The 121,896-nt window shown below is 39.8% G+C and overlaps 3 protein-coding genes and 1 non-coding gene across 4 annotated transcripts; 1 reads left to right on the top strand and 3 right to left on the bottom strand.

The window, feature by feature from the left end:
- Positions 1–1,968: 1,968 nt before the first annotated feature.
- LOC128366097 (terminal nucleotidyltransferase 4A-like) lies at positions 1,969–10,079 on the bottom strand. The gene is made up of 12 exons (XM_053326771.1): positions 9,202–10,079; positions 8,662–8,785; positions 7,048–7,094; positions 6,070–6,190; positions 5,833–5,940; positions 5,611–5,739; positions 4,846–5,059; positions 4,521–4,647; positions 4,211–4,314; positions 3,117–3,301; positions 2,753–2,890; positions 1,969–2,480 (listed from the first exon to the last, which is right to left on the bottom strand). The coding sequence occupies exons 1-12, from the start codon at positions 9,900–9,902 to the stop codon at positions 2,058–2,060; spliced, it is 2,421 nt and encodes an 806-aa protein (XP_053182746.1). The 5' UTR covers positions 9,903–10,079; the 3' UTR covers positions 1,969–2,057.
- Positions 10,080–12,039: 1,960 nt separating this feature from the next.
- Positions 12,040–21,917, bottom strand: ice1 (KIAA0947-like (H. sapiens)). Its single transcript, XM_053327615.1, has 19 exons — positions 21,721–21,917; positions 21,484–21,542; positions 20,658–20,769; positions 20,448–20,524; positions 20,323–20,360; positions 20,116–20,198; positions 19,938–20,014; positions 19,720–19,757; positions 19,493–19,575; positions 18,965–19,021; positions 18,758–18,841; positions 18,294–18,494; positions 15,558–18,122; positions 13,872–14,040; positions 13,596–13,756; positions 13,138–13,328; positions 12,908–13,008; positions 12,700–12,798; positions 12,040–12,346 (listed from the first exon to the last, which is right to left on the bottom strand). The coding sequence occupies exons 1-19, from the start codon at positions 21,808–21,810 to the stop codon at positions 12,165–12,167; spliced, it is 4,467 nt and encodes a 1,488-aa protein (XP_053183590.1). The 5' UTR covers positions 21,811–21,917; the 3' UTR covers positions 12,040–12,164.
- A 989-nt stretch (positions 21,918–22,906) lies between these two features.
- On the top strand, positions 22,907–22,978 carry trnae-cuc (transfer RNA glutamic acid (anticodon CUC)). The gene has a single exon. It is a non-coding gene; the product is annotated as a tRNA-Glu (tRNA).
- A 3,828-nt stretch (positions 22,979–26,806) lies between these two features.
- LOC128366846 (A disintegrin and metalloproteinase with thrombospondin motifs 16) lies at positions 26,807–77,949 on the bottom strand. The gene is made up of 24 exons (XM_053327614.1): positions 77,860–77,949; positions 77,605–77,692; positions 74,458–74,816; positions 63,058–63,409; positions 60,295–60,497; positions 58,710–58,793; positions 57,547–57,706; positions 55,721–55,826; positions 55,194–55,331; positions 52,117–52,270; positions 49,236–49,331; positions 46,152–46,300; positions 43,741–43,913; positions 43,467–43,597; positions 42,973–43,096; positions 42,065–42,309; positions 41,731–41,866; positions 40,151–40,277; positions 30,619–30,823; positions 29,236–29,430; positions 29,065–29,121; positions 28,709–28,924; positions 28,390–28,537; positions 26,807–28,149 (listed from the first exon to the last, which is right to left on the bottom strand). Exons 1-24 carry the CDS (start codon positions 77,947–77,949, stop codon positions 28,034–28,036), a joined length of 3,852 nt encoding a protein of 1,283 aa, XP_053183589.1. The 3' UTR covers positions 26,807–28,033.
- Positions 77,950–121,896: the final 43,947 nt, after the last annotated feature.

Here is a 121,896-nt window from a genome sequence, read left to right as displayed (position 1 = left end):
AGGATCTTCTAATGTCCAGTAAGAACAGAGGGAATTATTACAGCAAGAACAACTTAATTCAATGTATATTTGGGCACCTAACCGGTTGTTTTAAGACAGACTTGAAAAATTGTGAATGGGTCCTTTCAGCTACAGTGCATTGGCCCGCATAAGTATGCACAACACAGAAAAAGACATTCACAAAAAAAGCCACACTAAACCAGAGGTGGAGTTTTAAAATGTTTATTAAAAAAATAGAAAAACTTAATTAAAAAAAAAAAAAAAAGGAATATATTTATATATGTCACTCATTTATACAATACAACCCATTCTTAAAGACACAAAAATGAGCTGGGGATTTGGTTTGTGTCAAAGGAGATGTCACAATGGTTCAATTATCCTCTAGACAGCTTCTTGGAAACAAAAGGGATAATGTTAACAGTATCATGTTGACTCCATCAGTTTGGTCCACAGGGTTTTATATTAACTGTTGACTCTTGTGGTTTTGTTAAGTGAGATATTCCAAAACTCAAGTCCTCTTATGGATTGCTGTGTTAATAATATAAGCTTTGAAACCTTGTCATGGGAATAATTACTTTAAATATGAGAGAAATAAAAAAAATAAAAAAAGTATGGGTCTCTTACAACAAAGGAAAGAAAATGACCAGAAACCTGAAAGATGTGACATGATGCTAATAACTATAAACTGCAGTAAGAGTGTACTGAGCATATACCTGGAAGCTGTATGGGGGAAAAAAGCCAAGTAAAACTGGCAGTGCTTTCAGACACAAATACAGAAAGCTCTGGCTACATAGAAGAAAGAGGGAGGATTTGGTCATTTAAGGCGGCAGTCAACCTGTTGCTTTAACATAGATCATAAGGCAGAAAAACAAGCACTTTGCTGGTAATAAGTAGCACCAACTATTTCTGAAATGACATGACGAAACAAAGCAAAAAGGGCGAATTTCTCCAATATAGCCTACAAGGGAAATACACCCAAATTACTGAAAAGAGTGATATGTTTAAAATGAGAACTAGTAGTGTAAAATATTTGCAGGTGGTCAGCAAAATTTCAAGTGATCACAATGGGATGGTAAATTAAACATGAGTAAAATGTTGGCATAATGGGATTTTTGGCACATTGCTCATGTTTCTACACCATAGCTCCCCCTTCAGTTGGAAAGCTGTACACACACACATACATTCCTTCAAGGCCCTTAAAATCCATCTATTGCACAGATCAATGTAGTGTTGAAATTTAAAAAAAAAAAAAACTTAGTGGGGAAAACCCCTGAAATAAAACTAAAATGTGTAATAAATTAAATAAAAACAAAGTCATTATTGCACATTAATGCAACAAACTTAAAATAAGGTGGCAATGTTTACAGTACAAAACATAATAGTGTCAATGTGAACAAAAAAAAATCCCTCAGTGACAAAAACAAATAGAACAAAAGAGAATAAACACACACAAAATAAACACTTGGTACATTCAAACAAGTCATCACAGTTTAAGCACTTGAGACAAGGTCCATTTTGTGCCATCACACCAAAAACATCAAGTCAGCGTTGCGCTGCATAGGTAGAAAGGTAGTGCTTCACTTCAGTCCAGGGTACAATTGGTAGATTATAGTTCAAGCTGTAAGAGCTCTGAATCAAGAGCGTAGCTAAGAGACAGTTGCATCCAGAAGACCAAATGAGCTGTAAAACCTGATCAAAAAGGCCCAACAGGAGTCAAAACTTCAAAAAGAGACCAGACAGGCTTTGATGAACCAGTTCAGTACTATGGCACATGACGTTGCTTTCTGAGATGGAAAGAAAAAATAAATCAATACCTGACAGAGCTCTTCAGTCAACCAGCTAACCTTTTGAGCTGTTGGAAAGTGAAACTGGTGAGAAGAGGGTCTGGGAATCAGGCATTTCTAAGTCAACTCAAGTCTGTGCTGGTGCGCATCAAATTTAGAGAAAGGACTTCTGACTACAGTCAGTCTCCCTTCACCTGCAAGATTTCTTGTAGCATCACTTAGTGCTTTCACAATGCTAGCAGAGATTGATGAAATCAATGAAGCGTCATTATTTCATCTACTCTGGTTAAGAGCAGGAAGATTGTCCCTCTTTCTGCGTCGCCAGGTGTTACGGTTGTACTGCTGCTGGTTCCTGAAACCCGGTGCCGTGTTGTGACCCTGGGGAACGAACCGCCGCTGGGGACTGAAGTTACCTTGAGAGTGATTTTGACCTCGGAGGCTACCGCCCTGGTTGTGCTTGAAGCCAAATCTGTGTGGCTCGAAGGAGCCATGGGAATCAGATCTCATGGCGTATGCGTGGCTGTGCTGTCCTCCTACCTGAGGGTGGTGGAGTTGGTGGAGGGGGCTTGGTAGAGGGCTTGTGGAGTTAGTGTGCTGGGCGACTTGTGCAGCTTGTGATGTGGGACGGTGCACAAGGCTGATGGAAGGCGGACTCTCATGGAAGAACTGGCAATCGGAGAGAGAGGAGAGGGACATCTGGACCAAGAAAACAAAAAGAAAAGTTATTTTTGCATTATTGAAAAACTATGCCTCCCCGTCAAGTTTTTGTTTGAAATTCAACATAAAGTAAAGAGAAATGCAATAGTCTCCATGTCCACATTAAACTTGTACATTATCTAGTTTTAGGGAAGAAAAGGAAAAACTCCAGTGGATATGTTGATTTTACACAATCCGACTGTGGAAACATTAATAAAGTCCATGTTTCTCTGCAAACTATAAAACAGAAAAATAAATTAAAAGAAACTGACCTGAGGTGTGGGGTGGATGAAGCCTGCTGGATGTGCGGCCCTCAGGTCAGCAGCCATCTGGATCAATGAAGGGACTGAGCTCAGGGTGAGGGGGTGTAGATGGATTGCACCATTAATGCTTGAAGGGGAATCAGATTCCTGGGGGAAAGAAGAAAAAAAAAAAGTTGCACAGAATGAAAAAACAAACAAAACAAAGTATGGACAAATAATCGCAAAGGGTGTCATAGTTGCTATGATCACATTATTCTGACTGATCTTTGCATGAAAACAAATGGTCTGACCAAAATCATGTCATTACACTAGCTGTGAAATGATTCCCTGATCTAGTCACTATCTGAATAGACAAAACATCCTTTGGCCTTACTATGTCACTTCCGGAGGAGGATGAGGAGGAGCATGGAGAGGAGGATGATGAATGGTGTTGAGGGCTGTCGCGGAAGATAGGAGAAGGTGAGGAAGAGTCAGCACTGAGTGGGGAGGAAGTGTCCCTCTGATCCTCCACAGGAACGAGCATCAGCCTGGCAAAGTCCTGCTCACAGGTCTCTACATCTAAATCCAAATAGAATGAAAAAATGTAACCATCACTTAACACAACTTTATTCTAAATGCAAACAATATTTTAGGTCTATTTAGAAAGATATGGGAACAGTGAAGTAGTAAAGTCTTGGTCTTAAAATTAAAGCCAATGCAAAAGTACGTAAACCTGTATTCCCTCTAATGGGCGACTACATTGGCTACAAAAGTAAGCCTGTTTTTCTAGAATACTATGAGAAAATGATTCTACTTCTCACTTGATTTATTACCTTAGTAAACACTTTGCTTTTGACTTTATGGTCGTAATCACCAGTTTTTAATCTCCTTTAATACATCACAATGTTCATTTAATAAATTATGGTTTCATTTCATTCAAATTTGATGATAAAGTAGGGGATGGCTGCATTGTGATTGACAAGTTGCTACTACAGTAACAATGTTGGTATGGTAACATAACCAAAGATTCACAGTGAATAGCCAGTGTGTTTTCAGTTCATGACAACATTTTGGTCACTTAAAAAAAAAAAGTAGTGTTAGTTTTCAAACCTGTTTGTCGCTAGCTAAAATTAGCAGTACATTACAGTTAATCACAGGTGGTAAATGCACCGTGCTAACTGAGCTTTGAGCTAGCTAGTGTGAGTCAGCTCCACCCTCTTGTCCAAATATGGTCACTTCATCACTTCTGGCTCCAAATGTCCAACGTAGTGATGATCAAAATGCCAAACTTGAGGCTTCAAAATGCAAGTCTACAACCCAGTGGGTTACATCATTATTTTTATACAGTCTAAAGTGCATTATGAAATTTAACATAAATATCACATTGGGACTTTGTATTGGCAGGTACTTTAATGACTTCACTCACACTCACACTCACACACACACACCTCTTATACTCTGAACTCACAATATCCAAAATGACATTACCATGGTTCTCCAGCTTGGCATACTGCTTGAGTCCCCATTTCCTGATTGTCCACTCCCTGTAGGCCAACACCTCCGGGCTAACTTTGATGATGCGTCCTAAAGTACTGCAAGACAGAGAGGAAGGCATAATTCCTATACAATAAATTCTGCTGAATGTATAAATAATATAAAAACACTTATGCCTAATAAAAAAGTGAAATTTGCCATTATATATATATATATATATATATATATATATATATACACACACATACACACACACTTGTGTTGTACTGTAATTAGTTGTGGAAGACAGCAGCATGATACCAACCTGTCATATTCTTTGTTGGGGTAAGCACGTGCTAGAGGAGACACGCCATGACTCAGCACCATGTAGGCGAAGTCAAACACCTGCTTCACTTGCAGGATGCCATATGAACCCCTGCCCACATCGTTCCCTGTGAAAAACAACATATGGAGATTACACACTAGAACACTGTTGAATAATACTACAATCTGGATATAAAACTCCATCTGAAATCATCTCAGTGGGATTAAAAAGACCAAGACTTCAGTGTAAAAAATACAAAGCGATGAAGTGGGAAGATCGTAACTTAATCTCTCCATTCACTCATCAATTCAAACACCAGTCTGACCTGGCTGTATTGGATCCTCTATGCAGAGCATGGAGGGCCTGTTCCCATTCCCCATGGCTTTGAGCATTTCCTCCTTGGACAGGTAGGCACCTCCATTCTTCACCATGATGCCGGTCTTCATGTAGTTGAAATCACGGCCATACAGCTCAAAGAACTCAATCAGTAGGATGCCCAGGTTGATGTTGGCACGTCGTGTGTCGATGCGAGGGTGTAACTGTGATTTGCAGGACAGTGAGAACTCATTAGCTACTCTTCATACAGAGCTACCTCTATGTGCACTGCTAAATTACTCCCATTCTTATATTATACCACTGACCTCACTGACCTCCTATAGTGTTGAATAACACCAATAGGGTATTAACATTAATTAAAATGTATTCAATGAGTGAGCAGTTACATAAAGACTGATTTATACTGCTTAACACAATTTAAATGAACTTGCAATGAACAACCATACAGTCACAACTCCAGACCAGCACAAAATCTATGATCAAATTTTTTAAATTATTATTTCACTACAATATAAGTTGACAGCTCACATTACAAGACCATGGACAATGCAGTCCCTCTTTTTGCACAAACAACATTTAGCTAAAAGTGTGCAATAATGTCAAAGTGGAGAGTTTTTTTGTTTAGGAGAACTGCTGCTGATATCACAAAAAATTATGAACTAACATTTGTGGCATCTTGAATAGACTAGAAAGGAATGATTGTAGCACACTCCTTAGTTGACTGCTATAATAATGATCATGCATTCATATGTACCTGTAGGAAGCTGATGGCCATTAATATAAGGCTATAAGAGCTAATGCCTCCAGTAAAGACTTCGTTCAAATCCCTCTGGAGTAGAAACTGCTTCAGAACGAAGATCAGAGGTGGCAGAACAGTGTATTTCTACAAGACAGGAAGACAAATGTTAAGGGACAAAAAAAAAAAAAAAAAAAAGCCACATTTGTGTTGCCCATTTAAAAAGTATTCAGCACTTACCTTAAGATAACTCTTGATGAACTGTGCTGCTTTGACAGCAGTCTCTACATTGAAGCTGATGTCCACTTTCACCTCCGTTTCATGGTCTGTAAGTTTGATGATTGGCACCTGAGGACAAAGGTATTCATGATGAACCAACAGGCATATGTTTTATTAAGTCATTGTTTGGAACCTTGTATTAATTGTTAGCCTAACCGTGTGGACCCCAAAAGTAAGACTCCTCTGCTGCTGACTTACTGTAGCTTTGTCGAGGACCTTGATGGGATATGGGCCAGACACGTTATGCCTCTTCAGGGCTTGTTCCAGTTCCTGCAGTGGGGGATGGTCCCACTTTCCAAACACCACCAGGTCAATGTCACTAGGAACAAAAATCACAAAGAATGTTTTTTGTGCCTCAGGAAAGTTTATTGGTCCATCTCAAGGATTCTGGCAACACATAGAATAAATAACAGCATATACTGACACACAGCTCACTAATAACAACATTATGGCCTGTTTTTCTATGTTCATTTAATTCAAGGTCTTGGAAAAGTACACAATCTGTGAGTATACCAGGAGGCAGACAGATGAAGACTTTTGGAGTAACAGCACTTCTTTTTTTTAAAAAAGAAGAAAAAAACAAAGAGATAGTAAATATAATTGCAATTTGCAGTGTAGCAACATTACTTTATTCTTCCACAACTGAGCCTAAATGTTCTTGAAAGCCTCTCGATTCACAGGTTAATCCAAAAGACCTGCTCCTAATCCATAACTAACACACAGTTGATCATTGAGTGTGTGATGAGTGAGTTTTAAGTGATTTCAGTGTTGCAATGTTGAGAAAGACAGAATGGAGAAAATACACGACAGCTGCCCTTTCCTTCACTCCAAAAATGACTACTGCTACTGCTACTACTACTACTACTGATAAAACCTGCATTCATTTGCTGACAGGCATGTAATGGTTGTTGTTTATATGCATAACAAATATATTGAAAGGTTACCTTTTTCCATATATCTAAGTGGAAGATCCAGAAATCCCTGAGAAATATACTCTATGCCATTGAACAGAAACTCTAAATACTTTATGGTTGCATAATTTGAATGTTTGAAAAAAAAAAAAAAAAAAAAAAGTTAATAAAAATGGCTTCTCACTTCCTATAAACTAGGGTGGTGAAACATTAAAAAAAAGGTCCTTTTAAAAATGTGTAGACTGTACAAGAAAAAAAATAATACCTTGTTGGAAGATAGAGTCCTGTGCTGAAGCTGCCAAATATCTCCACCTGTAGAAAAGACCAATTAGTACAAAAAATAAAGTTATTAAATATCATGTGACCCAATCTGATCACTCATGTGTAAACTACCTTAATGTGTGTAGGCAGTATGGACTCTAAAATGGGTTTAACAGCAGTTTAGCTTCACTGTGTTTCATTTTTGTTTCACTTCTTATTAAAACATACAATTGTAAAACTAAAGTTCTTTAAGATGAAATGTCACTGAAGGTGGGCTGCCTGGTGTCTGGCTTTGCTCATAAAGTCAGGAAAGGAGAAAGCAGCAACACAAACACTTTATACATGCCTATGAGCTGTACATAAAAAAAAGGAGATTTACATGATAAGATATCTATTTGGAATATAATATAATACATAATAATTCTACTTGTGATCAGTATAATGCCAAAAGCAGGATACGCTTGCTATTTGGACTTTGTCTTTATTGAGTGAAAACATTGTTACTGATGTAGTCTTATGTTCACTTTCCTGCTGTAGAACTGTACCACTACAAAAATCTAATATTTGTAGTCTGCCACAGCTTGGAAGACAAACACAAAACAGTCTTTTGAATAAAATATTTAGTGAGGCTCAGTGGGACTTCTCTGGGGCCAGACTAGATCAAAATGTTTATAATGTTAAACAGAAAATTTATTACAAAGCACACTCTGTCTTAACATTCTGCTGGCAGTATACAATGGAAATTCACTAATAATGTTACTTTGGGAATGCAAGTGACATGAATAATGAGGCTGTTGACTGCCTACAACATGGCCAAACAGGATATGTAAGTGCAGTAAACCTCCAGTCTCACAGGCTGCAGAATATATATATAAAAAAAAAACAATAACACTGATTTACACTGTGCGGAACAACTTTTCAAAGCAATTTGTAAAAGCAATAAACAAAAGCTAACATGATATATAAAATGTCATATTAAAATCCAAGGATACACCACAATAAAACCAGCTAATCAATCCAAATATGCTAATAGTTAGTGTTATGTACTGTCAAATCCTTAAGTAAGTATGCATTCTGGTGAAAGGGTAAGTTATGGGTCTGGGCTGGGACTGTTGGTTTGGAAAGAAGCAGGCCACTTGTGTAATGTATCACTTGCACTATTGGTTCATTGTGGTGGTTCATTAGGTAGTAAGAGTTAAACCTGCAGGTGACTATATTTTAAGCTGCTGGAACTGCTGGATTTGAAAGTGTATCAATCTGTCTCACTGTCTCAGTATAATCATGATAAAACTCTTTTTTTGGAAAGCTGTACTTGCTCAAACCATCCATGTCAGTGTTTCTCAGAAGATAAGTGCTGTTGCAGTATTTTCAATAACACAGAATCATGAAACAGCTGACTACATTTAAAGATGAAACCATTCAATTCAGCGTTGTCCAATTGTTGGTAAAAGGAGATTTTGAGGCATTAAACACCACAGCAGGAACCTGCATGATGAAAAGCATCCACCTACTAATTCTAAAGCTGGTGGTTTTATGTTGCAAGTGCAGTACCTTAAGTATACTGAAGAAATCTGACTGGCAAAATCTGACTGCAGCTCCAACTACTACTGACACTCACCCGTGCTGTGGGCCACAAGTCCTTGATGACATGTTCTATTCGATTCACTACGTCTCTTCTCATGGCCTCCTCCTCTGGTCGTGGTGACACAAAGTTGAAAAAGTCCATTATCTCTTCATGAAGACTGACAGGGGGGAAAAAAAGGAGAAACAGAACACCTGGGATCATGGAGGGGAAATATTGTATTATGGGAAGTGGAGGATTATAGACTATATAGTATTAGCAAGGGGCCTACTGAGGCCTAAACTCCATGTGGCACACACAGTGAAGTAAACTACAATATTTAAAGTTTGCCTTCATGAAAAGTTAAGACAGTGACTAGGAGTGGTGGTTAAACAGCTGACAATGGGTAACATTGGAGGGTTCATGCGGTTTTAATTGTTGAATGGGATAACACTGAGAGTCAAATCCCCTTAGATATGACTGAAATATTGCACATCAAGCACTCATTATGAGGTGGGCACCATACATTCCTTAACCCACTTTGACGACCTTTACATGCCTTTGAATGAAAAAAAAAATCTCCTCGTGTCTCCTTACCCATTAATACCCGGGCTGTACCGCCTGGTTTTCCACAGGCTGCAGGAAGAGTCTACATAGTGTCCATTGCAGCCGTAGGACAAGGCCGGGTTGATGCCGTGGAAAGTGTTGGCTCTGTTCAGATGCCTTCTGCGGCCAGATGAATGTGACTGATAATGGTGGTGCTTGTTCCCACGCTGATTTTTCATCCCACTGGGGGTGTGGCCGCCAGATTGTTGCATGCTGCGACAGTGTTGCTGCTGAACAGTGTGAAACGGCGCAGGGGGCTGTCTCAGATTGTTCTCGTTCAACTCATGCTCGCCGTAGTGTAAGAACCGGCTGGCCTCTTCCGCAACGTTCAAATTGTCGATCTGCAGAGAAGAGCCGGAGGGCGAGGAGCTCTCGGCCTCCGAATCCAGGGAGGAGGAGGACGGCGACAGTGAGCCTTTCCTTCGGACACTCCCCCTGTCTCCACCGCCGTCTCGGTCCGGCAGCTTCCCGAACACGATCCCCGGCGGCGGCAGCGGCGGCGCTCCGTTTCTGCAACACTCGCCGTTTGAGTCCTTGGAGTTCGTTTTCAGCGTCGCAAATTTACCTTGATGGTGAAGGTTGTCGATGCCGGAGTGTGCTCCACATCCCTGACAGATTTCCCAAACGTGCATCCACAGGGAATTTGCAGGTCCCTTTTGCTCCGGCTGGATCCAAGTGTTCCTGGGATCCATTGGACTCGAGTTTACCGAGAAGCCTCTCCAACAGGAAAATGGCGAGCTAACAAGTTTAAATGCTGTGCACCCAAGGAAACAAATCAATCCTACCGCGCTGGTTTACTTGTTGTCTTCGAATTGCTTCATGCTCGGAAAGTGGTCGGGTTTTTCAAGCAGTTTGCACAGCTCCACTCCATAGATGTACTCCCCATGTAAAGCCAGCCAACATGGCGCACCCAGCAGCACGAATCAGTCTGTGCGCATGTGCGAGGGATTTAAATCTTTGAGCACACCCCTCAGCACGGTGAGGTGCGTCAAGCCAGCTGCACAATGCACACACCGGATGTTACATATTATATACCCACCCGTATCTGCACTACAAATTATAGTAACCTTTTTCTCACTAATGACAAGACACTAAACTTGTTAGATTGAATACTGTACAAGTAGCACCCATACCTTGCAGACATTATTAGTATTTAAAAAAGTAATCTGTAAAAGGATTGATTAATAATTGATTATATGGATTGATGATGTCCAACATTTACACAAGTACTACAGTTTTGAGGTACTTCTACTTTACTTGTCCATTTGATGCCACTTTATCAAGACTGGACTAGTACCCCCAGGGGCCCCTGGGCCCTGACACTCACGGACCCCCCCCCCCTCCCCCCCCCCCCCCACACACACACACACCGTCTTGCCGCACTAATCACGTCCACCTGATGTTACCTAACCTGGCTATTAAAATTACTACAACCTTCCAGTCAAGCTGACATGTCAAATCACACACCTATTGGTCAAGTAGTCATCTCAATCATCTCAAGAGAGTGTACGGCTAAAGACGATGGTAATATTAGTGTTCTCTGAAAACCACCCAAACAGACTGCACAGCAGTTGTGACTGATACGTGTATACAGTACACAACAATCACACAGCATAGCTGAAATACTGGTTTCAAATTAGGGATCACTAAGTGAGCCAGGCAACTTCACACACTGCAAAAGCCAACATAAAAGGCACATGACAACTCAACTCCCACACATAGGCCTATAGCAGCATCATATCACAGTGATGCAAAACATGTTAAGCAAAAAATGATATAATATAACTCTTTGTTAAAGATGAAACCAGTGATTTACAACCTTTTTTGGCTTTTGACACTACAAAGCAGTGTGTAGTTTGGGTCACATTTCAAATGTCTATGAGATGTTAACAGCTCCACCAAAGTGATTTTCCCTCTAAACTTCTCACATGGTTTCATTTTAATAAATGTTCAAATGGTCCAATATTTCAGCAAAAATCAGAGATTAGAGAAAAAGTCCAAAAACTGAAAACACATGTGTGTATCACAACTCTGTTTTATCTTCTTTCCTCTCCCAATCATCTCCCGACCAGTCATATTTATCTGCTGTGTTGGCTTTTACTTTGAAGGCTTGGCCCGGATATAGCAGCTCGTGTGTTTGACCTCTTGACACTAAAACGTGATAAAACGTGATTGTAGTAGTAATTTATTTGCATGTTATTGCCGCCGTATCTATCACTACTATTTACTGCGGCTATATTAATCTTTGGAGGTCTAATATTCAAGCAGCCAATAGTTAACAACATTGTGTTTTTAAACATTTTAATGGCTAATTCTCACAGCTGACAAATGCAGTAGGTTTATTCAATATGTCTCATTGAGGCAGGTGAGGAGACTGCACCGAAACATGTGATTTGTAGAATGTAGAATTTTTAATTAGAAAAATTAAATAACCTCTGAAACTTTAAACTGTACAAACATTCGCTGTGGCATTCCTATTTTGCAAGCATGGTCACTTCATATTTACAACAAGCAAATGAAGAAATATTTACAACAGCACCATAAGCTACAGTAGAAGACATGTACATGTTTTACAATATTTTAGAGCATTACCTGAGTACAGCATAAAGCCAGTGGGTCGGGATATTTATTACAGGACAGTTAAAAGTTTACAGAGACCAAATGCTCATGCCTTAAGGAATAAAAATTGAGGAAACATTTGATACAAAATAGAATGAACATATCTGACATTTACATTACATGCTCATTTTAGAGTACAAGTGCACATGAAAAAACAAAAATGCAACAGTTTAAAGAGTCTGAAACTGTCGCTGACCAATCGAAGTTCTCAAATCACAACCAAATGGTAAACAGCTCATATGTAAAATCAAGGTTTTGGAATATTTACATTCAGCCTGTCTTTAGGTGCAGACTGGAATCTTGACATCCACATGTATGTGTGCAGCGTGTGCATCTCAGCTTTTGACCTGCCTGCACACAGAAGCTAACTGGTTAATGCAGCTGGTGACAGCAGGGGGGGCACTCTGAGATGCTTCTCCTCTCCATCCTGCAAGTGCTTCCAGTGCTTGTTTGGGATTGCAGGGAGACAGTTCATAGATGCAGTACACGGCAGCTAATTGGACCTCCCATGGCACTCCTGGAGAGAAACGACATAGTAAGATTATTACTCTTAGTCTTAGAAAACAACCACCTGCTGGCTGGCAGGATAGAGCACAATAATCATCATTTAGTGCATTTGGCACAATGAGGACAAATAAATACCAACATGGAAATTAACATGACAAAATATGAGTACTGGAATATGTTTATGTTTTTGTTATTTTGTTTTTTACACATGTAAAAATGATCAATATTATATTTGTGGTTGGAAAAAGTGTAACAGTAATATGTTGGGAAAATTGGCAGTGCTTTAAGCACACAATGGAGGCTGAATATGAGTTACAGCAACTGAATCTTTCTATATTCACTGTGGCTTCTCATTTTTCATACCTTCACTCTGTCCGTGTCTACCGAACGTGTTGATGACATTGGCAACAGTTACCACGGAGGAGACACACCTCTCTTTGATTCCCAGTTGACCAAGGCGTGCTATTTAAATACAACAAAAAAAGTGAATGACATGCTCAACTTTCCTTTTGTGATAATTTAATTTCACATTACTTAAGTTATGGTTGATACACAATTAAAAACAACCAACCTATGAGCCTGAGGACGGTGGCGACAGTCACATCAGAGACGGGGGCTTGTTGGTCTCTCGGCTGTGTCACCCATGTGTTCATTAATGGCCACAAATCTTTGCTGTCAAAGTAAAATGAAAAAAATATAACATGTTCACAGGACGCTTTTTTAAAAAACGGTGTTACAAAAGTTGATGTAAAACCAATTAAATCGTAAAAGAACTTGAGATGGTCGGAAAAGTTAATATACCCCAACAAATTTTCATAGGTCCATTTCCACGTCTTTTGTGTACAAAGGAGGTGCAGTGTGAAGACGCATTCCCAAGCCTCAGGCCCCAGGTCGTCCCCGTACCGGCTGTGTTTTGTGAAAGACAGGCCTGACCCTGACCGGATCTCAGACAGTGTTCTGGAGATCAGCTGGTCGATGTCACAGGGAGGACTCTGCAGAAATACGGTGAGATTATGTTTTAGAGGGTACACTCTACTTAATCTGAGATGACACGATGGTAAAGGCAGACAAGAAGAGATTATGTGATAATAAACTAAGGTCACACAGGTTAGATATTGCTCAATGGCATGTAGTTGTACAATATATAAAACAAAGACAGTGAAATTTAAAGTAAGATCAGAAAACAGATTCTGACAAGTTTGATATCAGTTAGATAATGTCAACATGAAAAAGGCAGAACCTCTAAGTAAATACTTCACCTTCTCCCAACCGAGGAATGCTGAAAGGCATTTGAAGATGTCTTCTGGTGCTTTGTGTCTGGTGACAGCATGTACTGCCTGGCACAGACAACTTCTACTTGACAGCACACTGGGCCATGTTGTCACCATAAACAAAATCAGTTTAGCACAGTCTGGGAAATCTATAGCAGGAATAAGGACATAATAGAAATGAAGGATTAAGTGGTATAAAGATGGCAGCATTTAGAATCTTCACTGTTTAGAATCTTTAAATACAGTTTGATGTTTACTGCCAACCTTCTGTGAGAATGCTGTAAGCCAGGACATGAGCCTTCTCCCAGTCTTTGTTCTGTCGGCAGACTGCTGTGTAGACTCTGCAGAGGGCATGCATGTAGTTTCTGCCGAGGTCTCTTTTCTCTGTTTTTAGTTTGTTCAGGATGGCTAACATCAGATCATCTGCCTTGAGCTGGTGACAAAACAGAGAAAACAAGCAAAGTTCACTTCACAAAGATACAGACTAAATGCAGTGATCTGTCTTTGCATATGTTCTTTTTTTTGTCATGAGGCCACACATGAAACACTTGCTTTATTTGAACCAATGAGGTTACATTAGCATTTGTACTTCCTTCATACAAAGACTGTGCAGACCTGCGTTAAGACAGAGGGGGATCGTGTTCACACTTATGAACACCAATGTACTAATGGGGATGAGAACATTCTGTCAATGAGTATACATTTTTTTAACTGGTAAAGTGTTGCAGCAACGCAGTGCACTGTAAGCCTGAGTTTTTTCTTAATAGGTGTTGTTACTCTTTGGAGTTCTAGGGAAGCTAGGAAACACGTGACATGAACATTTTCAAGTAATTTCACTTGCAGGGGAATATTAAAACAATCCTTACTATTATAATTAAGTATGAATCAATGGAAATCTATAGCACAGGAGTTTTGTTTGAGCTGCCAATGTCTTACAGTTCCATTCCCCTTAATAATAATATATGTTCATGCTCAACATGTATCGAGCTAAAAAGTATCATCACTCCTTCAGTTTGATTCAGTTATGGAGATAAGAGACACACTGCCTACCTCTACCTGAGCAGCACATGTGCACACAGACAAAGTTACCGCCAGTCCTATCTGTCTACATAGAGTTTGACTTTGATCATGACTATCAATATAGAATGTTCATATAATTTCATAATAAATTTCATTTACATTTAGTTTAGACAGAAAAAGCAAATGAATAATACACAAGTTGAAATTTCTTTCTGGTGGGTATGGTTGGGTCTGGTTGGGGCTTCTTCTGTGTCAGCCACATACACTCCTCACACAGAACCAGCTCTTTTATTGATTATATAGATTATTTTGCCAGTTAAAGCCCTGCTGTCACTGCTCCAAGTAAAGAAAATCCCTCCAGCGACACCCAGTTCCCCAAACAAGCCAAACACACTCTGACAAACCTCCAAATGAACTGTCAGAAAGGAAACTGACAAGAAAAAAAAAATAAGGAAAATAACAACAGCAAATCTCCATCTGGAAGCAGGTAAAACAACAGGCAGGAGTCCTCAGTTGAACTAATATCACAAAAAGTGAACAAGAAGCCCTGTGTGTCACCAACTCTCCACACTGGTTTTCCCTGCCTAGATATGCACTGTGCAGGTTGGTGTAATGTTGCTGATATGATATGATGTCAATGTCTATTTTAGTTGAATCTCTTAGTGATTCACAGCAGCACATGAGCTGTGTGGCTACTTGAATCTGTTAATATGGACTCTGAAATGAAAAGCAAGAGGTCTGTGATGCACATGCATTGCTCACACAAGCTGTCTGTCCTGGCTCTAATGTCACAAGAAATCAGGTGTGTACAAAAATATGTTCACAGGATAAAAAATCCAATTGTTATGCAGTTTTATACAGTAAATCAAGAAGATACTAATGATAAACATAACAAAAAAGCAATGGATTACAATAAACCAGCATACTTACCACGTTGTTTTGACAAATCTCAGAGATGACCTCCTTCTCTTCGTCTCTCAGGACAGGCTTTTTGGGCAGGTTCCCAACATACAGGTGGCTCTGGATCACAGGCAACAGATCAAAGGCCTGGTTTTCAATTCTCTTTAAAAAGCTAATGATTAGATTTTGCTCTGTGGGTTCTCCACCTTCCATCAACGGACAAGTGATTTCATTTTTGAGCAGTTCGACATTCAGAGTCTGGGATGAGACAGTCTCATCTCCACTGTTTGAAGAGGAGGAAGGCTCCTGCTTCCGCCTAACAACAGGAGAGCAGCTATCCAGCCTGAGACATTTGCTGCTTTTAGGTTGAAGCAAATTGCTGCCTTGTCTCTTTTCTCCCCTCGTCTCAGTCTTGGTGAAGGCTGTTGAAGTGGAATTAATAGTTTTAAAACCGGACATCTGACTATCGGTTGCTGTAGTTAATGTCCCAGTCTCTGAAGAACAAATGCTGAGGCTGACGTTCCCTCTGAGAATGCTCAGAGTTCGGGCCCGGGCAGAGAGCTCTGGGTACATGGTGTCCAGAATCCTCATGGAGTTTTCCTGAGATGGACTGGAGGCAGAGGAAGGAGAGGAATTCATTGCTGTCGTGGGCAGGCGACCGGGGACTGGCACAGCGTGTTTCGGGGTGGCGGAGCCAAACTGAAGGGGTGATGAGGGGACTCCGTTTGGAGGGAGTGGACTGTTGAGGGATGAGGAACTCACTAGCTGACTGTTGGGTGTCGAGTAAGTCTGGACAGGAGTGGTAGGAGAAGCCAATCTATCTAGAGGCGAAGGAAATAAAAGCTTCCCAATAGCCTGCCTCGGATTGATTGGTTTGCCCAGCTTTGGAGGCGTGCTCAGAGGGGTTAGGAGAGGAGGGAGTGGAGGGCCCATGTCACAGCGAAGTTGGCCTATGGCTTCTGATAGCTGGATGGTTGTTTCTGCAGAAGCATCAGCCAGTGGGCTAGCTGGGGAGGCCACTTCTTTCATCATATCTGGGCTTTGTTTTTCAAGTACTTCCGTAAATGACTTCAAACATTTGTCTTGTTTGCTTGTGGCAGCTGCACTTTGTTTGAATGAGTTAGTATGACTGTCAGTTTGTCCAACACAAGATTTGCCCACTATCTTGTCACTTGTATCGACTTTGTTTTGAGGCGACTCTTCGATAATAGCCATTTCTACAGCATCATCTTTCTCAGGCTGTGGAGTTTTTTCATCGGTAGAATGTTCAATGTTTATTCCAATGTTCACTTTTTCTTGCTTTGGGGGAGCATCCAAAGCCTGCAGTTTTATAGAGGGTAACAAACACGATGGACTCAACCGCCTGCACAGAGAATGTGTGTCTCCTTTCAAAGATTCACAGTTAACAGTCTCTGTGATAGAAAGAGAAGGTCCATGATCTGTTGTGATCTCACTGCTCAATGTCTCTGAGTGAACATCCTTTATTAAAGAAGTTTCATCATTTGCATGACCAGAATGCTGCTGGGCCTCATCTGCATCATCCATCTTCAACAATGAAGAATTAAGAGGTGATGGAGGTCTAACGCCACCATTTGAATCACAGGGAGAAGCGGTCACATCGACTGTATCACTTTGTTGTGCTTCAATTCCAATTTCCTCTCCGAGAGGGTTTGTTGCATCGCTTTCATTTCCACTTTCAAGATTTTTATTGGACACACTACTGATGATGTCACTGCTTGACAAACAGGGGTTATCTTCTGGCACTTTTGAGTCCTTGCAAGGACATCCTTCTTCTGGCATTTCTGAGTCCTTGCAAGGACATCCTTCTTCTGGCATTTCTGAGTCCTTGCAAGGAGATCCTTCTTTCTCCTGGGGCTTCAAGACTGTGGTATCATGATTTCCCAATGAATCATTTTCATTATTTGTAACCTTGCTGTCCTGTTCATTGTCAATACATTTTGAGGAAGTAACTGTCTGTACATCTAATGCAGCTTCAGAGACTACAGAGTTATCACTTGCTCTGAGTGATTCTCCTCCATCAGGGTTGATTATTTTGGCACCAGTGACATCAGAAGAGGTTGTGTCTACAGAAATTGGTACAATATTTGCAGACTGATCTTTGCTCGCCTCTCCTTGAGCATGTTCCAGTGATACTTTTTCTGAACCTTCATTGGTACTGCTACTGGGATTGACACTGCTGCTTGGCTCTTGACTTGCAGCACTTAATGATGCAGATACTAATTGCACAGTCTGCATGTCTTTTTGAAGATGAATGTCTTCACTGTCTGTACCATGTATTTTGTCCTTCATTAAGTCAGTAGCATCAGTAATGACACTCAACTCATTTTGTCCCAAGTCTTTGGAGTCATTTTCACTGGAACTCTGTTCCATTTCCTGTGTTGTGACCACTGGCAAATCTTCATTTTCCTTTCCTGGTAATGTAAAAGCATTTAGGCAATGGCTTGATGTTGTGATGAGTACAGACTCTTCTTGTTGAGGAGGAAGAGAGTCATCAGAAGGTTTGGAAGGGGTTTCCTTTTCACCATCTTCAGTCTTTTCAGCATGTTCTGTTTCCATAGACTCCATATCAGGGTCCTGAATAGAAATGAGAAAACAAGCATGTCATTTGTGAAAGCTCCTGACCACCATGGCCTGACAATGACTAGCAGAGTAAAACCTGTGCTTTCCTAAAATCACCCACTAACAGGGATTGTGAAGAGCAAAGAAAGCATTCACATTCAATTTTTATTACATTTATATTCTTACCAAATCTGGTAGTGGTGATATGCAGGCAAAAAGTGGCTTAAACAATTCCAGTATCTCCTCAACAGTTATGTCAGGGCTGTTCCTGCATGTGGATGACTCCTCTGTTGTGTGTGTCTTGGAAACTCGCTTGGCCTTTGTGGGAGTGTCTGTTTGCTTCTTGTCACTTTTTAATTGTGAAGATGCCTGTTGCTTGATGGACTTCTGTGTACGAAGAGAGGGTTTTAACTGTGTACAAGTTGCTTTTGTCTGTATCTGATAACTTTGGGATTCACCCATCCTGTGAGACGCAGACTGGGATGAGTCAGTCAAATGAGAGAGTCTTTTTCGTGGAGAGGACATAACTTCCTTGCAATTGGAGCTAGAATCTGAAATGGTAAAAGAAATACAAACAAAATTGAAAAATCTGAAGTCACAGGTTCTGTTATAAAGGGGCGACTGAGCTGACTGACTTCATGAAGGCTCACCAGGTAAGTCCAGAAGGTTTGCTGACTGCTGCTGCTGAGGTTCCACACATGCCCACAAGTTATCCAGAAGCAGCCGAAACTTGTCTGAAAGACATGAAAACATTCACACATTGTAAAAGTAACAATTACAATCATCTTGAATTGTTAATGCATGTGATTAGCTCATCAACTTAATTTAATGCTTAATAAGTGAAACCAACTGCATACCTTTATCAACTTTATGCTCCTCAGGTGGTCTTGCTTGAGTTGATGCACTGCGATATTCTGTGTTGAGACAATTCAGATTTAGTTCAAGTATCAACTCAGCTAGTTCAGTGTGGTGAGTCATTTAAAAACACAACTAAAACATGAACAGTGAAGTAATTTGGTGGATTTTTCTTGTTAACTGAAAAGCCAACAGCTTAAAAGATACAAGGAATGGTCAAAGCAAAATAAGCATTCATTGTAACACTGTACTTGTAAAACACACTTTTTATTTCGCTTACCTTTATTCCTTTCTCTCTCCAGTTTAATCAGTCTTGCCTGCAATTGAAAATAAATTTTAAATCTGCTCTGAAGAAAACAATTTCATTTCTGATTGAACATTTAACTTCACTGGGTAAAATGGATTTTTTATCGCATGGCTAGGTGTTTATAAAAAACTGTCAAACAAACCTATTCAGAGTCAGTTCAACAGCAGATAAAAAATATGTCCCCTAATTAACAATTAATAAGTAATAAGTATCAGTACTACACCTGCAGGTCATCAATGTGTTTCTCCAGCAGGCTCTTGTCTTTGGTCAGTTGGGTTATTTGATGATTCTGTTTGGAAACTGATTCTGAAAGAAGGGAAAAAATATGTATAGCTGAACTGATACATATATATTTTCACATAAACACTGATTCATATCAACAGTTTTTTAAAGTGTTTTTTTTTTTATTTTAAGCTTTATATTGTGTAAAATCCAGTGTTCAATACAAACCTTCAAGCTGACTCACTTTACTTGCAAGCTGTTCCTTTCTGTTGATGAAAAAAAGGCATAATTTGTTTAAAATTATTTTTTCCCCCTCACACATAGACCATGACTAATACATAATTAAATAAACATTAAAAATACACTCCAAGGGAGGGGATGACAAGCATTAGTATTTAATTTATACACAGGAAATCACATCTCTGATAAAAAATAAAACTTCTTACATGCTTGTTGTTTTGGCTTTCTCCTCTATTAATTTTTCAACTTGACTTGCTTGTGCCTCAGATTTCCTCAAGGATGTCTGAAGAAGGGAGGAGTCACATTAACATTTAAGCAGATGTACACAAAGCTCCTCAGAGCATCAGTGACAACCTGTATTAGGAGAGCTCTTTTGTTGCTTACCTGTGTTTTCAGCAAGTCATTTTCTACTATGGCCTTTTCCCTCTTCAGCTGTGCACTTTCAAGTGACTGCGTTTCCATCAGTTCTAAAAGTTTGAAAGACAGTTTAGCAAAATATCAGAAGTGTATTTCACACATTTTAAATAACATAATTATATGAATAATGCAACCTTTCACTCATGAAAGTTAAAACATGTGACTACAATGTACCTTCCACATCTTTTAGCTGGTCCTCAAGCTTCGTTTTCCTATTTGATAAGGAGATAATTGAGATGTTACCATGACAGTAACAACATTAAATATATAACATAAATATTATTGGCAAGATCATTTACTCTGTCATTGTCTTGCTGTTCTCCTGCTTCAATTTTTCCATCTCTTCTGACATCTGTCCGCAGTCCTGAAGAGCACTCTATTTAAAAAAAAACAACAAAACAAACAAAATCTAAATATCAGCATAAAACTTACACAACTAAAAGTATGGAAACATTATTACCATCAGGAGGAATATCCTCTAAATGTGATTCTAAAGAGAGAGTGTATACCTTCTTTTCTTCCAGTTCAGCTTGCAAAGATTCATAATCTGCAGTCTTTTTCTCCAGAGTGACCAATCTGATCTGCAGCTCCTCCAGCTGCTGTTGAAGCCTGATCGTGTCACTGCATGAGACGTCAAGAACACATACATGCGTTAAACCAGCAGCATGCAACATGAAAAGGATATATATCATTGTATTCTGTATGCTATGGTGCCTTATTTCTTTAATAAAGCAACTATGTCCTGAAAAAACATCTGTGCACATATTGTTGGTCAATACTTGGTTTTCAAAGATAAAAAAATTCACTACACTATGTTTCAGCATAACAGTATTTCATGTATGTTCGGTGCACTTATGAAGGTATCTACAGGGGAAAACAATACCTGAGATCTTTAAAGAACATTAGTAGTATATAATTTCTCTTCTTCCAAAAACAATATCCTGTGTTCAAATATTTTGTAAAATATTCTCTTGCATACAAACAGGAGTGTTTACTTACTTAGTGATGACGTTATGAAAATGTACATAGAAAATATGAACGAGCCAATCATGGGATAACAATAACCAACCAATATAAACACAATTGGGTTTGCAGCAACGTAAGCTAACGTTATCTAACTAATTATCATACAACAGTCTTGTTATCGATGTGTGACCATATTTACCTAAGAATTCAAATCACATGGTAAAAACACTTGTTTGTGTTGTTAATGAAGGACCTACTGATACCTGCTCCGGGCTGTGTTTTCAATAGACGACTTAATGCTAATGCACACCAGAACTTTCTCTATATTGAGACGTGTCACCATGGTAACTAGCATCAGTTAATACTCACTCTGAAACTGTTATCTTCTGTTTCAGAGCCAGAAATGAGGAGACATACTCGGTCAGGCTCTGTAATCAAAGCCAAAACAAAAACAATAAGGTACAGTCATATGATACATAATGAGCATATTAACTTAACTGGTAAGACAAAAACATAAAAAAGGAAATTGTGCTACAAAAACACAGACTTTATGTTCAGTCTATGAATACGAAACTTTTAAATAGATAGTTAAACAGCTGATCAGACCTGATGCAGAACACAACAGTTTTGACAGTTTCCAACCGTGGCGTCCGCCCCGACTGCGAGCGTCTTGGACTGGCTGTCTCCTGGCATCATGGTAAGACAAATTCCACCTCAACTCTTACAGCTGTTGTGTTGTACTACTTAAACTGATGTTCATATCTCAGTGGTTGAAATTCCCCTCAGGTTCAAAACAACTTCACATTTTCGCGTCTCCCACGTTGATCAAGGACCCAAAAGCAGGACCCAACAAGGAGGAGGTTCATGAAATGCCGGTCGATCTGAAATGACACTTCTCGCGTTGCGCCCATAGGGTTGCGCCATTAGCACATTCAATTTCTGGTAAGTATTTATTGGAATAATAGTAAGATTGGTGTGCAGGGACATATTACAGTTTTTGTCGACCGAATTATGATGTTTACGGTAATTCAGATTTTTCTTCAGGCAGTTCATTAGGGCATACGGGGGCGTTAAATCGGCCTAATGCGCTAATGTTACCGGCCAGTAGAGGCAGTATTGGGCACATCAGGGCCATATATGTAAAAAAAAAAAAAAAAATACTGACCTGGAGGAGGGGGGTAAATATTTCGAGAAAAAACCTCAAAAATTCTGAGATTAAACTCGCAAATTTGCGAGAAAAAACTCACACATTTGACAGAAAAAAAACTCACAAATTTGCCAGAAAAAACTCGGAAAAAAGGTGTTTTATTCTGCCAAGCAATCACATCACTGCAATACTGGACAGACGTCGCTTGTCATGCATTATGTTGCCGTGGAAAAACTGATCTAATTGTACTTTTCAGTTGTGTTTAGCAGTAAAGAGACTTCTGTAACTGAGCATTACTTAAATAGGTATTATTAACAGGACGGTCACACATTTATTACTTCACTTTTCTGATACACCCACTTCCGTTTATATTTCTTCAAATGTATGAGAAATAAACCTTTTTTTTCATATATGGCCCTAATAGACCGTCACAAACATTTCTGTGTACTATACTGTGTAATATGCGTAGTTTACCGAAAGCCAAGTGACTGTTTTGCTGCTTGCTTTGATAATATACGCTGTATTTTCCAAATGTAACCCTCCTCGGCTGACCCTAGTGATAATTAACAAACCAACATCATATTTCACGACCACGTGGAGTATAGCTATGTATATAATGGTATGGTTGCCGACTGATTGCAGCTTTCCCTGGTGGTCTAGTGGTTAGGATTCGGCGCTCTCACCGCCGCGGCCCGGGTTCGATTCCCGGTCAGGGAACTACTGTTTTGTGAGCCCTAGCAGAGACCAGCGAGCACTATGATAGACGCCCACAGACTCATAGTAGTCTGAATTAGGTGGTGTTAATTAAGTATTATTTAAATGTTAAATCTAGAAATACGCGAAGGACGGCATATTCCAACAACATTAGCTCTTCCACACCCCAGAAACCCAGTAGACCCATTGTTTGACCCTGACATGTTTGAATCTAAATCCAGTGTTTAACATTAATTTTTGTGCTGCAGTGTGCCTGGACCTCTATGGCCAGCAGAGGGTACTGTTGTACAGATAACATTTCTGCCAGACTAGCTCTCTCTCTCTCTCTCTCTCTCTCTCTCTCTCTCTCTCTCTCTCTCCCTCCCAATCAATGTCAGTCAATCAATCAATCTCTCTATCCATCAATCAATCAATCTCTCTTTATCTTCCTCTGTCTGACACACTCTAACACATCCTGTGTATCTATTCTGTCAGAGTACAAGAATGATTGGCTGAAGTAGTGTCTTTGCACTGGGTTCACCATTAGACATGCAAACATTTGAATGGTCAAAAAAGAAAAGAAAGGGAAAAAAATTAAGTTTGAGTGTATGCACTCCCAGCAGGAAATAACTATGCAGACCCTCATTATTACGGTCTTGTTTGAGTTGGTCTTTACCCTCAACTCAACTGTCACTGTACCAAAGACATAGTTTTGTGATTGCTCATAAGCACTATTTAAAAACTATTTAGTAAACCCATAACCCATAAGTAAAATAATTTATTGGAAATTCATTTTCAAACTGACACTTTATACACCATTCTCTACCCGAATAAAAAAACAACAACAACAACGTTTGAAGTAAATGGAGATGCACTTTGGAGATGCATGTCCCAGTTTGTTGTGCTCCACAATACTCCTTATTACTGTGGCAACAGGTTTCCTCCAGTCTGGTAATTCCAATAGCAGAGAGGAAGCATCTAAAGGTGCTGGGATTGCTGTAGATGCATCCTGATGGGAAGATAATAACCCTGTAACTTCAGATGAACCTTCTGAGTATTGCCTCTGGGCTAAAAAGCCAATTCTCCCCAAACAGATGCAGTCAGAGATAGCATAGTTTCTTTAAAGTGGAAAAGGGGTGTTGTGCATGCTTTCTCTCTTCCTGTCTGTCTGTCTGTCTCTGACAGATCATCTCCTCTGTTACTTGACATGAGTTAGGTAACACTTTGGATGTTGCCAGATTTGTTTCGATCATCTCCTGCTATCCACAGGAAGCCTTTGTCTGTTCACTATGATTGCATAAACAAAAAAAGCTTTATCCTCATAATCCCCTTCCTATTTTTTGGGCTGGATTTTCTCTTCTTCTTTTCTTTGTTAAACTACAGATGGAAATTGTAGAAGATGACGTGGAAATTTCCTGTCAAATCAAAGTCAAAGAAAAAATCACTAATGAAATCAATGAAATATTATCAGACCGGCCTAATTATTGAAATAAAGATGTTGATCTTTGAACAGTAATACTAAAACTTTCCTCCCTTGTGCACAATATTGAGTTTGGAGTTGACTGGGATGCAAAGTGGCTGATGACAGTACATTCCAGAAACTTGGGTGGGTTAGAGTAATCTGACTCTGTGTGTGTCATTGTTGTTGCTTTTGTCAGCAGACTGGCATTGATTAATAAAACAGTTTTGTGTCACTGAATGTCTTGAGACACAAAAAATGTCTTCTCTGGCCTACATTTATTCGCTAAAATAGTTTTTGCACACACTGACACAAACACAACAGAGCACACACACACACACACCACACACACACACACACACACACACACACACACACAGTAATGCAGTGCCCACAGCTGACCAACTGTATATCAACTACAGAGACATGGTTGACAAGAAGGAAACCCTCCTTTTTTTCTTTATACCCAACACTCCCTCTGGCTCACTCCTTCCTTTTCTCACAGCATTTTTGTATGACAGCACCAAATACATAGATGCCCTCACTCCTCCCTTTTCCTCTCTCTACTCTGTTTCTCTCCTGTCCTCTCACACCCTGATTCTCTCTTCCCTCACACTCCCTCCCACAGGCTGTAGCTCTGTGCCCCAGGGATTATGACAATGGTGATCTTGTTTTGGGCATCTGTGTCTCCTTGACTTGTTGAGAAATGATTAAAGAGCAAAGCCCAGACACAGTATGTCATAGGTGTTGAAATGGCTAATACCATATTGGCATTACTGTTAGCCAGGGCGCTGGCTTATGTGCTTCACTCCACTGAAGACTGAAGACTAGAGTTTCAGGCTACAGGATGAACACCAAATAGTCATTCCTTTGAGTTTCACCAGGCTATACTGTGACATGTAATTCTAGTCTGCAGTGTGGTGCTGGAGCATTTAAGTACTTTAGTTTTTTTTTTCTTTAAGATTCATACTTTTAGTTATTATAGCATTCATTATTATATACCATTTTTCAATATTTATGTTATACATGCACAATTGTAACGTGTTGTTTACTAATTTTTTAAATTATAACTTATCGCACTGGGACCTGAGCAATCTTAATATCGTTCCTTTACATGTGCATGTGTTGGAAAGACACTAAAAACCTTGAAATCCTAAAAATTAACTACACAGTTCATGAGATTTCAAAATACTTGTTGAAGATGTTCAGTCTAATATACTAAACTTAAGAGTAAATAGAAAAAAGTGTTTGTTATCATAGTAAACAAGTAAAGTTTACTTGTATTCCTCAAATACTGCAGTAAATACTTCCCTAAGAACACTGATGGACATGAGGTGGGGTCTGGTGCATGACAGACAGAGCAGTGTTAGATGGATATAGACACAGCGAGAAACCATATAAGTGCATCATAATTGCTGGATGAACACTGCATCTTCTAAACTTGAAGCTGCACTATCTGATATATTTATATTAAAGTGAAAGGTGCTGCTGGAACAGACCCTGCCTTTCCCCTCAGCTTTGTGGAGTATTTTAGTGTTCTCAGCACATTCAGTTTCAGTACATTTCAGTTTTACTGGCTGCAGCTGTACTGTTTTGATTCAGTCTCACAGCTCTCATCAACCTTGTTCTGAGTTGTACCAAGTAATTGTCTTGCTCTACCTACTGTATGCTACCTGCCCATGGCAAACAGAGTTAGCAACTGGCTGGTGAATAGACTGGAGCATTAAGCTGATGAAGAGCCATATATTTCCATCAATGTTTAGTTAAAAACAGAGCTAAAAAGAGCTACCAAGTATCTAGTAAACTAGCAACTGGCCAGGCCTGAGGTGAACTTAGAGGTAGTTAAATCTTAAAGCTTCTTGTAGTCACAAAGAAAAAAAATACAAATGATGGACAAATTCCAAATCATTTATTCCAAAGAAAGGGTTTATGGTAGGAAAACACTATCGTTGGAGGATTTTGACTTAGATGACAGGAAGTGAGGAACCCTGCCTAGTGTCCTGCCATCTTAAAGCATGTAAAGGAAGGTAAACATAGGGGACGCTCGACTTTACAGCTGTCATGTAACGATGATGATGATGTTATTAATATGTTTGTTGAAGAGAAATCCTTTTCCAGGACATGTGACAACACCATGCCCAATTGAAGACTTCAGCCAAAAAAAGGATCAAGTTGCCTTCCTGAATCCTTTTCTCCTTTGCAAGAGTACATTTAGACTTTGAAAGTTTCTCACTCGGCTGGTGATATCAAATTCACTCAGAGTGACAGCTGAAAAGAATGAAATCCAAACTCCTGTTGCAGCTGACTTTGCTGACATAGCACATTTATTTTTATTATTTCATTTACATTGTACAAAAAAAAATCATCTGTCAGTGTTTTTAAACCATAACCAATATGTAATGTATTATTTTGTCCTATAATCAATGCATGCAATTCATGACTACCTTTTGTATTACTGCAGGATTTGAACACACATTTTAACAGGGTAGCAGTGACAATTCAAAAAACATGCTCATAGTTTTTTTAATGTTTCAATCGTCGTTGATGTGGCTGAATTACATTTTTTTTACATCACTGAATTTTTCTTCAAAAATAACTGTTTTGAATACAAAAGGTGCAGTTTGTCAGCATGAAATCTTATGAAACATGATACAAAATATAAGGTAATGGGCTTAGGGCAGAGTAATAAAAGGACACATTTATACTGCTTATTAATACAGTCTTCCAGCAACGCTGTATTGTAAAGCCAATAAATAAAACAAAACAATACTGTACATGGGTCACACAATTCATTTGCTCTTTCTTGAAACTTGACAATTTCACATTGCTTGGTGACAAAAGACAACGTTGTAGCACCGCTGAGTATGAAAGTCAGCTCACATAGCTTTGACCCATCTCATGATAGTTCTCTCATGTAAGATGAATGAAGCTTTTTCTTTTATATGACAGCACAGAGCATCCTGCTTTCATTCAGCTATTGTGGAAGTTCATTTTGATTATTTCCAGTCTGTTTTCTTCAAGCCTTAGAGTAAAATGATATTTTCTTACTTGCTTCGTTGTAACATCCCTTTTCATTATCAAACCCCATATTTCCAATTGATCAAGAATTGCAGTGCAGACAAGGCTGTATTGCGTGTTGTTGCGTGGCAGTTCTGGAAAACCTGTCAACCGCTCTTTGTTGGCCTGCCATTGTTGGCCTGTAGTTGACTGGGAGCTGTTGGGTGTCCTGGGTACAGATCTGTTCAGTTACATACCATATATAAACAAAGCTGGGATTTTTCAGGTTTTCAGTTTCTTCTGGACATGTCAGTCCTATTCACTTTAATCAAGATTCCCATTTTGCGAGTTCCTCCTCATCATTCTCTCCTTTATTTGTACTCTCCTGATCACATTCCTGTGTAGTGCTGTCAGAATCAAGTTCTTGTATCCAGATGTCCTGCATCGCGGGGAGAGGAAACGGCACTGCAACTCTCTTGCACTTCCATTGAAATGTCCTTTGTTTTTCAGTGCTCGCCACACGCTTAAAGCAAAAACACTGTCTTGTCAAGCATGGACGTCAAATATAGTCTTTTGTCTAACTACCTTTCTGTCTATGTTGCAGATGGAGTCATTTTGTACAATTATAGGTTTGAATTCGAACAGGACTGGCAGCACTGCTTGCCATAGAACTTGTGGTTGCAGACTCCATGCTGGGGCACCAGGTAACACCAGTTGAAGTAATCTCTACATGCCAGGTCTGTTGAAAACATGAAAGAAATGATTTATGAACTTGTTTAACCTACTTCAGTTTTTGTGAATAATAATGCATAAGATCAGCTTCAGCTCCCATTTAGATAAATGAAAAAGTCTTTCAGTATTTCAATCTTGAATTTCATTTAAGATAACTCCGTTCAGACTACAGATTACAAGAAAATTACAAGTTTTATTTTGTTTATAAGCATCAAAGTAGCACTGCATTATGTAAGACTTTCAGTACCTTTCTTCTCAGGCTGTGGGCAGAAGTTGGTGTTGCATGCCTGGGACATTGAGGGTTTTAGATGGAGAGCACAGCCGGAAAAGGGTTTTCCCTGGGCAAGACACTGGACTGTCCTGGCCTGCACTCCTCCTCCACACGTCACTGTACACTGTGCAGGGCAAAGAAACAAGCTCTTGATGAGGGATAGTATAGCTAGCATGCACTAGGTATAACACATTGAAGACATCCCTTTCCTGATAATCTCCAAGTGTTGATAAATTCACAAAAAAAGTGCTCTTTGTATGGTTTCCTATTGCATTCAAGCTCTATGTTCATTTACCTGAGACCAAGGAGATGTGTGCCATTCAGGTCGTGGTGGAGGTTGAGGGAGGGGTTGAGGTGGGTGAGTACGTTGATGTGTGCTCCATCGGTGGACTGGTGGGGTAGTGCGGACAGGACACTCAGCCAGGATGCAGGGCCTCTGGAGCTCCACTATAGGCTTGGGGACATGGTGGCACTTTTTGGCAGCAAGCTCTCTGTATTTTCCTGCAGAGTCCTTGATTAGGAAAAAAGTAAAAAGATAAGCTACCAGTGCCACCTCATAACATGACACACTCAAGAAAAAGAAGGGTCTGTCACATTTAATTAGTTACTAACTTGATAAATCTGGCTAAACGCATCACATTTAGAACATACCTTTTCTGCACACTTGATGAAACGAGCCTGATAGCCCCGGCCACACGTTACTGAGCACTGGGAGAACAAAGGAGCAAAGGAACAGAGGAGAAATTAAGAAAGAACTTGATGTTGAAAGACAATACATTTCACATGCTGCTTTACAACTCCTCACAATCACTCTGGATTTACCTCTTGCCACGTGGAGACAAACCACTGGACTTTGCGTTGTTTCTGACAGCGTTTGATGAAGCAGGATTCTTGACTGGCAGGTTTTGGCAGGCCTGAGCACAAACTGTCTGTCAGTGTGTGTGTCTGGGCACCTGGGTTGGTTCTTGTACACAGCACTGTCCTCTTCTTTAAGCCATTGCCACACTTTCGAGAACACTGCCAAATAGAAAGATGATAATGATGATATTTTATATCTGTATATCTGATGATTTAGGCTACAACTTTCTCTATTTCAGGTACGATATTATTTACAAAAGATACTTCCAAAAATGTAAGGAGGAAACATGCAAAGAAGAAAGAGACTTTAGTACATAAATTGAATCTCTACTGAGTCACTATATGAATCCTCACCAATGGCAAAAAGAATGCTGTATCTTCTATTTCCTGTATTTTTCGCCATGAGGCAAATGGTGAGGCACATTTGTGAACATTTTTATAACAGCAGTGTCTAACATTTAGAGTTTTCTTGGAATTAAAGTTGGCAAGGCGTCCTTGGAAGGATTTTATCATTATACAACAGAACAGTGCAGTATCATAAATGAATATTAGCTGTATTTTTTTTTTCATTTCACTTAGCTCCTGTCTCCTTTTTTCATCGAAAGTCAGTATTTATCAACACATACTCCATATAGTAGTTTTTAAATTACTTTTTAAATTAGGCATAGAAGGAAATGTCACAGACCAAAGATCTTAAAAAGTCAACTTGTGTCAAGTTCACTGAAAGTATTTCACCATGGCTACCATATATTCACACTCTCCACACAGTGACTTATTGTGCTTTGCTTCCTTAATAATTCCTCTGAGGTATTCTGACAATTTCCTCTATACGCATTCTGATCTTATGCACACATTTTATGGCACAGCGTTAATCAAAATCTTAAAAAGAGTTCAACTCCATCCAAGAAGCAGGGGGCAGTAAGGTGAAGGCACCAGTAGACTGACTCATTATATTGTGCCACAGTGTAGCAGAGAGGAAGTAAACTGGACACCATTTGTGGCAGGTAGTTAGGGATATTAGGGGTAAAATGGGAGTTTGAAAAAAAGTTTAACAGTGAGACAAAGCACCACACATACTGTATAGGGATTGGACAGAGAACAAAACATAAAAGGTCTCAGTGGGCACATTCATAGTTTAAAGCTACTGAGATCACGGTCATAAAATGTGGTGAAGCCATTGAGGCAAGTGTTCACTTAACAGCATGTAGAGCTCTTTAAACTAAATGTCGAGTGTGCAGCTTTGAAGTAAAATGTTGTACTATACTAGTGTGCCTTTACTCACATAAATCAGTGTACGGACATTGAAAACTCTCATTCTTGTACCAAAGTTGAATAGTACATGCTTACCTGTGACCACGGCCCAGTGGTCCAAACTGGTGGACAGCTGTGTGTGTTGCAGGTCTGCCTCCTGGCTGGGGTGGGCTGGGCACAGTGAGAGTCAGCCAGGGCGTCTACGTTGGTCTGACTGGTTCTCTGGACACACTGGACCTGCCGCGTCTGCTCCCCTCCTCCACAGCTCCGGCTGCACCCCCCCCATTCCCCTACAGACCAGCTGGGACAACACACAAGAGAGCCCGCTGAGTCAACAAGCACAGCAACTCAATCACTTATGCAGACAGGCCTGCGGGAATTCACAAATGACAACATGATAACTGTACAATGATAGAAGACCCCCTTGGAAGCATCTTCTCTTCTCCAGTGGCACTGCAGTAATCTCTGCAGCTTATGTTCTCACATGTTTTAAACTAAAAACCCAGAAATCCAAATCCAGAACTAATGTCCTATAAATGACTCTTCTTTGGTGTTTCAAACATTAAGTTCCTCCAAAAAAATCCTTATTTACAGAGAAACAAGTAATACTAACAGTAATATGTCTAAAATATTATATATTCAGATGAAAACAGTAATATCCACAACTTTTACACTATTACAGTATGAAGCCCAGCTGTCATATATCACTGACATCTGACAGCATCTGCAGTGTTGCCTTTAGGCCTAACTCTATAGGGTGTTAAACATTTGTTCATGGCTGACTGGCTTCAGAGCAAGTCAGAACAACTGAAACACCAGGCTTTTAAACTGTAACTTAAACCTCACTGCACAATTTTAAACCCCCTACTCGCCTAAAGTAGCCCCACATCCCTACTAAAACTAAACACCACCACATGCTGCTTTCATAATTATCTCCATTTATAGTGTACACTCTTAACAAATATTTTGGCAATCATAAAAAATGTGGCTGTTAAAGATATATATCAAGCATCCTTAGTGTGAACGCATCTTAGACACACAATTTTAGTTTAGGACGATACAGTTTATGTTATTTTTGGTGCATTTTTTTCAACACTGCACCCTGCAGATGGTATGTCTAAGTTGCTAATCCTTTAGCCTCCTATTTCTTCTCTCTGCTGCAAAGCCTTGTTGCATTTATCCCAAGTGACCCTAAACTCAAGGTGCAGGCGGCTCATATACTCCTCTGCAAAAAGTCACCCAATCTACCCACCCAGCCTCTTAAGATCTACCCCAAACAACCCGAAATGTAGCTGTCAGCACACATAGCTGTGTATATTAACAGTCTAAACTTTATTTGTAGTCATTTGGTGCATCACTTGCTTGGAATGTTGTATAAAGGGAGATGAGAAGTATAGCTCTAAAGGGCATTATACATGCACTATTGAATCTAAATAAACACAAGGGAGAAATTCCATCTGCTCTTATGGCTTGTCAGGAGGAAGATACACACTATAATATCATCAAGGGATGTTTTGAGGGAGGATGGAGGATATGCAGAGATGAAAATTTTTATTCAGCTGTTTATTTTAAACTTCTAACCAAGTGATCAACATATGTACATATAACACAGTCGATCTGCTGACACATTTATTAGCCTTTGGCACAAAGATAGGAGCTAAACCTTCATGGTGTCGTTAAATACATAAATAAATGCAAGCAGAGGACCAACTAAAGTCACTGCAATTTTTAGAGCCACATCAAGTCTTTTAAGAGCTGAAACATATTTGGACACGTTGTGCTTACGCATTATTGACCTCAAGGGGTAACTCAATATATCTTCTATTTCTTAATTCGTATTTCCTCGTAATTATTCCACAACTTAAACTGTACAGGATTTCTATGATGTAATACACTAGTTATCTGATATCTTAGATTTGCTATATCAGAACATTTACCTACTTGCTACAGTATACATATTGCTATATTTAATTACATCTTTTTTTGGCTCTGTTACATCACTTAGTTACATTTTGCACAGTTTCTGCAGAGAGGAGGAAAATATAGTCATATAACTTAAATGTTTTTAATGTGGTAAGTATAATAATATGGTACGAATAAACTTTAATGCCGACAGTATTAATTTTCACCTTAGTGACTCTACTGGCATGCTCATTGGCACAATAAACTGATTAAAGCCATATCAAATTTTAGACCACCTTGTGATCTTTGCCTAGGCTGTTATCTTTAAGTGTAGCAGGATGATGAGTAAGTAAAGCATCACACTCTCTGAACAGGAGCACAGGGGATCAGATATCCTGTGGACAGAGTGTCATATAGCCTCTGTGGTCTAAACGACACTGTCTAGATGCTCACCAGGGGCATTAAATAACCTCTGACCAGTGTTTATGGGTGTGACACTGTGTGCGAATCTCCATGCTTGTGTGTTTGAACTTTCACGTTTATATGTCAGTGTGTGGGTGTTTCTCTGCTTATATCAGTGTATGCCTACACCGTGAGGCAGAATGATATCATGCTCTAAATGTGAGCAGGGCATCAGAAACCTTTTTCCATGATGTAATCCCTCTTTGGTCCAACTTACTGGATGCACACACAGCAAAATTAAATAACTGCAGGGCCTCAGAATAGTATGACCCTTCAGAGATGGACTGATGACCACAGCGTGCTAGTCTAGTCTTAGTGTACATGTTGTGGTCAGTCCAGCACATGTTTTGTCTCTGCTGACAGTTTATGCCCACAAACTGTAAGAAATTGATGCACTTTGAAAAACTTGTCCAGATGCTTAGTGAAGAAACATATACACACACACACACACACACTGGAACAACATGGTTCAGTTTGGTTTGACCGAAAATTGTTCAGTATTTGACAAATGTCAAACTGAAACCAGCTGCAATGGATAAATAATGAAATAGAACTCCAATATAGCAGGATGCACAAATGAATGTTATCACCAGCAATCTGAACACTGCAATGCAATCAAACAATATTGCATGCATGTTATGAACATTTAATATGAAATCTGAGATCTACTGCAAATAACTCCAATTTAAATGCATGGAAATGTAGCCTTGAGGTAAGATATGAAAGCCTATAGGTGACTACATTAAAATGATCATGTAAATTTGAAAAGGAAAATGTAACTCCACCATAGCATTATAATTTTCCACTGACAATAAGTGTGCAATTAATTGGTATTGCTTGGTAAGAGGTATTACATTAGCAATAATTATTTCATCATTTGTTAAAATATGTTTTTACAAATAACTTAATGATTACTTTTTGATGTCTTCTTACTTTTCCCAACAATTAATAATTTTTTCAGCTAATTATTTTTTTCTTTTTTTTTTTTACAAATTTATAAATGACAGCAGTTCCCAAAGACCTTCACATAACACTCAAAATCTGTCACTTATTCATGAATAACAAACAAAACATGTAAACAGCAGTATAGTCTTGTAAGTGTCTTGCAAATACCTGGTGGATCCAAAGACACATCAAACACACATGAACATGCACACAGGCACACTTAATCAGCACCAGCTGTAGATAATGAAGGTGATAGGCCAAAGAGATGAGTGTAAACAGTTGTGAGATTACTTTACAGCCACTATTATCACTACTTCCTCATCTCTGTGTAAACACACAAATCCATTAGTGAGTTAATGCTCATGTGGTGTCTAGCTTTGTGAGTGGAGGGAGAAGGTGAGAGATAGAGATAGAGAGAGCGAGAGATAGAGAGAGAGAGAGAGAGAGGGAGAGAGAGAGAGAGAGAGAGAGAGGGAAAAAAATATCAGTATGGAGTGTAAACCACAAGGGATCATGGGAGTTGCTGTGTTGGTATACATGAGAAAGAGAAAGTGAGTTTGAACATATTTATGACTTTAAACAGATACAGACAGAGAGACAGATGAGGAGACACAGACAGCGTGTGTTTGTTATAAAACCACAGCCTCACAAATCCCTGCTGAGAGATTTGGACTGCTGCAACTTGAGCACAACTGAGTTTGAATGACAGCTATCCTTGGATGGTTGCGTGGTGGTATCAGACTGTGTGTGTGTGTGTGTATGTGTACGAGTGTGTACGTGTGTGTGTACGTGTGGTGAGGGGTCACAGAGGAAAAAAAAAAGATTCACATCAAAGTGTCCAGGCCATTAGGGTTATGTTTACAGCCAAGCCCAAAGCCACCCAGGTAATGGACACCGCACTGGAGGTCTTACAACCATGTCTGCTGCTGCTATGTCAAATGTGGGGCAGATGAGTCTCACTATTGACCTCAAAGGCCTCACCTATGCCTCTGACTCTCTGCATGTGTGTATGTGTCTAAGAGTGAGAGGGGGAAGCAGGCAGAGACTGTGAGACAGACAGAAGACAGACAGAATTTCTTACAAACTATGGGTAAGAAAGAGGGCACAGAGAAAGGCCATGCTCCTTACAAAACAGCCGCTGTAGAAGACAAGTGGTGTGTGTGTGTGTGTGTGTGTGTGTGTGTGTGTGTGTGTGTGTGTGTGTGTGTGTGTGTGTGTGTGTGTGTGTGTGTGTGTGTGTGTGTGTGTGTGTGTGTGTGTGTGTGTGTTTGTGTGTGTCTGCAGGGAAGTATTGGAAAATGTAACATCTGTTGTTGTACCTACAGTATCCTGAGAGATGAGTAAGCAGTTACTGACTGAATCCTATGGAAATTAAACGTCACTGTGTCTGGTTAATAGATAATGACAGTACATTCACACTCTGTAAATGTCTAGATAAAGGTTAAATTGTTTGGCTAAACCTCTTCTTTTTATATCTCTTCTCTTCTCTTCTCTTCTCTTCTCTTCTCTTCTCTTCTCTTCTCTTCTCTTCTCTTCTCTTCTCTTCTCTCTGACAGAGAACTTTTAGTTTCCTGACTTCACTATAATCCATTCACCCAGCGGTGCATAATAACATTTTTATCTGTAATCTTTTCAAAGAAACTTAATATGAAACATGAATTTGGTTTACAGTACAGGTTCAGTATATGGTATTATGTTAAATGATGATAATTTAGATACATATCTGATAACCTTCAATGACTCATGTTTCAACATAGTGCGTATTAAAGTGCTTATTAAAGCTATTTTAAAATATAAACTTTCAATAATCCTACTAGAATTCTAGTCTTTTAATTTTATGTAACCCAACGGTTCTCTCTGTCTTTGGAGGCAAAAAAATAAATAAATCCTGTAAATCTTGATGAACTGAATCTTCCAAAAACCCATCAGATTCACATCAGATGTTTTGACTTTTCATAGCAGGAAGTAATGACATTAACGCTGGCTCAGTTATGATAATTAATACAAAGCAATGCATTTACACCTGTGTTTGATAGATCAAAATATCTTCTGCAAAAATAGAGTGCATAAAAAACTGATGCATTTAAAAAAAGATAAAGCATGAAAATGTGAAAAAACAAAGTTGCTACCACCATTTTTCGTTCAGTACTAATCACATGATGACAGCTAAATCATCTCTATGACAACTGAACATCTCCATCTACTGAGGAATGCCAGAACTATATTTAATATTTATTTTTTTTTAATTTCTTTTAACATCAGTAGGAATCCCTTTCTGCACTTGTTTCTTAATTCATGTGGTCTGTTTGTGTCATAACTGTCAACATAAGTATAACAGATTGGTTATTCTTTCTGACCCTTACTCACATAGAGCTGATATATTTATTCCTATAAAGTAATATTTTACAGCACTTGTGTCATCTTGTGAGCTTACAGTTGGTGGTGTAGCTTGGGGTTTATTAATATTCTGTCAGTCTTTATCGAGCTTTGATTGTTTTTTTAGTAAAAGCAATTCCCACATTAAAGCTTACAGTTAATAATGTAGTGGTAGCCATCCTAACATAACATTTAGTTGACTCTTTGATCCAAAGTGCCTCACAACTCTATGAGTACAGGCAGTCTTCACACATGCGGGTGGGAATCATTTGTCATACTGGCATAAGTGGGTCGTGTTCACAGCACCAATTATTCTTGCATATAACACTGAAAAGAAAGCAGGAATGACTACATACTACACAGCCTATTACTATACATGATGACACATGAACCACAAACATGCCATTACTACATAAAATGTCTAACAAAGCTGTGGAAGACGTGTCCCCCTTTTTCTGATGACTTTATATTTTTTTGCTGTCAGTGAATATGAGACAGCTCTGTGGTCATCATGCAGGATTTTCCTAGGATACCTGTTCCAAAACGGAGACATACACAGACTGAGCATGAAGGAAATATTCAGGCACTCACACTGCTGCCGAGGAAAAATCCCCTTTTAAACAGCTGTTGGTTACTATAAAACATGAGATAAATGGTAATGTAATTGGGATTCCATGATTTCAGTACTGATTACATAATATTGTTGTCCCGTGTGGTATCGTATCCTTGAGAACATTTTTGTGATACAGCAGGTTTTTGAGCAGGTGCTGGGAATGCAGATTAGGAGAGGGATGACTTCAGATGCAAAAGAGGAGCGATTGAAGAAAACCATGTAGAAAAAGAGACATGAAGGGAGACACTTGGACTGGGAATACATCTGCAAATGAACGCATCTTTATTTGAAGATTTTTCTGCAGTCTTAGACTCACTGAAGTGTTTTTGGGGTGGGGTGCAGCAGGGACACTGAAAATTGTCCGATGGGAGCCTTGATGAGAGGGTGAGAGCGTTTGGGTGGGAAGGAGTTGAAAAGTAACCAGACACCCCCACACTTCCTCTGATGAGCTACCCTGTCTTCATCCTATGTCCTGTGTGTGTTTGTTTGTGTGTGTGTGTGTGTGTGTGTGTGTGTGTGTGTGTGTGTGTGTGTGTGTGTGTGTGTGTGTGTGTGTGTGTGTGTGTGTGTGTGTGCATGCGTGTGTGTGTGTGCGTTTGCCAGGCAGCAGCTGATGGTCAATCATTCTTTGTATACCTAAACTTATCTGTACGAGCACAAAAACTATGTTGCAAGTACAACAACACCTGCATCATTGAATGTCTCAACAGATAATATTCTTTCTCTGCTGCACCTGTTGTCATTGGATATGATTCTTGCATGGTTTAACTATATTAGATTTCAGTTATTTGGGAAATATTCTTATAAAATTGCTCAACATCAAGGGCACTTATGTTCAGGAACAAAGGATGCAACAGGGACTTATTGTGCCTGATTCTGGCATGGCCCTTTACTATCAAGCGATAACGAGAGTTCTTGAAATATTTCAAAAGGCTAGGTTTGGCTGCAACATAACAAAACTGTTGTGCATGCAGGGGTCAAAGTCTTATTTATGCATTCAACAACATCATTTTTTCTGGACCTTCACATGCAACACTGACCACAATGAGGTCAGTGTCTCAGCTAAACCCTTGTCTGCTCATAAATCAAGGCAACTTGTCAGCAGTGTCTACTTCGTTTGCAAGAATCTGGCTGATATTTCAGACCATTGCTAAGAGTGTACTCAGAATAGAGGCACATAGGAATTGACGCCTCGACAGCAGCTGTCAAAAGGCTCCAGATAAATGCACTTGTTATTCCTTGAGAGACAGGAATCTACTATACTCTGTATCTATCCTGCAGTACCTCCTTCTCCCGCAGGAATTACCGCCCAAAGTAATCAGGTCAGCACGATATCTTAGAAATTTTTTGTCTAACTACACTTGCATGAAATGCAATCATACCTCAGCAGCAGATAGAGATGACACAATCCATCTCGATTGGTCACGTCACAGATTTAACTTTGGTACACCTGGTGTAAATACTGTGCTCTAAACACCTACACAACTTTTCATTTAATTCTTAATATAAAATATCTCTTTTATACTGCCGTGTAAATGTCTTTCAGTGTCCTATACATTCATATGGCTTTTAAAAAGATGAAGCATGATCATCATCAACAAAACCTAAAGTTCCTTCCTCTTTACAACTGGTTTCCAAGTGTCTCTCAATGATTTGTTCTCTGGCCAGAGATTTACCCTTCATGAGACTGTCCAGAGCAGCACAGACAAGGGAGGGACATTTCCCCTGTGTGTGTGTGTGTGAGTGTGTGTCTTTGCAATGAGTGCACCACTCCCTAGGATGTCCGCAGCATCAAACCTCGTTGACTGAGCTTTGATTCTCAGCCTCAGCCTGGTTTGACAGTGACCGAACCAAGTCAGCTGAGCCAAGATCCCACTGAACCACACCCTGAAACCACAGAACCATTAGTGGGTCTAAATCCCAATTTCTCTCTGTCTGGCATTGTCATACACCACAGGGAAATGTTAATGGCACTCCAGGTGACAGCAGTGACATTAAACAACATCGAAACAGTTCCCGTTGAACTTCAACACAAGATAATATTCCATACTCTCTTGTGTCCAATTGCACATTAATATAGGTCCTGTTTCTGGTGCACCCTTGTGGGAAAATGTGTTCTGAGGCTCACTATAGTTTGGAAATTAACCAACATGTCCCACCAATTAAGCTAGCAGTACATTTCACATACAGCACTGACTACACATCCAAAAATGATGTCTCTGGTGAATCTTGATAAAGCCAGAGAACTAGTGATTTGTTATGAGCTTGGGTCCCACAGTGAGACTACATGTGACGAGGTTTACAAGTCCTTGGCCTGCTGTGTTAAACAAACACAGCAGCTAACCAACCCTGACAGTTGGTGAAGTATCATGCTGAACTGGATGAAGACACAAACAGAATATCCAGTGGAACTTCCCCTTCTTCTCCCTGTCTCACGCGCAGGATTTGGCCAAAAATGTAAGTTCCTTTTCATTACATGAGAGGAAAATAGTGTCATCATAGAACAGGTGCTTTACTGGGCTGGGAAAGGGTGGAGAATATAGTCAGCGCTGCCTGACACCCTCCATTCGCTTTAATATGAGTAGATAGTGTGGGAAGTTTGGAAGAGTTGACTCAACCAATAAACAGCTCTTTTTGACACTGCATGTCAAGAAATTGCAGAACAGATGTGTAGGTGTTGTAGGCCAATAACACATGGCGGTGAGGAGGCGTGAGGGAGGAGGAAGGTTAAAAGGACAGAAGTTAAGTAGACAAAGGACTGAAACCCCAAATGGTAAAGACACAGTCAGAAAAGAGAGAGAGAAAGACAGATAGTAGGTAGACAAAAGCCAGCATGTTGCCAGTAAAAACACTATGCCATTGAGATGACTGCAAGATAACCTCTTCACTAGCATGCTGAGTCAGAATAGCTAGATCAACCTACCTGGATGGTAATCTTGCCCTTTTTTAAGTTTCCAACATGAACATGTATATTGAGTTGTGACAGCCAACATGTTTTTTGGCTGTCACGTCGCATATAGCACTTCCAGAGTATGTTAACTGAAAAGGTGAGCAAGTCTAGAAGGACCAAATATTCAGTCTTTTTCCATCCAAAAACACGTATCAGGAAAAAATGAAGACATGTCTGCACAGCTCAAATGTAATTTATTCAATAACCTCCAGATTGAGAGTGCAGTTAAAAAATAGAGCGCTTTTAGAAGCCACAAATGGACAATACTGTGATTTCTGTTGAATGAGTTGTCATAGTTTGGTCGTATTAAGTCATTTCAACCAAAACAGAACCTATCGTATCAAAAAACATTTGACATATAAAACATTACAGGGACTGACCTGGCAGGACATGGTTGTGTGTTGCAGGGCATCAGTCCAGTAACTGGTCTGGATCTTGGATTGCAGTACGATGTATTCACCTGCACTCTCAAGTCTTTGTAGCACGCTGACTTGGTGTTCATCTGGCCTGCATGGGTGATATTGCGTAAAGATGAGGCACAACAAAATAAATGGAGAGTATCACTGTTTTTCTATCGTGTCTGCCACTTGGCTGCTATAAAATGACAGTAACACAAAACTGCAGGCAACAGCATATTTATACATGATGGTTGAATTAGTTATGGAGATGTATAAAAACACCTGTGTTATTAAGCTCAAGGGCTCATTCTTGACATTGGAAACAGCAGCTTGAAAAAATGTTATTTGGCCCCTTCCAACATACAAATAAAGAGCAGTTCATGTCATGCTGCTTCTCAGGATGCTATCAAATGTTTGCACATAATATAACTTATAGTTCTTAACATACCTCAAAGAAAATATCTAATCATAACCCTAACCCTAACCCTAACCCTAACACTACTTATCTTTTACTTAATAATAATAATTATAATACTAGACTAATAATCATCTTTAATTGCCCCGATATTGCGTGGCTAAGTTCTGACACAAACTGACAGTGTTGTTTGATATATGTGAAACTTGAATCCCAGGTTCACAGATCTCTGACAGGTATTTGGCCTTAGGCAAGGTCAGTCTCCACATCTCAACTCTTACAGGCCAGTTAGTCAGTCACACTCTTTAATAAAGCAAAGACCCCCCTACCCTCCCCAACCCCCCCAACCCATCACGGCCTACAATCAGGACACAAAGAGGTGGAGGTGGTTAGGGTGGACCACAACAGACCAGGGTGGGGAACTTTAACCTGCAGGGTCAATCAATAGGAACTCTACACTGAGGGCTTTGTTCACACTCATCAAGGCAAAAACACACACACACAAACACACACAAACACACACACACACACACACACACACACACACACACACACACACACACACAAACAAACACATCCACACACATGCAAGCATTTACAAAGGAGAAATGTGTATGAATAAAAACACACACACTCTTGTGCGCACATATACACTTTTGTGCACTGACCTCCGGCTTCAAATCACCCTGCCAAGGACTGCCCCGGTCATTACAGCTGTCTCTGCGTGTGTGTGTGTGTGTGTGCCTCTGGTGGGACAAAGGCCAGTGGTGGAAGCCATGCATGTGTGTGCCTGCTTGCTTGTGTGCGTGCACGTAATAGCAGATCTCCAGTAGAACAAGGAGAAGTCCCAGCAGTCTCAAACAAGAGCACCTAATGTCCTTGCAGTAATGATGGGAACGCTCCCCTCCCCTCTCCATTTAACCTGCAGCTAAAAGCCTTATTATAGATCACAGAGGCTGGACGGAGCTTTAGATGCTTGTCCACTGATCTATGTAATCTATGGCTTGGCCCAGATTGAAGATTAAAGGTGATTTTTTCTTTTTCATCATTGCAATAGACTTCAGAATTATTTCCTTTTCATTGTTTTGCACCAGTGTACTGTGATAAAATGCTGAGATTTTTTGTTGTCATTCACGTTTGCATTTACCTCTGGCACAAGTTGCTGAGCACTGGGAGCGTACGATTGCCCATGTGTAATTATGTTTGATGTGAATCTTTCTCTCATCAGTTTTCTTCAGAGTGTATTCCCAACGTACACCTGGGTTCCAGCCCTGCAACAATATCTACAAAGAGAAAGAATAAGGTGAGAATTATGAGATGAAAAACGGTAAAGTACAAAAATTAGAGTTGTAAGCAAGGGAGTAAAGAAGATATATATATATACTAAGAGACAAAAAAGAGACATTAAATGCATAAACATGTGTTGTGGAGAAGGACTGTAATGGTCAAAGCAATGTTTTTTGTGTCCGCTGAACTCTTACTTCTATAACCAATGTTTCATTGGTGGGACCGGTTGATATGAGGCTCTCTGGTCTGTTGTAAGGTCTCTTATACTCAAAAATGGCTCCAGCAATGGGGTGTCTGCCTGGCCAGTCTACCGTCCAATGTCCATTCAGGTAGTAGCGTCTCTGGGTGTCCCTGACAGCCAGGTAGGAGCTTGATGTATTCAGTTCCATCACACGGATACTTCGAGCCCCTGCTGGGATGGTTACCAACCCATAGTACTCTGGGAGAGAGAGCAAAACCAGAGTTTGAGTCAGGACTATCTGGGAGGGGGTCTTTGGTACTTTTTCACACGTCCTTCACAGGGACACAATAAACAATACCATGAAAACCTGCTGAGTGCCAGAAAATTCTATGTGAATAATACAAGAATTAACAATATACCTATATTATCAGACAAATAACTAGTTTTGTTTTTGATTAGACTAAAGAAATTAGACTTCTTAAGATTTTTTAAAATTATATGAACGGTATCAAGTTGCAACCTACATGTATAGCTACAATGCATGGTACTGGAAGATAATCATTTCATTGATCGACAGATACATTGCTCTGTTGACCTTTCACAAAAACATGCAATCATCAACCACTTTTTAATTAGCAAAATGAAAACAACTCAATCACCATCTTGTGATGCCAGTTTACCAGTGTTTTACAGTAAATGGGTCATTATAACAATGACACGCTATGCAACACTGAAAACAAGTACTGAAAAAAAGGTACAAAAAAGTACCAAAAGCTGTAAAGAACTATTAAACCAAACCAGTATCAAGAATTAAGAAAAACGTCTATAGCTTTTAAAATATTTCAAATAATATCTCAAAATATCTCAAAGACGCAAATTACCAAAACGAATGAACTGAACAGTGTAAATACTATGACCTACGGTTCGTATAATGCTGCTTGGTGTACTGTCCTTTGTGAATCTTGCAGGTGGAGTTGTCTCCTTTACACACTCCACAAGCATCCGGCACAGCTGTGGAGCCCAACACACGGTCACAGCCTACTCTCTGCGGGAGAAACACATCATTGCTTTTAACAGAACAGTAGATGTAATTCAATGCAACATTAAAAATAAGAATAAGAAATACTTTTTTAATCCTGAGGGAAATTTATTGTACATCATTACACCATCACACTATGTAAACCTGTTGAAATCTACCATCATTTATCTCCTATGTGGTGACAAGTCACCATTTTCTTTTTCATGACATTTCAATTAACTGTGAAATAGCTCAACACAAGTGTCTATTACCTCCACTTCAAGGACTTGACACATGATATCATTCTTCAAAAAAAAAGAAGTCCAGCACTAACTACAAAACATGTTTTCAATCAAAGCATATTACTGTCCCATTGCTTGACGTTTAAAAGGATTACCTCACACAGGCCGTCAATACAGACATTAGAGCTGTCCTGTGAGCAAAGTGTCCCATCTTTAACTTTGCTGGCCAAGGCGAAGAAGAAATCATAACCCTCAGCAAAGCAGTACAGCTTACATACATCTTGATCTGGGAGGTAAGACACAGTTAAAAAAAAAGATTATCAAGCTGATTGCAGGAAACAAGCAAATACTGTCTATCATCAGTTGGTTGTCAAAAGCCTTCCCAATAGACTGTGTTTTTCTAAGTAATTCTGGGAATACATGTCTCACCATCCACTCTAGTGTATGGTCTCCAGGTGTAGTGCCATCCTCTGAACTGTTTGCTGTTAAACTCAGCACACTGCTGCGCTCTGTAGTCGATGGCGTTGACTGGACAATCCTTAGTATTACATAGTTTGTATGACCTGGAGGAGCCTTCACAGTATTTTCCTCCATATGCAGGTCTGCAGAGAGAAATGTAAACATATATCATGCAAAAGCTTTTCATTAGTTGCATAATACTACACATTTAATTGAATGGTAAAACTTTATTTTAACTACCCTAGTGTTTTACTATATTCTCATTCATTATCAGATACTGAATGTGCACAGGGAGAATGCATTTATGCAGAAATGCATTAATAAATTCACATATCTGCATACCTGTATGCAGATATGTGAATTTATTAACATTATTGTGTTTTATAGACCATTTATTAAATGTTTACATACTGCTTAAATAATGGTGGGAATAAAGTAAAGTGTTACCACTTTAATATTCAGTATTTCAGGATCATTTTCTGTGTTTCGTTCTTATTATTCCTCATATGTGTGTTATAACACCACATGTATTAACATAAAATTCGGGGAAAGAAAAACTCTTTTTCAATTGATTGGTAGAGTGCCTTTGTGAAGGCTTCTCCAATCACAGGTGTACCTCCCCAGGCTATGTTCCTAAAAATCCCTCCCACAGGACAATTACACCTTCTATAAGCCCTCCAATCACATTGTCACTTATCTCTCTTTTCCTCTGTCTTTCTTCTGCTTCATATCTATGCACCTCATCTTTTGCTGTTTTAAATACCTTCTCTGTCATCTCTCCTAGGCCCCCTCCCCCCATTTTCTCTCTCTCTCTCCAGCCTCTTTCTTACCACCCCCCCCTCCCCCCACCTCTCCTTCTCTCTTCCCCCTCATCACTCTCTGTCTAATTTAGCTCGCCACTTGTCAGGATCTTGGCATGACATGATAAAGAGGAGGCCCCTGCATTAGGTATAGGGCCCCCTGACTGACTGGCAATGCAAATAATCCTGAGTGACTGATGAGCAAGAGACTAAGTGAGCAGATAAGTGATGACATGACAGGCCCATGTGAGTGATCTTTACTATTTTAATCAAATATACTCTTGGCCTCCTATCAAGCAATCACAAAACACACATACAAACACTCCATCTAAAACTAATGCTGTCTCATATTTTAATAAAGCCTTTGTCTGCATAGTTGCTAGTTATGTTAGTTGTTACATATTTAGTGTATGATTGATGTAGATGACGGAAACACAGTAAAGGCCTAGTTACACCTGTATTTAAAATGGCAAACTCAATTATGGAAATCAAGTTTCCAAATTTTTTCCCATTGAGTTCAACTTCGGTGATGAACTCCAAAATGTAGGAAGCTCCATCCACTTTTATTTAACCTCCTTGGTTGTAATGCAAGAGTCAATGAAATAAATATATCTTTTAAATAAGCTGTGTTAAATTGTTCTCCCGTTTGCGACCAAGCTAATGAGCATGCTTACTGACAATTAGCAAACTTGTAAGCTTGAGGAACTTTTATCCCCCTGTAAAAACTATACTATACTATACTATATACAAATTGCCAGGATGGAGTAAATGGCCCAGTAGAGGAAATACATAAAAGCTGGGGAACTACGGTGAATGACTTCTGCCTGGCTAGCACATTAGTGATAAGCTCAGCAGCTACAGTAGCTCACTTATTTGTCCTGCCATATTTTGCAATTTAAATTCACTGTGCCATTTTCTGGTGTAAGAAGTTAGCTTTAGGTGCGCTTTTGACCTTTGTTTTGCACTCATTATCACCATTTGTGAGGGTAGGAACAACTCCACTCAGTAGTCAGTGTGGACAGAATTGTTATAGGAATACTTTGAAGTTTTGTAATGTACTTTTTTGTATGCTTAATTACACAGAGGTAGAGGTGGTGGTACCAATCTAATGTTTGGATGTGTTGGAACTGCAGCCAGTCAGCGGTTAGCATACACTGAGAGCAGAACTGTTAGCCTCACGCTCTCCAAAGTACAAAATGTTCCCTACCAACACCTCTCAAGCTGCTAATTAACACAAACAGACATGTAATATCAACATTTTCGGATTTTAATTGAAATAACATTTTTCTCAGCAGACAAGTGACAAGGCTCCAAGAAGTCTCTGCACCTGCTTGCTCGCTCGTCTCTTTATTAAAAAATCAAGATGTGTAAATTTGTAATACTTTAGCTAGCTCTGCTAGAGTTTATTGTCTGCTGGCTACAGCTCCAGTTATCTAAAGCAGAAATATGAGAGGGGGGGATCAATCTTTCCATCTAACTTTTGAAAAGATAGTGTCCTAAAAATGCCTGCTGATGTTTACATTTATTTGCGTTCATGCTCTGCTGTACCTGAATGCTAGGGACCGTTATCCTTTTCTTTACCTTGGGTTGTTGCACTGCCTCTCTCGGTACATGACTCCGCTCTCGCAACTTCGTGAGCAGGCAGACCAGGACGACCACTCTGACCACTGGCCATGCTGAGGCCTCGGGCCCTCGTCCCCTTGTTTCACACACTGGCCCCTACGACACCACTGAAGCGAGAGAGAAGTGAATGGTGAGTGGGAGAGAAGGAGGCAGAAGAAGGGCACACACAGGCAGAGTGTCATAAAAGTGTCAAAAACGCAGACTTTCCAACAGACCCAGCCTTTTTATCTTCTTTACGATGACTGTCTGTCACACTAAAGATATGTAAGATATGGCTTTGCAAATTAACTGCTGTCAAAAAGGTTGTGGTCCAGTCCTGGTTACACACTCAAAATCTATCTGTGAATCTCAACTTGTGTTGCTTTTTGGACAGTCTCTACCTTGAGCTGTCATCAGTTAGAATTAACAGACCTAAGCCAAATACAACTCAAATGTGGAAAATCTTTCTCATACCTGACATGGATATCCTTAACTGTTATATGCATTTTATGTTGCACTACACTGTTCTTCACTAGTCCTTTTTTGCCTCTCTATACCATTCTTTTCTTTTAAAAAGAGCAAAAGCTGAAAAAAAAACCCCCATAGCCTACTGATGGCAACTATACACAAATCAATATAGTAATGTTTCGTAGCTGCTGAAAAAGCAGATCTAAAACAAAAGAATAACAATCTGCCAAGGAACTGAGATAATTTAACTTCTTTCCAGAGCAAATCAACAATAAGGGTGGGGTATCTGCCTTTTGTGATTTGTTTATTAGTATTCTTGGAATGCTTAAAAAGGCGCAAACCCAAATTGGCAATTTTTTTCCCTCACATTCTCACACTTTAAAAAGATAAATTCCCTTTCTACTTTAGTCATTGCCACTTATAACTCTTGCAAGTGGTCAGAGGATCGTGTGAGAGCCACGACACTTTTGTACATGTGAAAGCAGTACTCAACAGTGAGGAGCCTCTCTGGGGTTCATGATTACCTCTTCAGATACCCCCATAAACACAGCTAAATGAGCTCCATGAGGCAACCAGCCAGAGCAAAAGAAGCATTTTAGATTAGATGACATGTTATGTGAATACAGTTAGTCTGAGATGAGAAGTGCCACATGCTTCATACTCCTGAATAAAGCATCATAAAAAGGCTGAGTCATTAATCAACCAACCAATCACATGTTCCAAAATGAGCATTACTCCACTCAAAAATCCCTAAATGTAATGTGAGAAGACTTTTAGAAATCTAGGCTCACTTAAAGCAACATTATGTGACAAGCTGTTTGCTGGCGTAGTCTTGAACTGGATTTATAATGTCAAGGTGACATCACGCACATTGCACTAAACTGCCAGAGCCTTGGAGTGATCTCAAGAACCCTTGCAAAGCACTCACATAAAAGTGAACACACACAACCCCCTGCTGCATCAGTGTTGATATGAGGGCATATGTTCAGCTGTTCTTGTCCTCGCTGTGTGTTCATGCCTGCACACAAGTCCACAGACACACACACACACAGAGAGAGAGAGAGAGAGAGAGAGAGAGAGAGAGAGACGCACGCCTCAAACTAATCTCGTGGTTCTTGACTAAGAACTAGAACAGCTGATTTCCCCTCAGTTTTCCCCTTGCGGCCGAGTGCCACAGATTCCTAAGTGGGCCTGTCATTGTTTGTGTTCAGTTAATTGTCCCATGGAGGGAGAGGGCGGGATTAAACCATCAAATTCAATATATTGAGAAGCAAATGTCAATGAGGGCCTGTCAAGGGAGAGAGGGTAAAAGAGCGAGCGAGCCTTTGGGGAGAATCATCTTGAAAGAAGGAAGGAAAGAAACAAAGAATAAATAAAGAGCCCAGATTGCTTTTTGGCGCAGACCCCAGTGGTATATTTTGCCACATCAGCAACAAACCAATTGCAGCTGCTCCCTGAGGTAAAATAATGGAGGGAGAGTGTGTTACCTCTATTAAAAAGGGAGATTTTCTTGACACTGTGATCAAACAAAGTCGTATCCAAAACACAGTGGAGCTGATCCAAAGTCTCCACTTAGCTTACAAGTAATTTTACTAGTCTGTACTTGGACACAGGGACATTGGTGTCTAAAAAGAAGCAGTTAAAGAAGTGCGGTGTCAGTCAGTGCTAGACTTTTTGTCTTCAGCACTATATAACACTACAACACTCAATAAATGTTACTTTCTACAGTAGCATCTCCTTCAATTTAGCCTGTTCACCTTATAAAATACTATCACTCTTTGTCTCATGTGCCATTTAGTCACTCAGAGTTCTGTGGTATCTCTTGGAGGAGGAAAGCATGTGTGTGTCTGTGTGTGTGCCTTTACAAGCTCTACCCCTTTTATATGAAATGTCACATAACACTAAGCAGCACTTTGGAAAAAATATCTCTGAGCCAATTGATGTCTTGAAGGGAAAACCCCTTATTTTATTGGTCTTGCACTGCTCAGTCTGCTAATACTGAGCAGGGAATCTGAGAACTGTCACGTTCATTGTTCTCGTTTGAATTGCGTTTTTCTGTTGCAGAGACTTTTTTTTTCAACAAAACTGCAAGGACATGTTTGTAAGAGGCTCTTGTTTGGTGCCTTTCATTTGCAGATTTATTTGGTGAGATGTTGCAGTGTGCTGGCAACAGTTGAAAAAAAGAAAGAAAAAACACATGCCGCCCTCATTTGACAGCACAAGGCAAGGTTTTTTTTCAAAGGCAAATCATCTGCAGGAGCATATTGGCTCTTTTGGCTAAAATTGAACAATGGTTATCTTAGTAATGATTAATAACATCCCGAAGGAAACAGTATCTTGCTACATGTCCCAAACAGCTGTTGGCAAAGGCTGTGGCATGACCACTTGAATTACCTCAAAGGCTTTGATTAAAAAAGTCCAACAGAAGTGAAAGGAATCCCATGCCAGTCCTGTGATGCCACTCTTGAGCTGACAAAGCTTGTGAGCATATACCCTCCCCCTCCACCTCACACACACACACACACACACACACGCACACACACACACACACACACACACACACACACACACGCAGGAAAGCATGTGTTAAATCACCATATCAGGTCCACAGGCAGAGCCTTCAGCAGCTGGCATGAACTTGGTCTCACACTTCCTCCCAACACGGTGGCACCACAGAGCCTTGCAGATATCCTGGAAGAACAAGAGAGACAAACAAAAGGGAAGTTATATGGTGCTGCTATCACGTTTTCTTACGCCAAATTACAGATGTGGGATGATAAGCATCCTTCTCCCAACAGCTGTAAACAAAGCTAGCGATGGGAAGAACAATAAATTATGATAGCATTGTTATTTTGCCTCTAGAGAGCTATTCAAAGATGTTGATGGAAACTTGTTGAAATTGAGGTTGTCTGAGTAATGATCTTCTGGCAAGTTATCAGTGTGCAGCAACTTTGTATCGCCAAAATATTTATGCTTCGGTAGCTAGGATAACAACATTTCATGATTAAAAAAAGAGAAAGAAGTGAAAAATATACAATGTTTGGTCCAGCTGTTGCAAGGCGTTATCTCACAGGCAATGTAATGCATCAATGAAAATAAAATAGCACATCAATTATTTCTACAGCTGAATGACAAAACAGTTTAATGAAAAAAAGCTGCAATCAGCATTTTTTATACATTTCGTTGCTTAACTTACAGTATATCTAAATGTCAGTAACAGTTCAACACACAGACTATAAAGATTAAGACAAAAAGATAATACTATGTGATCACAGGCATTAGGGGGGGCATAATTGCCTTACCAAATTCATATGATGTCATGGTTGTGTTACTCAGCAGTGGCCTGAAAGATTCAGATGGGAGCGCTGGGTGGTTTCCCTGCTCGCATTGCCTGAGAAACATGGTCTGCTACTTTTTAACATGTCCACTCTATTACTATCTGAATGACTATATCAGATTCTGACAACTGAGTGCAGATGCTGACAGGCACCTCGGCCTCAGCTTCTCACTGCCAAGAGCCACCTTGGAATTCATCCCAAGGCCTATTTGTCCAGCTGTTTTGCTTGCTCAGGCCTTTTCAACAGTAAAAAATGACAGAGAGAGACAGAATGAGACAGGGAGGAGAGTGAGTGAGTGATTGAAGAAGAGGACATAGGGATACATGGAGAGATGATGGACAGAGTGAGACAGATTGAGGTAAAGAGAGAAAAACATGCATTCATACTGCTTTATTTTTTGTCAATGTAACCTCGCTCTATCTCACTGCACGCACCATGGAGAGTATCATTTGGCTTCTCTAGCGGCATCTTATCTTGACAACGCCTGCCAAAGGGTTTTGCGAATATGAATTCATTGTGTGATGAATTGCGCCACAGAGGCTGATTCTTGTACTGTTTTTTTTTTCATTTTTATTTTTATGAGCAACAAGTATCTGGAAAGGCAGTGAGCTTGAGTGCTGCTCAGGGGCTTTGGGGGATTGTGCACCTTGCTGCTACCAGGTGCATGAGCAGAGAAAGTGTGTGGAGATTAGACCACAGAAACAAGAGCCAAGCCATGAGGGAGCACAGGAAGGAAGCAATAATGCTTCAATGTTTAGGTGTTTAGTTTGAACAGGCTAACGGAGGATAACTTGTGCTCATATCGCGGTTAAAATAAACTCAGTGGCTTTTTGAACCTCTTTCCAAACTTTTTCATCCTGTTTTCATTCTTCACCATGCTGTCCAATAAAGCAGACAACCTCAAAGTCTCATACCGCACTCTATTTAGTGGGAAACATTAAAGATATAAACCCATCTCTTTCCTTTAATTTCCTGTTATATTTCAATATCAACACTCTTACAGTTTAAAATCTATTTTGGCATAGATGTTGATTTTTTTGTTTTTTTTGGGCATTTAACTTCCATTATTACAGGGTTGGTGATACAGGCATTGGTTCTGGCGTAGACCATATCAGACATGTTACATGGAGATAAAGAATACAAAATAATACAAATTGAAAACACGAACAAGTCTGACTCACATATATGGAAGAGAGAAATTCAGTTCATAATAAAGGAAGGGGGTGTACTGTCACTACTACTCCGAACTAATTTTCATCAGCCTTTGTAAAGGTCCAAAAGACCTCCCAAGGGGCAGTCCCCTCGTCCTTGTTCCCTTTCTTTCTATGAAGAAAATAAAAGTTAAACCCCCCCCAAAATTATCCATTGACTCCTTTTTCAGGTAGGCAGGTCCAACTCTGGTTCTGATGGGTTTCACCTTGGGTGCAATCTTTGGACCCATGAAGAAAATACTAGAAGCCTAAAGAGCACAGATCATCTAAAACACCTCTAAAGTGTCATTAAACATTACAGTAATCTAAATGTAATTTGGACTCATGCAGAGTATCTTAAACAGCAACATCAGCAGTAATGAGACAATGGGAGAGTAACACAGAGAGATTCCCATTGGCAACGCTCCAGTGTATATTTAGTCATCCATCCCAGTGAGTATTTCATGGGCTCACTGTTTATTTTGTGTGTGTGTGTATGTGTGTGTGTGTGTGTGTGTGTGTGTGTGTTGTGAGTGAGAGAGAGAGAGAGAGAGAGAGGAGAGAGGTGAGAGAGAGAGAGAGAGAGAGAGAGGAGAGGGAGAGAGAGAGAGGGAGAGAGAGAGAGAGAGAGAAAGAGAGAGAGAGAGAAAGAGAGAGAGAGAGAGTGCAATGCATGTATGCATATGCAACTGAGGGTAGGCAAGTCTGAAGTCACTAATCAGTTTCTCCTTTCTTTCCACTTTCCTTTCTTTTCCTTTATTTCCTTTACCTCATTCCCTCCATCTTACTATAGATTTCCCTTAACTTTGCAGAAGAAACATTGCCACCAGATTTTTAAAGCACTCATGTTCCAGTGGGTTCTGAGGAAAGCCTTGAGAGAATCATGGCATGGCATGGGATTTTCAGCTCATTTCCCAAATTTGCATGGCATGGCATAATCAATTTTACCTTCTTAAAATCAAGGGTGCACAGCTTGGCCTTCTCCCCAAACTGCCATTTGCACTGTGTGTCGGCATCGTACAGTTCGCCAGGCAGCTTCTCAGGGTACCGATACTCCTTGACTGCTCTGGGTTCATCTGATAGGCATAAAGCCTGGGCAGAACTGTTGGGCAGGAGAGGAGAGGAATGGAGAACAAAATAGAAAGTGTTTGGAAAGTAAGTCAAGAAAAGGACAGAAAAGAGGAATCTTTAAGACTTAACTTTGCTGATATACAACATACATGCAGACATGAACAGTCAAACAGACATGTGATTCAGTGCTTTGCTACATAAATCTTCTGTGAAATATAGTAGCTGGTATAAAATGCTCACTGCTGTGCACACAGAAATTGCACTACTAAAAGCATCAGTCCACGATGTTCCTTTGTTTCCCACCTTGGAAAGTACCGTAAAGTGTTGCCACAGTAACATATCAAGTTGCCAAACTCAAGCCCTGACAGTAATGGTTTTAATGCCTCAGACACTCAATTATGACAGACATAAAAAGCTCCTTGCCCATATCGCTCATATTCTTACACCAGTGGGGGGTTTCCAATGTTAACTGATATCACTGGTTACTATACAGAGATATTTTACAGCTTAAACAGTACAGTCTGGGGAATATAATACAAAAATATGGTGGAAAGAGCATGAAAAGACAAAATATGTTGGAGAGGTCCATCGTGCTAGTGAGTGGTCCTGATTGCTTTAGCAGAGAATTTGTGTGTGCGTGTGTGACCTTCCATTGCTTTATTGCTTTATGGGTCCTATGTGTCTACAGAGAACAATGGCTGTTCAATATTCTGCAATCCTACATTGTTCACATAATAAAGTTTCTGAAAAATACATTATAGTACGCACACATCAACGGGCGCACATGTAAGGCCTATGCATGCATGCACTCACTCACACACGCACACGCAGTTACAAGCCAATTGCTGCTAATTTGCATGACATGAGGATCCAGGGACAAATTTTGTTATAGCAGCTCTTCATATTCACTAATGGCATGAAAAGAGGCACTGGACCAAATGTTCTTTCCCCAGATTTAAGCTGTGAGCCTGGCATGCCACAAGATTATCATCAGCTGGACATAATAAATACAGAAAGTGAATAGCACCCATTCTATTCTAGGATTCCATGTAGATCTCCTGACTCATCTCTTCCAGATAAAAATCACTTGGTATTTCTGTCTATCATGGATTGTTGTTGCATCAGACAAATATGCAGCAAAACAAGTCTCCCATAATGTGTTCCTGTGACATATGCTGATGCAGGAAAATGTTGCATTGGTAAGATGAACAAAAGTCATAAGCAGAACTTTGCACTTTATTTTGTATTTGCTCTACATCACTGCAAATAACAAATTGAGTGCTGATCACTGATTTTTGCCAACACCTCTGCAACACCAAACATTATGAGATTCACTTATTCACCCACAGAAATATTGCACCTGTATTGTAAGGGGTTTCTGCTTCTGCATGTTGTCCACCCACTGTATACTGAGTTATCATGCACACTGTACAGAGCTTCTGTAACAGACAAAGACCCAAAAAGGATATGCAACCCCTTGAGGTGTCGCCAATCCAACAGAGAAGAAATTGGACCAGAAAATAATTACTTTCATGGATCACAGATGCTTTGATGGGTTTTAAACCAGCGCTCATACAAATAAAAACATTTCCAAGTGGCTTTTAAGGGTATCTAGCTTTCCCCTTCATGGAAATTGTCCATTCACTCTAGGCATGACCAAGGGCCCCGATAAAACATCTGACTACACATACAGTGTTGGCACAGACCTCTCTGTCATAGCTGACTGAGGAGAGGAAGATTGTAAGTGAGTGTGATGTAGAATATGTTAGCTAACACAAAGCTCTCCATTGATGAAGGTAGAGACATTTAGGAATCTCACTTAGCTCAATAAGACACATTTAGCCAAAAAACACTTTGATATCATAACATTCTGTTGATTGCAATTAGGAAAACATACAGCATTTCAGTATTTTTATCATGCAGTGATTATACAGGAAGACGACCCCTGGTTGTTTCAGTGGTGCAGAGATCCCCCTCCACGTGGCCCCAGGGGGTGATGGGAGTTTAATATAAGGCTGACAGGCCTAACAAGCGTGAGGTCACCCCAGCTCTAATAACTCAGCGAGGAAATACACTGTCTGTCTCCACCACTCTGAGACGGGAGATCTGACAGTTCAGTTAACACACTGGTAAATTTAGTGGAGGGCATTGGCTTTGCAGCTATCTGGTTTCAAGCACACACACATGCACATATGCATACACACACATGCACAGACACATAGAAACAAACCCAGACACTCGGACGCTAAGTCTGTGATGCTTGTTTTTTCGCTTGAACGAGCAGGCTACATGCATGAAAATGCAGCTATTACACAAACGCACACAACTTTCTTCCTCACACACTTTCACTCACATGTACCTTGACACATAATACATTGTGCAGTCTGGAGAATAGCAGCACCACATATCATTTAACTTAGTTGCAGTGTCAGCTATATATTTATGCCTCTCACACATATACATGCAGACGGTAGGCCTGTTTGTCCTTGATTCTGCAAAAATAAAGCAAGTCCTGCAATATTTATAACATGAGTACAGTTGTTTTTTTTAAGTTGGCACTCTATGGATCTGAGCTGCATTTGTAACTGATATATCTGCTGCTGACATGTGTTTTCTACAACACATGTTCATCTATCAGTAACACATGCTGAATACTTTGAACGCAATGTATGTTAAAAGTGACTATTGCCAGGTCCCCTCTTGTTAATAATTTTGTTATAAACTCATACAGTACTTCATGTCTTTGTTGAATGATCACTGAATAGCTGGCATGAGAACTTACTTATTGCTCATCAATAAGACATATGTGATGGAGCTCTTATGTTCTGAAAACGTAAGAAGACTTTACAAGTAGTGTTACCAGTTAATGTCAGCATTAACTATGAATGCTTTTTTAAAACAATTCTTTTAGCATTGTTCACCACAACAAAAGCATAAGAAATATGGTTGCTCACTTGAGGAAGCGGCTGAGGTACTGGCGACTGCAGGCAGACCAGGAGAAAATACCATTGTGTCCAGCTAAAGTGGGAGACATGATGTTGCCCTCTGACTTCTTACAAACGTTTCCTTCACCGTCATGGACCATTCCAAAACTGAGGAATAAAAAACACTGAGCTATAAAAGATTTTGCATGTTCAAGTCATGGTAATAATTCTAGATAATAATAACTGCTGAGCTCAATATTATTTGTTTTAAAAGTAGTAGACAGGTGGATATGAATGTGTACAACAAATCTGAAGAACCCACAAAATCATTAGCTTGCAAAGTTTTCTCCTGGAGATAAAAAAGGCTCACGTCAAAAGCACATTACAAGAATGCAGAATTTGATAAACACCTCTTGGTCCATTTTTATTACATTCTTAGAGATTTCTTTTCAAGGGTGGTCAAATTTATTACAGTGCATATAGGAACACATGCACATTTGCCAACCACAAGTTTAAGCATGTCTTTTTGTCATTATGATAGCGATGGAAATCCTTACTTGTGTCCAGATTCATGGGCAATGGTAAAAGCCAGACCTAGGCCAGTGTCTTCATTGATGGTGCAGCTCCGATATTTGCTGCACATCCCACTAATTGGAGCAAAACCTGCAAAACCAAATATACAGTTTTAAAATGTTGCATCCCTATTCAATTATTTCATCTGCTGTAATTCAGCCACTTTAAACAAAAACAGTAACTACCAAGAATTTGGATTACAACCACTGTCAAGCTGCAGTTGTGGATTGCATGCATTAGAAATATCAAACACACCATAACTGGGTTAAAACTCCTCCATATGTTAAAATATGGGACTCGGTGGGAACATTCCCAGATTCCCCCATGACCTTCCACTCCATTTTAACACAGTCTGTCTCTGTCTTCACTTCTCTCTCATATCTCTCATTGTCTCTTAAACTCCCTTTTACTATTCAGCTCCCTTTATGCCTCTTTGTGTCCACTATCCTTCTGTCTTTCCTCCTCACACACACAGACAACCACACGGCACCCTTGGCTTGGAACCAAAAAGGGTAATGCCCATGAGGGCCTCTCTTAATGTTTTCGTCTCAGTGTCTCAGGCAGAATTTAGTCTTGTGTTTTGTTATTTCATGACTCAAAGACATTTGCTATAGGTTGCAAAACCCCCTGAAGTCAAATTCTCACGTACATAACTAACGTGAATAATGATATTAAACATGAGCAGGCAGATTGACTGTGAGAACTGCCATTTAGTTCCTTTTTTTGTGTCAGAAGAGAGCTAGATCATTGATATTACATGGTGGTTTTGAAATATGGAGGAAAACATTGAGGCATAGAGCTGTAACTGTTACACAAATAAACTGTTATATACTGACTGGTAGTGCTAATGGTCATTTTGCCTCACACCTTTGGGATTTAGTCAGAAGTAACTCTTTTTTTGACTGCACACACATACGCATACACACGCACACACACACACACACACACACACACACACACACATACGCACAGGCACACACACCTTTGAACTTTTCTTCCATAGCAACGATTAGGGCTAATGCTAGCCTCAACACTTTGAAGTCAAACCTGAGGTTTAAAGGGAGTGTGTGTTTGTGCTTATGTGTGTGTGTTTGGGTGTGCAACACTGTATCTCTCTGAGACACAAAATGGAAGTTTTTTTCACAGTGTGGGAGACTAAAATGTGTTAGCATTGTCAATACTGTAAACTACCTGTTGTTAGTTTGTTAGATGGTGTGCACTCACAAAGAAGTGTGCGTATGTGTGTATAAAGCAGTTGATGGCAAATAATGGCTCATTTGCACTCAGATTTTGATTCACAGTTTTGGAAGGGAAGTTGTGGTCAAATTCCAGATTAATTGATCAAATTGCCTTCTCTGGCTAGTTTTTTCTTTTTACCCTATCTGCTGTTAAATTTCATATTCACAAAATGTACAGAAGGTGATATTGTAGGGCTGAAAAGATCTGAAAGCTGTAGACCATTTCAACACCTGGTTTTGCTGGTGTGACCAGGATCACACCGTGTGACAGAGGACAGGGACATCTTCCCAGAGGAAGACAGAGAGGAAGAAACAGAGACAGAGAGACATTATTAAATAATTCCTATTAAGACTAAAAAAAAAAGAAAAAGAGAACAAATGGCTTTTATGTGATTTCATCCAAATGAGTCAGTGTTAGGAAAAGCACTCATACTCTCTCATTTCTCATTTTTCAACATTTGGATCAGTTCATGTCATTGGATTTGAAGAGAATCCTTTGTATTATCCCAAATTACACTTAAGGCATGTTTTTGCAGGAGTACAGTGATATCCAGGAAAAGTTAAAGACGTACCAAGAGTGTCACATGGTTCATTCTTCCAAGAGCAGATGTCGAGTCCCGTGAGGAGGATGGCGTGGTCGTGGCGCCGGCCCTCTCTACCTCCCAGAGTGGACTGCCAATGACAGAAACTGTTCAGTGTGTGGTCTGCATGGTGGTTGATCACCAAACCATCCTGTGAAATAACAGAGATAGAAGGGAGAGATAAATACATCTTCATCAGGGTAACTGTAAGAATGAGATATAAACGATCAGTTAAGTACAAGTTAGAATCAAAATATGTGTCCCTATATTCTGGTATGAACTACTTTCCATTTCCATTTAATTGTGTGTGTTACCTTTCATGACATTTTCAGTGGGATATTTGTGTTAAGCATTTAAGTGCATGCAACAACATAGATGTAATTACTAATTTGTTAAGCTTTAAATTACCCGATCATTGTCTGATCTAAACAATGATTTATCAAATCTTTAGACATGTATGTCAGTTAAAGGAAACATGATGACATGAGACTGGACTCTGATAGTAGGCAGACATCTGCCTACATCTTTGGAATTTTTGGCATTCCTTCTGCTGATAATTAGTTCTTAAGGAAGACTGAAACCTATTAACATCACAGGTGGATAGAAACCAGAATCTGATCTCCTAAACCTGCTTTTTCTGACAGCAGCACACTTATTTTCTCTCTCTCTCTCTCTCTCTCTCTCTCTCTCTCTCTCTCTCTCTCTCTCTCTCTCTCTCTCTCTCTCTCTCCCTCTCCCCTTTTATTTTGCTCCTGCTGCCTTTCCATCTCCAGCACTCCACGAGAATTTCCCTCCTAAATCTGGCAAAGATACAAGGAAATGTATACCCTATAATTAACCACTGTAAAAGTCCTTATTAGTCTGAACGACCTCAGGAAACTCACATAGAGACCTAGTTCTGGACCTTCAGGCAAAAAAATATTTTTTTCCATTTCCTGTGTCAGGGTGCTTAACGGAAGGACATATACTGTTCTTGGGTTCCTAGAGTCCCTTCACTTGTATGAATTCCTTTAGGTTCTTTATGTGAGAAATGTTTAAACCTTAAACTAAACAAACCAATTGTAACACGTACCTTACCAATGTCATCAATTATTGCTTTTGTCGTTTGAGAGGCTGAGTTTTTGAATATGAGGATTTCATCTCACACTGCTCACCTGCTCTTCATCCAGAAGCACAAGGCCCACTATCACTATGTTGATGTTCCCCCCTATTGTACCATCTTTGAATAGGCTGGAGACCTGGAGGACACACAAACAACATTATTACACCTTGTTAACCCTACAGCTAAATGATTTCATGTGACTGCAATCCATGTAACAGACAGAAAAAAGAAAAGTGACTCTGGCAACAGTTAAACAAATGTCAGTGACATCTTCCTGCTGATTAAAGGCACAGTTTCCCCCCAACTTGATTCCTAAACATAATGTAGTCTGGACTACCTAGACCAACAGAATATTGAGATTTGTTTCAAATGTATGAACACAACAGACATTGACATTCCTATAGAAGTAACACACTGAGGTATGACAGCTACAACTGCTGTTTCCAATTCAGCTTCTTGTATTCATGTGGATGTCTGACCATCAATCACAACTGTTTGAGCTTTGAAAATGGACTTCAGATCTTTTTCTCTACTTCGCTCTATGTCTTTGTCTCAGGCCTTTGAATACGTCAGGTGCCACTCACTAAGCCATTTTTCTCTTTAGGAAATCTCCCATTCGTTCCTTATGTTTCTGATGTTTGGTCTTCCTCTGTGCTGACTCATGAATAGACGCACGGCTGTGGTTTGTTACCGGATTTAAGCGAAAACTCTAAAGGTCAAAGAGGCAATCAAAACCACTTACCGTACTTAAACTGAGATCTCTTGGAACACCTGTGTTTGACAGATTTTCAGTCTTGCACTCTTCTACAGATCGAGTGAATCACTGTGCTTTCACTGCCACATAATAGAAACAATTGCGCCAGTTTCCATAGAGCTTCAGTGTTTTGTGTTTTTTTATTTTGGTAATTACAAAATCTTTCTGAGGTCTTTCCACTCTGCCACAAAGAAAACATAAATCTAACTGAATGCTGGAGCAGTGTATCAGATTAATTTTCAACAAATATTAAATACCCTGTCCCTTTCTAAGCCCATGGGAGCTTGCAGGTGGCGTAGTGGGTTGGCTGTTTTGAGTGAAACTCCACACTGTATTTAGGTGACTCCTCTGAGGCGGGCTGTGACTGGTCCAACTTGGTTTGTACTAGAGGGAACTGTGTTTTCAAAATAGATGGATTATCTTTGGATTTGTCAGTCAGTCATTAAGTAGCAAAACGAGCGTGATGGAATTTGCTTGCAGATCAGCTGAGAGAGACGGGGGGACACTGTGAGCACTGCGGCAATGATCTCACCCAGGTATCAGTTTCATGTTTATAGATGTACTCTGTCTGATAAGTGAGGATGGAAGACAGGGGTGTCAAGTCACTAAACCCCAAGATATGGCAAACTCCAGATGAATTTATCTATGGCTTCCAAATAAATGTCTGCTGATGATTGTCCTTGATGATGTGTGATAAAGCACAAGAGAACATTTATGAAGTCAGAGTAAAGTCTGGCAAGTATGACCTTGTGCAACATTCCTGTATCACATGTGTTATTCAAAGTAATAAGCTGGTTTACACCTCCAATCAAAGCTAGAAAGTTATGTTTTTGTCTTTCTTTTAGCTTTTATATCACCGTGCTAATAATCAGGTTTCCCTCACCATATTAAGCACAGTTAGAACATATGTGGTAATGTTCTCATGGCCGTGGTTGTCCATCATCTTTCTGTCGACCACCACCAGAGTCTCCACGTTGAGCTTTTGATTGACTTGGTTCTTCAACAGCACTGCCCTTTTGTTCCTGGGGATGAACTTATATTCATCTGGAAGCATAAAGAAATCTTCTTTTGGAGGTTTGGGCATATCTGGAAGAAGCAATGGAGAGAGATAACTGGAGTTACTATTCATTAATATGAACGTTTAAAGCAAAAGGATGTGGCAGCTATTTAACAGACTGAATTAATCGTTATGAAAATCACTGTGGCTGCAGAGTCAAAACAATTCAGTGGTACTGGGGGTTGTAAGTGATTGATGAAAGAAAAAACAATAGTTCATATAATAGTCATTTAATAGCAGTTATGATGTCCATTACAAATATACAACCCTTCCTTCCCACAGCTGATTATACTGTATGTTTCACAAGATTTCAAATGGAACTATAGCCACCAGCTAAATGGCCACCTTTCCCTGTGAGTGTTAACCAGCGATCCTGGCAAGTAGCTGACAAGCATTCTGGATGATTAACTAGACTCTTATTTTCATGACCTGATGTCATGGATAAACTGCAAACCGAGTTTTTTTCTGTTGTTGACTCTGGCTCTTGCAGTGTTATGCTACCATTAAGTATAGTGTAAAACCAGTCATGTCATGTACTGTACTAGAGCAAGTCAAATTTTCTGTAAATGCAATAGCAGGTATAGTAAATAGAACCTTTACGTGCCACAAACTAATTTTGTTCTTGGTGTCGTCATGAAGAAAGAAATGTCATGTTGTGCAGATGTAACACAAAGTCAGTTTATTGTAGACAGAAGTCATTTCTTTATGAATTATTAGATGTAAAAGCAAATAATATCTGAATTAACATATCTCTTTTATAAAACATTTTTGTACACTTTGTTAGTTAATGTAATTCTGATTTGTGGGTAAAATCAGTGTGTGATAAAAAGGGAAAGCTGTATTATAAAAAAATAATGACGTACATTAGAATGACTTCACAATATAATCTTACAGTGAACACTTATCATCACTGTGTTAAGTGTACATATGACTCAGACAAACACACACTCAATCTTAACAGCAAATACTTGCTCTTCTTTTGAGTCTGGGAGTCTGGGAAACAAGCACCATCTCACATCAATATTCACTTCTACTCTGTGACATGAGGTCAATTGTACAAAGCAGTCAAAGCAAAGCACAGCCTCAAACCATTGCAGCTTTTGATGTTATCACCTCAAATCCCCACTTCAATGTTTTCAGGTTATCAAAACTTTCACCTATCACTGCCTGGCTACGATAAACTATAAAGGGTCCAAAGTTTGCTTATATAGGCGGAAAGCAGGTGAGCAACCAAAGTGCTTTTTTAACTAAAACACGGCACAGGTGTTCACTGATGTCATCCTATGGGAATGTAAACATGAGTGTGTTTTCACAGGGGACAGACAGCTGGGGTTCTGCAGGGTAATGTCGGTGGTACCAGTCCAATCCCTGCTCTTTTGGAATTGACCCCTGTGATACCGGCAATGTTAACTGATCTGGAGGTAATTTCTTGAGCATAAACATTCGTCACAGTGTAAAGTGAATATAAAACATTTCCCTTAACCTTTCAAAGGTTATGTCACTGATGAAGTCAACCAAAAACTGTCAGTGTAAATTGAGATAATATTGTTCAGAGGAAACCTTTGTCATCACGTGAAATGAAAGTTCATTTTCCAAGGAAACCCATCAAAAATATTAACAAGGATATGATGATTTCCATTCCACAGTTGCAAAATTCTCTGTGAAATTTTGACTGCCAAATATAAAACATCTGCCCAATTAAAAAAAAGCTCTATTACAGTATTTACAATCCACCTTCTTGTAAATCCAGTGACATGTTGTTTTTCTCTTTAACACAGACAGGTCTAACGATGTGTTAACAGCCACACATGTTAACACAAACTGTTATTTTATGTGGTGTTACACTGTAAAATGAGACACATTAGTGTTGTCCTAACTGCATCAGTACTGAAAGAGTTTTTAGATGATATGGTAATATTAGCATACACTGTATTAAAATGGGAACTCATACTCTATTATTGGTGTGATATCTCTGTGTTACCAACCTACTTCAACCCTGGGAGGTCAGCTGCTAACAGAGTTAACTGAAAACATCAACAAACAGAATTACAATGATATGACTTGGTAAGTGATGTATGTGAGAAAGTGATAATTTCTCAAAATGTGGCCTAACCTCTCTGAGTTCAAACCCCTAATTTAGTTATATCTGGAAATTTAAGAATATATTATGGCAGTGCCTAACGTGTTCAATGTGAGAAGTACACCTATAGGTGGGAACTTCCTTATTTAAGTGTCAAATGTTAACCAATGACTACATGACATTTTTCAGAAAAAATGTACAGACGAAAATATGTAACATAATCTAATTTAGTGAGTTAAAGAAAAAAAGGATCCAACGTTAAATATCCCTTAGGTGGGAGAATATAGGTGAGTAAGTTAAACCCAACTGTGAAATATAACTGGGATGTTCAACTATGTAAAGGGTATGCTATCAGTGCCTGCTTCCAATTAGACCAAAAACCCAATAACATATACAGGGAGAGTGAATGCAGTTTTCACACATTTCAACATGAACATACAGTATATGACAGTACTGTTTGTAGTAATGCTGCTATATGTGGATTAGAATGAGAAATTGCCCTTACATACATTTCTTCCGTCTCCCGCAGAAGTGTTGCCTCTGTTTCTCCCCACTTCTGTAGTCATCGTCATGGCGATGGCTGTTGTGGTCACTGACAGTGTTGGAGGTTGGGTTCGTCTGTGAGTCTGTGGATCTCTTGGCAACAAAGTGTCTGTATGATTTGTGAGGAGTTGAGTCTGTGGATCTCTTCTGAAGCGCCTGAGGCTCATGACCTCTCTGCTCTGTCGGGGAGTCCCTGTCACTCTTGTAGAGAATGTGCGGCTGGTGGCTGGAAGGTGCTGTGAAGTTCTCTCTCTGGGCTAAGATGCGGGACACGGGTCTCAGGAAGTAGTCCGCGTTCTGCGTTCGGATCAGACCTGACTAGAGGCAAAACAGTCTCATTAACTTTACAGCAGTGGCACCATATGGGGACCCAAAAGAAACAAAAAAATTGCTTTTAATTAATTAATTCATTTTGACATCAACTTATTTAACCTTTATTCAAGCTTATAGTAATAATATTTTTAAAAAATGGCCTGGATAGTATATTTCCTAAAGATGTCCAACACCTAAAACCTGGCACATTCTCTACCTGCCTGGGGGGGTGTAGTCATATATCACAGATATATAACTTTCTCCAGCTATTCGTTTAGCTTCCCAATCTGTCTCTGTCAGCAATTAGTCAAGACTCAACTCCTGGGTCACTGCGAAAGTGACCCCTCTAAACCTCTGTGTGCCTCAATTACTGACCGTGTTTATTCATGTTTAACATCTGTTTCGCTGTTCGGGGTCAGGCGTTATCTGAGCAAAATCTAAATAAGTCTCTCTTAAATTAAAAGAGTTTGAACTGTGTGAAACTAAAGAGCTGTGTGTGACGATAAAAGGAGGGGGTATCTCTTTTATGCTCATATCACTTAGTTCAAATATTCCCACAGAAATCTAGCAAACAAATGTGGCCTCTGACCTATCGTGAATATAAGATTTATAAGAAGCCATATTTAAAAATAAGTTCTTATCTGTCAGGAATCTTTCTCAATATTTGAGCAGTTGTAATGGAGGACCATGTTAATGAACTGGTTCCATTAGTGCCTTTTCCATTTCAGGGGATAAGTATGGGACAGCCTATTTCAAATCTCTAAAAGTTCACCAAAGTATTTGTTCAGTTGACCTTATTCTCTCTCTATCTCAGTCTGTCTCTGTCTCTCTACCGATGAGACAGACACATTTCCAGTTTTCATATTCCACTTTCAATAAACTGCTGTCAGCACAGCAGATTCAGACACTTAGAGATTGCTTTCTCTTGCTCTCTGCCTCTCTCTTTGTCTCTCTCACTCTCTCCAAACACGCACCACATTTGTGTTGACAGTCAGCTGGCACGTAGTGTTTGGACTGTAACTGCGTTTGGCAGTAATAGCGGTTTCCCTAAAATATGTTTAATTGACTACAGTCTCCCTTTTTTTTCACTGTGAGCTGCGAGTGGAATGTGAGGTCCTTCGTCACCGCAGCTCGTCCGCTGGCTGACAGAAACTGCCTGCCACAGTGGCAGTGGTGAGGTTGTGGCTGGCCTGTGGTGATTGTATATGCACATTGGATGTATGTGTGAGATAGTGTGTAGAGACAGTGTAAATCTGCCTCAACACAGTACAAGATGGATGGGAGATAGCTGGAGACACTACACATGTATAAGTAAATGTGTATGTCTACAAATGTGTGCATTTAAGTCAGTGTCTGGAGTTGAAATGAGTCAATCATGCTAATGCAGAGCAATATTCGAGATGTGTTTGATGGTGCTATAATGATCCTCAGTACTGACTTTCCCCATTTCATCACCATTTACTAACTTGAGCTACGGCCTCTGCCAGCACATCAACCACAGATCAGGAAACCAGTGAAACGCAGTCCTTGGAAAATACTGTGACTGTATAAAGCACTGAGTCTGAAAATGATGAACTCAGAATACCGGCCAGTACAGATGTGTAAGCTGCTGTGACCACAATGACTCCACAGTTTACAGCTTTCATCACGTATTGTGGCTAAAGAAAGTTCAAGCATTTATCCATTATTGGTCCTACAGCAGCCAAATTGGCTTCTTATTCTCTCTCAGATGTTGTAAAAATAATAATAAAAAAATCTTTATCCATTATTGGTCCGATAGCAGCCAAATTGGCTCCTTATTCTCTGTCATATGTTGTAAAAAAAAAATCATTTAAAAAAAAAGCTATATCAGCAAAAATTTGAACACAGAGATTTAAAAATTGTAACCTAAACTATGCATATGTGTGTTTTACTCCTAAAGATGTCATTGTTGTTCAAATCCCACTCTTAAGTTTTATGCCCTCACCACAAGCCAGGAGGAGGGCAGTTGTTTGTTTTCAGGTGTTTCTGTGTCAGATAATGATCATTTCCCAGCATACAGTAAGTGCTGTTTCAGACAAAAGATAACCACATACAGAGATGCAGAAACATATTTGTTGACATATTTACAGCCGGAAACACACTTTTATGGACCAGTACTTACTGAGAAGATTACAATCTTTTCGGACCTTTAAAAAAACAAAACAATGGATGCTTCATAATGAAGTCCTCACATCTCAGACAGTGTGCATGTATTGCTACATCCACAACTCAGCAGCACTGTCATTTCTACTCTCTGTGTTAAAATCCCCTAATAGGCTAGAGCTGCGGTTTCCCTAACAATCCAATGCAATGAGACAGCGCTGACTGTGAACGATTGACCCCAATACAACAGTTTGATTTGAGGAACAGGATAGAGGAGGGTGGGGGGATCAATTATTGAGAAAACTAGAGAGAGAGAGAAAGAGAGAGAGAGAGAGGGAAATGCTTGTTAATGCATCACCAGCTTCTGTAGCTTGCCTGCCAGTGGTCAAGAAATAATCCTTGCCGGCAAACCGCAAGCCAAGACCATTGGTTACAATCACATGTGACAACCGGTGCGTGATCCTGTCATCCACGTGGCACCCGCCCCGGCGCTGTGTAATCACAGGCGATTGTCATAATTTGGTTCCAAGTCACGGTGAGGCCTCCGACATGAACCGAGCTGCTGTCAGCCTTCAAAACTTCACACGCTAAGTATTTATGCTGTTGGGCGGGTTGTTGGGGCATTAGTGTGCAGCTAAATCAGCTCTCCTGGGAAAACGGGTGCCTTGTGATTCACAGTGGACAGCAGACATTTGATGCTTTCGCTGGAGGAGAATAATCGGGAAAATCTGGGTTTTACGTGTGTGTGTGTGTTATTTATGGTTAACTCATTCTGACAGCAGTAATAAGAGAGATAAAGAAGAGGAAATCCATGATGGAAAAAGATGGAGAAAGACAATCATAGGATTTACACCTGCAGCCTGTCTTACCAGCAGTAACATTGGACTGGACTGCTTGATTAGGAAATGCAATAGAAATGTATTACATAGTAGTGTGGAGTTCACAAGGTCTCTAACAAGAGCTATATATTTACTGTGAAAATGTGCTCAGAGCTGAATAAACCACATACTGCCAACTCTCCCTCAAACACATCTGTGCATTCACTGTTTTCATCTGAATACTACCCTACACTATTGAATATTGATGAGGAGGCAAATTGAAAAATGATGCAGCAGCTGCAAAGCCTTTCAAACAATGCCACTTGAGGTATGCCAACAAGTAGGAGCTTCATGACAGCTACAACTGCATGTCATAGTGACTGTCACTGCTGTCTCTTCCTTACCACATTCTACAGTTTCCATATCCAGAATAGCCTTTTTCAACACTGGTGCTGAGGTTTTTGTTTGTTTTTGCTGTCATCACATTGGTGCAAAATAGATTTACTGGCAGAGTCACTCGTCTGTCAAAATGTATTTTTATATAACACAATTGTCCCACAGCAAAATAAATGATTCATGGAGATCACTATATAAACATATTTCCAACTGCATCTCTCAATGTATGTAAGTAAATTGCTGATTATGCTTTCTTTACAATATTATCACTGTCATAATATAATTCTATATAACAAATTCAAATTTTGGTGCCTAATAAAAGTTGTAGTCAGCTTGGAGTTTTTCATTTCTTTATCTATAGCCTATCTAACTGTGAGTTTTTGAAATTGAAATATTTCCAAAAGCCTTTTGTTGCAAGGCTGAGTAAGAGAATCTACTACTGGTATGGCTTGTGTTTGATCATAACAAGAACCACGTGTCACTCTCTACACATCGTCTTGGTCGGCTGTCACACTGACTGAATAGACTGTTTCTTCCCTGAAGAAAGATCTATGTTTCTTATTGTTTAATGAATGCTGCGTTTGTGTTTTTGTCCTATGCTGAAGAAATTTAGTCCAGATGTTGATGTTGTATCACACATTTAACTTGTGTTGGTAGATTTTCTGCTCTTTCTAAAACATACATATTTTATATGTAGGGCAAGTTTTCATTTGAAGACAAAGACCAGACTGTCTGAATGCAAAATGTTTCTGCCTTAAAATAAGCAACCTGTGTCCTCTACTTTGTCTTACTATGCCTAACAGCCAATAGACTACACAGAAAATCTTTTTATGATGTCTTTAGCCTGTAAACACTCATATAGTCTTTAAGTTTAAGCATGGCCTCACACAAAACAACATGCATTTGTTACTTCCTCGAAGTGTGTGTGTGCGTGTGTGTGTGTGTGTTTGTGTGTGTGTGTGTGTGTGTGTGTGTGTGTGTGTGTGTGTGTTTGTGTGTGTGTGTGTGTGTGTGTGTGTGTGTGTGTGTGTGTGTGTGTGTGTGCAAGCCACTATGTTAAGAGATTAGGTCACGCTAGTGCCTTTCCCAAATAGCCAAAGTCATCAGATTACACACTGTGCTCTACGAGGTGCAAATAGCAGTCATAAAATGCTGAAACACTACTTGGGAGGGCGCAAACAGCTGGACTCTATGGAGTCAGACGCATCCAGACAAGCAGCGACAGGAATGAAGTGGGGGGACGGGAAAAAACTGCAGAAAAACGGAACTGAGGGGGGAAGCATTCAGTGCATTACAAGGTGCACCTGACTGTGTGTGCAGTATATGGTTCTCTCTGGCTCACTTCAACTTGCTCTTTCTCATGGGATAGAGACCAAAAACTTGTTACCGTAGTTTATTTTACATTTCTGACTGACGTTTGTGGTCAAAGCATGCCTTTCAACTTCAGTCTGAGGGCATGAAAAGTACATATACTGAAGTTTAATACAGTAACTAAGAAAAATAAGCAGATCTACTCATTAACCACCCTTGGTTTGATGTATGGCAACTCCTCAAAAATGGGAAGGTTGCCATCACTGTTTTATTCCTCTATAGCATGTGCAACAAATAACTTAAACCTTCTAAACAAACCCTCTTTTGACACACCAAAGTACATCAGTAATTCTTTACAGTGCTTGTCGCATGCAAACTGGTTCCATCACGCCTACATTTCAAACAGTTAAAGGCTGGGATTCAAACTTTGGCTTACTGTCAAAAGGGCTTATTGGGAAAATGAGAATGATACTCTGACAACACACTTCAGTATAAGACACGATTCTTTAATCAATTAGCGATTTCACTTCAAGCCATACCTTAGTCATGTTTTGGCAAGTTGTCCACATTACACCAACTGGAGGTCTGTCAACATATGTTCAAAATTGACTTAAGTAACTATCCTTCAAGATCATTTGATTGATCTTACATGTTTTGAAAACTGATCATAGCAACCTGTCAAGACCACACTGCATGCCTTTCAAAGCGTCATCACATCAATAGACCATCTCTCACATATTCTTGGAAATCCCAGAGGTGGGTTGAGTGTGCAGCATTCTATTATACTACTACAAGCCCCAGGGCAAAAAACACACCCGTCCTTTTATAAGAGGAAAACACTAGACATCCAAGTGATTTGTAGTGGGAGGACATTTAGCATATCCTTTTGGTGCAAAAGGAAGGTGTGCTTTAGAAGTCTGAGTGAAATTAGATTTTACAAACAGATATAGATGTAGGTGAGGCTCAGTTATAATGGCGTACATTTAGAGGCAAGAATATATGCAGAAACAAAGCTAGAAGGGTTTTTCTTTAAAGTTAGAGTGATTGATGGTTATGTTATATTTATAGGGGCAAATGTGAGAGAGATGTGTAAGAGATTAAATGGAAAAAGTTGTAGAGTTGTAAAAATATGAAATTCTCCTTCACAGTACTTGATGAGCTGTTTTCAAAATTACAATGCCTTAGAGCAAGGCAATTAAGCAATATAAGATGCTGTTGTAACTGTGTTGTGGCAACCAAAACTGGGTTTATCTATAAAAATAATAGGTTGTGTGAAATATGAAACATTAACCATAACCAGCATGTGGTGGCACGACAGACAAAATTACCGAGCTGAAAACAATAAGTTATAGACTAACAAGACTAAAGCCAGAAACACTCAGTGAATAAAGTCTGAACCCTAGATTGGTTATCCTCGACTAATATTGGCCATGTTTCTGCCAGATTCATTGCTGTTTAATGTGCATTTTTATGGTTTTACGACCAATAATTGATTGCCTGAACTATCAATGATCTGGCTCCTGGATGATCTGTTGGATTTCTGGCCTGTAAGAAAATTTGGTTGACTGTCTTGAAGTTTGAGCAGTTCCATGGTCTGATTTCCCACATGGCTGCTGTCAAAAGATCTTTCTTAAACTACAGTGAGCTTATTTCAATATTATTGGAGTAACCACTAGTACATGTTATGGCTATAAGTGTAGTCTTTACTGAGACTGCTGAGATATAAAACTGAACTTTGCTGCAAACAGACATCATATTGTCTGCGTCTTCCAGCCATCTGTGGCTGCATTTTTTTCTTACTTTCCATTCATACTTGAATTGCACAAAGTAATGTTACCTTTCTCTCATTTTGTCAACATTGTTAAGGCTGTGGTCGTCTTGTTTGAACAAACTTTTCTGGAATTGTCACTTGACTAAACAGACAAGGGGTTCTGTGCTTATGTTCAGTGTAAGCACCCATGTTGTTGCCTTGTGAACATAAAAGTCGCAGGTTCTGGACGTTCTTTGAGCTAAATGTTAAAGTAAGCATGCTCTCAATGACCATGCTAACATGTTGATGTTAAGCAGGTACTGTGCCCACCATTAAAGTATGTTGAAGCATAAGAGTATGCCTGCATGGCACTCTACTCACACCTCAACATCCTCACCTCTATAAAAAACCAGACGACACTGCAGCATAAAGTTAACACAGAAGGACGTGCTTTATGATCTCCCTTCAACAAGTGTGTCACTCTGCAGAGTTTCAAACAGTGGAGTCAGTGAGATTTCTCTTTTATTCCACCAATTCCTTGCTTGTAAGTAAAATATTTTTATGGTTGAACTCCCTACTGTCATCAAAGCCTGGCTAACCACTATATGGGCTGCCAGAGGAGGGGAGTTTAAAAGACAATTTATAGATAGGCTTTACAAGGTAATACTCCATACAAAGGGTTTTCAGTACTTCTAAATAACACAGAGGGAACAATGACCCTTATAGCCTTCATCTTTACATTTTTCAATTTTATCTTCCCTCTGTCTTTCCTTTTCTCCTAATCCATTAGGCAGCCTGAGAAAACACTAACAGATAGAAAGAATATGTGAGTCACTGAATGCAGATAAATAATGCAAAATATTTATGGAAGCAGAACTTGCCTCAACTGTAATTTAGTCCTCTAGCATTAAGTTGGATGGCAACTAGCAAGGAACAATGCATTAAGGAAAATATGTTTTGAATTGCAAGTTCAGCTTCATCTAGTCTTAAATACCATCTGCTAGTGAAGTACACAGTTAATGCTAATGCAGGCAGCCTTGCAAACCCTTAACCTTCCCACTTTCAGAAAACCATGCTTGATAGCAAGTAGCAAGCTTTCAACAACCACAGCTGAATGGGTAGCTACAGCTTACAGCCCAGTTAACATTGTGGAGGATGAGGGTCACTGTGAAATAATGCGGATCGAATCCAACGACTGCACTTGAATTGCCATTGAGAGCCTCCACCATATCAAGGATACACAACCTGGATGACAAGAGAGCAAAAATAATTTTCTCCCTTTCCACTGTTTCCTGCTCAATTTATTGTTTGTTTTAATTTGTATTATCCTGTTTATCCCATAGCAAAAGGGGATGTTTTTGTGAGCCTTTTATTTTTCCCATGTGAAGCTGGACACATTGCATTGTGTGATTTGCTTTTGAAGTGAGTGATCCAGGGAGTGATCCTTAATCAGTACTAAGTAATGGAAAATTTAGCAGGCCAATGTGCCCATCTGTTGCCTGTTCAGCTTGATTTTGTCATAAGTTATGATTTGAGCATATGTTTAAAAAGCTAAAAGCTGCACCTGTGATAGTTCCTGCCAATCTTTGCCATTGTTTTGTTAATTGGTTTCCAACAATAAATGCAGACATCTGTATAAAGCAGGCACATCTTGTCCACTCCCATGTTGATAAGAGTATAAACAAAATGTCCTTTTACAGAACATTTTGAACAAATATTTAAAAGTGCAAAGAATTTACAACTAATTGTGATTGACTACACAAAGTTTTGCGATTAATAAAAAACAGTGCTACCTGACTGATGAAAAGACAATGGCTTACAAAATCATAAATCCAATATGTGATGTCTACATCAGGTTCAATTCTGAAAACATAATTTCCTTATCAAGCAATTCTCAAACAATGTGAGAGCAAATACGAGTAATGGACTAGTCTCATCTAGGTGGTATTGTGGTGCAGTTAGAGGCCAGGTGCTCTCACTGATACAGCTATTGATTTGGGTCCCTCTGGTCAATATTTACCTGCTGCCTGCCAAATAGGAACCTGACCAAGGTACAAGGTCTCCTATGAGCTCTTAGGTGGCCTAGTGAACTTTGTAAGTTCTGACCAGAACTCACAAAACTTATGTGTGCTCCAACATGTGACTTTTGAATAAGTGTATGCCACAAACAAAAACACACTACACACATTACACTTCACAGTAATGTGTATCTATCTATATTATAAATACATACTATTGCAATGAATCATAATTTAAATAAATATAGGAAATTAAGAATGAATGTAAAAGAGTATTTATATCCAGTGTCAGATATATAATATACTGGTATAAAACAGAATATATGTGACCTTTTGGCCTGTTTGGAAAAATGTTATCTATCTTTGGCCTTCCCCATGAGTCTAAATACCTTTGTCCTGCTGATATAGTTTTGCAGTTTCCTGATTCACATCAGAAAAAGTCAAATTCCCAATGATGCACTGACCCCGTCCATCCTAGCCAGCCTCAGTCGTGAGAACCACATTTACAGTCTCTGCAACCCCGGACCTTTTGGCTGAATCTTTTATTGGGCTCTGGTCTGAAATGCAGACACACATGTACAGACGCTCACACACACACACACACACACACACACACACACACACACACACACACACACACACACACACACACACACACACAGGAGAAGAAGTATCCCTGGAGATGTGCCATTCTCTGTCTGTAGTTTTAGAGGGCAATTCTCAGACACAGCAGAGATCCTCCACAATAAAAATACAAACAGCAAAGACAAGCCTGGAATTTATTATAATTAAAAACACCAAAAAGCCACGCTAAAGTGAAATGTGGTTGTACTGGAGACTGGAAACTGAATGACTATATTTAATTTTCTTTTCTGTTGTACCGAGGTCCTTAACCTCAAACATATATGACCACTGGCCTGATTGTCCTCAAGACACAATCCCTTCTTTCAAGCTAGACGCAGCAAGATTGCCCACATTGAAGTGCAAATAAGTAACATAACAGGAGCTGTCTGCCTACTGCCCAGTTACAGCACTCTGTCTGATTGTTGAGTTCTAAATGAATATGTGTGTATGTGAGTTCAAGACTGTGAGGATTACGTATGTATTCATAAAGTCCTTTGTTCTCTAGTCCAGACTGCTAAAAGGGCCAATCCAACACTTGGGGTCTTATAGGGTGGAGCTGCTTCACTTAGGCTTACTTAATGTCATTCTCCCCTTAATTACCATAGAACATACATAAAACTAGTCTTTGACTCACACACACTTTTCATTCCAACCTAACAAAAACAAAACAAAACAGAAAAAACAACTTGCCCAATCATTTCAACACCAATAAGCTCAGTTTTGGAATTGGATATCAGCTTATTAACTGGGTAGCTTTTTCAATATGACGTACTGTATCATGCTAATTTTAAATTACTTAAATTGCCAAGTTAGGTTGCTACCCACTTGCTATCCATTAACATGCTCGCACCCCACCCTTCCTTATGAGACAATTCAGTTCTATTAAGTTTTCAATAATTTGCTGTTTGAACACAGTCAGCTTCCTATTTTGATGCCAGCTGTGCTCTGACTGCAACGATTATTGTTTATGAAATGAGAACCAAATTTAAAAACAACTAAATCTGCCACTTAAAGAATGAAATATTAAATTAAATGTCATATCCATGTATTGTACACCATGCGTCAGCCATGAATGTTGGTCAAACAGTATACTGTATGCTAAATAAGATGATGAAACACCACCAAAACATTGATTTGACATCTTTGGCATGTATGTGTTCTTGGGGATTTTCCTGGCTTTCGATTAAACATTCTCTGGTGTTCACAGACTTGACTTTTCCATTCATTAGTTATTCATTAGCTGATTTAGGCAAACATGGAATGATCTGCCACTAATGATGCAGGGCAGATTGAAGGAAGAAACTTCTGTGCATGACTTGCCAACCTCGCCAGTGGTAAGTACATTTTCTGACCAGACCAGCCACACAGCGCAGTGAGGGTGCTGTACAAAAGCCAGCTTCACAGAACTGACTGCTTGTTGACTGTGTCTGTGTCAAAGGAAAATCCAGTGTCTTGTGGTTTTATCTAGACCTAGTTGCAGACTTTTCACTCGAATAAAGTTGAGGTTCTTGCCTCCTTCTCCTACTTTCATCCTTTCCTCCTACCTACAGTAAGTCTTTCATTTGGCTCAGTGTCTGATTGGCATCTGGTGTCTAATATCTTCTAACCCAAAATTACAGTACATGTTATGTATTAAACTTAATTCTGTGTTTTCTAAACTTTGAGTAAAAATCCAAAAAAGGGTCACTGGCCTCTTTCTCTCTCTCTCTCCCTGGGTTTCAGCATGACAAGAGCACTAATGTTGTGTTTATATTATCAGCCATTCCAGGATGAGCCAATTTTCTTACATTTGGCTCAAAGACTCAGTGGGTGTAATAACTCGCTTGGTATATCAATCCAAATGCTGCCAAAATTGAAATACAATAAAAATGTTCAAGAGTCTGTACATGTTTTCAAACCACCTAACCTTGGAGTCCTTTTCATTGATGCAAACAAATCCTCATCTGACTCATCTACTTCCTCCTTCTCATCTAAACCCTCCCGTAACCCGACTCTGAGCACATTCAGACTCACCATCCCCATGCATGTGGACAGTGCCACTGAAGAGTTGACCCTTGACCTTAGTGACCCCTGGTAAAAGCAGAAGTCGTCCTGGTGGTAGGCCCTGAGGCTCTTGGTGCCGTTCTTTCCCAGGACCTGGATGGTGAAGCCAGGTGCAATCAAGCTCTCCGAGGCCTCCCTGAGCTCCATGTGGAAGTCCTGCCCCAAGCCACTCAGTCGGAAGTGGACTGTTTCACTGCTGCTGTCAGTGTCTGATGAGACTGTATCTGGGGTCAGGGATCTGCGCCTCCGTCTGAGCTGGTGGTGGGTAATTTCATGAGAGATGTACACACCTTGGTGGTTGACCTCATATGGAGTTACAATGTCATATTCTGGACAAAGGGAGAGATGAAGACAGTGAGAGGATAAGATTTAAAAACTGAATGGAGTTATGGAGAAAAAAAAGAGAAATTCATCAAAATAATCTGGTTTCAAAACAGACTCCTTCAATAGAGATATTAAATATATTGAGAAGTATTATTATATTGAGGAGGTCATGTTGAAAGCTTTGATACTAGATGTCATGGACTATATTTTGATGTAACTTGGCAAAAGTAAAACACACTGTCATTGTGGTCAGTCTGTACTAATTTGAAGTGTCAACATCATTTACTGTGATGTAGCGCACACTGTGTCAGCTGCTAACTCAGTTGCATCATAAACTGAATAAAAACTACAACCTCTTCGCTCTTCCTTTGTAAATTCTCCTTGACCTGCCTCATATACTTTTGCTGGCAGGGTCAAGAAAGAGTTACAAGAAAAGGAAGGGTTTTAGACAATTTCAACACAAGCCCCTTCAGTGGAGAATGAATCATGTTTGACCTAGTGTTTTACTACAGTTTTTACTACAGCTCAGGCTGGGTAACTGCAGGTCATAAAGGGAGATGGTGGCAGGTCGCAAGCCTGGCCTCTTCAGATCAGTTAAATGTCTAATGGCGGTGTGGCCACAGAAACTAACAGGCTTTCCTCCAAAGATCAAATCAAAAGAGAAGCTGACTTCTTGAGCTGCTCCAAAATTGGTTTTCCAGAAGAAATAATAACAGTAGACACAGCCAAGAGTAAGAATGAGGCTGACCTCTGGTACAGCAAGTTGGACATCCTGCATTTGAACCGTGTCATTGTCTTCAGGAGTTTGGAGGTTATACTTCTCACAAGCAGAAGAAATGGTGCAGAATGTAACAATACCTGTATGCTTCTGCAACTGATGCTTGGAGAAGAAACATCAACCTATAGGTTATATAGTGTTTACACAGTAACTTTTGTTGCTATGGTGATAGAGGGTGCCTGATACTGTAAGCTACTGCACACCTTGAACCGTTATGTGCCTGATACAGTTTGGGTCTATGAGTAACCAGCAAGCAAACAGATAAAATGGTTTCATTGTTGATTTTAGTAGTGTGTTGTAATGACAGTGGCAACTATGTTCAGTCATTCCACGGGAAAGCGATATGTGGTCTGTTTATCAGCTAAAAGTTGACAGAAATAACAGTAACTTTGGACTTACAGTCAACAAGAGCCAGTCTCTGTTACTGTACAGTATGACCTGCTTTGGTGAGCCCAAATAATGAGTAAATATAGCACAGAGACAGACATGTTATGGCAGTGGGAGAAACATGCAGGGTGACAGACAGTGTGTCATCACTGGCAGTGCAAGCGCCTGAGGTTTGAACTTGGGTATTTGGTGCATCTTGAGGTTGACTTAAAGCCCCAACCCACACAACATGACATATGCTTATTAGTGGATGCATTTATTTAAAGTACCTTGCATTACCATGACATGGGTGGCCACAGTGAGAAGCACATCTCCAAAACCTTCGCGTGTTTGTGCCGCGGTCAAGCCACAGAGCTACAGGACTGCAAAGAGCAAACACTAACTTCCAAGTCTCAAGCCTTTTCTGGGGAGACACCAGAGCACTTAGGCAAAAGCAGTAAATGGTCTTCCTCGATGTCACTTTGTCCACCTCCCCCCAACACACACACACACACACACACACACACACACATTTACACCTAGTCTACTCTGTCCCACCCTAACTCAAAAACCAGCTGCAGTGACCCATGTCTGACAGTATACAAACAAAGAGTCTGCGGGAACAGAGCACATACACAAGCACACATATCTTGTCTGATGGACTGAGACAAGATCCCGCAGTGGTTGGTTTGTTGGTTTAGCGGCTCCTGAGTGCCATTAGTACTGATAGGAAGTCTAACAAACGAGTACCTTGGCTTAGATTTAACAAAAGATTGAACATGTGAGCTCTTTCCCGACCCATTCTAACATCGCTGCTTGAATGTTAAACACATTAACACTGAGCAATAGTTGTTAAAGCTCTAGCTGTGAGATGATCTGAAACAGAAGTTACAAGGGCTTCCCCCTCTCCTCTGCTTCAGATCATCTCCACATGTGCCCAGTGTGAGCAGTTTTGATGTTTGATTATTTGTCTATGTATCTGCTTTTCATGTTAACTAAAAAAAACCCCAACAACAACAACATAAAAAGGAGAAAGGAGAATGCACAGCCAAAGCAGCTGCTGACTCAGCACACCGCATGGGGTTAGATCGACAAAACAAAGACCAGATGAGAGTCTCTTGCTTCCTGCTTGCATTAATTACTGAATCAACTAAGCAACTATAAGCAGACACCAATGCATCCTTAATAAAAGCTTTGGTGACACACTTGTGTTGTTTTTATTTGATTTATTTAAATGAAAGGACAGATTTTTGTGTTTTTTTAAATCAAAGACATAATTATACTTATCCTTTAATCTCTTATTATTCTCCACAGAAAAACATTACTGCAACTTTTGCACAATTAAACAATTCTAGTTGAAACCAATTTCAGCTCTCCTGCTGCAGCAGACAGTGATGGCTCTGTGTCAGGGTGCAGAGCGCCCCCCAGCGGTGACGAGAGGCACAACTCTGCAGGTGAGCGCTGTTTGATGCTGCCTGGCTGGCTGAGGGATGATGCACTGGATGACTTTACTTTTGATCTTATTGCGCCGAAAAGCAAAATATAAACCCTTGCACTCACTGCCACACTAAAACCCGCATCTTCGTTGTCATCACAGCCACAGAAACACTGATGCAAGCCTGACATTTTGATAAGTTTGAAACACTCACCTGTGTGCTGAGGTAAATTGAGAGATCGGAGAAGGGCTGATGCGCCTTGAGATTCAGTCCTGTCAGCACCATTATTTAAAAGCACGCTCTGTAAGGAAGGAAATATATAAATGTGACTGGGTTTGTGTAGCTACCCCGCAAATTATCACGGAAAATGACTCTAACTCGGCACTTTGTCGTTGGAAGTGTTGACAACTTAATGAGCTCTGCATGCATGTGCGTACAGGCGCAGCGGAGATCATGCAACTGACTTACTTCGCTCAGTGTGAAAAAGCAAAACAGATGGAAAAAGAACAACGGCTGGGTCCAGTCTCTCCATTCTGCACAAATCCTTAAGAAAGTCATGTCTCTGGATCACCTTTACCCCAAAAAAGTGAAGCCTAAATGACTAAGGACACTTGTCCCAATTGAGCTCAAATAAACCAAAAGTCCAACCAGCAGCAGCAGTTCTGCGGGACTAGTTGTGATGAATGAAGCATCAGCGGCTTTCAGATGCAGGCTTCTTCAGATGTGCCACTTTGGTCTCCATTCATTTCCAAGCAGAGTATCCCGATGAATCGCTTGAACTCAAGTCCTCTCTCCCGACATGTCATTTTCTTTTTTTCCACTCCACAGTCCGACCAGTATGCAACCTCTCTCTCTCTCTCTCTCTCTCTCTCTCTCTCTCTCTCTTTCTCTCTCTCTAGCTCGTTCGCTCGCTCGCTCGATCAAAGTTCCGCTCCCTCTCTCTCTACCCAGTGACCCCCGCGGACCATTTTGACTCCCACTAAAATCATGTGATTGTCTTAAATAGGCCGTGTCTCGTCTTGGCAATAGTAGACCTCTAATGAAAGTCGCACTGTCCCAGTTTGTTTCCCCCCTGAGCTTGCTGAGGGAGCACTGAAGGCACAAGGCGTTTGGGAGCTGTGTATGTGTTTTGAGGAGGGCTTGGGGGTGTGGGGTGAGGGGTTGGTAAGTACAGCCTGCAGCCTGTATCACATTTGACACCTGTGCTAAGAGATGAAGTTTGTGTCCATCTCTCAGGTTTCAGGAAGAGTGTGTGTGGGAGAAACAGAGCCAGTGTGTGATAAAGAGAAGAAAACAGGTACAATGCTCTTTGAACTTGCAGGGTGAGGAAGTGACAAATTACATATACTGTAAGCAGACTGCAATAACTTTTTATGTTTTTGCCCTACATCAGGCCACTGATAATGCATTTCAAAGTATTAAAGAATGCACACAGGAAGGAAAATGCTTATTTGAGTTCAGTCGTCTGGGTCTTGAAACCCAAAACATGATCTGGAGATTACACCCTGCAGCAGGTAATCAGTAATTTGTGATGGATTACAGTCTGAAATTTAACCTCTGACCCTGTTTAATCCGCGCGTCATTCTCCCATCTCTCCCGTATTCCGCAGCTGCACTGATAGGCAGTGTGCCAACATTTCCTAACTCCCCACAATCATTCATGGAAGTGCTTAAGAGTGTGGGAGCCATAGGATTGGGGGCGCTTGTTTCATATTCTGGAGCATTTCATCCTCCCCAAAAAGAAAACCAGATGAATTTTCTGCTGTGCAGTCGGGAGAAATAAATGTGTGACGGTTTACAGTGTGATCTTTTTGGCACAAAGTCAGAATATCTGATTAAGAATGAGAAGAATCAGAGGTGCAGAGGTAAGTGAGTTATACCACCATTTTTTAAGTTATGGACTGTTCAGCAAGTATTCATCTGCAGTGTGTTTTTTCTTTAATTTTTGCAAAACTGATAAATAAGGGGCCTGTTTTTTGTATGCTTATAATTTTACAAAAATAATATTGCTTTGTTAGGTGTTGTGATGTTTAACGTTTCCTAGGCAGCACAGTAGACATCCATTTATATTAGAATAGGCAGATATCGTGTTTCAGCAATGCAGAGAAGACATACGACAAATTACAGTGAACACTGGATCCTAGTGGAACAGAAGCTAACCTGAAAGAGGGATGGGACTTCAGCTCTTGGTGACACTCTGTCCCGAGGGCTTATTTCTCAAAGGAGTGCAAGGTGCTTGCTGCATCATCCATATGGTCTGTGTCATGTTAGATTAGTGTCACACATGAAGAATTTGTTTTTGTTGATTGACAAGAGAGGAATAAATGACAAATTTGATTTACTGTAAGAACTATCTCCCAAATGCAGTTCCATACAGGTAAGACATTTACAGTAAGTAAATGTAAAAACATTCCCAACCTGGGAGTAATATGGTTTAAACCTATAAAAGTGATACATACACAACACTTACTTCCAGATTTACCCTAAATTTGCTGATCCTGGGTTTAATCAGTGATGAAATGCCATCATGGAAAAAATTCTAACCATATGTTTGCACGCTCAGGAAATCTTTACAGCGTCAGCTGCTGCTTAAGTCATATCGCCCCTCCTCCTCCTACATTAATACACACACACACACACACCACTTAGTCTCAGAGACACATGCACACATGTGTGCACACACTGCAATAGAATACTCACTGGTCACTGGTATGTGAATGTATGGAAAGAATACTGTTAGCATATTTCTGTGTAAACCACGTCTATATGTTTGTTCAGCAAATGCAAAAGTATACAGGTGACTGGAAAGTTTCCAAACCTTTGAACTTTGAAACAGTCTGACAGCATTGTGCTGTGATGTACAGTAGAGTGCTTCGTTGTAGGGGGTGTGCGAGTTGAGCGAAACAGCAGGCTGAGAAATAAGGAGAAGACTCTTTATTGTTTGAAGGGGCTGAGCATAAAGAAACCCCCTGTAGTCCGAACTGAGCTAGCTGCCGTGAGTGATTTGACCTCTGAACCCCTGAGCTCCTGTAATGCCTCACAGTCTGCCTGCCTGTCTGACTGCTTGTTTGTCTGTCCGCCTGTCTCTCTTTTAGCTTGACTGTTTGCCTGACTGCCTGTCTTTCATCTGGGAATGTACAAAGGGAAAGAGCTGGCACAAAATCATTCCATCACATCCAACCGCCCCCCCCCCCCCCCCACAAACACAAACACTTATGTACATATTGTCTCACACTACAGTGCATCAATTCACATTAGACAAGCTGCAAACATACTTACTACAGGAAGAGTTTGATTGTATAATTGTCTAAAATAAAGAATGTGCACATTAAAACAATTATCTTTGCGTAAGTTTCTGGCAGCTGTTATGAATGATTTGAAGTCTCAGTGTGGATCTTAAAGTTTCTCTTTACTTCAGTCTTTCAAAGTAATTTTCACTCATTGGTCCTATTTAATTAGCGTTTTAAAAGTGTCATCAAGCGGTGTGTGCATATGGATGTGTGCAAGTGTGCGACAGTACTTGTGTGCATGCACTTATATATTTATGTGTGTTTGAGTGTGAACTTGCGTGCATGTGTCTGTGTGTATGTGTGTGTATGTAGTAAGCTGACAGCAGCTGTAAAATTCCTCTCTGAGCATCACAGAGGGGAGGCTGATGAGAGCTGACAGGGAGCAGAAGTGAAGGGAGGTGGGAGAAGAAGATGAAGGTGAGAGTGGAGCAAGGGGAGACGTTGGTTGCAAGCTAGTTTGATGATTGAAGGTTTCATCAAGCTTTGCAGAAATTCTGCATCACTGTCAAAGAATACTAGTGCCTTAACTGTTATTGTCTTGACCTTATCAAGTGTATACCATGCACCTTGGCCGTGAAACAACTGTTTTGCCTAAATATTTGCAGATGGTGCAGAAGTCTGGCTTTTGGCCACTGCTGGATCTATTCCCAGTCATTCATAAATCTTACTTTATATTTCTGAGGACTTATATTTACATTGCTATATTTTAAGTTACAAATAATACAAACTTAAAATGCATCAAGCTGTATATGTATGTGACCATGCAAAAAAGTTCAAAATGTAAATGTATTGTGCAAATGTCACTATCTATTTATTTAGGAATAAGGCTCTGCAATCATTGAAGTTGTGTTGGTTTTCGTTTGAGCTGGAAGAGAATAAAGCCAAAGACGATGAACTGTAGTGAGAGGGAGGGCAGAAAAAGAGTGACTAAAAGAAAAGACATGATAAGTAAGTGTGGAGAACAGTGGACAGTGAGTTAGTTAAGAAGTAGCTGCTGTGGATGCCAGGAATCGCAAGGGTTGCAGAAGTAAATAAATACTTAAATATATATGCTACCTACTAAATTAATTAATATTTAATTAAAAGAATCCTTTCCTAGACTGCTGGAATAAATGCTAATGGAAATTGACCTGTGCTAAAAAAAGAAAAGAAAAAATGATGCAATCATGTTTCATACTTTGATATCTGAACAACTGAATGAAAAGTATTTTGGCAAGAAACCCAACAGCATAAAGTGCAAGAGCATGAAGATCAAGTTGGGATTACATTCAAAAACAGTTGATTCAGTGGAAGCCTCTGGTTCAATAGCAGCACTGGTAACCTTTATGTGTTCATCCTGAATGGCACTTTAATTTGAATTTGGTTGAGAAAAATCTACATTTAACATCAATTGAACAAATCTTGTTAGCATTTATTTCCATTCTCACCACTCACATACCAGGACTATTCATATTACCTAGAAACCATAAGCACTGGTTGACAGTGTCATTCACATTCACATTGTCCAATTCAAAGCAGTATGCCACATGTGATGTCTTTAGCAGTGCAACTACAGCCTCAAGTTGTAAATCACTTTGCTGATTCGCATAGTTTCTTTCAGTACAAAGACTAATTGTAACTAACTATATTGTTACTTCACTATTTTTCTAAGATAAGCAACAGCAAAGATGCATTTCAGGACAAACAACAGTAAGTGCACACGTCACTGTTCATTCTGCTGCAGTTTTCAATAAGTGATTCTGACTTTCTTCAGAACTACACTATAGAATCACTGTTTATCAGGTTAATATGTTATCAGCCACTTATTTGCATCAGTAATCACATTATGATTGTGTCTGTGGCTTTCACAATCTTTTAATTAGCTTTTAATGAGGAATTAACATACTGTTCATCACGGTTGAATGGACAACAGAATGATGCTCTCAGTCACCAGTGAGGAGCTCCACTGCTAAAAGTTATTCATTCAGTCAGTGACAATCCTGATTCACTATAGTCAGTTTGAAGAATGACTGTTAAAGATTTGTTTGTACATGTACTGAATACCTCTACTGCAGCCTAGCTGGATGAGTGGTAACTACACGTCAGCATTAACATGAAGTCAGATGCATGAAGGAAGAAAATGATAGTTGAGAGAGAGAGAGAGAGAGAGAAAGAGAGAGAGAGAGAGAGAGAGAGAGAGAGAGAGAGAGAGAGAGAGAGAGAAGTTTGTGTGTGTGTGTGTGTGTGTGTGAATAATAATACTGTTCTGTATGTAACTGGCCAAAAATAAGTTGCCACCTCATCTGCCTCTTGTAAATTAAGTGAGTTGATTTTCAGATTGCGGTTATGTTGCTCTAAACCACTGACAAATTAGGACATTTGTGGGTAATGACAGAAATCGGTGAAATCATGGAGGCTTGCAGTTATTTATTTGTTGCAGTTATTTAGCAGCAGACAGCAGATGGTTGGTACTGCATGTTCACCAGCACGTCAGTGGAAATTTGCACTTGGAACATGTTACAGTACTGCTTCACCCCCTCCATTTCAAATAGCTTCCACTGAACTTGATAATGTATTGGACACGGCTGAGCGACTCAAGCATTAGTCTTCATAATAACCACTGATTAGTCAAGTTATTGTGCTGATGTCAGTGCTCTCCATCAGTAGGCCCGAGAAGTGTTGCAGCGTGGGAGGTCTTGTTCTGACCCTGTTTGATCACGTGAGCAGCGATAGTTCACATTGGGACATAATAGCTGACATAGTCCTGATTAATCTGATTTATAGTGGTAATCATCGTGTTGATCTATTGCTGTCCAAGTAGTGGTTTAGGCTATTAATCCAATCAGTTGCACATTATTTTCGGCAACAAATGTCCCATCAAAACATTAGTTACTTTTTGAGTGCATGGATTCCTCTAATTACAACACTAGCAGAGTTAATGGTTTAGGTCACAGGTTACTACTTGAGGTTGTAAGTAATTAAGATAAATATGTTATGTTTTATTTTAATTTTAAAAGATAAACCACTAAAACCCATAACTTCAACTATATACACAGATTGTTTCCACCTCTATCTTTTTGTTTCTTTTCATAGGTGTTTGCATCTGATTCCATTAAATATGAAAGGGCAATATCAACTGGCTGATAAAATGTTGATTAGTCGTAACACTACAGTATAATGTTTCTTTTTTAATGAAATATAGGAAAGACAAAATGGGTCCTAAAAAATCACATAAGACAAGACAATGCTTAGCTGTTTATATCTAAAATGTATAAAACTATACAAATATCTCAGACTGGATGTAATAGTAGCTAACACCTTTCATGGTTGTAACCTGCAGAGATAATGTTACCTTGAGAATGCAACAATTCTCTCTCTTTGGTTTGAGAGTCCGAGATGAAAATGAAGGGCTGGAGAATTGTGCTAATTATTGGTAGTGAGCTGTATGTGATCACTGGGGCAGAAAGAGCATCTCTGGAGGGGTGAAACCTAAAAACAAAGTGGCTAGTCTTATGACACTCTGCAGGGGTGAGAGCTTGCTAAAGTTCACCACCTCTGTATTGTGTAAGCAGTACTGTTATAATAACTGCCTTCATCTTGGCCTGGAAAAAGACTGTAACATTTTTATCAGAGATGGCGGATTCTTTGCAACTCAAATCAGTCGACCACGTGCAGTAAATGTGCAATAAATCGGTTTTAACTGTTACCAATAAAAACCTTCTTCTCTAGAAATACTGCTTGAATCTTGCACAAATCTAGGATAAATGTGATGCCAGAGTCAGCAGCACTGCCAGTCTCACCCTCTACTTGTACTGTACAGTAGCTCTATTTTACAGCGCCAGACCGATAGGAAAGTGTCTCTCTCTCTGCACTCAAACATTTGCATGTCTGCAAACTGGTGGCGGGGTTTCACCCTGTGGGAACCGATGTCTGGCCAAGAGTCTCTGACCCACACAACCCACCAGTGTCCGTAGTGTGGCGTGGAATTAGACCTGCTGGCAGGAAGATGATGAAAGGAACAACGCTCCTCATTTAGCGGTAGACCATCTGAGAATGCTCATACTGCAAAATTCGTGCTGAGTGAAGTAGAATTCACAAGACCTGTCAATGTACCAATTTCTATATTGGTACACTATATTTATGGTTTCTGATTTAATGGCAGTTTTCATACATTAATGATTTGAGAACTATTTTTGGTCTTTAAGCCACAAACTGACCTCTGACCTCTATTAAGTATTCAGTATTCAGTAAGTGTGCCTAATATCTAGCAAGTGTAATGCAGCATGTATGCAGGGTGTGTGGGCTTATACAATGGCTACCACAGTAACCTCCACTGAACCATGGCAGTTTCTAGGTATCACTGTGGGTCAGCCAAAGTATGAATAGGAACAAGAAGTGCAAACATTGTCCAGTTCTACTAAATACTAATACTTTAATAGGGACAGTGTAACTAAATGAATAAAAACTAATACATTAGAACTGTTATTTCACCATGCTGACACACTTTCCTTTTGTAACTAATCTAATCTCAGTTACAAGTAACTGAATTTGCACCTCAGTGCTTTTCAAAGCTGTACAGACTTAACTTGCTGATATGGATTAAAATGGAGAATATCCCTCATTGGCACATAATGCTGACACACTTTAATTCACCACCAGTCACCAAACCGACAACCCCCTTCACCTCCCAAGATAATCAAAGTATGAAAAGCTCACAGACCACCCAGGAATATACACACAAACACTCATACACACGTGCACTGTCACTGCATGGTGCTGAATCAGATTGCCCCAGTGAATGTGAAGTTGTATTTTTCCACAAAGTCCTGCAAAATTAGTGAAAGCTCAAGACTGAAATGTCTTGAGCTTATGGCACACTCTCATACATGGACACAAGTTTTGCTAGGTGGCCCAATGACCTAATACACAGTGAAATGATCATCCACCTGAAGGGCCAAGCCTATCTTTGACCATGACTCACATTCACCACTAAGTTTTTGCCATGACTGAGATGAATGCCTTGTGTTGTCACAAAACCTCTCCATCTTCCTCTATGAAGGGCGTCCTTTGTTCTTTTAGTAATGCTTAAATTATGTAAGCGCAGATAAGCTGAACAGCATCATACTGCTAAGCTAAGGTTTACTTACAGCAGTGAATTAGTGTCTTTGAATGAGCCTATAAGAAATACAGCAGGTGATGCACAGAACAAGGCCATGAAACGGGATCGGTAGGGTTTAGAGAGTGTTTTTAGAGAAGTCAAAACACATAAAACATCAGGACAGGTGTAGTTCTTCACTACTGTGCTGCTGACAGTACTTGCATAGAGTCTTATGTTTTTAAATTGAAAAGTATTTAGCAAGACATTAATGGCTGCCCAATAAGAAATTGTACTTAATTTATAATGCAAATATTGACAGGATGTAAATCTCTTCGTGCTTCTCACTAACAGACAAACTCTTTAACAGCTTCATTGGCAGATTTGTGGTGAGGAGAGCACATTTCATATTTGCTTGCACTGCAGTGAGCCAAAGTTCATTTGGATACAGAGGCCCAAACACATTTTATGAGTCTTCTGCAGCTTTAATTCATTCAAAGTGGAGCAGCTGCAAGCATTACTTCAAGAAAAAAAAGGTACCGGAATACAGATTTTTACATCTTTGCTTGATTTATACTCATATATTATAAATATCAGTGACCGTGACTTCATAGAGGTTTTTGGAAGGTTGCTGGTTTGATCCTGAGGCTGGAGGGTCAAATCTGGACAAGGAAAGTGTAACAGCAAGTATACTGGGCAAAGAAAAGGAGGCATTACATTGGACACACCTTTATCCCAAACACACACACACACACACACACACACACACACACACATACAGACAGACAAAACAATAATAACAACACTCTGCCCGCGATGGACAATCATCACAGGTCACCACCTCTGTCAGCATGGGTCCCCATCAGTGGTAGAATAGGTGACCAGCCATAGCAGGAGCAAAGCTTTATTTTGGTTGTGTGGTTCAAAGGTCCTGAGATGCAAGTTGACAGAAGCTCTCATGGGTGCCTGAGTGGTTGTGTCAATGAACCTGAAAATATCTGTTTGGAAGCATCAAACACTGAAAGAAACCACTGAGTGAGAACTGTAGCTGTATGTGAAAGAAACTGAAGACATGTTTCGCTTAGTCACCAAATATAAGGATGGGGCGTCTTGCATCACGTCCTCTCAATGTATCCTTTTGTATTGAATTTTAAAATCACTAGCTTGAAGTGCACACCTTTCCCAGTTTTTTTGTCCTTTCCAAAATAATATAGCTGTACATCATCAACACTATACATCTTCCTCCCCCTCATACATAATGAGTACCTAACCACCAAGCCTCATAAATACTGAAAAAATATTGAATTAATAAAAAATCTTGGAAGGTCCCTCTTTTGAAAGGTTGAATAAGTGGTTGATTTGTTCAGTATAACAATGAGCAATAAAACCACCAATAAATTCTCTATGAACATATTTCTGCTGTCACTATTATGACTTAAAAAAGGGCCTCCTTTGGAATGTGGCGTGCCCTCTGACCCCATAGTGCAGGGAGTTTACATATCCATGTCTCCACTAGTAAAAACCACATTCCTACCTTCGATCTGGGTCAAAGATAAAAGATGACAGAGATCTGATGCAGACAAGTGAGACAGATTCATTCAGAGACAAAATTATTTCTTGGAGGGCTGAGACAAAAAAAAAAAACTGTACAATAAAATATAACCACAAATTACGAGGCACAGATGTCAAGTAATTTATTTGCTTTATCTTTTGATCTGTGCTTTCTTGAACTTGCCCTTTCTGTTGGAAGCATTTCGATATACTGATAATGCTGGTTGTTGCTCTTAGTACATAATCACAGGATGTATGTTTTAGGCATGATATGTGAGGTGCTCTCCTCAGTCTTGATTTAGTGATGCCTGCATAAGCAAAAGTGCTGGAGGCATCTACCTGTTGTTGCTAGACAGCCACAATGTCGACTGCTACTGTCAATCACTTAGCTAACGTAGCTGATGTCCTTATCCAATTGAGATCTGAAGTTCTGTCCCACTTAGAACACGCTTTTGTTTCATTAGCCTCTGTTGCACAATTTGCATAGAGGGTGTCTTTTGTCAGTCAGTCTGTAAGCTGATATTTAAGCACTTTGCCTTGCCATTAGTTACTTGCATTCAACAACTATAGCTTCAATTTCTCTTAAATGACAGTTTTTTTTGTTTAAAACAGAAAAAAACAATCCATGAAATCAAATGGAAGAACTGAACAGCCCTTGAGTACAGAAACATATTGCTGCCACGACAGAAACAGAAAAAAGCATCAGTATCACATTATAACGTGAAGCTTTTCATGTTATACTGTGAAAATGTATTACATTACAATGTGAAGGTCATAGTTGGTCTCAGGCAGAGATGGACTCCCTGTGATGTAGTCCTGCACTTTTTCCATATACCACTGCATACATCATGCCTTGCATCTGATGTGATTATATTCCTCCAGCTGTTAGTAGGTAGAAGTAAGGCTCTATCTATGGTTAAAACATGCTGCAGCCATTTCATCTTACCTAGAAGGCTACGAAGAGAGATCCGTCTCTGCCCACCCTATGGTTAAGTGCTTCTTAAAAGGTGTCAGAAGCTCCTTGACGTGTATGTTAGTGCTTGTGGACTGTGGAGGCTCCTCCAATGTCTTATCAATGAATGATGCTACCTCCAGAGGGTTGGCTCCTTTAATCCTGCATTTCTAAATCCTCCTCAGTGTATACTTATCACAATATCATCCACTGTGCTCAATAATAGCATAATCTTGCCATTACTCAACCCAAGGATGTAGTACAACTGAATCTTACAGTGGAAATGAGCCATATTCTCATCTGCTCTCCACACACCATTTCCTCATTCAAATATCAGTTTAACGTTATAATGTGAAAAGTTTCACATTATTTTTACCAAATTTATGTTATTGTACAATAAGCTGATAATGAATTATTATGGCTCACCTACATATTGGGACTTGGGAGAACCATTTTCAAAAGCAAAATATTTTCTTCATAATGGTTTTATGTTGTTTTGTCAATTCAGATCAAGGAGGGATTCAGGAGAACAACTACAATTTTCCTGGAGCAGAGTTTCATGTTCAACCTTGACCATCACTACACACCAAAATTTAATACTCAAATGAAGGCCAAGGAAGGTGTCAAGAGGGCATTCCTGGACAAACTGAGTCAGGTGCGCATGTTGTGTTTGTTCATTTTTTTTCTGCAGGGAGATGGATCTGTTTCCCACTATCACACACACACACATACACTGCCTCATGTGTAGGCATATACAAAACAGCACTTGTTAGTTTAAATGCCCCAACACACTCAAGTTTTTCCACACATGGCTGTTGCTCCATGGGCTCATATCACAGCTCCTTACACATGTACAGTATGCTCTTGTGTTCTCACTTGACAGTTCATTGTGTATGAATAATGGTTCTGTATTGACATGATATGAATCTGTTCACAGAAACATATCATTAAGATGAATATCAAACTGCAACTTCCTACTGTACCTCTGGGTGAGAAAAAAAGAGGAACGTTTTGAAGATTACCTGGTAAAGCATTTTTTAAATGAATTACAGTTTAAAACAAGGCAGATGAAGGGGTGAACATGCTTCACTCTGCATAGTGTACATTGAAAAACCCAACAAAACAAATTACAGTACAATCACAAAAAATAAAACCTCCTGTTGGGCAGATGAGACTCACTCACTCTCTGCAGCCATGCTTTTGTGTCAGTCTCTGCATTTGGGTCCACCTGGGGCCTATTTCTGAAAGCAGATTTAATGAAAACTCATTAGGTCATGTATACACGTAGCTGGCTATTTATAAAAATGAATACCCCCCCCCCCCTTACACTGACACGAAAACGGAGTTACCTAAAATCTCCACTTTTGGCCCGGAGTTCTCAGTGACCTAAAACTGAGCTTTTGTATCGATGAAAGCCAAAAATGTGAAAAACATGAAAATACACCTATTTTTCCAGATACCCGGCTACGTGTGTACATTCCCTTAATTGATTCGGAGTTGAAGGAAACTCTGGGTTTTCGGTTTCACAAAGCCAGTTCAGTTAACCCTAACCCTAACCCTAACTCTCATTCAGTTACCATGGCAACATACTCTGTTAAGGTTTTCTTCAACTAACAGTGAGTTTCTCTTCTTCTGCAGACTGAAGGTGGCGGCAGACATGGCGTGTCCTTTTCTTGAAAAGCCAGAAACACAAATCTGCGTCAAGAGAGGGTAATCAGACCCGCTTGGATGTTTTATCATTCCCTGAGGATTATCTTTTGGAGTGTTTCCGTTTTTCTGCACAATCAATCATTTATATGAACATTATTCTCAACCTTTATATTGCTCGTATGACACATTGTAGACATGCTCTCAGTTCAGAACAAATTCTTTGTGTTGCCCTTTTTTTGCCAATGACCATTTTCTATATTGGTGTACATCATCAGTGATGTGGAACATGTGTCCAAGGCAACCGTCTGTTGGGCTGTCAGAAATGTGGCTCTTGCACTAAAACGTCTACTGTACTGTCTTTGTGGTGTTCCCAAGTCACAGAACCACAAGACTTCCACAGAATTGCCGGTATCAGTGTAAGCAATAACTAATTTTCGTAGAATGAAGGTTTGAGACTTGAAGCACTAATCAATTTGATATATTTTAGGGGTTCTTGGTGTGATTGGCTGGATAGATGGCACTCATATTCCTATCACACCTCCTTCAGTAAATGAAGGCGATTATGAGAATACGCAGTCTTTCCACAGCATTAATGTGCAGTTAGGCCTAAATAGTAGCCTTTAGCATTCCAAATGAAGATACTTCACAATACAGCTACTGGAGCTAATTAGTGAAGATCACATGTGATGCAGCCCACATTATCAGCAATGTGGAATCAAAGTGGCCTGGGTCTATGTATGACTCATACATTTTTCGTGAGTGTACACTGGGCGTTAGATTTGCCCAGGGTGAGTTTATATACAGTATTTAGCTATATCCTATTCCTATCCTATTTTATTTCCTCATTTTGCCACTAAACATTTAAACTGTATCCTTGTATTATCATAGGAGAGTTTGATGGTTACTTGAGTTACTCTTGGGTTACTCTGAGCCTGGTTCACAGCCATGTTAAAATTTGGCTCACTGCAGGACTTGAGCCAGGGTAGGTGGCACGTGTGATTCTCCACAACAATACTGAAAACAATCCTGACCCCCCTGATAAGATAACGTTTTTATGTTCAGTACACCTTGTACAGCTGTGTCACAAGAAGCTACTTAGCTACTTAGTTTCATTGTAAGTCATGGGCCAGTGTTGAACATCTTAATGAGGAAAGGACCCTCTGCACCCTCTTTCTCATTGTAATTTCCAGCATTGCTCTGTTAGAGAAAAAGAAGCTGCACGTTTTATTGTTGCAAAACACTGTCAACTGTTATTTTTTATTAGGGGTAAACCTCAACAGGTCTCTCTGTATCTTCCCTTTCTGTGGCAGTTGACATGGTGCCTTCATCATCCTCCTGTAATGAAACTTAATTTTTGTGTTCTACTCTAAAGATCAGTGGAGTATGAAGATAATTTACAACTGCATGGAGGTCTGTTATGGCAGACGGCTCCAGCAGACAGATTTCACCATCAATAACTGGTAGAAGATGAAGATTAGACAGTTGAATTATAACTTAAGAAAAGTGCTCCACCTAATTTGAGTGTGCAGGCAACATCACAATTTTTCAAATATATAACTCTGAATCACCTTAAAATAGATAATGATATCTGAAGGACAACTAAGAATCTGGAAAAAATACCAGATGGGTGGCCATCACTGAATTCATAGTAAAAGGATGAATGTACATATATCATTCATTTGAATAACTAACCTCTTATGTAGGCACTTGTGTCCTGGGGGGGGGGGGGGGGGGGGGGGGGGGGGTTGGGTCAGAGGCTGCTGTAGTGGACGATTAATGTGGTCAAGGGATTTAAACAACCTCACTCTTACTACCATGCACAGAGCTATTTGCTCTGATGAGTGTGCACACTTTTTCCTGTCTATTCTCCCAGCTCCTCTGACTGACGGAGGATCAACATCACTTTGTAATGGTCTGGGGTGATCCTGTGGAGTACCTGGGGAATCAGAGGAAAAGCATGCAATTGCCACTGCCAATGCTGGCAAACTCAGAGGACCTCGCTGGCCTTTTAGGGAGAACCACATCCTGTAATGGGCTTTCTCTGCTGATGCAAACAGCTTGGTCTGGGCCATGCAGAACTGAGCCCATATGAGGACTACCACCTCTGGCTGAAGCTTCCACTCCCCTGGGGTAGGACCAGTCCTGGATAGGAAGTCTGCTGCCCAGTTTATAGCCCCAGGAATATAAATTGCCCAGAGTGAAGCCAGATGCTGAACAGGAGTTTCTGTGCCACCTGGAGGATATGCAGACACCTGAGGCCCCCCTGATGATATACACAGTGGAGGTACTGTCCATTTGTATCAAGACATAAATCTAAATCTAAAACATTTGTGTCCGTGCCCCCAACGGAGTTTCCACACAGCACTCACTGTCCTGTGTTCCCACACTGCGCCCCACCCTGTCAGGGAAGCAGCTATGTTTACCATTGTAATGTAATGTATACAAGAGTGACTGCTTGGAGCAACAGCACCCAGTCCTTCCATGGTCGTAAAGCTTGACGACACCTGTGTATCACCCGAAGTTTCACATGCCTGTCCCACTTCAGGTGGAGGTTGAAAGCATTAAGCCACCACTGCAGTGGCCGAGCCCTGAGGAGGCCCAAAGGAACAATAGCCACTGCAGTGGAAATCATAGCCTTTGAAACTGTCTGCTAATTGGTACAGGGCTAGGGATGCAGACAGTGTTTTAGTTCAGATAAAGTCCCACAAAGACTGCCTGCTGCTTTGGTTCGAGATCGATTTTCTTCATGTTCACCTTGAAACCCAAGGATTGTACATGTGAAATTACTGTCCTTGAGTCCTTTATGACTTGGCTGCAAGATAAAATCAGCCAGTCATTCAAGTATGGGAGGATTTTTGTCCCTGATAACTGTAGAAAGAGAGGGGAGAGAGTAGGGTTGGGGTTGAAGCAGGCCAAAATAGGGGATAAAGGGAAGTGGGAGAGGAGGGTTGGATGTTAAAGTAGGGTGCGAAAATGAAGAAGGAGTGTAGAGTGAAAGTAGGGGGTAGACAGATGGAAGATAAAGAACAGTTGGGAGATGAAAGTAGGTTGGATAAAAGGATGAGAAAGGGAAGTAGGGGGGTATAGAGAGGGAATATAGCGCAAAAACATATATTGTTGATCAGAAACAACACACAGCTACCTTGAACTTTTTCTATACTCACATTCTATACTTAAAGGTTGAATATGTAGAATATTTATTAAAAGCTATATTTTTTTAAAATAATACAGCCATGGGGCGTTTTGAGGGGTACAGAATGAAAGTATTGCTTTTCCATAAAAAAAAAAATTTAGTCTGAATTAATATTTTTAAAATTTTTCGACAATGACGTTCTGACACGTTCTGTGTACACTGTACCAGCCAATTAACGGCCGGAATTGCGGGTTGCCAGGGTTGTCTGTTGTTCCGGTGCAGCTACTGTAGGCTGGCACTGGGTGAAATGGAGTTGTAAACAAACACGGCCGTGTTGGACTCACTAAAACCAGCGTTTTTTGCTCTCAAGTACAACTTTTCATCACAAAACTTCGAAGGTAAGACAGAATATCTGTTAGTCGCTGTAAATAAGTGGTTGTTTAACTTTGTATTCTTTGGCTGCTGGTTCACTGAGTTTTTAGCGCAATAATAGTGGTACTGTTGAACTCGCCAGGGTCTTAGCTTTCATATGAGATGCTATTTGTTTGTGTACCATGAAGTATCAAAACGGTAGCAATGGAAATGTGGAGAGTGGGTTGACTTTCTGACGCTATTCGGATTTTGATATTTGATCATTAACCTCTTAACGCACGCTGTTCCGTTCACGGGACAGGACGGATGTTAGGAGGTAGCCACACGGTCTTCTGAATGTTTTAAACACCAACCCTTAAACATATGTACTCATGCCGTACATTGTTGGAAAGCTTAGATTGTTCTGATTCATTCAAGACCACTCACGACTTATATGGTTGCTCACAGCCGTAATAGTATTACCGATTAGCTCGGCTAGCCACTCAGCTAAGTGAGAAAAGCTATAATGCCTACATACCTTCAAAGTCTTCCCTTTATCCACAACGATCATCTTATGACTCAGGACTTTCTGTACAGCTCGCCAAGTATCCATTCTTGTGAAATATGAAATCCGTTTTCATAAAACTGGAATATTTTCCTCAATATGTCCATGTATTTAGTCCAACACGTAATGTAACAACACAAATAACAAACCATATACGGTCCGTTTACGTCATTTCCTGACCTGCGCGTCCATCTCAGACTACAGGTGACTAGATGTTTACGACCGTGAGCCTCTTCTGCTTCTGACGACACCACACACAAGCCAATCGGTGTTTAGGATTAGGCAGTACATGCAGACATTGCTGCTACTCCCACTGGCGTTACAATGTAATGTACCTCGGTGGTTTCAAGTCAGTTACAGCCAGGGTATGTTCGCTTCCTGTTTTCAAAATAAAAGCACCAACTCTATCGTTATGGTTTTCTTAATAATAAAAGGCAACGGGTGTTTTATTTTGTGAAAATGACCGGAAGTGCGTTACTCGCTACGGCTAACTTGAGTGGCTCCGAATTCGCAGGAACAAAACTTTAAGCAGATGTTATTTGGACAAATTAGCGTCACATTGTGGATTTAAAGGGCTACTTTCTCGCCTAAAAAGGTTAGACATGTGGATAAAGTGGTATATTTACAGAGTTAGAGCTAAAATAAAATCCGGCACCGGACCTGGCAACCCGACTGCTGGAATTACTTTTTGGTTGTTGCGACTACGATCTCGAGACATTAGATGGTGTTGTTCTGCTCATTCTACATATTCTACATTTAAGTAGAAGTATAGATAAAAGTAGAAGAACTGATTCAACTCCTACTCAAGTTAAAGTAAGAAAGTACAGGCTCTGAAATGTACACTAAAGTAAAAAGTAAAAATGAATGTTTACTGTCAATGATACCTCTTTTGATAACTGCAAAATGAAACACACAGGATAGTTTTCCTCTTGTCATTGGACACAGTCTAGGTTTGATGCAAGTCAAATTTCAGACATAATATATATAAATATTAGGACTGTCAGTGTTAACGTGTTAATCACAATGCGATTACAGGCAGAGCATAACGTGTAAAAAATGTTTTAATCACGTTAATCTCTCCTCACTGACTTACTCACTGTCACAGTCTGCACACATTGTTGGACTTTCCTTCCAGTTGCTGATTTTGATATGGGCAGCCTTCAGGGTTGGGGGGCACTGGGCACACACATAACAAAAAAAAGATAGGTTTTCTATCGCTTATCTGCACATCACGTCTTCTTTTTATAATGTCACTGGGGTAGAAACAAGTAATGACCTGTTTTGACAATGTAAGGAGTAGAAAGTCCAGATCTTTGTGTTCAAAAAGTAAAGTACAGATATCTGAAAAATCTACTTGAGTACAGTTACAAAGTACAAATACTTCATTACTTCCCACCTCAGAATATTTGATAATGAAAATAAGTTATTTGCCGCATTACAGATATATGCTAACAGTATGACATTGATTGGCTAGATTAGGATAGTAGTACAAGTATTGTTGGATTTTTTGAATGTTGGTTGAAAAAGAACCCCAAGAAATTCCACCTTGAACAATTCATCGCTTTAATTGAGAAAATAACCTGCAAAGGTTACCCTATGAATGGCAGGCACTCTGGGAAAAGTATGTTTATATATGGGTTTGTGTGCATGTGCTGGTGATGGCATCTCATTGTATGGCTGGACAGGACATCAGGGAATCCCCAAAGAAAGTTATTTACTAACCTAGACAGAGGGAGAATTAGAAGAGGGAGTGTGAGACATGGAAACTAAGAGATGCTGAGAACCAGCTAGACTCAAATGGTATTCCAAACATCTCGTCAATCACTCTTACATTGTTTAGGTACCCACCCTTCATTCTTCACTATAAAAAGCTGCCCACTCCAACACATCAATCAGGGATTTGCAGAGCTGTTACAGTTCATTAGTCATTAGATTGAAAACATCATTAGACTAAGCCGATGACATATCAGAGAATGGTGTCTGAGGTAGGCATTTGCTTGGTTTAATTCAGTTAGTCTGCAACAGTGTAGGCTTTGTCCTTCACTATTTGAAACAAAGTTGGTTAGAATATCTCTTTGGATACATGCCCACACTTATTATGTATTGATGCTAACAGATTATCCACAGTGGGTCAGGTGAACATAAATCCACTGAAAATAAATTGTAGTTAATGGTTATAATTGGACATCATCTACCAGTGCCAACAGAAGAGGACTCCCAGTGCTGGATTTAATTTAATTGCAAACAGTTTTTCTTGTAGGGGGTAACAGAAAAATCCTACTCCCCTAATAAAGAAGGACAATTCACTTAAACAGAAACACATTATTAGTATACTGGACAACCTTATTGCTTCATAAACAGCATCAGCAACAACAAATAAAAACGCAGTTGGAAATCACCTACTTACAACACCATACACCAAACAGTATGATGTTAAAGTGCCATAGTTTGGAAATGTGTATGTACATACTTGTAAACTGGCATAGCACTGTTGCGACTGAAGTGCTGCTATTGTGTACAAAATACACAATATTATAGGAAATCACCTAAAAAGCTTACACTGCTTGTGATGTGTGGGTGATGCGCTGTGTCTTGTTCCGTCACTCCATTGCAAAAATTAAAAATGATCCACTGACAAAGACGGGAAATGACTGTTGTGAAAACAACCTCTGTTTAATGCAGCTCTGTGATGAGAGTGATCAGTAAACAGAAGCTGTTAAATCCAAAGTTGATTACATGCATGCTTCGTTTCCTGTGAATCACTGGTGTTTAGGCAGTCAATCTGAATTCAGCAGGGGAATGACTACCAATCACTACCAATAAATACTACTTCATAGAGAGATGATAATGAATTGAAGAAGAAATGCAGACAAGAATAGTATCAAAAATGGATTTGATTTGATTAAAATCTCAACAATTTGAACTTTAAATGCCGTGTATGGTGAGCTACTATTGTCTTCAGGAGCCAAGTTTGTATGCTCTTCAAACATATGAAAGACTTGAAAGAGGAATAACAAATACAGAGTCATAACTTCAAGCTGGAGTGGATATTAGAGCAACATAATAAAAATATACTCCTAATACAAATGTAGTATTAAACCATGTGTTGCAGGAAAGGTTAGGACTATCTTGCCTAGTTAAACCAAACAGTAGCAGACTTATGGCAGTTTATGGATTGGTATTAGACTGCAGTTTGCACCGGCAAAATTATGGCATTGTTTTTTCTTACAGAGATTATTGAAATGATGTAGGAAATATATCTACACCTTTGTCTTACATTATACTGTTTATTGTGTATGGAGGTTTTTCCTGCAGTTCCTACATCATTGCTTCTTTTTATGAAACAGGGTGACTGGGTAAAAGAGGTATGCAGTTTGTCTACCTCCTCCGAACTGTAGTCAGACTGAATGGAAACTAGGATGGATAACCACATTTTATGCTTTTCATTCGGTAACAAACAACCCCCGTCTACTGAGTGGAAACCTTTACGTGCTAATCCAAGTATTTCAATCAGCCTAATTAGGATGGTAACATATCTGGGGTCTGCGCCAAATGTTTGAAGACTGACAGCCCCTCTTTCTGGTATAAGGCATGAATACATGCACACCCACTCCTATACAGATATGCACGCACACACAAACAGACAAATACACGCATGCACACACAGAGCCAAGGCAGCATTCCATAATGACTGAAAAACGGAGAGGGGCTGTAATTTTGTTTTCAAAGGGGAAAAATATTATTCTTTGATTGTAGGATAATTAGAACTGCTGTACTTAAAAAAGACTGACAAGATGAATGACCAGCACCTGCTTAGATGTTATGCATGCGTGCACGGTGGGTGCATATTATTTACATGTGCAATTTGGAGATTAGCGATTATGCATGATACATGCCCTTGGTGTAAACTTATCAGTGAAAACATTTCAACTTTGCCATTTAAATTTAATCTTGGTCAAACGGCATTGATGAGGTTTGGATATTTGAGCCAAACTGAGAGCAAGTCAACACCTGCCACTGACTACTGATCATCAGTCACATATTAGCAAGTGGTGTGTGCATACTGTACAGTATTTTTGAATGCATTTATGTGGGTTCATTTGTGGATTACACATCATAGTCTGGTAGTTGTTTACTCTGTGGCCACCAGAGGGAGTAAAGACTTACATTTTGAGAATAACACCAATGACAACTGAATTGTTGGTGCCATATGAAAACCTTTCTTTTGCAAATTCTGTGGCATTTTTAGCATTGTAAAGCTGAAAGCTTAATTGAAACAATTGTATTAGTGTGATCATCTATGATGTCCACTGAAAAAGGAGAGGGTACAGTGCACTCCTACGCTGTCCTAATTTAAAATACTAAAATTCACTTAAGGTGAGGTTTAAGCCTCATTTGTTATTACTTTAGAACATTACTTAGGGTTCTGTCTAACCAAAACTGCAGGATGGTTTCCCCTGTAGCACATAATGGTAAAACTATATTTACTGTTCACTTGCAGGGGCTAGGGGAGGTTAATGTGTTGGTAACATCAAACTCCCCCAAGGATGCAAGAGAAATCCAGAAAATGATTTGAGCTGAATGGGGGAATTCCCTGAACTGTTCTCCCAGTGTGCGACACATGCTCGGTCCGTGAGGTGAAAATTGCAGGGGGAGATGCCTTCCATTTCTGCTACAGATCCTGTGAACAGCTGTTCTTCCATTGAGAGCCCCTGGAGCCACATAAGACTCCCTGTGGATGCACATAAAGCTGCACCCACAGAAATATAACCCTAAGAACGGATATCAGTGAAATCCTTCTCAGGTCAATAAAGTTTGAAATATGTAGACAATTGCACTTACCATCTTTGTGCACCAGTCATCACATAGAATCACCAGGAAAGCTCCTTATTTTCCAAGCCACAGGGAGTCTCTGTTGTGAAAGCTAAAATTAAAGCTAAATCCTGTCTGTTGTATTTTCACACTGAAAAACTGCTGAACACAATCATTGAATAAGTTTTTGTTCTTTTCGTACATTATTAAAATGCTGTTTTTCTATTAAAATCAACAGCTTGAGTTTACTTTATAAACTTTTTTTTTAGATTTAGTTTAAGGCCACTCTGACCAATCGGCAGCTCATGGCTTGAAAGTCTGCTATATAGGGAGTTGGGCCTATGGATATGTTTATGTTGGCTGGTGGGGACACAACGTTTCCCACAAGACTTGAGAGGGGGTTGAAAGGTCCAAAAAAAAAATGACAGAGACCTCAGATGACTTCAAGGGTCACCTGACAATGTGTGAACTGTCACTGAACTCTGCATGACCATGAAGCCAATAAAAATATGGGTCAATCCAAGAGAAAGGTGAGTCACCCGCTGTTTCTTCTCCTTTTCTCTGTCACTCTATTACTGTTAATTCTTTGTTTCTCGGATGACAAAACACCTGCAGCGGTACAGATCAGTGTCTTCATAAACTTTGTCCTCCACGAGAAGTGACGAGTTTGCCGCTCTATTAAAAGTGATAGTTCTGAGAATGACTGTAATTCCTTTTTTCCTGGAAGTGTTTATGAATCGTGTCAGGCTACGCTTTGGCTAAGTAATTACTCAGCAGGGGGCCATATTATAGAGCTCATTCTTTCAATTAACATCGATAACAACAAAGAGGATTAACACTCTGAGGCTTCCTTTTTTTTCTCTCAAAGGGTATTCCTCTGGTGAGTCTGCCTGTATGTGTGTGGCCTATACAGTATGTGTGTGCCAGAGGCAGTTTGTGCATATTAGTATGTGTGTCTGTGTGTGTTAGGTCAGGCTGGTCCCTACCTGTGTCTATGTCCACGTATATACAGATGTGTGTGCCCTTTTTTGTCCTCATGTGCATATACTGTTTGTGCATATGTATGTAGTAACATGCACCTACCATAGGTGTGTGTGAGTGCTTGCGTCCACATCAGAACAACATGGGCCAGGCAGGTGACAGCTTTGATCAAAATAAGCATTGCCTGGATGAGAGAGGTTCACTTTCCCTACATGACATCAGACACAACATTGTCTCGTGTAAAAACAACAGAATCTGGTTAAATTGTAATATACAGTAGGCAATGTGGTCTCACTGTTCAACTAAAACGTTTGGTGGGAAAATATATTTTTCTAGTGAAAGGCTTCTTTTGGGGAAGTTTAGTACTGGAGTTCATGGATCATGTTATGGATAAGGAGTTGCACAGTCAATATTTTGCACAAAATTTACACCATAAAAAGGCAGATCATGATAGATAATATACAGTGCAGGGAGAGGCAGAAAACCCAAATGGGCTTATTTGGGCTTAAAGCACTTATATTAGCTCCAACTAATATAATAATAAATATTTTAGATATTATTTTTTACCACTGAAAATTATGAACTTTTTAAAGATAATTTGTTTAGTCTGAACCACGAAGCGTAGGCAGTTAAACCAAGATCAACATCCTTTATCAGTGAAGTGAAATTTTAGTGAGGGAGCACTAGGGATGTGTCATCTGCAAACATTATAGGAGAAATAATATTTGAGACATTTGATAAAGCTTTAATATATATAATAATAATAATAATGCATTTTATTTAAAGGCGCCTTTCAAAGCACTCACTCTCTTACAAGGCACACATAATACAACAACAGTACATCAAACAATATAAATCAGGTGACATTTAGTGCAAAGATAAAGAATAAATATGAATGTGACTACAAAGTGCATTAGTACAATAAATAAGCAAGAACGAAAATTGCATAGTTAGTGAGAGACAGAGTATGCCACTCTGAATAGGTGCGTTTTCAGGCGGAATTTATTGGTGGGAATCTCTGGTGGGAGAGAGTTCCATAGGCGGGGGGCAGATCGGCTGAAGGCTCTTGACCCCATGGTGGTTAAGTTGGCAGATGGGGCGAAGAGCTGGTTGGCAGAGGAGGATCGGAGAGTTCGAGAAGGTGTGTAGATGTGAATAAGTTCAGAGAGATATGATGGTGCCAGGTTGTGAAGGATCTTGAACGTGAGGAGTAGAATCTTAAAGTCAATGCAGGATTTGATAGAGAGCCAATGAAGTTGCTGCAGGGCAGGAGTGAAGTGCTCAATAGAGGAACTTCTGGTGATGATACCAAAGAGGAGAGAGTTACAGTAGTCCAGATGGGATGTGATCAGGGTGTTTACCAGGATAGCGGTGCAGGTTGGTGTAAGTGAGTGACGGAGACGATTGATGTTACATAGATGGAAGTATGCAGACCGAGTAACGTTATTGAAAGATAGTGTGCTGTCCAGGATGACACCCAGGCTCTTTACCTGAGGGGATGGAGGAACAGTGGAATTGTTGATGGACATGGAGAAAGTGTTGAGTGTTGCTAAGGTTGATCTGGTACCGATGAGGAAGACCTCCGTTTTTCACTGTTGAGTTTAAGAAAATTGAGTGAGAGCCATGATTTAATTTCCAGTAAACAGTCTGATAGAGCTGTGGGTGGCAGAGTGGAAGTAGGCTTAGTGGAAAGATAGAGTTGGGTATCATCAGCGTAACAGTGGAATTGTATATCAAATTTCCTGAGAATGTGACCAAGAAGCAGAAGATAAATAATGAACAGGAGGGGGCCAAGGACAGAGCCCTGGGAAACACCACTAGAGACTGGAGAAGAGCCGGATCTCAGGTTCTTGATTTGAACAAACTGTGTGCGGCCAGAGAGATATGATGTGAACCAAGCCAGAAGGATGTCAGAGATTCCAATGGAGGCTAATCTGTCCAGGAGGATGTTATGAGAAACGGTGTCGAAAGCTGCACTCAGGTCGAGGAGAACCAGAATGGAGAGAAGTCCACAGTCAGATGCCATCAGGAGGTCATTTGTAATTTTCACTAGGGCTGTCTCAGTGCTGTGGAGGGGACGGAAGCCTGACTGAAATTGTTCATAGAGATTGTTGTCAGACAGATGGGTGTGGACCTGAGCTGCAACAGTTCTTTCTAGTATTTTGGAGAGAAATGGCAAGTTTGAGATGGGACGGAAGTTGTTCAAGTCATTCGGATCGGCGCCAGGTTTCTTGAGTGTTGGTGTTATTGCAGCAGTCTTTAGTGATGATGGAACAACAACAGAAGTCAGTGAGGAATGAATGATGTCAGTTATTAACACGGACAGGGCAGGTAGGCAGATTTTTACCAGGTGGGTAGGTAGGGGGTCTAACTGGCAGGTAGATGACTTGGATTTATGAATGAGACCACTTATTTCAGAGACAGTTGGCAGTATGAGTCTGGCGAGTGGAGAGCTGAAGCAAGATGTAGGCCAAGAGTGCAGAGAGGATGCAGAGTTATTTGTAGCAGTCAGTGTCTGGTGGATATTTTCAATTTTGGCATTGAAGAAGGTCATGAAGGTACCACACTGTGTAACTGTGAGTAAATGAGGTGGTAGAGCATCAGGTGGTTTCAGAATATTGTTGAGAGTTGAGAGTAGGGCTCTAGTGTTCCCATCAGCTGTCCTGATTAAGGTTGAGTAGTATGTGGTTGGCTGAGGAGAGCATCCTTGTATTTAAGTATGTGATTATAATACATTTCTTTGTGAACTGCAAGGCCGGTTTTTACATAAAGGCACTCCAAATTACGGCCTTTAGTTTTGAGCTGGTGTAGTGCTGGTGTAAACCAAGGAGCAGAGTGAGTAAAAGAAACAGACTTATTTTTCAGAGGTGCAAGAGTATTTAGCAGTCCATGGACGATAAGATGAGGTACAGGTGGAACAGGACAACTGCAAAGAAGCTGATTGTCTGAGGAACACACAGGGAGCGGGCAGGGCTAATGAGGCTGACGCAGGGCAGGTGTGTGGAAGGGCAAAGGAGGGAAAAGCAGGCTGGGAAGGAGCACAGAGAAAAACAGAGTAACCAAAATCCCAGAAACCTAATCTTCTTCCAAATAAACCAACATACATGAAACCACCAAAGAGTACATGTGAATATAAACCAAATACACAAACAACACCACAACCTCTCTTATCAGTAATAAACAGAAAACCAAAAACCCTCTTAATAGCTGAGTATAAGCTGTGTGAGTACAGACCAAAATGAAAACAAAGGCAGACTGCCGAATATAAGTAACTTAAATAATTATCATGTCAGATAGTTTCTTTTAAACATCCAACTCAAATAAGCCCTCTCCCACACTGTCTAAACAAACAGAGAGAAAAGTCTGAGGGCCTCTGGAGGACTGATGGAGAATGGCAGCTAGTGACAGAGCCAGACTGTGACACATAAAGACACAATAAATCTCCAGGGTTGTGTAACTGGTTTCTTCCATTAACAATGATTAAAGGGATCATAACATCTTATATTCAAATAATGATGTTTCCTTTTTGATAACATTTTGTGGTGTGTCCATGAGATAAAGTGGGATAATAAACCACATAATAATAAATAATAAAAATAAAGTTCATGCATAAATTATCTTTACTGCTTGCTTTTGTTAATTTGCTCACAATTATCAGCAAAGATACATATATATATAAATATGACTGTGGCTCCTCAGTTGCAAAGTATGTTAAAGGATACCTTGAAGGATTTTTTAAACTATTTCCAGAAAAATAAATAAATGATCAAATAAAATATGTAGGTCTGTTGAACTTTTTTTTTTACTGTTTCACCTCAACCTAGAACACTCTAAATCTACTTTCACTCTGTCCCTCAGACTGTTTACAACAAGGAATAAGATCATAGTAAAGTAGTAGAGATAAGAAAGTTAAAGGTGACAGTAGATCAAATAAATAAATGCTTTGCAAGGAAATCAGTAGTTCATAGCACCAAGGCTGTTGCCGTTCTGTTGAGAGTCCCAAACTTAGAGTAAAGGGCCAGTAGCTACACCCAGGACATGCACATAGCACCCCCATACTTGTGCACACTGTGAGGCTATGCCTAAGCAAAGTGGTGTCCCTGAAATGTGAAAATGTTACATTTTTTATCGTGGGACTAAACCAAATCTCAACAAAGGGATCAACATCATTCGAGTCTGAAGATGATACATGGCTACTGCTTTGAAATACTGACCTCTGAACCGTGGACCTGGTGCATGTTTGAAGGCTTTTCATTCAGCAACAGGAGGGGCTAAATACATACGACCAGCTGAAAGAAAGTTGTTGACCTCAAATGTCATGTGAGGATGGTCAATGTTGGACACCAACTGGGGGCGATGTCAAATATGGTAAAAAGCAATATTTATCTATTTAACAATTAGGTTTTCAAAATCTGATAACACCAATATGTTTCCCACCCCCTACAACCTCCCGTGGCACTTACAGTTGAATAGCGCCAACTTCTAACAGTATAGAGAATATGTCAATGTATTCAAAAGCTGCAATTCCCATTAGAGATTTCTTACAGTTTCTAAAGTAGGGTTGTAATTATGGTTATGAAAAGTCTAGCTTTACATAATGAAACATACATGTTACTGCACCTAGTTCATGTCGCTTCATCTGGAATAGTATAGCTGGTTACTGTTGTGTCACTATCTGATTCTATTAGATTTATATTTACATAAGTATTCTGACATGGTCAAATGATGACTGTTACACTTTATCTCAGTTAGGAAAAACAATGACAAATTACATGTCAAACTGTGGCTTTGGCAGAATAACTGACTAACTGAATAACTGAGTCTCACATTTAACTAAATCAAACAAGACAAAATGCAGTCAGGATACATCATTAGCATCACATCATAAGAGGAAGAACAGGTGAATGTGGGAGGGCTGGTTGGGAGATACTATGTGCATTTTGACATTGTCACAATTCTGTTCATTAATACTTTTCCTGACTCACTGGCAAAGCAAAGTACATTTATTTACATAGCACATTTCAACAACAAGGGAATTTAAAGTGCTGAATCAGTTGTTCAAAAGATGTAAATAGAAATTGGTAGTTTCCCCCCGCAATAAACAGTCCAATCTCTCCCTCTAGTGGATATGTTCTGTTAATGGCTTTTCAACTCGCACCTTGAACACACAACTGGTGAGCTGAGACATGACCAAATAGCAAAAAAAGGGACAAAAGGGAGGTATGAGTCTTAAAGTGCATTAAAACACATATACATGTGTGCACATGCAGTACACACATAAATATGCATATGTATATGCATAGAGTGGATGGGGAGAGAAGAAATATGGGTTATAAATAAATGAGCACCCCATGTATTTAGAACTAGAAAAATTCTAGTCATTGTCTTATTTTAACATCTTTAAAAAAAATCTCTTTTTATGTGTTTTTAGGTCCAAATAACAACATCATTGGTCCTCACTCCTACCAACACAGAGTATCCGCCTGTCTGCAATATGATGTTTGACCAAGGTGGTGAGATAATAAGTGGCCCCTGATGGAGCTTGAGATCCATATAAAGCATACAACACCATTCAGGAGGCCTAGTGGGACTCTTTCCATGCTAGAGTTTCTCAATCAATTTCCCTCTCCTCCCTTCGAACCCAGATCAATAGCCATCATCGGAGAAGAAGAGATAAAAGAGAAGAGTGAGATCATCTCCCAAACACTCAGGGGAAAATGGAGAAATTGGGTCTTTTTGGAAATCTCCCTTATATATTATTTGCATAATTAAAGAAATTAAATGTGGGATAATTATATATTTACAAACAAATGCACAAATATATGACAAGGACACACGTTCATGCCTCCTTCTTCACTTTGTCTCCTCTCTTTCCAACCACAAGAACAAATCTATCTCTGTGCTCCAATGTGCCTCTTTCAATAACAAACAGATGATCATTACTTTACCTCAAGATGAATATTTAATGATGCACCCACCCCCTCTAAAATCAGACAAATGAAAGCTGCTGGACAGGCAGAGACAGAGCGGGCTAAAAGGGAGGATACTACGCTAAAGCCTTCTCGTCATTATGGTGGCCCCTGGTACTCGGGGCATGGAATCCTCTAATTCCTCCAGCATTATGCGCTTCAGACACTTTCACATCCTCCGTATGGGAGATGGTGGATGGGGATGGAGGGGGGGCTGGGTGGTCGCTAGAAAAATTCTAATATGTCTCTTGCTATGAAAAAATATGCACATACATTTAGCATTTAGATTCTCCAAGGGCAGAACAGAGGAGATGGGCACATGTCAGCTCCCATATGTGTGTGTGTGTGTGTGTGTGTGTGTTTGTGGTGTGTGTGTGTGTGTGTGTGTGTTTGTGCGTGTGTGCGTGCATGTCCTGTGTACACATGAATGCAAATACAATATGTTTATGTGAGGAGGCCATCCTTACATGGTTCAGTCTTTATTTATCCCCAGTTTGTGTCTCTGCCCTGCAGTTACCATGGCAATATTAATAATTTGGCTCCTCCACACTGGAAATGAGAAAGGTCATGTGTGCTATCCAGCGCTACTTAATATATATTGTGCTAAACTGACAGGGAGGGTACTGGTTAAACTGACAGAGTGGTTGACTCATTGGCAGAGGTTAACTGGTTTCCTGTCTGACTGACTGAGTGACTGACTGGTTATTTGAAGTTTAGACTGGCTGCTAGTTTGGCGGCTGTGAGGGAGCAAATTAAATGACTGGTAGACATGTTGGCATGTTGACTGGCTAACCTGATGAGTGGCAGGCTGGCTAGATAGCTAACTGGCTTGTTGACTGACTAAAGGATTAGCTGAGTGTCTGATTGACTTGTAGGTGGAATGACTGTCACTCTGACTGACTGCCGAGTTCCCTGTCTGGGTGGCTGACTGACTGGATCGGTGGCTGTTTGTCTGAAAGACTTTAAAATAAACTTGGTTGCTAGTTTATTTGTTGGCTCAGTGTTTTTGCTGGTGTGCAGACCCTAAAACCAGGAAACCATAACTAAGTAATCTAAATATATCACAATACAAGAGTTAAATGAAGACTAGTAACAGCCTGTAAACAGCAGTAGAACTCTTTATTTTTGTTAATAATGGATGTGTCATAAGATTAGTTGTAACAAGGACTAAATAGATAGCCTCTCAGTTGTATCTCAGAGGGAATTTTCTACCTAATATTTACTGTAGTAACTCTCTTTGTATTAATAATATTAATTGTGTGCTTGAATTTCATTAATACAAGTAATTATTCAGCACAAAACAAATTTGTTTTTGATATATAATAGTGATAATTATGATCTCTATTTTTTACATACAGCCCTTTATTTATCTGTATCCCATTATTTGAAAGCTTGATTGTCATTATGAATATTATATTAAATTTATGCACCATATTGTAAAGTATTGCAATTTTCATCTCAATGTTTTTCAGTCCACCTCAACACTTTTAAAGAGTTTTTCTTACAATATTGTATTAAAACCACACATTTGATATAACTCTACGATGCACTTCTATCACAGGTTAACATATTTCAGAGGGACTGCAATTAAGCACAGACAGAGAAATAGGACTGGCAATATTTCACAGCTGTGGCCACAGGAGGGCACAGCAGGCTCGTCTCTCACCCCGCTGCTTTATTAAGATGGAAACAACTCAAAAGCAGAAATGATCTTTATAACTCTCTCTTTCTCTTTCTCTCCCTCTCATTCTGCATGTATCTCAAGCCTTTATTAAAATCTCTCTTCTATTCAGACGTGTTCATAATTAATTACACAATTTGGGATCATTATTCACACAGATACACGCACACAGCAAGCCAGACACACACACACACACGCACACACACACACACACACACACACACACACACACACACACACACACGCACACACGCACACACACACACACACACAGAGTTGTGTTCCTCACCACAGCTGAAGACTTCATTATCTGGAACCTGCCTCTCAGATTCTCCACAGGCTTACTGGGCTTGTCTCATCAGAAGTCTTTAAACACTCACAGTCTATTCAATAATACCGACTGCTCTTTTCTCTCCAAGTGATCACTGATTAATAGAGCATTTATTTTAATTGGCTACATCTTGCTGACGTTGCCTTTTTACAAAAAGTGAAGAGTTACATTGATGCTGCTGGATCAAAACATGTTATCACTAAAATTGAAACACTGACAGAATAAAAAGAATAAAATACATTTAAAGACAAATTACTATGATTTCTCAAAGCCCATGTATATGAGTATAGTGCAATGGCATAGAACAATTCACTTACTGTACTTGTTATTATGGCTGAACAGCATGGAGCTGCAAATGCTTCACATTGTGGAAATATTAGGGTTTTTTTTTTTACTTTGTCATTTAACGTATCAAGGAGAAGAGTAAGAAAAGTAAGGAAAAAAATAGAATCACTGGAAAAATAATGTTGGTTTGAATTGTATTGACATGTTTAAGACCTGATCTACATTTTCTTCATTGGATGTGTTTGGAAAATGTAACCTTTCATTCTGTTGCAGCAAATGCAGCTCAAGTAAACAACTGCACACCTGAGTATTTTCTAGCTGAACACTGTTTCCTTTCTAGCATGGACAAGCTTGCTCTGACCCCCAAAAAATACAGTGTTTTTCTTCATGTTACACTTACATACTGCAGAAAAGAAATTCCAATAACGTTTTTTTTTTTTGCATTTTGAACTGAAATGCAACTTTAAGTGAGAGAAAATAACTTGTGTCTTGTTTATCCTACTTCCACAACTCTTGTCTTCTGCTGGAACTCAATTATAATGTGATTAATTTAGTCAACAATAATTACATTTTTCATGACAGAATTCTAAGTAAGGGAAGATGCAAAAACATTATGATAACACTCCCCATTAAGTTGTTTGTGTCTGTTTGTTTATTCAATTAAATATTAACAGCCTGCGACTAAAACTGATTAGCAGTTAATGCTCTCTCACAAGTGGACTTACAGATTTTGAGGATACAACAAACCAGGCATGTCAGTTGAGGAAAAACAACCACATCGTGACGCAAGGTACCTCTGCGTGACTTTGTTACAGCAGAGACAGTGTTTGCAAAAATGTCTCGAATGAATTGTGTCCTTCTCTGTTTTTGCAAATGTTTATTCTGTGATGACTTCATTCATTTAGATATTAATAACTTTGATCTTAATGTCTAAACTCTTGTGGCCTTTCCAAAGCACATAATACACAATATCAAACATGGTACACTTCAATCAGGAGAATCGGGAGTTCTAACTGTCTTTTCTGTCCTTAACCTTAATTGCTTAGCTGAATGCAGGCAACATTGGAAAACTCATGCTTCATACCGTCAGCCATGCAGGAAAAACAACATGCGGGGAGATATTTTTAACTACATGGTGCTCATAAACATTTGAAGCAAGTATGATGCAATTTCATGATGCAATACGTTTCAAAATGCTAAAAAAAAAAAGACTTTGCGTGAATTTGCTACTAGTCACGTGGTTTTCTCATCAGATTAGTGATGTATTGGTTTGACAGTCCAACAAACTGGCCTTCACCATACATTTACTGTGCACACTGAAGTATGCAAGGTGGCTTAGACATTGCAAATAGTGCTGTAGTGGTTCAGAAAGTTGTGTTCACTGAATATAAAATGAGCATACGCTATATCTGAAGGCCAGCCGTCTTTCTCAGACGGTGGCTGAACTTAAGGTGGAGGTACGTCTGAACACCTGAAACCTTTGCATTCATACATTATTAGCCTGTCCTCATAAAACATCATACCAGGGGTTTTTAGTCATAATCTAGGTAAGCAGGTTTTATTTATGGGTATGAATAATTAAGTATCTATTAGAATATTCCTCACTCATGCATTGATGGAGGTACACATTAATATTTTAAAATATTAGTGAGACCTGGCTTTACAAGTCTTCTTTCTATATCATTTAAAAGTCCATTTTTCTTGACAGGTCAGCCTCATGTCACTTTAAAACATGCATTTGAATGACCATGGTGACAAGAACATTAGTGAAATCTGGCTTTACATGACATCCATTTTATTTCCAAAAGGCCAGCCTCATATTACTGTAATCACCCATTTCAGTGATCATGGGGATGTGGAGAGTGCAACTCAGAGACACACTGTACCCAGTGGGCATTTTCAAAGCAGACCAGTGTTTCCTTAAACTCTACGGTGGAATTTAGCAGAATCTTTTTCTTTTTTTTGGTAAATGAAAATCTAAACTGTCTAAGCAGTCTAAACGTTTACTCATTTTGTTGTCTGATTATGTTTTTATTACTTGGAGTCCAAATGACACAATGAAATAGTGTATTTATACATTATACATTGTTGCTGATAACAGCAACAGGTCTATTGCACCACTTAAGAGATATACTTTTACAAGAGTCACTGAAAAGAACTTGACACATGCAGCTCTTAATAATAATCAGTGTTTTTGGATTAGGATAGATGGGAACAGGTGGTCGTGAAGTTTGTAGACAAAGAGAGGACAGAACTTCTAAAAACCTTGTCCAGTGTGTCTAAGGATGAGGATGTCAAGACAAGCATGTTGTGCAATTCAGCATGACATCAGAGTTGTTACTAATTATATTGTGAGTAAAGATATGGAGGTTATTCCACATAGCTGAAAAAGGAATAAAATGAATGTGGAAGGTCACATAATTTGCAAATATGCACGTTTGGAAATTCTTAAGTTTAAGAGAACAGTACAACATAATGCAATAGTGAGACAGTATTTAAATGTATATTTCTTTCTGTATTATATCTAAATCTGTTCAAATATTATTATAGTCAGAGGAACCAGTGATGATTTTTTACTTGCACTACTGGCAACAATAAAATTACAGAATTAAACACAACAAAAGCAGATCTTCCACCCATCTTCTGAATTTCAGTGTGCATTTCAGGGTTGTTTTGATACATGAATACTGTCTATAGTGAACGTGTGTTTGTGAGCTCCTTTATTTGCACATGCCTGAATGTGCATGATTACAAGTATGAAATGTGTGAGTGAATGCCTGTGTTTGTGTACTTACGTGTGTGCAAGCATACATGCCTGCCTTTATATGTGTGTGTGTGTGAGAGAGAGAGGGGGAGAGAAGGAGAGAGACACAGAGAGAGAGAGAGATGGCAGCTGCTGTCACCCAGTAGGGCTGACAGTAGTTAAAGACAGTAAAGCTGTGTGTGTAACAGGCCTGCTGTCACTTCCTTCCCTGTGTTATTTTACTTCTCTCTAATGGGCTTTATTTCATTGTCAGCTGGCAGTCTACCTCCTCCTCCTTCTCTTTCTTTTCCTCCTTCTATTCCCTCCTTCCTCATTTTCTCTCTCTTGACACATTACAGGCTGCCTTTGGAGAACAGCAGAGGGCCAGAGACCCCCTGCCAGCCATAATAATGTGGTAAAACAAGCCGACAGGTAGAGTGTGTGTGGGCGTGTGCATGGATATGTGCGCACATCCACATTTGTTTGAGTTTGTGAGTTCACAGGCATGCACGAGTGCTTCGGTGTGTGCGTGTCCGTTCTTGTCTTCATGCTCATGCCATGCATATGTCTTCCTCTGTGTGGCTTTTTCTGTGTCCTGGAAAACCTATCAAAGTCCTCCCCATTAAAAAGCCTTCTGTGGCACATTATTAGCCCCCGTTACAAGGGCAATCTATCTAAGCTCAAACTAAAGGGGAAGGAGAGAGGAGGAGGGCTGGGCACTGGAGTGGTGGGGGAGATTCCTGTCAGCTCAGAGAACATTAGCTGTCCCAGAGTGCTTGTAGCCGCAGCAGGTGTGCTGCCCCACCAAGACCCATCAACCCCCTGCTTCTCTCCTTCTCGCCTTCTCTCACACACACCTACACACACCCACACATGCACAGACTTGTGTCTTGACTGGGGAAGCACAAACACACAGAATTACTGATTGCATGCACACATACATGCAAACTTGTACATATGCATGAATGGCTGTACACAATCCAGACATGTGCACATGTACACACACACACACACACACACACACACACACACACACACAAAACCAATACCACCCATTGAGACAATAGCTCTTTAAATCATCCGAAGGGAGATGAAGTTGTTGCATTAATAAGAGTGCAGTCTAGTATCGCTAACTTATGAGATGAAAACAGCAGCACGGAGCAGGAATGTCTTATTAGTGGATGTGGACCACATCTGATGTTTGTGAAATAAAGGGTTTTGAATATGAATGTGTGGTTCTTGAAGGCACACACAGTAGTTTGATCGTGTTAAGAATGAAATCAGCTCATAAAATATCACCAGAATAGTCATTTTAAAGAATAAAAAACAGAGACAGAGTATAAAATCCAAAATAAAATTGAAAGAGGAGTCTATTCAGGATAAATTATTGCAGAACAATCAGAACAAAACTGACACTGTTCTTCATGGCAGAATCTGATGCTACGCAAAAAACCCAAAGACTGACTTGATGGGAGCATAAAGACAAAAGTGTTCTCAGTTCAGGAATAAAAATCACTGTTGACTCTGGGCTGTCTGTCTGTCTGTCTGTACATTAGTCTATATATGCCTGCGTTTTTACAGTAACATGCTGTATCTGATCTAACCGGCACTTCCTCCCACTGAGCTCATAATTCCACCCCTCTCTAAAAGTTTGATAATAAATCTTGCAAATCGTCCGAGTGGTTTCTTAGATCAGAAGGTCCCTCTCTAATGTGCAGCTACAGCACCAGCATTTGTCACAACCTGAGAATTAAAAAAAAAAGAACAATACACGAATTGAAGTTTCCTGTGTTGATGAATTATTTGGTGGGGCTCATATTCACCTTGACTGCACTCAACACGCCTCATATTTACCACATCCCTTTGCATTTACCAGCTTTCCATTTGACTGCCTCATTTGCGTTCAAGAAAAGACATACGCTTAAAAGGTAGGGCTTTTCATTCAGGATTCCTTTTGTATTGCTATTTAAGTGTTTTTTTTCATGGCATTTTATAAGCCCAGCTTTTACTGTCTGCAACAACTGGCTGATTCTGAAGGAAAGAGCGAGAGAGAGAAACGAGGTGTGGTGGGGTAGGGTGGGGTGGATGGAGACAGAGGAGAAGGTGGGGCTGAGAGATGGATGTAAATGTGGAATAATGTAGCAGGAGTGAATTTGCATGGTCAAATGTCAAAAAAATGAAGCCTTCCCCTGAGCCTTGTCAGGAAAAATAACATAAGTGGCGCGCTCTAGCACTGGCATGCCATTAGCGGTTAGTTCTGCCTGTCATCAGTCACTGAGAAGAAGAAATGGCCGTCATTATCTCCAAAAAATGGACCGGGAAAGATGGATACACCCCCCACCCCCCACCCCCCCCTTCGCTCTGTGACAAAGAGGCATGTGCACATACGGTCTGTGAATGTGCACAGTCAGACACACACACACTCATAGTACAGGCACACAAAGGCACACACACCTGCACGTGTCTGTGTGTGTGTGTTGTACTGTATGAATGTGCATGTCAAGCGTATGTAAAGAGTATGTATAGTATGCTGTACAAACACATCTGACCAAAAAAACAAATAAAGGCGATTTTCCAACAGTAATAATGTCTGGTGTGCGAGTGCAGATGTTCAAGTTAATGTGTGAAACTTGGTGTTAGGAATTAAAGCTAATCATTGTGCGCCACCCCTCTCACGTTACTTATCCTGAGGCTGTTTGCAGCAGAAGATATTAATGCTCATTTTGGAATAATAGCTTCATTTTCAGTCATGCGGTGTCCATTATCATCATCATCATTATCAACAAACAGGCCAAATAATTAAATATGCTACAAGTGGCGAAAGAGGAAAGGATAGTAAATTGAGTACAAATGTGAATAAGAAGAAGCATACATTTCTTTTGATATGCTCACACACATACACACATGCACACTCATTACGGTTCAGCTCTCTGCAGGAAGGAGGCTCTGGCAAGCAATTATATAATAAGCTTAAAGACCATAAAATCTGCAGTAGCAAGGACAATTAGCCATTACATTCCATGGTACTGATAGCCACACATTGGTTTTTGAAGATAAAAAAAAACCCTCTCACTGTTACATTGTCTGGACACCATGTTGAATTGTCTTAACAAGCATCGACAATTCAATTATTCTTATTTCTTTATTTATTTGTTGTTGTTTTTTTAAGGCGAAGGGGATGTCTCAGTATTTGCATATTGTTACAATCACTGGCATACATTCAAATAAATCTGACACAAGTTTACTTTGTTATGCAGCAGCTTTGTGCCATCGCTGTAATTTGTCCTTGAAGATATTGCTCTTGACATTCAAGAATGCAATTTCCATGTGGCAATGAGACAGGGTGGGTAACAATAGTAGAACACTGAATATAGGTATGTATTGAGGAGAGGTCCATGAATTTTAAGACAGGGAATATATTGAGAAGCCTGGCACCAGACAATGAGAGAGAGATAGAAAGAGAAAGGGACAGAGAGAGAGAGAGAGAGAGAGAGAGAGAGAGAGAGAGAGAGAGAGAGAGAGAGAGAGAGAGAGAGAACAACCGAGCAAGAGATCAGCATGGCAGCTAATGTAATGAATAATATCTCAAGTGTAAATCCAGCCAATTGAACCCAGGGCTGCCTTCTCCCTCTAGCTAGGCTAAATGAGTTTCCATGGGAATGTGGATGAAAGGAGCGCAGACGTCTAGGTCAGGCATATTGGAGAGGAAGAGGCAGAGAGAGGCTGGGAGTATGAAATAGAGTCCTCAGGGTCTGGTTTGGAGAGATTTGCACTTGTGCTAAGCCACTTCAGATGTGAGTGGAGGGTCTAACAGCCTTAGACTTGAGCATCAAGGTATGTGTGTAGGTCTGTTGTTGAGCTGTGTAAGCACTGAGGGCAGAATATGCCCCAGAAGGGGTGAGAGAATTTCATACGGTTATGCCTTCTCTGTGCTCAATTCAGCATATTGTTGGTGAGGGGTGATGGTGCTAAGCATAGAATATGGTTGCTGTCAAATCAAGAAAGCAAGACAAGCCTATGTACATATACACAAATGCACCACAGATGTTAAGCCACACAATGCAAGGTTTTTAGTGCTTCCTCTTGCATTTCGTCCCTCACAATATTGTCACCCATGCTTGATTTAATTAAAAGTCCACACCGTCTCCCCTGCTAGGAACCTGTCTGCGGTACGTTAGAAGCTATGGTGACCAAGTTCAAAGTGACACATTCAGGACATGTGAGCTGCACATTACCTTGACACAGTCGGGCTGTAGAAATTAGCTGCTGTCTGAATTATTAAAATAACAAGGGACATTTCATGTGATTGGGCAGCAAGATATAACCCACCCCCCGCAATTCTAATTGTCCACTTTAACTAGTTTCTTTGAGCCTTCAACATCAGTCAATGTAAAGTACTGGTTTGCAGATTTCTACGCTCCCATTAGGGAAGAGGAACGAGGCATGGCTGTCCATTGAGCCCACCTCATTTATTATAATGACCTGCCAAGCCCAGACATGAACATGTTAAAGTTATAGGAGAGTGGGACATGACAGGTGCACACAACCTTGTCAGATCTGTGTTGGTCTAGTTAGAGCATACAGATCCTCCTCTGTGAAAAGACCGACAGGCAGATAGGTTGCCGGCACGTGCCTCATCGTAAAGAGAAGAAAATGGCTGACTAATTGTCTGGTTCCTAACAATCTAAATATTAATGTGTATGCATGTAGTATGCGGAAGGTATGCAACAATTACATTTAGTCTAGTTTTTCATCAAGGTTTGAGTGTAAAAGCACAATTTTCTACTATCTGTTTAAATGAAGTAAAGACACTATTTGATGTAACACATATGACTGAGTAAGTTGGCATTACTTTCTTAATATATAATAGCTACTATTTATCAGGGATATCAACGTTAAACAGAAATTTCACAGAACAAATAATGTCCCACTGAAATGATGAAACATTGTATTCACCAATAGCAACTATTTAGTTTGACACGCTTTGTTAGTGCTGACAGTTTTTGTCACCATGCATTTAGTGTATATTGTAAAGTATATTATGTGAAAGAGTTGAAATTGGCCATCATTTTTAATTAAATAGCTCCTCAAATGTGTATCTAAAGGTAAATATGATTTAACTCATTGATGTTAAAGTGCCATGGGTAGCTGAATATAAAAAAAGCTGAAAAAAACTCTATAGTTGAAACAGTTCAATGTCTTAAGAATACTACCACATTGTAATCCACTCGACTGAGATGCAGGGTAAACAGTTATAATGCGGAGATGGTAGTCCAGTACAGACAAACATACTTTCACTGTCATCACTCCTCATACTAGAACAAAAGACTTGGGTGTTTGATGGAGACACAGCAAACAGTTCTATAATCCCAATAAGATCTAAGTAAACAAATGTAGGTCCTCTAAGTCAGGATAATGGAGCACTGACTTTACATTCACCCTTAGTCTCAGACTACTCTTATCTGTTAGGGCCTTAATGCCATGTAAAAGACACACAAATACAGGAACACTTTGAGTTCCTTTTTTTCCCCCCTCCTCCCTGAACCGACATCCAAACTGGACTCTATAATCCTCTGCCATTCTTTTAATCATCTGACACCCAGAGAGGGCAATATCTATTTTCATCTGGTCCTGATAGGATCTCTTTAGGATTTAAAGAGGGGCCTCAGCATGCTGCGCCCAGCAGCTCAGCTGTGATCTGGGGCTTTGGGGAGTTCTCATTAGGCGTTAGCGGCCCCCAGATCGAAGAAACCCAGTTCTGGCTAGTGGATTTTTAATCCTCCTATGGCCTGTGTTGGGAGATGGAGTTATTTAGGGCCCTTTGATTAGCCTTGCAGCTGCACTTTGATTAAGAGAACTTCTAAAGATTGAGCTGCTGGGCTGCAATTTGGAGGTGGTGGAGGACATGTGTGGAGGTGGCGTGTGCGTTTATCTATCTGGTGTGTGTGAATGTGAAATGGCTGAGTGTGAGAATTTCTGTAAAGGTACATACAGAGGGTGAATACATAGCTTGCAGTACAATGTGTGATTGAATGTGTTTGTAAATGTTTGTGTGGCTGTACAGATGCACTTATTATATGGTTACTTGGACAGCATGGCAATAGAATATGTTTAAGGTTCAGATGAAGTGTGAATATGACATTTACCAAACTGAAGAAAGATTGGCCACTTTACACCTATAACCCTCTTGAGGCTGAAAGCCATGGCGGACATTGACACACTGACTGAAAGACAGAATGATAAAGAGGGAAAGGTGTGGACAAGGCCAAAAATTACTTCCTCTGTTCTGCAAACCACTTGGTAATAAAGCTATGCTGGTCTGTCAGTGTTGGGTTGAGAGTGGTACCATCCAGGGCCCAGATTGTCCTTCAAAAGTAAAGAAGGGATTGGGCGCTGCTTTGTACTCCTCTAGTTCTCTGGGTCGTTTCATGTGACTGTACTCAATCAATGGAAAAATGGAAAGCTGTATAAAGAAAAAGTCATGTTTGATATAGTGACACATCTTTGTCTGACGCCTCAAAAAAAAAAAAAAAAATACATGTGTGCTAGCAATTATGCACATTCATGCCTACACACACACACATACACGCACACATCCATATAATCAGGCAGCAGCATAGTGTTAGACTATTTCTACTTCTACATCTCAAACTGGAGAGAATGTTTGCTCTACTGTCTCGTCCTCCAGAGAAAATATTGTGTGAATTGGCAAATGAAACTGAGTCATAGAGGAAGACCACTGGGACCTCCAATAGCTTGGAATTACGCTGCCTAGAATATATACACGGTACTCTGTATGCGAGAAAGACTCATGAAAACCTTATGAGGCCTAATGACTCATAATGAAGACTCTGGTGGGTTTTAGGGGGAAGAAAATCTAGGGAATACAGTTAAATACAGTCAAAGCTCATTGGAGAATATTCATTACATACATTTTCCATTTATACTAAGAAAGCTACAAAGAAAAAAAGTATGAGAGACAAAATTCACAGTTGCAATAGATGTGGAAGCAATGCATTCAATGTGACTTAATGATGCCAACACCACCATGGCAAACAGCCCATGTCATCTGCAGAGGAAGACTTAATTGTAAAAAAAAAAGTTTGATCAAGCTGTTTGATTATTACAAAAGGTAAAATATTGATTACATACTGATTGACACATATTTCTGTTTGTATCTTTGTCATGGGACACTATAAAATATAAATATGGTACAGTAAACATTTAACAACACTTAATTCAAATATGTACTCACTCATACCAATGATTACACAAAGTAGTTTAGGCTACAACACAGGACACATTAAATGTCTCTATAGATGTGTCCTTGCAATGACTTTTGTTAAACCTATTATATCTTACTGTAAAACAAAAAGTAACTGGTAACTTCTTGAAAAGTATAGTAGGAAAATAACATTCAGTTACAGTGTATATAACAAAGCATCAAATAAAAAGGTTTTCTTTGCGAAGTGGTCTGCTATGATTTGTAGAAAATGGGCACTGGTACAGTCTTTTAAAAAGTGGGATTATGGGAGAAGCGTGTTGAATTGGATTTCTCCCACAGCACAATCCTTTTTGTCTTTGTTAAATGTTCCCTTTATTCTGTAAATGGATATGAAGTTCAAGGTTTTTTTTAATGTCTTCCCATGTGAGCCACTTCAGTAAGCAAACTATGCATAATTAAAAACTAATTATGCAAAGTATTTATGTTTCTTTTAAGCTCACTGTAAGTATAAAACATGATTTTAATTTTATTGAAAGTCAGAGAGAATAACAAGGTCACAAAGAAAGGAAAATTAGTCTGACCACAATATTTGAGCGTTGCTGAAGAAAGCAAAACTAAAATTGGGTTTTGTCAGAAATAAAACCTTCATCTTGGTCAAAATTTCATTATAAATATGATTCTATTGTGTCTTAGAACCACCTCTGTTGTATTGACAGCATTCGCTGCCTTGCCAGGGTTAAAAGTCAAGAGACACTTTGGTTTCGAGCGCAGGGATGTCACTATTGTGGAGATATGAGGCTAAGCAGTGAGCAGGCCCTGCCACCTTAGCTTTGATTCCAGGGCTAAGTATGTACAGATATCTAAGGTGTTGACACTTCGCCCTCTAAGCCCTATTTCTTTTCCCTTGGATCAGTGAGGCTCACTGATAGCAGATTATCTCTGCGGCATTTTGTGGCCCAGTTGGCACCCTCATTTGTTATCTGCTCACAGATACACTGAGGTACAGTCTGTGTTGGTAGAGAGAAATGTTGGAAAAACATCCCAGACATATTCACTTCCTCACTTTGTTATATGATGTATTGTGTGGATGTCTGTGAAGTAATCAAGTCCAACAAAACCACCACCTGTGCAGTGCTGGAACTTTCACAGAAATACAAATGGTAGTCTTTCCTTTGTTAGGTGTAAGGTGTAAAGATGCTATTAAAATTCATACAGTAAACTCAGTATCAAGTAAACTCTTACTCAATATCATTAGAAATGTTAATTACAAATCATTTCCATTTAATATAGTTTTCATTGTTTTTAGACAATACCCAAGAAGAATCAAACCAATTCACCTGAAATACTGTATGTTTGACCAATTCAACTATAATGAAAGGTCCATGTATAAGCATGAACTGTAACAAAAGTCAGCACAGCCTCCATTATTGAGATTATTTTTTAAATATTTTGTACAGGTACCTATATTTTTGATAACAGATTTGATCCTCCTGGGCAAGGATGATATCAGTCTTTATTTGTGATGACAGATTGGATCCTCCTGGGGAGGAATGATACCAGTCCAAACCTACCTTGCCCAAATCTGTGAAAAGATGTTCTGTCATTCTTCAAAGTTGATTCTTTGCTGGAGGGGTTTTGTTCTTTTATCTTCCTCTATCTTCCTCTCCAAAGTTGTTCTGTTGGATTCAGGTCAGGGAACATACTTGGCCAGGTCATAGTTTTCACTTTTTTCATCTTTAAAAACTCTTGTGTGATTTTTGTAGTGTGTTTGGGATCATTGTCACATTGGAAAATTCTTCTACAGCCAACCTTCTTGAGAGTGGTAGTCATCTATTTATTCAGTATTTGGGGATACAAATATGCATTCCTAATGCCATCTATAAATGTCCTCCTGTCCTCCTTACACCTTTTGCACTCAGGCAACCTGATATCAGCACACTCTTACCTCCATACTTTACAGTCGGCACGATGCGGTCACTGTGGTAGTCCTGGCCAGGTTCACGCCAAACTTGCTGGAACTCATCTGATCCAAACTAATCTATTTTGGTTTCATCTAACCAGAGAGTGTGCTGCAAGTAATTAAAGTTTAATCTTGCAGTTTTGTGCTGTCTTGTGAGCAATTTTTCTCTTGGACGTCATCCATAGAGGTTAACTCCATGTCCTTCGCATCCTTGTGCCACAAGTCCTTGAATCAGAAGCACTTTCCTGTCTATTTTTCAAAGCAAGCAAATAGCCAATTCTGCAAGCCTAACAGAGCCTAACCACTGCTGCATCTTTGTTTTGTCCTCTGTTCAGTAGACTACTGATGATGTTGTTCCATCTCTTATCTTTATGAAGTCTCACAATCTGGTTTCTTACTTGTTCAGGCAATTTCTCACCATGTGGAGTCATGTGTCATTAGAACCACCCCAGGCCAAAATTGAGAAAGTTGTGGTGTTTTCAGGCAATTTCATACAGTCTTAATTTGAAGTCACTGGGGTACATTTTGTTTGTTTCATTCATCATAGGTGTACTCACATTTGTTGCATTGAGGTTGTTCTTTGAGGCCTGCCTCCATTTGGTCCATTTGAGTCTTGGATAGCATTTTTGTGCTTTCAACAATTACATTGCATGTCAGTTAAGGGGCAACACTGTAACAGGTATGCCTCCTTAATATGACTGAAAGGAGACAGGGTGCTCCCATTCACCACCTTGATCATACTTGTCTCAAGAATGTAAACACAACACTGACAGAAAGCCCTGCAGCAACATCCCCTCTACCCAACTCTATCCCAAACTATCACAGCATCTTTCATGAGATACCTTAGTAGCCTTCATCTTAAACCTTTTTCAGATTCACAACACATTTGTAGATAGTATTACCATTCCCCAGACCCTTCAAATACTGTATCAGAGAGAAGAAAAAAATTGTATCCACTTTTCCTTTCCCAGGGCGTACCCTCGACAGTATTACATTTCCAAAGGATTTATAGTGCCATGACTTTGCTAAATACACCTGTGCTCCAGAAGTACTGCAGTTGCCTGTAAAAGCAAGTGCACCCAAACACATCGTACAACTTCACTATGTCTGAACATTTTGTAACCTTTGATTCAGTCACTCTCTGGAGTTTGTACTCTATATTTTTCACAACTTCCTCTGTGAAGGTTGAACAGCATGTTTGTACATCGGTAAAGTTAGTCTGAGATGAGAAACATGTCAGACCCAATTAAAAGGCAGCCCTGGTGTCGCCTGACATAAAGTGACAGAATTCAGACTCAGTAAACAAAAATAAGAGCATCCAAACATCCCAAAGTAGTTCATGCTTAATGTGTTATCTTTTTTTCTTTCCCACTCACACTCTTTTCGATGTGTCCTCTTGCTCCTGCATTACTTTGATATATGTGGTTGACTCTCTGGAGTGCTGAGGAGCCTTTGATACTAGAAGGGCACGAAATAATATCTTCCCTTTGAAAAACAATTTCAGGGAGAGGGGATCAGTATAAATAGGCCTTTTTATGTGCGCCAGGGGCCGATGTGAATCTGATGGGGAACTTGTGATAGGCTTTTTTAAATGGCAATGCAAAATTGATGAGTGGAGGGGCCCAGGCTGTTGTCGCGTGGATGGAGATGTGACTGCATAAGGACATCAAGGCCTGACACACACATGCACGTACGCATGCACTCTGGCACACGACTGTGCAGATGCATGCAAATGTGGACAGTACACAAAAACACACACAAGCACTCATATGCGCATGCACAAGTACACAGCCTCAAACATAAGCAAACACGCACAAAGGCACGCACACACACACACACACACACACACACACACACACACACACACACACACACACACACACACACACACTCTCTATTGGCTTTACACTTATACTCCAGTCTGCTGAAGACTTAATCGAGATATGAGAAAGA

This window comes from Scomber japonicus, chromosome 10 (genome assembly GCF_027409825.1).
Source record: "Scomber japonicus isolate fScoJap1 chromosome 10, fScoJap1.pri, whole genome shotgun sequence".
NCBI lineage: Eukaryota > Metazoa > Chordata > Actinopteri > Scombriformes > Scombridae > Scomber > Scomber japonicus.
Note: the sequence above shows the minus strand (reverse complement) of the source record. Positions and strands in the feature narration are given on the sequence as shown.

Excerpts from the sequence above, each read along its gene's own strand:
- LOC128366097 (XM_053326771.1), bottom strand. The coding sequence starts at position 9,902 with ATGGATCCCAGGAACACTTGGATCCAGCCGGAGCAAAAGGGACCTGCA. Across the intron at positions 5,941-6,069 it reads AGGTCCTCGACAAAGCTACA|GTGCCAATCATCAAACTTAC; the intron begins GTAAGTCAGCAG and ends CTTTGTCCTCAG. Across the intron at positions 4,315-4,520 it reads CCCAACAAAGAATATGACAG|TACTTTAGGACGCATCATCA; the intron begins GTTGGTATCATG and ends TCTGTCTTGCAG.
- ice1 (XM_053327615.1), bottom strand. The coding sequence starts at position 21,810 with ATGATGCCAGGAGACAGCCAGTCCAAGACGCTCGCAGTCGGGGCGGAC. Across the intron at positions 14,041-15,557 it reads AGATTTGTCAAAACAACGTG|CTCAAGGCAGATGATCTGAT; the intron begins GTAAGTATGCTG and ends TTTTGTCACCAG. Across the intron at positions 13,757-13,871 it reads TTACAGCATTCTCACAGAAG|ATTTCCCAGACTGTGCTAAA; the intron begins GTTGGCAGTAAA and ends TTCCTGCTATAG.
- LOC128366846 (XM_053327614.1), bottom strand. The coding sequence starts at position 77,949 with ATGACTTTCTTAAGGATTTGTGCAGAATGGAGAGACTGGACCCAGCCG. Across the intron at positions 60,498-63,057 it reads CTGCGGGAGACGGAAGAAAT|ATATGCCCAAACCTCCAAAA; the intron begins GTATGTAAGGGC and ends TGCTTCTTCCAG. Across the intron at positions 30,824-40,150 it reads ACACAACCATGTCCTGCCAG|CTGGTCTGTAGGGGAATGGG; the intron begins GTCAGTCCCTGT and ends GTGTTGTCCCAG.